Source organism: Dromiciops gliroides, chromosome 4 (genome assembly GCF_019393635.1).
Source record: "Dromiciops gliroides isolate mDroGli1 chromosome 4, mDroGli1.pri, whole genome shotgun sequence".
Classification (NCBI taxonomy): Eukaryota; Metazoa; Chordata; class Mammalia; order Microbiotheria; family Microbiotheriidae; genus Dromiciops; species Dromiciops gliroides.
This window is the reverse complement of record NC_057864.1, coordinates 152,065,191-152,193,484: the sequence shown is the minus strand read 5'-3', so window position 1 is coordinate 152,193,484 and position 128,294 is coordinate 152,065,191. Positions and strand designations below refer to the sequence as shown.

General features: G+C 40.3%; 1 protein-coding gene across 1 annotated transcript; it reads right to left on the bottom strand.

Moving 5' to 3' along the window:
• Positions 1-52,094: 52,094 nt before the first annotated feature.
• CAPN9 (calpain 9) lies at positions 52,095-122,703 on the bottom strand. The gene is made up of 20 exons (XM_044005367.1): positions 122,491-122,703; positions 105,454-105,523; positions 100,858-100,976; positions 94,526-94,659; positions 89,244-89,412; positions 85,997-86,080; positions 82,994-83,079; positions 80,685-80,762; positions 78,629-78,789; positions 76,946-77,103; positions 75,218-75,426; positions 69,008-69,044; positions 68,004-68,084; positions 65,600-65,657; positions 65,281-65,345; positions 63,978-64,046; positions 62,884-62,962; positions 59,193-59,309; positions 52,443-52,501; positions 52,095-52,121 (listed from the first exon to the last, which is right to left on the bottom strand). Exons 1-20 carry the CDS (start codon positions 122,701-122,703, stop codon positions 52,095-52,097), a joined length of 2,073 nt encoding a protein of 690 aa, XP_043861302.1.
• Positions 122,704-128,294: the final 5,591 nt, after the last annotated feature.

The window sequence follows — 128,294 nt, the reverse complement described above, 5'->3', positions numbered from 1 at the left end:
TACTCCCAGCCATGCTTCAGCCTTAATCACTCCCACCATTTGTTACCTTCACTCCCACACATGTGAGGCTGAATGAAGGTGGAGAAAAATCATTCAACCATTCTAATTGGTTCCATTACAAATTTATGTTACACAACTTCAACGGGGCCCTTACTGTCCCATGGCAATCCTACTATCCTTACTATTCCTTTATAACTCACTCTCTCACTATAATAGGAATCATATACAAATCAGGGAATCATCTGCATACAGTGGTAATTGAATCCAGGAGAGGTGATAAGATCTCCAAATGAGATGCATGGAATAAAAAGAGAAGGCCCAAGAGAAAACCTTGGGGGACTTCTAAAGAAACAAGGTGTGACCTGGGTAAAGAACTAACAAAGGAGATTGAGATGGAGAAATAAGAAGAAAATCAGGATATAAATGACATTCTCAAGGATTTTATCCAACATAATCAGCCAATCAAACTTAATTCACTTTTAGAAATGGGGCAGCTGGTGACATTGGATAGATTACTGGCTTGGAGTCAGGAAGACTCATCTTTGTGAATTCAAATCTGGCCTTAGACATTAACTGGGTGACCCTGGGTAAATCACTTTATTCTATTTGCCTCATTTTCTCATCTGTAAAATGAGCTGGAGAAGAAAATGTCAAATTATTCCAGCATTTCTGCCAAGAAATAGGGTCGTGAAGAGTCAGATATGACTGAAATGACTGAACAACAACAAAAATTTACTAAGGTGGGTATAATAAGAACCTTTGGTACAAAAAATTGTTTCCCAAACCAGAGGTATACTCTCCCACCAGTACATACAGAGTCCAGGGAAAAGCAGGCTCAAACAGACCATATGATGTAGCAAAGAGGGTAACTCATAGCTGCTGGAGGTCCTTTCTGCTGGCAGTCCTTTTCTCCTCTTTATAGGGCCCTCATGAAGTACATTTTCTTAGGTTTAAGGCAATTTCTCTTCTACGGTCCTCCAAGAGTTTTTCACTTGCCTTTCCTCAGCAGGTCTAGAATCGTCTTGGCTCCTGATGCAAACTCTGCTGCCACATGCTGCTGCTCTGGGGACACTGATAGGAGGCCTTTAAGAAGCTCATCTCCTCTAGCCTGACAGTTCAAAAGGTCTTCCTCTGGTCAACAAGTAGGGGAAAGGCAGAGGTTTTTCTCTTCCCTCTGCTCCCCCTGCCAAACTAGCCACCCAATTGACAGTTATTTCCCCTCACGGGCTTTGCTAGAATTGCGCTCTCATAGCAGATCAAACATCAGACTATGCCCTCACTATTTTATATAAGACCCACAGGGTGTGACTGGGTCTCTTCAGCTGCTCCCAATAGTCTTTGAGAATAGCATTCCTCTTCTTTTTCCAATGGTTTTCCCTGTTACCAAATTAACCAAGACTTCTATAACCCAGTCTTAATGAATTAGCTTACTGATTGATTGATTGATTCAATAGAGCTGTCTAGGCCTTGTTCACATCTAGTTCATATCTCTGATTGTTTCAATTGAAAAGTCAGGGGCCATCTGTTATTAAGGTAGGGGTACACAGAATAGCTATTACATGACCCCTGCCCTCATGGAGTTTACGATCTAGTAGGCTTTAGTTATATGCTTCCAATAGATCAGTGAGTTAGTTATTAGATACAGATGTCTTCACATTGTAAGGGGCTAAAATTCTAGCTAGTCTGTCTAAAATATCTAATGAGTCGTGGACAATAAATTATAAGCTTTAGCAAGAGTTAGACTTTTAAGCATTTATTAAGGAGAATAAGAATTTGGTGAAGAGAAAGAGAAAGGCCTAGATTCATTTATCTATTAAAGGGAGAGTGCATTTCTAACTCCCTTCTCCACCTGAGTCCTGAAGAAGAAAGTGAGAGCGCCAGCCTTGCCCCCTCTTCCTCCCACAAGCAAACGTCACTTCCTGACACCGAAGAGTCAGATGTCTTGCCCTCAGATGCCTTCTCCTCATGGCGGAGCTTTGCTATAGTAAGTCTCCAGCAGGTGGCACCATTCCAATCATTACAACATCAAGAGCTATTAGTCAACTCTACAACAGAAATTTTTATAAAAACTTCTTTTCCATGCAGTAGAAAGAGGGAGCTCTTTCTGCCTCCTGTACCCACCTGCACAGGGGATAGAGGATTACCCATGATTAATACTTTGCATCCATAATATTCTACAATGACTATGGGACAGAAGAATGAATACAATATAAGAAGCCACATATCCTACATACATAAATAGTAGCTGGTATTAGAAGCAGATTATGTGTCGATTTGAACCCTAAATCAAGTCACTGTTAAATGGAGGGAAAGATTTTGTTAAGACACTTACAAAAAAGAGACTAACACCTTTTCCTGTTAGCTACCAGGTCACCTTGCCTGGAAACTATGCCTTATGCATTGAACACACAATCATGCCACTCCTCCACTCAAAACTAATGGTTTCTATCTGTCGTCAATCAAATAAATTCCAGACTCTTGCCATTCTGAGCTCTCCACAATCTGGCCCCAACTGAGTTTTCCAGCTTCATTTGGATCTCATGCTCCAGCCAAACTGTATTATTCACCATTCTCTAAACATATCAAGTGCTTTCCTACCTCTTTGTTCATATTTTTCTTTGTGCCTGGAATCAATCCTGCCCCTCCCACCCTTTTCTGTCTCTGCTGGTTGGAGTCCCATCTATCTTTCAAGACCTAGCACAAATGCCAGTTCTTCCATGAAGCCCTCCCCATTTCCCCACAGGGAAATGATCATTTCTTCCTCCGTCCTTGCATAGCCCCTTATTTAATCCTCCTTTCCACAAGGGAAATGTTTTTTTTTGTTACTATTTGCATTTGTATCTTATGTCTCTTGATATAAGCTCCTTGAGCTCAGAGATTTTCAATTTATTCCTAATTTCTAACATAGAACTCAACAAGTTGATTTCTTGAACCAAACTGATCCGTACCAACTTTGCTGATTATTTTGGGGATGGCTTATTCAAGGAATAATAAGTGAATAATACATTAGTGACTATAAGACTGCTGACTCTCCTGAACCATTCTGGAGGAAGACAGTTTATAAGGTAGGGTGAAACCAAGTCTCAAAGGCTTTATAACGAGTAGACATTCAATGAGTATCTGCTGAATAATTGGTTTATTAATTTAAATCTTCCATTATTAAGGATGAGATTAAAAACAGATTAAAAATTTTAGAAATTTAGGATGTAAATAGGAAGGAAGGAAACAAGCATTTATTAAAAACTGACAAATATTTCATTTAACCCTAACAATAATGCTGGGAGGTAGATGCTATTGATACCCCCATTTTACAGGTAAGGAAACTGAGGCAGTCAGAGGTCAAGTTCACATATCTGGTAATTGTCTAAGGCTAAATTTGAACTCAAATTTCCTGACTCCAAGCCCAGTACTCCACCCACTGTACCACCCAGCTGCCTTGAGAAGGCATAGCTATAATAATAATTCAGTCCAATATTAAAAGGGACTTGAGAAGCTTCAGAAAAAAAAAAAAAGAAGAAATGCATTTCTCTTTTTCTTTTAGCTCACTTCCTCACTCTGCTTTGATTAATTAAATCTATCAAATATATGCTAAGGGCTTACTATATGCCCATCATTCTGCTAAGCACTATGGGGAATATATACATGCAAAAAACATAGTCCTTTATCTCAAGGAACCTTCAGTAAAGTGCATTCATTCATTTGACAAATATGTATTAAGTGCTTCCTGTGGGCAGAGTGCTAGTTTAGATAAGGCAAGATCCCTGTCTTTATAGCTAGAAATCTTATAGAGGATTAAGACACAAAGGTAAATATAAACACAACATTTTGAGATAAATACATTAGATTTACTCTTTATAAAACAGAGCTGGATGGAGTCTGACAAGCAAATTAAACCTAACTAACGTATGTAAAAGAGGTGAAGAGGTAAAGAGAATTTAATTGCTCTAACTCAGCTAGAAGTGAGGGTCTTTTGGGGATGGGTGAGTTAGGAGGTTTTCACAATCACTTTAAAGGACCCTTTCATGGGCAGTGGGGAGTTGGGAAATGAACAAAAGAGCTACAAATGTAGTGGCTAGGTCAGAGCCAGTAAGTAGGCCTGCCACTTTTTCTTTCTTTTGTAAATAATAAACATTTTTATTTAAAGTTTTGAGTTTCAAATTTTATTCTTTCTTGCCTCCCTCCCCTCCCTGCTCCCTGAGGGGGTAAGTAATCAGATATGGGTTATACATGTGCAATTATGTAAAACATTACCCTATTAGTCATTCTGTATAAGAAAACTTGAATAAAAGGGGGAAAAAGTGAAAAATAGCATGCTTCAGTCTGTGTTCAATTAATATCAGTTCTTTCTTAGATTGCCTCATCATTAGTCCTTTGGGATTGTCTTGAATCATATTGCTGAGAATAGTTAAGTCATTCACAGCTCTTCATTTAACAATATTGCTGGGGGCAGCTAGGTGGTGCAGTGGATAAAGCACTGACCCTGGATTCTGGAAGACCTGAGTTCCAATCTGGCCTCAGACGCTTGACACTTACTAGCTGTGTGATCCTGGGCAAGTCACTCAACTCTCATTGCCCCACCAAAAGAAAAAAACAAAACACAAAAAATCCAATATTGCTGTAACTGGGCACAATGTTCTTTCTCCTGGTTCTGCTCACTTGACTATACTTCAGTTCATACAAGTTTTTCCATGCCTTTCTGAAATCATCCTGTTCGTCATTTCTTATAGCACAATAATATTCCATCACAATCATATACCACAGCTTGTTTAGCCAGTCCCCAGTTGATGGGTATTCCTTTGATTTCTAATTTTTATAGGTTGTCTCTTTCTAACAGAGTTGTAAGAACTTCCCAAGAAAGAAGTAACGGCAGCAGTATCAGGAAGTAGAAGATAGTCAACAAACATTTAAGCATCTACTATGTGTCAGGTACACTAAGGGCTAGAGATACAGAGGTTAAAAAAAAATCCTTGTCTTCAAGAAGGCAAAGATTTGCCTTTGTTATGGAAAATTTTTATTATTCTGAGCTCAGGGTCATTTTTGTTGTTGTTGTTTTTTGCGGGGCAATGGGGGTTAAGTGACTTACTTGCCCAGGGTCACACAGCTAGTAAGTGTCAAGTGTCTGAGGCTGGATTTGAATTCAGGTCCTCTTGAATCCAGGGCCGGTGCTTTATCTACTGCGCCACCTAGCTGCCCCTTCCTGCAACTTTTGATTAACTAAAAGCCTGTATTCTATGAATATTAAATTTGTCTAAACAAAACCTGTCTCCTGGAATAATAATGTTAAGGGACGACTTTTTGACATTCCTCTGATAAAAGCCAAAGGGAAATTTGAGCTCCCCAAAATGATTTAGTTATTTGTTAGCTAACAGTATAAGGAAGTATTTACCTGATGCCAGTCTTCTTAATTATCTTGGTGACATGTAGATTTCCCCCCTCATCCAGTCTATTGTAAACCGGCTAAATGAGTTTAATCTGTTACTGGATTTAGTTTAACTATGGAGTCTGTTTAACTAGGTTTGTTTCCTCAGGGAATATATGAAATTAGGACTTTGCTCAACTAAATTTGTACAATTTTTTTGATATTGAAGGAAACATGGGACTATGAATCTCTTTTCTTTAACTTTTATGGCTTAAGAGGAATGTACAAGATTCAATAAATAAAAGAATTATTTCTCTATCACTCTGATATATTTTTATCTATAAGAACACTTCTTAGAATCCTGATCTTGTTCATATTTGCTCTTTTGTTTGAGATCTGAACCTATGCTTAAGCATAAAAAAACCCTAGTTTTTTAACTCTATAATTTTTGTGTTGTGCTAGATAAATTTCATCAGCAGTTACCTACCTCATAAACTCAGAAAGGAGATATTTCTCCCACCACACATTCTTGCCCTCATATTTAAATGTGAGAGACAACATGCAAATAACTACACACATATTTACATATATGTGTATTTGTGTGTAATATGCAAATGGAAGACACTAAGCAGTTGTGGTGGGGGGATGGATAGAGGAGAGAAAGACTTCTTACAGAAGATAGAGTTTTAATTCAGTCTGAAAGGAACCCATGGAAATAAGAAGAGATAAGGAGGGATAGCAATCCAGACATGGGGGATATCCAATGAAAAGACACGGAGTTAGTAGATAGAGTGTCATGTTTAAGGAATGGCAGGAAAGCCGATGTCACTTAATCATGGAGTATGAGGAAGGGAATAAAGTTGAAGACTTGGGAAGATAGGAAGGGGTCTAGTTGTAAAGAGCTTTAAAAGCCAAATCAAATCAAATCAAGAAGCATTTGTTAATCACCTGCTGTATGTCAGGCACTATGGTAAGTGCTGGAGAAACAGAGAAAGGTAAAAAGTCCCTGCTCTCAAGGCACGCAAAAGACTAACGAGGGAGACGACATGCAAAAAAAGCTGTGTAGAAAAGAGACGTATAAAGAATAAATGAAAAAAAATAAATGGGGGATAATCACAGAGGGAACTCATTACCATTAAGGATGATTGGGAAGGTCTTCTTGTAGAAAGTGGGATTTTAGCTGGGACTTGAAGGAAGCTAGAGAAGCCAGGTTAGAGACATGATGTGGGGGAGAATTCCAGGCATGGGAGAGGGTCGGTGAAAATGCACAAGGTTGGAATATGGAGCGTCTTGTGTCAGGGACTGCAAGAAGGCAGCTAGGTGGTGCAGTAGATAGAGCACCGGCCCTAGATTCAGGAAGACCTGAGTTCAAATCCAGCCTCAGACACTTGACACTTACTAGCTGTGTGACCCTGGGCAAGTCACTTAACTCTCATTGCCCTCCAAAAAAAGGCCACTGTCATTTAAATTTAGAGTATGAAGAAGTAAGGGGCAGCTGGGTGGTACAATGGAGAGAGCGCTGGGCCTGGACTCAGGAAGACTCATCTTTCAGAGTTCAAATCTGGCCTCAGATACTTACTAGCTATGCTATCCTGTGCAAGTCACTTACCCCTGTTTGCCTCAGTTTCCTCATCTTTCAAATGAGCTGAAGAAGGAAATGGCAAACCATTCCAGTATCTTTGCTAAGAAAATCCCAAATGGGGTCAAGAAGAGTTGGATGAGACTGAAACAACTGAACAAACAATAAAGAAGTTAATCAAAAGAAGACTGGAAAGGTATGAAGAGACCAGGTTATGAGGGGCTTTAAATGTCAAACAGAAGATTTTATAATTGATTCTGGAGGTGATTGGAGCCACTGGAGTTTATTGAATAAATAAACTTGGTCAGACATGCCCTTTAGGAAGATCACTTTGAGTGGAAGATGGACTGGGGAGGGAAAGTATGGAGTATGGAGATCAACCACAAGGCTATTGTAATGATTGTGGCATGAAGTGATGAGGGCCTGCATCAGGATGGTGCCTTTGTGAGTAGAGAGAGGGGGACATAGAGGATGGATGTTATAAAGGTAGAAAAGATAATACTTGGCAACAGACTGAAGATATGGGGTGTCTGAAAAGGGTTGAGGATGACAGAGGAGTTCTTGATTAAGCTGGGAGAGGTGGGAGCTTGAATTGACAAGCAGACATAACGCTCTGATGTGGAAGAAGAAAGCTGGACCTTGCTTTTCATAGGGCCTGAGTCACGTGTTCAGGTCCAAGAGTGGAAGGCCAACTCTATAGTGACCCTAATTTCTTTCTTTGATTAGCCATTAGGAATATTCAGCTCCAGGCTGTTGCTATGAATCCAGAGATGTAAGGAAGACAGATTTCATCAAAAGGACAGGTTACTAAATTTTTCACATCCCCAACTTCTAACCATGCATGAGTAGACCTCATCATTAGGATAACCCCATAAGTCCAGAACAATTGTAAAGGCCCCTGGGGCCGACCAGAGGAAAAAAGTTTTCTTGACTATTTCAAGCACAAATCTTTTCTGTATTATTTGTTGCTTGTAGTAAACACATTCTGTGTTCCTTACCTTGTTAGCTTGTTGCTTGCAAAGGAACTAAGGATAGGTACATGAGATCCAGAAAGGAACTGAACTCAGATGTTCCCAGGAGAAACTCCTGTGGGAGGGAGCAAACTAAGTTAATGAGAACATTAATGATCAAAATGCATCCAAGTTGAACCTAGTTCATATGAGCACAGAACTTTAGTAATGAGTCATAAATTACAAGCATAATAGGAATTCAGAGAAGGGAGAGGTCAATCTGGGCTTGAGTAGTTGGGAAGTTTTCATGGAGGAGAGAGGCTGCAAATTGGAGGAAGCATCAGTTTTCTTCAAGCAGAGAAAACAGAGGTCATTCCTGGCTGAGTATACATGTGAATAAAGGCAACAAAACAATGTGCGGTGGAGTATGGCATGTGTGCCATGTGTAGATAGTGTAAAGACCAGGCCAACTGGAACTAAGGGTGTGTGTTGGAAAGTGGGGGCAGATAAACACTGGGTAGATAGGGTGGGGATAGATAATGGGGACATATTTTCTTTTTTTTTTTTTTCATCTCACACTATTGCTGTTACTTTGTATATAGTGCATTTCACTCTGCTTCAGTTCATGTAGGTCTTTCCAGGTTTTTCTAATAGTATCCTGTTCATCATAACCTAAATAAAGTACCTTAAACTTGACAAAGAATTTTCTTCATATTAGCCCAGCAAAGTCATCATAACTATTTCCCTCCATCCTATTCCCTTCCCATGATATTTACTCTATTTTCTATCTTCTTTTAAACTATTCCTCCTCAAAAATGTTTTACTTCTGACTGTCCCATCCCCTACTCTGCACTCCCTTTTTTTTTCACCCTTCCTTCCTTATCCTCTTCCCCTCATACTCTCCTGTAGGGTTAAATAGATTACTCCTCCCAACTGGGTGTGAATGCTATTTCCTCCATGAGCCAACTCTGATGAGTTTAAGGTCTTTGAGCTAATTCTATGTTCCAAATTTTCTTCCTCCCTCTCTCCTCAACCCTCCCTATGAAATCAAGCAATTCAATATTTCATACTTGTGCTGGTATGCAGAACATCTTTACCTTCCTCGAAAGTATTTTGCTTTTTACTACTCTCTCCCTGAATCTGCCCTTCCCTCCTCCCCCCCCCTTATCTCCCTCCCCTCCATCAGGGCAAAAATATATTACTATACCCACTTGGGTATGTATGTTAGTCCTTCTTTGAGTCAATTCTGATGATATTAAGGTTCACTCACTCCCCAATTCCTTCCCCCTCTTCCCCTCCCCTCCATAAGCTTTTTTCTTGTTTCCTTCATGTGAACAACCTCTCCCCAGACCATCTCTCTCCTTCCCCCTCCCCCAGTCTATTTCTCCTACACCTCAACCCTATTTTAAGGATGTCATTATGGGTTAGTTAGGTGGCACAGTGGACAATGCACCAGCCCTGGACCCAGGAGGCCCCAAGCCCAAATCCGGCCCCAGACATAAGACACCCCACACAGAACAAAACATAACATCCCTTTGTATTCAGTTCAGACCTGTGTCCTCTATTACATCCGTACTGATATGGTTCTTATGAGTTTGAAGTATTATCTTCCCATGTAGGAATATAAATAGTTTGATCTTTTAATATCCCTCATGAAGTCTTTTTCCTGTTTATCTTTTTATGCTTCTCCAGGGTCTTGTATTTGAAAGTCAAATTTTCTATTCAGTTCAGGTCTTTTCATAACAAATGCCTGAAAGTCTTCTTTCTCCTTGAAGTTCCATGTTTGCCTCTGAAAGATGATGCTTAGTTTTGCTGGGTACATGATTTTTGGCTGTAGTCCCAGTTCCTTTGCCCTCTGGAATATCATATTCCATGCCCTCCAGTCCTTTAATGTAGAAGCTGCTAGATCTTACTTTATCCTTATTGGAGCTCCACAGTATTTAAATTCCTTTTTTCTAGCTGCTTGCAATATTTTCTCCTTGACCTGGGAGTTCTGGAATTTGGCTATAATATTCCTGGAGGTTTTCCTTTTGGGATCTCTTTCAGGTGATTGGTGGATTCTTTCAATTTTTATTTTAGCTTCTGCTTCTAGAATATCAGGGCAATTTTCCCTCACAATCCCTTGGAGGATGGTGTCTAAGCTCTTGTTTTGGTCATGGTTTTCAGGTAGTCCAATGATTTTCAAATTATCTCTCCTAGATTTATTTTCTAGGTCAGCTGTTTTTCCAAGGAGATATTTCACATTGCCCTCTATTTTTTCATTCAATTGGATTTGCTTTACTGTGTCTTGGTTCCTCATAAGGTCACTAGCTTCCATTTGTTCAATCCTAATTCTTAGGCAATTATTTTCAGCAGACAGTTTTTTAATCTCCTTTTCCATTTGGCTTTTCAAACTGTTGACTTTTTTCTCATGACTCTCCTGCATTGCTCTCATTTCTCTTTCCATTCCTTCCTCTCTTTCTCTACATCTTCATTCTCTCTCTCCTACTTTCTCTTCAAAGTCCCTTTTGAGAGCTTCCATGGCCTGAGACCAGTTCACATTTTTCTTGGAAGCTTTGCATGTTGGAGCTTTGACCCTATTATTATCTTCTTCTTCTGAGGATGTATTGTGGTCTACCTTTCCCCCAAAGAAGTTTTTGATGGTCTTCTGCTTTCTCTGCCTACTCATCCTGGCTTACTGTTTCTTGGCTTTTTACTCCTTAAAGTGTAGCGCTGCTTCCAGGACAAACTGTTCGTGCTACAGCGTGGCCCAGGGGGTGATTGGGCTTCTTCTCAGCCTGCCTGGCTTGTGAGTAATCACAGCCGCTTTCTCTTTGACTCGGAAACAGAAGTCTGATTGAACTCTGATTCTCTATGGTCAGAAGCTTGGTGTGCTTTTACCCCTCCCCCATTGGACCACCACCACTCACTCGATTCAGCCCACTGGTTCAGACCCAGGGCGCTTTGCCCCAACTCCAGTAGATACTGCCTCCACTTCACCCTGGCCTACCGCCGAACCCCCTCACCAGTCCATGATCAGAGCCTCAGAAGCTGCTGGTGCTGAAGACTCTGACATGCGCTGGAAGCAGTGTCCCTGGCTGGGTCCGGACCCCACGCTGAGCTGTTCAGCCTGATCAGTAGGTGATCAGAATTGCCCTCTTTTGTGGAGAAACAGTCTCACTCTGTTCTTATGTGCATTAGGCTGTTCTGGGTTTTGATTTTTACTGCATTATTTGGGCGTGAATGGACGGGTTTATCTGGAGCTTGTGGGAGTCACAGCCTCTCCTCCGCCATCTTGGCTCCACCCCCCTCGGGGACATATTTTCTAAGGCAGCTACCACAATGTTGCTCTTCATCCTGATGATCTCTGTCTCAGTTTTTCTGTCTTTATCTAAGTCTCTTTGTCTCTATCTTTCTGCTCTCTCTTACATGTATCTGTATGTATGTATGTATATATTTATATATGTTTGTATATATATATATAAGTATATTGCACGAAACAATGAAGAACATATTTATGTTTATATTAATACACACACACACATATATATATATATGCATATACTTACATATACATATACAAACATGTGTGTGTCCCTAAATTGGCCTCTTTGCCACTTTCCCACCATTTCTCTTGGTGCCCTTTGAGGCCCTTTGAGGTCAAATAGGACAAGGTTAATCCCACCTTCATATGACAAATACCTGAACCTCAGTACCATGACTCTCCAAGTCTACTTTTCTACTAGCTAAAAGTGCCCAGTTCCTCCAATCAATCCTTTTATGAAATGGACTCAACTCTTTACCATTCTGATTGTATTTTTTGGACACCCTATAACTTATTATCAACGTTCTTCTTGATCCAAGGCATCCAGAACTGAGCATGGTACTTCAGATAGCAGTCTGATGAAGGCAGAGTACAGTGGAACTATTATCTCCTTATTTCTGGAATTTATGCCTGTCTAAATGCAGCCCAAGAGTCCATCAGCTTTTTGGGTTGTCACATCACTCTGCTGACGCATTTTGAGCTTGCCATGCACTAAAACCCCCAAACTGTTTTTAGAACAATTGCCTTCTAACCATGTTCCACCCCCAATCTTATACTTGTTGAGTTGACTTTTTTGGACTCCAACGTAAGTAAGACTTTTTATTTAACCTAATTGAATTTCTTCTTATTAGACTCAGCTTAATTCTTTAGTCTGTTAAGATCCCTTTGGATCTTTTCTCTGTGTCCAGTGTTATGGGCAAATTTGATTAGCCTACAATCTATGCCTTTCTCCAACCCAGTGATAAAAATGTTAAATAGTGCAGGGCCAAACACAAATTTGTGGAGTACTCCACTGGAGAACTCTTGACACACTAATGTTGAATCATTAAATAGTTATTTTTTGATTTTTGCTATCCAACCAGATAGATGAATCCCACTATATTATCATTTAATCCAGGGCTTCTTCTTCTTCTTTTTTTTTTTTTTTGGTGAGGCAATTGGGGTTAAGTGACTTGCCCAGGGTCACACAGCTAGTACCTGTTAAGTGTCTGAGGTCGGATTTGAACTCAGGTACTCCTGAATCCAGGGCTGGTGCTTTATCCACTGTGCCATCTAGCTGCCCCCTAAGCCAGGGCTTCTTAAACTTTTTCCACTCATAATCCTTTTTGCCTGAGAAATTTTTATATGACCCCCAGTAAATTTTATATAGGTATGTAAAGTAGTTACACATAAACTTTACTGTTGTCAATTTTTTTCGTGACTCCACATTCACCCATATGGGGTTACAATCCATAGTTTAAGAAGATTTGATCTATTCCATAAGCCCTACATCTTCTCCACAAGAATAGCATGAGATACATTATCAAAATCTTTGCCAAAATCTAGACAAATCATATCCATAGTGAGCTATCCTCCAATTACTCTTTTAATAACACTGTCAAAAAAGGAAATGAGGTTAGTCTGACATGACCTGTTCTTGATGAGGTCATACTTTCCCTTTGTGATCACCATTTCTCTTACTAAATGCTCACCAACTATTTCTTTAATGATCTCCTCTAGAATTTCCCCAGGAACAGAAGTCAAGCTCACTGGCTTATAGTTAGCACACTGTTTTCTTCCTTTTCTCTAACTTTGAGGTATCTCTCTTGTTTTCCAAAATCTTTCAAGTATTACTGGCAGAAGTATAGTAGGCCTCAAGGATGCTTGATTCTGGGGAAGAACCCAAGGAGAATGAAATGTACTTTGGAACAGCTAGGAGTGAATGAAGAGAGGATGGCTGGAACTCTAGATTGGTTGGAGACCAATCTAGGCATTGTCCCCATGACATTTAGCACTGCTTCAGGCACTGGGAGAAATAGATGGCTTGCAATCCTGCTTCTCTTTTATTGTTCATTTGATATGGGTACAGTTCCCTCTCCTGGATCTCATTCTTCCTTTTTAATTTTTTGTCCAGTTTTGTATACAACTTTTTTTCTTCTGCCTACATTTACTGTAGGCAAAGGCTGCCTGGCCTTTTTGTCTTTGAAATATTTTCACCTTGGTTCTTGCTTGAAGCTTTATTTTTCCTTGTTTTTTGGCTGTTTTTCTCTCTTTCATATGCAAATATACTCATAGATGGTACCACCCAGAAGATAATTGGCCATTTGGCCTCTTTTTGTGTGTGTTTGTTGTTGTTATTGTTTTTAAAATATTTTGGGGGGCAGCTAGGTGGCACAGTGGATATAGCACTGGCCCTGGATTCAGGACGACCTGAGTTCAAATCTGACCTCAGACACTTGACACTTACTAGCTGTGTGACCCTGGGCAAGTCACTTAACCCCCATTGCCCCGCCAAAAAACAAAAATTGTTTTGTTGTTTAGGGCAGCTAGGTGGTACAATGGAGAAAGTGCCAGGACTGAAGTAAGAAAGACTTACCTTCCTGAGTTCAAATCTGGCCTCAGACAATCACTAGCTATGTGACTGACCATGGGTAAGTCACTTAACCCTGTTTGCCTCAGTTTCCTCATCTGTCAAATGAGCTGGAGAAGGAAATAGCAAACCACTCCCGTATCTTTGCCAAGAAAACTGCAAATGGGGTCATGAAAAGTTGGACGTGACTAAAATAATTGAATAACAATCTCTGGCCTATGATACAATTTGCTGTTTGTCAGTGAAGGAGAAATAGCTTCTGAGTGCCCCCCCCCCCTCCCCGAAACTTTGCCTGCATCACAGGATCCTATGGTCATCTAAATCAATGGCCTCACTTTTAAGCTGAGGAAACTGTGTCCCAGAGAAGCCAAGAAACTCTTCTAAGCTCACAGATCTAGTAATTAGCAGAGCCTAGATTTGATCCCAGATCTTCCAACTTCAGATCCAGGGATGGCATCATGGGAATTTGCCTGGCCTGCAGGGCCAGGGGAAGGAGGAATAGAATTGGGAATGCAAAACTTTAAATAAAAATGTTTATTACAATTTTAAAGAATAAGCTCACTAGGCTATGATACATATAAGCCTTAAATTCTTTCATTTCTCCCTCTTTCAGTGCACAAGAGAAACGAAGAACTAATTTTTCTTGCCCTGCACACCAAGTACTTTTTCATGTACTATTTTATTGCTGAGCTGTAAAATTAATTTTGGTCCATTTCATATATCTGATGTTCTTTATTTTTTTCCAAAAAGAGAAAAAGCTTTTGTTCCCATTGAGCCTTTTAATCTAGTCTATCCATATTCTTGTTTTAGTTGGTAGCCTCCTGCTGTGCCATGCTTAAATAATTTCAATACTTTATCTGAAGGAAACAGTCTGCTTCTGTCTCATTAGTTCCTCCTAATTGGTAGATCTTGACTATAAGAACATCAGCTTCTTGAGATTAGAGGGGTCTTTTCTTCATATTTTTATCCTCAGGGTCTAGGATAGGATCTGGAACATATTTAGTGCTTAATAAATGCTTGTTAATTGATTGAGCCACCACTTTTGGGAAGGCTTACTTTATGGCTAACTTTATCTTTTCCGTATATTATGTCATTTGATCTTTCCAACACCTCTGTGAAGTACAATTTTTGTTATCCCCATTTTGTTATTGTTGTTGTTAATCATTTCCAACTCTTCAGGACCTCACTGGGGTGTTTCTTGGCAAAAGATACTGGAGTGGTTTGCCATTTCCTTCTCTAGCTCATTTTACAGATAAAGAAGCTGAGGCCAATAGGATTAAGTGACTTGCCCAGGGTCACACAGCTAGTAAGTGTCTGAGGCTGGATTTGAACTCAGATCTTCCTGACTCCAGACTAGACCAGGTGTTCTATCTACTGTACCACCTTGCTGCCCATCTCTTTGAGCATCAATTTCCTTATCTGTAAAATGGGGATTTTTACAGATAAAGAAGTTGATGCTCAGGGAGACAGAGTTGCTCAAGGTCACTCACTTATTTTTCTTTTTTTTTTTTTTTGGTGAGGCAATTGAGGTTAAGTGACTTGCCTAGGGTCACAGAGCTAGTAAGTGTCAAGTGTCTGAGTCTGGATTTGAACTCAGGTCCTCCTGAATCCAGGGCCAGTACTCTATCTACTGCGCCACCTAGCTGCCCAAAGTCACTCACTTTATAAAGAACAGAAGTGGAAATCAAAGTAGAATCATCTGATTCCAAATCTAACTGCTGCTTAATAAGGCTCTTCTGTATTTACAAGAATGACTCATTCTTCTCCAGAGTTCCTTTATTGCTCCTTAGGTCTTGGGCCAGGGTTTTTTTTTTTCATTACTAATCTGAGCAACCAAGTGGGGACTCAGGAGGTGAATCTATTAGTTTCCCCTTGGAAAAGTGATTTGAACTGATTTGAGTTGAAGGTGACTTGGATTGAATAACTTAAAACAATAGGTTGCTTTATATTGATTCTGCTTCAAAGCACTTTCACCTACATTATCTTGTTTTATCTTCTCAATAGCCTTATGCAACGGGTAGGACACATTTTAGGAGTTAGGAAGTATTCTGAAGAAGATATTGGGAGTAGGACTTCTACTACCTACTCTGAATCACATAATTAAAAAAAATAAGAATAACATACATTTAAATCATACTTTAAGGTTAACAAAGTATTTTCCTTACAACAATTCCATAAGGCAGGCTTTACAAATGTAGTATGGAGGAAGAAAGCATAAAACTTTGAGTCCAGAGAGCTAGATATTAAATTGGCTTTAACACATAGTGACCATTGGCAAGCAAGGGAGACTTTGATTCCTGCCAATAGGGCTATGTGGAAATTTATTTTGATTTGGGGACCCTACCTTTGGGCTGAGATTGGAAAGCCTTAGGCCCTTAGGGTCTCTTCTGTGTGGGAGGGGCTAGTGCCCCTCTTCCTCAGCTTCAGCTGAGCCAAAAAGCCCCATGGGCTGTACAAGATGCCAGGTCAGACAGCTGGGGGGAAAATCCCCCAGCTCCCTCCAACCTGAGTGGAGGTATCTGAGAGATGTTGGGCTCTGGCATAGCCTGTGCTGAGGCACGTGAGGCTGAAACACACCCCTCCCTACCACCAGCGGCAGCCTTGGCTGGAGGATTAGCTTGGTCTGTGGGGGTGCAAAAAGCCCTGAGATTTGAGTAGAGATAAGAAAGGTATATATAGACCTGGGAGTTAGACAGCAAGGGGGGCCGACAAGGACGGAGTGGTTCGGGCGGTCGAGACAAGGCGGAGAAGAGGTCAAACAGCGGCTGATGAGATTAGAAAGGTTGGAGCACGGCAGACTAGAGACAGGGCTACAAGGACGAAGGAGAAGACGAGAAGAACTAGGAGCAGGGTAAAGAGAGGCCGAAGGGCAGACTGACAGAGCAGACAGACAGAAAGTCGGTGAGAGAGAAACACAAGGGTTCAGCAGTGGCAGTAAGGAGAGGAAAGTTAGAAGCAGGGGGATTTACAAAGTGAAAGGGGCTCAGAGTTAGAATAAAGGACTGAGTGTCCTAAGGCAAGAGGTAGCTAAGGCCCCTATTGTATTCAAGAAGGTCCAAAGAGACACAGTGGAAAGAGAAGTGCCTCAAGGCAGTCAGGTTGTACATTTTACTTCCTTGTATTCTCTTTGTTTGTTTGTTTTTTCGGGGCAATGGGGGTTAAGCGACTTGCCCAGGGTCACACAGCTAGTAAATGTCAAGTGTCTGAGGCCAGATTTGAACTCAGGTACTCCTGAATCCAGGGCTGGTGCTTTATCCACTGTGCCACCTAGCTGCCCCCCCTTCTTAATTTAAATAGTATCTCATAAATAAACTCTGCTTTGATTATTTAGTTAAGAGGCTTCTTAATATTTTGCTTACCAATTTGGGCGTGGAGCAGTGTGGTGGAACTTTATAAACGGCCCACATAAAATTAACAGCAGTCAGATAGTCAGCTAGTCAACAGTCAGATTAGCCCCCCAAATTTAGGCTAGTCATTTAAAAATATTTCCATAGCTACAAGGAAAGACACTCTATTCTCTTCAGAGACAGGGTACCAGGCTAGAATTATAGCTCTGTCTCTCCCTAAAAATTGTTAGTCCAAGCAAAATAAATTTAAATTCTAGCTGAGCTCCTGATTGTTGTTTCTTAATGGGGAGGAGTACCCCAAGATATACATATACCCATGAAAACCTGACACCTTCCCACCAATTGTCAGTTATAAAAAAAGACCACATGGCAAATGGGAAATAAACGAATATATCCAAACTAAAAACAAACAGAAAATCAGACAAGTAATACAGATGAGAATATACAAAACAATATACAGAGCAAATGAACTTTCCCACTGGAAGCTGAATCTCTGCTCATCTAAGAGTGAAAGTTCCAGATCTCACTCAAGGCGAAATTTTCTGAAGTCTCTAGTATGGTAAGCTGGACATAATTGAGGTAACAACTCCTTCACATATGGGCTTCTTCCTAGAGTCTTTCTCTGTCTTCAGGGACATCTCTCTGAAGAGAATCTGGAACCATGTGTCTTCTCTCTAGAACATGGAAGTAAGGAAATAAGTAGCTCTCTTCTCCCAAGCCCTTACCCACTCTCCTCCTTATGCAGGAACACAACATGGAGTAGTCAATTTCTACTAATGAGGAGAATCTTATGAGAATGGAATTAGAGCCCCTGGTTTCACCAGCAATATTACTATCATCTCCATTTTATAGACTAAGAAATTAAGGCCCAAGAGGTGAAATCTCTTCTTGCCCATGGTTAGACCCATTAATTAACAATAGACTGTTCTAGAATCCATCTCTCCTGGTTCGATGCTATTTCTTACTTCCCATGCCACCTCGCTTCACCCATCTCATGAGAGTCTTCTGCATTCCACAAGGCTGTTGACTTAATTTGAAAGGTCCTCAGCAGGATGAAAGCTTTGCATTTTGGCCCAAACCATTCAGGATTGTCAGCAGAGAACATGAATAAAAATGACCATAAAGAATTTTTCAAGCATGAGCTGTGTTTATATATAGCATTTTCCTTTCAAATGCTCAATGTGTTTTAAATTTTTACCACATCATTTTTCATAACAACCCTGTCCACCCCATTAAGAAGGTTGTAACTATTATTCCCTCTGTTTTCCATCCGAAGGCACTGAGGAACACAGAGGTTGAATGTCTTGTCCCAACTGAGCCAGCCAGCCAGTGGTCAAGCCAGGGACAACTTCCAGTTCTACTTACTAGGTACTTCATGGGCTGGGATAGAGGCTAGAGATGAGAGAAGGGAAGATAAAAGAAAAATGAGAAGCTCCACCTCATATAACCTATTGGGTAGAGGATCATGGACCAGTTTGAATACAGAGACCTCCAGAACATCTCATCAGAAACACTTTTCCATAGATGTGTCATTGACATCCTTCCGAGAGGGATCTGTCTTTTAAAAATAGATTAATTGTAAACTTGCCCTTCTCCTGAGAACAATCAGATGGGCTTTGTATCTAGTCATAGGTAAGATTGCTGTTTAGTATCTTGGTGCATTGGTTTCTCAACTTCATTTTATACTCATCTTTCAACCGTGTTTAATGAGTGTGTCACCCATGAGTGCATTTTAAATGTCCTTCCCAGGTTGTAAATCATTTCTCGTGGCATGTTGGATTCATGAGCCATGACAGACACAGGCTTAGAACACCCATCAATGTACTCTGAGGCACCCTGGGCTTTGTCTGAATACCAGAGAAAGCTGTCTACTGTCTTGTCATTGGCTGACAGACCAAAAAGAGCAGTAAATGTCATTAAAAAATACAATGAAAGAGAGCCAATGTAAGATCAGTGTTGATGGATAGGGGAAGATAAATGAAGTTAAAGGACAAGTTGCCCAGCATGATGGACTAAATGATGCCAGAATTTCTGCACCTTTAACTTTAGAATTATGTCCTTGAGACCTTGGACAAGTCACATCACGTCTAGGTCCTTGACTTTCTTTTTATGCTAGAATAATAATAGCTGACACTTCTCACAGATGTATCCACATTTATAGTACTGCCCCTTTTTGTTGCTATTAAATCATTTCAATTGTTTCCAACTCACCATGACCCCGTTTGTTTTTTTTTTTTTTTGGCAAAGATACTGGAGTAGTTTGCTATTTCCTTTGCCACCTCATTTTACAGATGAGGAAACTGAGGCAAACGGAGTTAAGTGACTTGCCCAGGGTCACATAGCTAGTGAGTATATGAGGCCAGATTCAAACTCAGGAAGATGATCCTTCCTGACTCTCTGCCAGACACTCTACCCACTAAACCACATATCTGCCCCTATAAGATCACAAATTAAAATGGGTAGGTATGTCCTCTTCTTGCCTTTCCACTTAGTTCCTCTCCTTCCTCTCCTCTCCCCCCACTTTCATCTTGAAAAAAGATGCTCTGTACTGACTCAGAAAGACTACAAAAAGGGGTGAGCAAGAGATGGGAGCTCTTTTCAACTGGCCCTAAAAATACCTGAGGTTCACATACAAAATCAACTCATTGTTTCCTTGTGTTACCAAAGTAAAGTGGCTTGGACAGTCCTTCCCTTCTTTTGCATATATTACCACAGCTACCCATTGCCTTTTTGTTGCTTGTTTTCTCTTCAAGGTTGCCCTTAGTTTTGACAGACTTAGAACTGGAAGGGATATCATAAGCCATTCTAGTCCATCCCTGACCTAAATCATCATACCCAACAACTTTCTCTCTCCTTCAACATCTAGAACCCTACTCCCATGATCCTGATCCTAGGAATATACTCTAGCATGTTAATATCACTACTAAAACCTGGCACTCAGAACTGAACATGGGGCTTCAGATATTACCTGAGTAAGGCTGACAACTGAGGATTGTCAACTTCCTTGTTCAGGGTAGTATGTTGTTTGTTTTTTTAACTCAATTTCACTTGTATAAAATGTTGAGGGTAGCAGAAGAAATACAGTTTGATTTTCCTTGACTCCTAGGTTGTGTAACCCCAGGGATTGCTCTGAGCTATTATAAAGTAGTAGGCTTACAAGCTTGGCCTCTGAAAAAGAAAAATACACTTCTCTCCATTCATTGGAGAGATAGGGGACTATGGGTGTGAAATGTTAAAGATGCTATCAGACATGGTGGCTTGATTTATCGGAACTGTTTCTTTAAAACATATGTTTGTTAATGGGAAAGTGTATGGGGGAGGGGAGGAGGAATATTTTTTGAAGTGAATGGGATAAGCAAAAGACAAATAATACTATGAATTAAAATACTTAATTGATTAGCATTATTAATATGGAAATATCAGAAACTTTAGAATAGCTATTGTCCATCAGTTCTCCAGATATCCCAGAACATGTTCCATTGCCATACTCCCTTGCCCTGCTTGGCTTAACTGTGATCTGGTTCAATAATAATGTTGTGGGGTAGCTAGGTGGCGCAGTGGATAGAGCACTGGCCCTGGAGTCAGGAATACCTGAGTTCAAATCCGGCCTCAGACACTTAACACTAGCTGTGTGACCCTGGGCAAGTCACTTAACCCCAATTGCCTCACTAAAAAAAAAAAAAAATAATGTTGTTATTCAGTCATGTCCTGCTGTTCATGAATACCCCCATCAGTGAGATAACAGAACTATCAAAGTATATAAGGAATAATGCCTCAGCAAGGTTCTAGGTCAGTAGTAGAGCAGAGAGAATGAAGAATGTTGGTTGTGCATTCTTCCCAATTTGGGGAGAGGGTCCTTAGAGGATGAGAGGTCCCATGATTTGTTTCCAAGAGGCACAACTGGTATGTTCCTTGTTTTTTGGCTCTTCACGGGATCATAACCATCTGCCAGATTCTACTATTTTATCTGCCATACTGTTTCTTACTCTTTCTCCTCACTTAGAATAGTTATCCTTTGGGCCTGACCTCCAGAGGCCATGATCTACCTTCCCCACTCCCTGGGGTAAAGAACTCAACTTTGTAACTCTTCCCTAAGACTGAATTGTTCTGGTTGGTAAGTTAGTGAGTGCAAACTCACAACCCCTTATACCTAGCTATACCAAGGTTTGCATCCTATTTATCCATATATCAAGAAACCAGCACATCTTACCTTACCATCTTCCTAGTCCTATGCTTCTACCCCCAACTCCTTTCCACTGCATCAATCTGGCTCTTTCAATTAGTCCTCCAACTCTGGAACCCTGACCCACAATTGTTCCTGGAGATGCCATACTTTGCCACATTACTATTAAGATCCTGGCTTTGGTTAGGAAACAGCAAACTGGTCCTTCCCCCAACAACTAGCTGAAGGGAGTTGTTATTTCTACATTTTTTTTGATCTAGCATTGACATACCATCCCACTGCACCAGTCTCCTTCCTGTAGTAAGGGAGGAAGGAACCCTTTAATTGAGTTACATCTTTTTTTTTTTTATTTCCAGCCTTCTCCTAATAATTAAGAAGCTCCCCTTTGGTCATACTCTCCCCATCCCAATGATTCTGAATCCCCATTGGTCATTATTCAAACTGCATTCTTTATCCCCTACTGACCATCCCATATTCCAAATTCTCCTCAATTCCCCTCCCCTTTTTTCTGGAATATCTGCTCCACAGGCAACAAAGTTGATTTCATCTTAAATTTTTTCCTTTTCCTTTCTTTCCATCTTCTAACTCTCACTGAGATTTGGCTTCCTTCTGATAAGCTCTTTCATTCATTCCCTGCCACTTCTCCCCTCCAACTTATCACCTGAGGTGCTTCCCATTGCCACCTCCAGATTCTTTCTCTACCACCATTGTAAAGTAGCCTTTCCACCTTTGAGATTTCCTCAATCTGTATCTATCACTGAATCAAAATTCTAGTGGCTGATGTCCACTGACCTCCAGGACACTTCCCTTCTTTCCTCAATGAGTTCAGTGCCTAGCTCACAGTCCTTCTCTCCTCTCCAACTACCACTCTTACACTAGGATATTCCAACACATTGATACTTCCTAAAACACTCTATCTTAATTACTTCTCAAATTACTCATTTCACATGACTTATTCCTCTACTCCACCACATCCATACACCAAGCTGGTCATGCCCTTGATCTTACCATCATTCAGAAACGCATAACTTCCATGTTTGTGAACTCTTAAATTCCCTTATTTCATCCCAATCGGTGTGATTGATTCTACCTCTCCCTTTACTTTGCAACACCAAACCCTATTCTTCATCTATACAGTGACCTCTAATCCCTTGACCCCTCAAATTTTCTGGCAGGCCATCACCTCTGCACTAGCCATTCTCTCCTCCTTCCCCCATCTTGATTCCTCAGTGAACCCGTTCAACACTGCACTATTTTCTTCTCTTGAGCCCCTTGCCCCTTATACTGTCAATTCCATCCTAACCAAACCTAAACCTTGGATCACAATCATCCACTGCCTCTGCTCCCACACATTTAGTACTAAACAAAGTTGGGAAAAATCATGATTCTATGCATTTGTAGTCCATTACAAATTTGTTACATAACCTCAGCTGGGCCTTTCTACACCTCTCTAATTAACTCACTATCCCACTCACCACAATGGTTATTCCAAACCTTTTTCTCCTTTTATTTATTTATTTTTTTAGTGAGGCAATTGGGGTTAAGTGACTTGCCCAGGGTCACACAGCTAGTAAGTGTTAAGTGTCTGAGGCCGGATTTGAACCCAGGTTCTCCTGACTCCAGGGCCGGTGCTCTATCCACTGTGCCACCTAGCTGCCCCTTTTTTCTCCTTTCTTAAACCTCACATGACTCTTCCTACTTCAGCCAAGAACCTCGCCTCACGTTTTACTGAAAAAAAAAATATTGAAGCCATTTGCTGAGAACTCCCTTTTCTCTCCTCCTCATCTCATATTACCCAAATGCCTTTTGCCTTTATCTTTTCCTCACTCTTGTCTCATATGAAAAGGTGGACTTTCTTCTTATCAAGGCTAGCACTTCTACTTAAGTGATCTGATTCCTTCTTGTTTCTTCCAACAGACTGCTCCCTCTATCTTAGTCTACTTAGTCTACTATTTATCCTCAATCAATCAATCAATCAATCAATCTCTCTCTCTCTCTCTCTCTCTCTCTCTCTCTCTCTCTCTCTCTCCTTCCCTCTCTCTCTGTTTCTCTCTCTGCCCCTCTCTCACTACTGGCTACTTCCCTACAGACTAACCATGGGTATTACATAGGATTCTGCCTTGAGACCTCTGCTCTTCTTCTTCTATTCTGTTGTAATGGGAGCTTTGTAAATGCCTAGATCACCTAACACAGAAATACCTTGCTTCATAGAGAAGATATCCTGTGTCCTCTACGACCTGGGTGGAATAGCTTCTTTCTGTTGGCTGAATAGCTGGAAGAGGGTTGCATCTTTAAAACTATGAGACTAGAATAGGTTCTCTTTTTCCCACAGTGAGCCCATAGGGTGAAGGTCCACGTTTATCCACAGCAGGGTCATCATACAATGAACAAGGTACAGAGGGGAAATCCTTCCTCTTGCCCTTTTAGGTTCTATGGCTTATAGAAATGATCTTGGGGTTTTGACTTATTCTGTTTTGTTTGTCCTTTTTGGTTCTAGAAGCAGGCAGTGGAATCTCTGCTAGACTTGGGAGTTTCATCCATGGTAACCTTGGAAGCAGAATTCAAGGCATGGTATTATAGCTATCCCAATCAGGAAAATCCAGGGAAAGCAGGATTCCTAGGACTCAAGTCTTAGGGGAACTTGGGCCTTAGAACTTGGTTGCACTGTACTATGTAGGGATGACAGACACTAAACTGTGAACCTAATTGCCTTTCCTCACCTCCCCAGAGAAGGAGGTGATACAGGGGGGAATTATACCCCCAGGGGTTGGGGGGTTGTGTTTTTATTTTTTGTTATTCTTTTGAAATAAATATTCCTTTGTAAAAGCTAATGACTGTTTAAGTGGTTAAATGGAACTGGGTTTCAGGGAACCTCCTACAAATGGGAGAACCTCTTTGGTAGAGTATGGAATCAATGGCAGAGAACTTGAACAGCCTCCTCCCATACACACACCTTTAATGGTTACCTGGAAATCCTGGGGGAGGGGTGAAATGTAATATCCCTGGCCTTCAGGCAGTGGGGCCCAGGGTAATTATTGTTTTACTTGGTGATCTCAACAGTTCTCATAGATTCAATTATCATCCCCATGCTGATGATTCTCAGATCTACTTATCCAGCCCTAACCTCTCTGCTGAACTCCAGTCTTGCATGTTTAGACATGTTGAACTGGATTTTCTGTAGATATCTTACATATCTAAAGCTGAACTTATTATCTTTCTTCTAGAAACCTCCCCACTTCCCCACTTCCCTATTACTATCAAGGGGACCGCCATACTCCCAGTCTGCCAGGCTCATAACTTAGGTGTTATTCTTGATTCCTCATTCTCTCTACTCCCCCATCCCGCAATGTGTTGCCAAGACCTTTGTAACCTTTGTAACATATCTTGCATATGTCCCCACCTCTGACACTACCATCACCCTGATGGAGGTCCTCATTACCTCAAGCCTGGACTGTTGCAATAGGTTGCTGGTTGATCTCCCTACCACAAGTGTCTCCCCACTTCAGTACATCTCCCACTAACCTGTCAAAGAGATCTTCCCAGCGTGCAGCTCTGACCATATCACCCCTCTATCACCTTCAGGATCAAATATAAAATCTTCTGTTAGGTAATCAAAGTCCTTCATAATCTAATCCCTGACCCCCTTATCCCTCCACATATTTTTCAATCCAGTGCCACAGGCCTCCTTGATGTTCCTTGAACAAGACACTCCATCTCCTGACTGTTTTTTGGGGTTTTTTTTTGCGGGGCAATGAAGGTTAAGTGACTTGCCCAGGGTCACACAGCTAGTAAGTGTCAAGTGTCTGAGAGTGGATTTGAACTCAGGTCCTCCTGAATCCAGGGCTGGTGCTTTATCCACTGTGCCATCTAGCTGCCCCCCTGACTGGGTATTTTCACAGGCTGTCCTCATTGCTAGAATGATCTCCTTCCTCTTCTCTACCTCCTGGCTTTCTTAAAATCCCAGCTAAAATTCCACCTTCTATAGGAAGATCATTTCTCAATCCATTATAATTCTAGTGCCTTCCTTCTGTTTATTATTTCCAATTTATCCTGTATAGCTTGTTTGTACATAATTAGTAATATGGGTGTTGTCTTCACCTTTAGATTATGAATTCCTAGAGGTCAGGGATTGTTTTTTCCTTTCTTTGCATTCCTGACACTTGGCACACTACCTGGCACATAGTAGGTGCTTGATAAATGTTTATTGAGATTCTAACATTATAGTTCTTGGTGTATTATGATATACGGTATGAGGAAGTAGAAATGACACTAAAGAAATTAAAACTAGGTACAGCAAGGAGGTGGAACAATGGATAGAGTGGAGTCAGAAAGATTCCACTTCCTGGGGTCACATCTGGCCTCAGATGTTTACTAGCTATGTGGCCCTGGGCAAGTCACTTAACCCTGCTGCCTCAGTTTCCTCTTCTGTAAAATTAGTTGGAGAAGAAAATGGCAAACCACTCCTGTGTCTTTGCCAAGAAAACCCTAAACAAGGTCACAAAGACTTGAACATGACTGAAGAATATGACTATTTTTCCATTGCCACAAAATATTTATGAGATTAATTTATACACAGATTGGAGGTTTCTTTGATGAAAATATAAGAAGGGAACAAGAAGGCTTTTGCTAACAATATTCTACAGCAGACTATAACATAATTGGCTGAAAGGTGAGTAGGATACAACTTCCTACTCTGCTTAATGTTTGTTAATTAAAAAAAAAACCCACAACGTTTTAATTGGTTGAGCGAAGGCTTCTTAAAATGTTTTTTCCCCCACAATAAATGCATATGTGAAAATCTTACAAGATTCTTTCAAAGAATGTAGTGGAAAGAGCATTATCCTTGGAGTCAAGAAGACCCAAGTTCAAATTCCATTTCAAACTTACTAGCTTACTAGTAAGTGACTTAATCTTCCTGTGCCTCAGTTTCCTCATCTGTAAAAGAAGGGAATAGTATTTGATGGCAAAGTCTAAGGTCCCTTCTAACTCTAAATCCATGAACCTATAATGACCTCCTGATTAAAAAACAAAGCAAATTAATTAAGGCATTGAAAACGGGGAAATGTAGGCTTTCCAAAGGTGGTTTTCATTGTCATGAAGGATGTCCAGCACAGAGTCCAAATGGAAGAGAGAGGCCCTATAGATGCTGAGGTTTTCCAGATGCTCCTGTTTGTGGATAACATTGTGCAAATTCCATTAAGCCCCAAAACATTGCAGAACTCCTAAATGAGATGCATAATCAATCAAAGAAGTTTGGCCCCAACCAGACACACAAGAACCAAATGGATGAAGAATGTCTATTGTCTAATCTTTGAAATTCAGTTAGATGAACAGCTCCTAGAACTGGTCCATCAGTCCATATATCTGTCCATATATGGACAGACATTGCTTATGGAAAATGAACTGAAGAGGGGGAAGAGATTAGACTGGATTACATTTGGAAAATTAAGCAGCATTTTAAATGACTTCGAGCTTCTTCCTGGGACAAATGCCCATTTTTAAACACTAATATTCTTCTGCAGCTATGTAACTGATGGAATATCACAGTCTGTAAAGTTTATGGGTCACCCAAGGGGCAAATGAAGAGACTCATGGTAAGTATGAATGGGTTATAGCCCATTACCAAGGAAGACTTAGCGAAAGCAGCATGAAATATATCATTAAGGAGATAAATGACCAGAAGGATAGGTGGCTTAATCACATAGCCGGATTGAAGGATAACAGATGGACAGACCATATGTTCCATTAGTGCCCACAAAATGTCAAGAGAATGAGAGGGAAACCTCCAGTATATTGGGTGGAGCCACTGTGTAGGATTCATGGGTACGTAAGGACTTAGAATACAAAATAGACTGTATTAAGTACAAAGGAGAATTCTAAAATTATCATTTGGGCAAATCATGTCACTTCTCTGGTTCTTAATTTCCTCATCTATAAAATTGAACTGGATGATTTCTATGTTCCAGCTCAAAACTTTATGATTCTAAGATTTTCTATGCTTTGTAACTTCTGGCTGGGCAATGGGGGGAAGGTCAGGAAAGGCCTTCCAGAAGCGATTTGGGGGCTGAGCCTTGAGGAATGAATAGGATTTCAATACATTAGGACAGGGAGGATTTTCCAGGTGTGGGAAACAAGACAAAGGAAAAGGATTCATTCAATAGAGAAGACTTGGGCCTTAGATGTAAGAGACATGTTTAGGAGACAGTGAGCAAACCAGTTTGACTTGAGCAGCCAGTAGAGGAAGAAGATTAATTGGAACTTTCTTCAAATGTTTTTGACACCTTCATTATTGTAATGGACCCGTATAATTTTACAATGACAAACCCACTCACTACTTTATCAAGCCAGAATGAAACTTCCTAGTATGTCCTGCAGTACATTGTCCTCTATCAATTTTTAACAACCTGGACAACTATGACCCTTGTGGTCCCCATTAGACAATTTAGAACTTATATTTATTGAACATCAAAATACTTATGATTTTTATTTCATTCTCTCTCCCTCACCCTCTTCTGAATCCCAGCTCACATTGATTTATTTGTTTAATATAAGGCCTTGTCCTATTGCCTACTTCATTCATTCTGGTACTAAATTATTCATAGATGGGTATAAATATTTACTGAATTGAGACCATCACTGAACATTTTTTTAAAAATAGTGATAACTCACAAAACACTTTTCTTATTATGATCATTACTTTATGGATGAGGAAACTGAGGTTTTGGAGAACTTGAGTAACTTATTTCAAGTGATATAGCAGGCAAATGTTAGAGCTGGGACTCATTCATTCACTCAACATACATTTATTAAACATGATTATATGCCAGGTCCTATTCTAGGTACTGGGGATACAAAGATAGGAGTGAAACAGTTCCTTCCCTCGAGGAAGTTATTATTCTATTGAACTCAACCTGGGTCTTTTGCCTTCAATGTCCACTATCCTTTTCCGATATATCAAACTACCTCTATCAACATGATATCCTGAATCCTGTATTTTCCATTAAATATCGCCATATCTTTCTCCTTTGCTTGAAAAGAACATTTTCAAATGATGGGGACCTGACAGTGGGAAGAGCCCTTCAGTGAAAAGTCCTGGTTTCAAGTCCCACTTTTGGACACTATCTAGCTGTGTGACCTTGAGGGAATCACTCGATATCATTGAAGCTTAGTTTCATTATCTATATAATAAGAAGAATATACTAGACAATTTCTAAGGTCTCTAACATCTTTAACAATTGGTGTTGTGTAGATAAAATCCAAATGAAGAGTAATAATGACCCATACTTATGTAATGTTTACAGTTTGCAGAACATTTATCTTACAAATCTGAGAGGTAGGTAATTTAAGGATTGTTATTCTCATTAGGAAACTGAAGGTCAGAAGGCAACACGTGGTAGAATAAAAAATTTGCAGGGAGAAGACTTGGATTTGAATACTGGTTCTACTGGTTACTACTTGTTTAACATTGGGTAAACAATTTAACCATTCAGAACTCAGTTTTCTCATTCATAAAATAGTTGGAATAGATGATCTTTAATTCAAAACTTGATAAATATTTATTAAGCACATACTATGTGCCAAGATTGGGCTAAGCAATGGAGATACTAAGATAAAAAAAAAAGTCCTTGCTCTCAAGGATCATACAATCTATAGATGAGGAAACTGAGGCAAACAGAGTTTAATGACTTGCCCAGGATCACACAACTAGTGAATGTCTGAAGCTGGATTTTAACTCATGAAGATAAGTCTTCCTGAATTCAGGTCAGATACTCCATCCATTGTGCCACCTACCTGCCAAGGGGTGAGGTCTCCTCCTTCCAAATCTAGTATTTTCTTTTCACTGCATCATGCATAGCTCCTTCCTCTTCTAGGATGGGCTTCTTTACTCCTCCTGTTTAATCTGACATAGCATCTATACACAGTACATTATTATTCATAGCACATGTATATGTTTACAATCTACATACTGTAGCATTTGACATAATTAATGTGAAACACAATAGAAGGTAGTGAAAAGAGTGCTTTGGTGGTTATCAGAATGTCTTCCATAAAGCCCCAACTCTTTTACTAACTGGCTGAGTGACCTAAGACAGATCATTTGACCTCTTTGGTACTCAGAGTTCTCATTTATGTAGTGAGAGGTTTGATTAGATGATGCCTAGGATCCCTTCTTAAGGGCAGTTAGGTGATGGAGTGGATGCAGCACTGGCCTTAGAATCAGGAAGACTCATTTTCTTGAGTACATATCTGGCCTCAGATACTTATTAGATGTGTGACCTCGGGCAAGTCACTTAACCTTACTGGCCTCAGTTTCCTCATTTGTAAAATGAGCTGGAGAAGGAAATGGCAAACCACTCCAGTATCTTAGCTAAGAAAACCCCAAATGGGGTCACAAAGAATCAGACATGACTGAATAACAACAAGAACAACAAAGATCCCTTCCAGTTCTGTTTTTTTTCTCCCTTGGAGATTCAAGAACTCCCAAATCAGCTCAGGAAGGCTGTGAGCTACACCCAAAGGGTGGATTCATTCACTGGATCTCGTGATTCTTTTGTGTCACATGGACATTTTAACTCCTTTGCCACTACCTGACATTCTAATTTAGCCACCTTTTTGGCCTCTGAGAAGGTAGACAGGGATATGCAGACTTTAAAGGGGAAAAATGAGGGGATTGAGAAGGATGCAATTATAGCTGATGTCTCTGCCCCTCCTGTTGCCAGTGTGAACTTGCACCAGTCAAAAAGCATCGAGTAGGGGCAGCTAGGTGGCACAGTGGATAGAGCACTGGCCCTGGATTCAGGAGGACCTGAGTTCAAATTCGGCCTCAGACACTTAACACTTACTAGCTGTGTGACCCTGGGCAAGTCACTTAACCCCAATTGCCCAGCAAAAAAAAAAAAAAAAGCATCGAGTAGTGTTTGCCTTTAAAGTAACACTCAATTCATCTTGAGGCAGACTTTGAAGGGAGATAGACATTTCAAGAGATAGAGGTGAAGGGATTATTTGAACAATCCAAGACGTTGGAGGGACTGAAAGGGGGTCTGAGAAGAACTTGGAGTGGAGTTCTAGTTCCTGCAATTGGGGACTCCTGAACTCCTGTTTGTTTAACCACATGGCTTTGAACAGGACAATCACAGAAGTTCCTCTAATCCAATCATGAGTTAACTCTGTGTCCAGTTCCTGCTTCATGGGGAATGAGGCCTATGCCTATAATGAGACAGTGAACTTCCAGTTAGCTCTCCTTTCCTTGTGTTGTAGCTGCTTGTGATGACATGAGCAACAGCTGGAAAACAGGTCTTGCTTTGGGAGGGACTGAATCAAGAGAGTTCATAGAATATGTAGTTTATATTTCATTTGACTAATTCTGCTTTTTGCTATTTATTTATGAAAGTAATCAAACTGTGTTTAAATTATAGCTTTGAATAAAGGCGGAAAAATAAAAGAATAAGAAGGGACAGTAAATGAAGGGGCTGAGCCAGAGGCTGCATGAGTCACTCTGCTAGATGACAATCCAGGATATTACAGGGACATGGCAGTGGGGACGGAGCACTGGTTATTTGAAAGTCATGTGCCCTGGGGTCCTAACTGTGGACTAGAACCAGATTGCTACCTTTATTACATTTGGATCCCTGGGGCCAGGAAGAGGTGATACTCGACCAATGGGGAATATTTCCTCAGTGGCCCTAATAACATTATCTTCCTGAGAGGCCTCCTAGCAAGGTTACTGTTCTGACGGCTACAGCTTCTTTTCTATCAGCCTGTCCTAGGAGGGTTTACAGATCCAAGCAATTCTATCTCTACAAAAGCTTTTGCATGCATCTGCCCTCATGTCTCAATTCACGTACTAGTCACTTTAATCTGGATCCTTGCCTGATGTATAACAAAAGATTCCTAACTGGTCTCCTTGCATCCAGACTTTCCTATTTTCGATCCATCTTCACACCGCTGCCAAAGTGATATTCCTAAAGCACAGGTGTGATCGGGTCACTCCCCTTCTCATGAAGTTCCAGTGGCTCCCTATTTTCTCTTGATAAAATACAGATTTCTCTTATGATCCTTATTAATCTGGTTCTAGTAGATCTTTCTAGGATCATTGTACAGTATCCCTTTTCACATACTCTGAGTTCTAACCTTATGACTAACTGATGAATCAGTCTACTTTCTATTCCTTATACATGATATACTCCTTTACTGATGTCTGAGTCTTTGAATAGCCTGTCCCCCCATTTCTGGGATGTTTTCATTTCCTCAACTTCTTGAGTCTCCTACTACCCTTTACAATGTAGCTCAAATGCTATTAGGCCTTTTCAGCTATTAGTCCTTCTTTGCAATTATTTTCCATATCAAAATACATTTTTGCATTTACTCACATAGATGTGACACTCCCTGCATTAGACTGCAAACTCCTTGAGTTTGGGCTTATTTTTTGCTTTTCTTTGTTTTCCTACTGCTTAGCACATTGTTGTTGTTCAATTATGTCTGACTCTACAGGGGTTTTCTTGGCAAAGATACTGGAGTAGTTTGGATTTCCTTCTCCATGTGTCCCTATTTTGTAGATGAGGAACTGAGGCAAATAGGGGTTAAGTGACTTGTCCAGGGTCACACAGCTAGTAAGTGTCTGAGGCCAGAGTCCCTGACTCCAAGCCAGGTACTCTATCCACTACACAATCTAGCTGCCCCTGCCTAGCACATAGTAAGTGGCTAATATGTGCTTATTGACTGACTGACTGAATATCTTGCCTGCTCCTGTCTAGAAAGACCCAATAACCCAGACTTGAGATGTGACTCACAGCCTTCCTCAGAAAAGCTTCTGTGAAGATTTGTCAGTTTCCTCCAGTTGGATTATTCATTGCCATTACTCATGAAACAAGCTGTAGATTCATAAAAAGACAAGACTTTGGGCTTGCAAGGCACCTCATCAGAGATTCCTGGACCAAACAGCTTAGGAAAGTAAGCCTCGAGACTGGGGTACCTGCTTGTGAAGATATGCCTTTACTAACTTTCCTCCTTGCTCCCTGAAGTTTGTGAGGAAGTTCCTACACTTTAGGGGACCTTGGTTTTCTATCTTTTCAAGAAAGCCTAATGGAGAGATTTAATATTTATAGCAGTTCTTTTTGTGATAGCAGGGTTCTGGCGAATAACTGAACAAATTGTGATATATGAATATAATGGAATACTACTGTGCTGTAAGAAATTTTTTTAATGGTTTCAAAGAGATATGGAATGGCTATGAACTTATACAAAGAACAATTTCCAATTTAATATTAATATTGTAAAAATGAACAATTCCAAAAGACTTAAAAACTCTGATCATCTACATGATAAATCACATACCTGAGGACTAATTTTTTAAAAAGCATTAGATGGTACCTACCAAATGACTGAGAGGTGATAGACTAATATGCAGGATAAGAAATGAATTTTTTAGATGTGACCAATGTGGGAATTTATTGTGCTTGACTGTGCTTATATGATATCAGAGATTCTGTAATTATTTTTTTCTTTCAATGTATGAGAGAGATGAGGGGGAGAAAAATGAATGCTTGATAATTAGTCTTCCTGTACTGCCTTTTTATACATTTTCCCCATATTTGTTACAAAGGAATGATTGCTGGATAGTGGAAAAAGGAGAGATATATTGAAAAATGAATGTGATATAAGATAAAATGATATGTTGAAGAAGCTAGGTGGTGTGGTGAATGGAGTGCTGAAGTTGGAGTCATGAAACTCTGGGTTAAAATGCAACCTCAGGGGGGTGGCTAGGTGGCGCAGTGGATAAAGCACCGGCCCTGGATTCAGGAGTACCTGAGTTCAAATTCGGCCTCAGACACTTGACACTTACCAGCTGTGTGACCCTGGGCAAGTCACTTAACCTCTTTCTCAGTTTCCTCATCTGCAAAATGAGGATAATAATAGCACCTACCTCCCAGGGTTGTTATGAGGATAAGGTGAAATAATATTTGTGAAGTGATTTGCAAACCTTAAATCTCTATTTAAATGCTAACTAGTATATAAAAGCAAAAGGTATCAATAAAAAAGAAAATATTTTATTTTTTCCAATTATATATAAAGACAATTTTTAGCATTCTACAAGATTTTGAGTTCCAAATCTTTCTTCTTCCTTCCTTTCCCTACCTGCTTCCTAAAATGGTAAGCAATTTGAGATAAGTTATATATGTGCAATCATGTAAAACACATTTCCATATTAGTCGCAGTTGTGAAAGAAGAAACAGACTGAAAGAAAAAAAACACACACAAAAAAAGTAAGTGAAAATAGTAGGCTTTGATCTTCATTCTGAGGCCATTAGTTCTTTATCTGGATGTGGAGAGCATTTTCTATCATGAGTCTTTTGGCATTGTCTTGGATCATGGTATTGCTGAGAAGAACTAAGTCATTCATAGTTGATCATCATACAATGTTGCTGTTACTGTGTACAATGTTTTCCTGGTCTGTTCATTTCACTTTGCATCAGTTCATACAAATCTTTCCAAGTTTAAGGGGAAAAAAAGTTTTAGAGAGACTTAAATGAGTTGATGATATTTTAGTGACAGAGGTATCTTAAAAAGAAACATTCCATATGAAAAGGATAAATCTCATTACTAAACTGATATAAGCGTTTTTTCCATTGGCTTGCTCCCTCTAATCCTACCTCTGGCTGCATGGCCCACTGTAATGATCTCTGCCATAAGTCCAACCTTTTGGGTACCTTTGTATTGATGTGTCTGAGTCTGGTCAGCCTATCAAGGGGAGAAAACATATAAATATGTTTATGGATTTGTGCCTGCACAAGTCAGTTAAGTCAGTTGTTGGTGGGGAAAGTCTTTAGTGAAAAAATTTTTTTCTTTAATTAGAAAATTCTCTCTAGCCCCAGTCCAGGCACCTCCTTCCCACCCTATATCTATCACTGTTTGGCTGAATCTAGGCCTAATTATTATAATTCTAGAAGGAAAGGCAAACACCTGGGTTCAAATCTTGCCTTTTAAAACCTTTGTTGTTGTTCAATCGTTTCAGACTCTTCATGACCCCATTTGGGGTTTTCTTGGCAAAGTTACTAGAGTAGCTTGCCATTTCCTTCTCCAACTCATTTTACAGATGAGGAACTGAGACAAACAACATTAAGTGACTTGCTCAGGGTCACATATTCAGTAAGTGTCTGAGGCCAGAATTGAACTCATGAAGATGAGTCTGATTCCAAGTTCAGTGCTCTATTTACTGTGCCACCTAGCTGCTCCTACTAACTCTGTAACTAGGGGTAGATCACTTAATATCTCCATGGCCCAGGCAAATCTCCAGGAGAATGTAACAGAGAAGGTGCCAATTCATGGTCTATGTGTGCTGTATGGCATGGAAAAAAGATGGTGAAGTCAAGTAGTTCCAGTTAGACTTAGTAAGCTCTCACCAATCCCTGTGACCCCACGTCAAAGCAGGAATCCATCCGGGAGGGAGGGACAGTGTCTTCAGTCTTTCCTTCATCAGGCATTTCCTCATCAAAGGAAGAAGCCTTATCACTGAGATGTGTTTCTTAGAATCTATCTTTTATTACTTGGTTAGGAAAGGGTGGCCAATTTGTACTGTAGAACAAATAACTTTCTTAGGGTCTGTGTTTCTAACAATCACTCACCATATATCTTTTGCCCCTGTTCTTTCTCCTTTTTCCAAACAGGCCTGTGTCAAGTTAAGAATCCTTTTGGCAGGAGAAATGGGAAATTTTATCTTCCCCCATGAGTGTCTCATCAGGCACCATGCTGGAACAGTTAATACCCAACCCGGGTGGTCTTATTGGCCAATAGTGAGCACAGCTTTCACTGTGGACAGAGTCAATATTTTCACTGGACAAAACAACCAAAAGTACTTTTCCAGTGAAATCAGAGTCTCAGAGCACTGTGCCATAAGACCATTCCCTCCCCTTCCTTTTCCCCCCCAGTGCCATCTCTTATACTGGCATTCTTATTGACTGTTTGGCTAAGGACCAGAAAACTGATGAAGGATAATCCCTTAGAGGAAACAAGTAGAGTTAATCCTTCTTCATGGAATATAATTGGATCAATCCTTATGCATAATACTCTTTCTTCACAAGTTTTTGTACTTTCTAAAAATACTGAATGAATTTGTTATTTTTGAAATTATCTAGCTCAGTGAGAAATCTATAGGATATCTCTCAAGATTGATATACCTTGACAATTCCACTGACTAGTCTAATAAGCACATAATGGGGAAGAATTGGTAGAAAGCAGTTTATGTGAAAAAATATTTGGGTGTTTTAGTGGACTCTGAGCGTTTTAGGAGTCAGCAACGTAACGTAGCAATCCCCAAAGCTGATGTTATCCTAAGATTGCATGGAGAAGCAAAACCTCCAGAATGAGGAAAGTAATAGTTACTCTATATTCTGCCCCGCTTTGACTATATCTAGCATACTGTATTCCATTTTGGTCACTACATTGTAGGAAGGAGTGTGTTCAGGAAAGGACAACTACAGATCTAAGATAATGAGAGGTTTGGTTGAAGGAATGGGGATCTTCAGTCTGAAGATGAAAAGACTTGGATGGAGGTGGGGATATGACAACTGTGTTCAAGTATTTGAAGGGCTGGTATCTAGGGGAGGGGTTAAATGTGTTCTGGTTGGCCCCAGAAGGCAGTATGAGGAGCAGTGGGTAGAAGTTGCAGAATCATATTTAGGTTTGAATATTTGGAAACATTTAATAAAAATTAGGGCTATCTAAAAATGGAAAAGGAGCTAGGTGACACAGTAGCTAGAGTGTTGGGCCTAGAATGAAGAAGACTCCTCTTTGTGAGTTCAAATCTGGTCTTGGACACTTACCAGCTGTGTAATCCTGGGGAAGTCACCTTAACCCTGTTTGCTGAAGTTTCCTCATCTGTTAAATGAGTTGAAGAAGGAAATTGGGAACCACTCCTGTATCTTTGTTGAGAAAACCCCAAATGGGATCATGAAGAGTTGGACATGGGGGCAGCTAGGTGGCACAGTGGACAAAGCAACAGCCCTGGATTCAGGAGGACCTGAGTTTAAATCTGGCCTCAGACACTTGATACTTACTAGCTGTGTGACGCTGGGCAAGTCACTTAACCCTCACTGCCCTGAAAAAAAAAAAAGAGTTGGACATGTCTGAAACAACTCAATAACGACAAACCACAAAAATAGAATGGACCATACTGCTGATAGTGGGCTCACTTTCAGAAGTGGAGGACTTCAAGCAGATACTAGAAACTGCTTGTTGAAGATGTTTCAGAGCGAATTCATGGTCTGGGAGTATTGGAGGGGGGCTCCATTCTAGTTCTGAGATTCTCTGTGATTGCTAGGAATCACAAGGTAGTGAAAGTACTTTTGGAGTGGGAGTCAGTAAACTTGGGTTCTAGTTCCAGCTCTGCTAATGAGTGTGACCTTTGGCAAAATAGTTTAATGAGGAATATTAGGGAGTTGGACTGGATGACCTAAATCATCCATTCTATTTTCTAACTCTCCATCTAACTTAAACTCCTTAGGGTTTTTTTATCTTCTGTTGAATTTACTGTGTAAACCATGATCTCTGGATTTACATCTTCCCCATCTTCCTCCTCCTTCTCTTTGCTTTCTTTGCTTCTGTTCCCTGGCTGCTGAGCCTTGCTGGAAGAAAATGCCTAACCACATAGACTTGGCCAATTATAAATTAATGCTGTCTATCTTCAACTTGGCCCCTTCCATGTTCAGCAATCCCTATATTTGTTTCTTTTGCACTCACAGGCTCACTCCTCATAGAAACTGTTCCAGATTTTCTCCATCCCCAATTTTTCCAACTTTTCAATTCCATTGCACTCCACAATTCCAACAGATGGTCCACTCCCAGGCCCATGTTCTGCTTGGTAAATTAGACCAAGGAAGTTTCATCCGACATTGCTTGTCAGTCATCTTCATCTCAACATATTTCTTCTCTTCCCAACATCCTTCTTCTATTTCTTCCCTATGGTCTCAGACAAAGAGGTGTTCCATCAAATTAACTCCTCACTTGTGTCTCAGATTCACCTCTTCCCATTTCCTAAGGCACCTTCCTCCCCACTCTAGCACATTCAATCACTCCTTAACTGAATTCTTCCAATATACATACATTCATACATATATACTTAAATCTTACCTGTTTCTTGGTTTTTTGTTTTTGTTTTTGTTTTTCTGTTTTTGTGGGGCAATGGGCGTTAAGTGACTTGCCCAGGGTCACACAGCTAGCAAGTGTTAAGTGTCTAAGGCCAAATTTGGACTCAGGTCCTCCTGAATCCAGGGCTGGTGCTTTATCCACTGCACCACCTAGCTGCCCCCAATCTTACCTATTTCTTTTTTTTTTTTGGTTGGGCAATGAGGATTAAGTGACTTGCCCAAGGTCACACAGCTAGTAAGTGTTAAGTGTCTGAGGCTGGATTTGAACTCAGGTCCTCCTGAATTCAGGGCCGGTACTGCGCCACCTAGCTGCCCCCACCTATTTCTTAAAAAAGAAAAGCAAATTTTTCACCTGAACCTGATGCCCCTTCTAGCTCCTATTGTAAATAAATTAATTTCATCTTATTACCTTTGCTGTCAAACCACCCCTATTGCTTCCAATCCCCTTGCCATCTGTTTCTTCCTTAACTCTTTAGAATCTGACTTTTGCTATTTCCTTTCACTACAATTATAATTTCAAAGTTCCCTGGTGTTCTCTTTTCTAAATATATTTTTTAAACTGTCCTCATTTTTTTTGACCTTTCAACACCAAAGGACATTTTCATTCCTTACTAAACTTCTGTGAGAATGTATTTCTTGTGTTCTCCCTGTCTCCCTTTCTTCAATACTTCTTCCCTGTTTCCCCTTCTCTCTAAATGTTCCTTGACCTTTCTGTGTGTCCTTCTACTTACTCTCTCAGGGAAAATATTATTTTTCAGAGTTAATAATAACTGCTGAATCTGTCCTTCCAGTCACTAATTCTCACCCAAGTTCAAGGTCCATATGTTTAACAGCACACAGTGGTAAAGTGGAAAGGATGTTAATTTTGGAAGCAGTAATTAAAATTTTGGCTTAAATCTTGGCTCTGCCACTTACTCTTTGCATGGTCTTAGACAAGTCTCTTCTTAACTCTCTCTGGGTCTCAGTTTCCTTATCTGCAAAATGAGGTGGTTGGACAAGATTATGTTTGAAGTCTCAGCCCCATGTCTTCTTATATTAAAATGGATGTCCACTTTCACCTCAAATTCAATATGTTTCAAATCCAAGATCATAGAGAAGAAAAGAAGGTCTGGGATAGCTACACATAGGGGACAGGACATGAACAATGATCCAGTAAAGGAGATTGAGAATGAGCAATCAGAGAAGTAGGAATAGAATCAAGAGAGAGCATAATTATTAACCTTTAAGGAAGCAGTTTCAGTTAAGTAGTGGGGACAGAAGCTAGATTGAAAGAGACAGAAAAGTGAGTGGGAGGTAGGATAATGGAGGGAGACATACAATGTCTGTAGCATATCTGACATAATGCACCACTTTCACTCTTTTTCTCTCTCTCCACCCTTCTCATCCTCCTTTTTATTCTTCCCCTCATCTTCCTCTTTCTCCTCCTCATCTTCCTTTCTCCTTCTTTCTCTTTCCCTTTCTCTCTCTCTCCCCTCCTTCTTCTCCTCTTTTTGTTTCTACTCATCTTCCTTTCTCTTTTCTTTTCTCTTCTCTTTCTCTCCCCTCCTCCTCTTCCTGGCTTTTGATGTCTCAAATCAGAGCCAACTTCATAAGAAGTGACCTATCTCTGAAACTCAGTTCCACCTTTCTGTCAGGCATGACCCCAGCAGTTCTTAAATAATTTCCCCATAATCCTTGACTTTGTTATAAAATTTATTGGTTCTAACCTTCAACATTCTGACAACAATCAGACAGATGAACTAATGGAACAAATGTCTTGTAGCCATGGGTACCTCAGTCATTGCTCTGCCTTCAAATTGGTTCTCTCAGTACATTTCTCTGAGGAGCAGTTGTCTGTCTGTGCTTCAGAACAGTCTGTCTTCTCATCATTTTATCTGAGTTTTTTCTCAAGTTGATCTTATCAGTTTTCCTAACATTAATCTTTTTCTGTCCCTTTCAAAAGTCAAAATATCTACATATGAGTCACAAGCTTACATGTAGACAACTCTTTTTTAGGAATCTGACTATGAATTGGAGAAGATAAATACAGTTATTATTTTTGGTCGTGGTAGGGTCAAGAGAAGGATGTTTAAAGGTTGAGACAATATGGGCATGTTTTAGGCAATATGGGCAGTGGATAAGGAGGAAATGAAGATGACCTAGATAGTGGGCTCACCTTCATTGGACCTAGATAGGAAGATGATTATCAAGGAAGGAGATGGGTTTAAGGGCAGAAGTATAGGGATTAACCTTGGAACAGAGAAGATATCCACAAAGGAGGGAATGGTGTGTGTGTGTGTGTGTGTGTGAGGGACTCTTATAATAACTTATTAAAAAATAAGAACACATTTAGATAACTTTTTTCTTAGGCATTTTTTTCTAAGGATGTAACTCATATTAAGCATGAGAAATGTTTATGTATGTAAAATAAGGTGCACATGTGTCTTTTTGATGGTGACTATCACCCACTAACACTGTACATTTTCCCTATGACTCTAGTGACTGTCAAAATAGCTGAAGAAGATTTTAGGGCTAATTATAATTTCAATGAGTTGAAAAGAGAGTTGGAATTTACTTGATATGGTAATATAGCATAAATATGTTCCACCATACCAATACTCTCATGCATCTGTGGGCTCATCAATATGTGCATTCTCTTCAGTGATACAGATCTCAACCCAGCTGTGCCTGCTCACCACATGCAACTCTCGTTCAGGTCCTCCCATGAGTTTTCCATGAGGTTCTACCCACCATGCTGAGGACTTTTCTTGAAATCTCTTGATATCATGAGGATACCGATGGAGAATGTTGGCTTTTCCCTTTCTCTTCCAACATAACTAATTCATCTTTTTTTTAATCATGCATTTCCTTGCTAACATCCTTTACAATGTTTCTCCTGGAAAATTCTTTGTTTATAAAGTATTACATACTGCTCACTCTCGATATATACTCTTGTTGTGTTGCCATTTGAATGATCATCAATTTCAATTCTTTAGCGACTATGCTGTTCTTTTGATCACCACCTCCTCCTCCATATGTGGGTGTGCTCCTGGGCTCTGCCTGTTGCCTTCTCTTTTTTCCCTTATACTCTCTTAGTGATCTCATCAATGCTCTTTGTTTCAACTAGGGTTTTTTTTTGAGGGGGGGTTGTTTTGTTTTTGTTTAGTTATTTCAATCATGTCTGACTCTTTGTGATGTTATTTGGGGTTTTCTTGGCAAAGAGATTGGAGTGGTTTACCATTTTCTTCTCCAGCTCATTTTATACTTGAAGAAACTGAGGCAAATAGAATTAAGTGACTTGCCCAGGGTCATATAGCTAGTATGTGTCTGAGACCAGATTTGAACTCAAGGAGATGAGTCTTCTTGATACCAGGCCCAGAACTCTATCTACTGTGTTACCTGTCATCTAGCCTCTTTTATCTCATGAGCTCTAGTCCTGAATTTCCACATGAATTTCTCCTAGGCATTTCAAAATCCATATGTCCAAAACTTAAGCTTTTCCCCCTTAACTGATCCCTCCTCCCAACTCCTTTATTTCTATAGAGAGCAACATCATTCTTCAAGGAGGCCAGATTGTCATTTCACTCACACATTCCTGACATTCAATCAACAGCTGTCTTCTATATTTTACCTTCTCAACATCTGTGACGTCCTTTCGCTTCTCTCCATCCACACTACAGTTTCCCAGTTTAGGCCCTCATTTCCTCATAATTAGCAAAAACCTTCTTCCTGCATCCATCCTCTCCCTTCTCCAAATTGTCTTCCACCCAACTACCAACTTAAACACCTAAAGCAGTTTTGATCATAGTCAAAGATCTTTTTGTGATCTGCTCAAGAAGTGTCAGCAACTCCCTATGGATTCTAAAGGAAAATACAAATTATTTTTTTTAATATTTAAAACCTTTCACAGGAGTAGTTAGGTGATACAATGGGTAGAACATTGGCCCTGGAGTCAGGAGGGCCTGAGTTCAAATTTGGCTTCAGACACTTACTAGTTTGGTGTCCCTGGGCGAATCACTTAACCCCAATTGCATAAAAAAGAAAGAAAAAAAATTTACAATCTTCCTCCAGTCTATTTCTCCATCTTGATCATACACTATTCTTCCACACAGACTCTATATTCTATCCAAATTGATCTATTTGCTCCTCCCAATATGGGATATACCATCTCCTGCCTCCTTTGCCCAGTCTGTCCCCATGTCTGATATTCTCTCTCTCTCTTCATGTCTGCCTCTTGGAACCCCTCCCTCCGCCAAGGTTCAGTTCAAGTGTCCCCTGCAATTGACCTTTCTTGATCTTCCCAGGTGTTAGTGATCCCCTCCCCAATTACTTTGTAGTTCTTTTATGTATTTTGTATTTACTCATCTGTGTACATGTAGTATCGTCTCACACATACACACACACACACACACACACACACACAGGTAGAATGAAAACTTCTTGGAGGATCAAATATAGGATCATATGTTTGGCTTTTAAAGCCCTCCATAACCCAACTCCTAGGGCAACTAGATGGTGCAGTGGATAGAGCACTGGGCTTGGAGTTAGGAAGACTCATCTTCCTGAGTTCAAATTGACCTTGGACACCTACTAGCTGTGTGACCCTGGGAAAGTCACTTAAACCTGTTTGCCTCAGTTTCCTCATCTGCAAAATGAGCCAGAGAAGGAAATGGTAAACCACTCCAGTATCTGTGAAGAAAACCCCAAATCTGTCACATGAAGAGTCAGAAAGACTGAACAACAACAAACCCAACTCCTTCCTACCTTTAGAGTCTTCTTTGTTGTTGTTATTTAATAGTACTTTATTTTTTCTAACTATATGTAAAGACAATTTAAAAAGCTCATCTTTTGAAAGGTTTTGAGTTCCAAAGTTTTCTCCCTCCTTTTCCTCCACTCTCCCCAAGACAGCAAGCAATCTAATATAGATTATATACATGCAATCATGTAAAACATATTTCCACATCAGTCATGTTTTTTTTCAGTCTTTTTATCCCTTATTCTACTCCATGTACTTCATGATCCAGTGACCCTATGCTTTTTCTTGCACCTAACATTCAAATGTTTTCACTAGCTGTCTTCTATGCCTGGAACTTACTCATTCTCTCTATTTCTGTCTCTGTCTCTCCCTCTTCATCTCTGCTTCCAAATACCACCTTCTATAAGAAGCCTTTCCTAATACTCCTTAATCTTAGTGTCTTCTTTCTAAAACTACCTCCAATTTATCCCCTATAGATCTTGTTTGTACATAGTTGTTTGCATGTGGTCTCCCCTATTAAACTGTGATCTTCCTTAGGGAAGAAACTATTTGTTTTTTGTTTATTTTATTTTTTACCATTCTTTGTATCTTCAGCGCTTAGTGTGGTACCTGGAACATTGTAGGTGCTTGATAAATGTTAGCTGACTAACTAAAGACAGTGTACTTTTCATCTTCATCTTGGTATTATTCCCAGCACCTACCACAGACTGGACATAGTAAGTATTTAATAAATGTTTGTTTAATTGGAAAGAACATGAAGTTGTGAACTAGCATTAACCTAATAAGTGAAAATTCAGTATCTTAAAAAACCAAGAGGCTGGAATGATGGATGAAATTTCTATAAATCAACAATGAAACATGGTAGTCAGCAAGACTGACATATCTTTGGATTAATGTATCCAGGACATCAGAGGGGAGGATATCACTATACCCTGTCTTTATCAAGCCACATCTGGAGTACTTTGTTCTGTTCTGGGCTCCCCATTTTGGAAGGATATTGAGAAGATGGAACAAGAAGAGAGAAAGATGGTTAAAATGATAAAGGAAATGGAGACTATGCCATATCCAGCATGATTGAAAGAAGCTCTGATATTGGGTCTGGGAGGAGACTTAGTTGTGTTGGGGGGTGAGGCGAGGTGGCTAGGGTAAGAGGAAAAGGGGAAATGATAGTTGTTTTCAAGGTTTTGAAAGACTTTCATTTGGAAGAAGAGCTAGAATTGTCCTGTTTGGTCCCAGAGTACAAAACAAGGAGAACTGGGTAGAATTTACAAAGAGGCAAATTTTACTTTGGTATAAGAGAAAACAAATAAATGAGCAAACTTCCTAACAACTTGAGCTGTGAAAAGTACAAAAAAGTACAAATTGCTGTAAGAGGCATTGGGTAACCCTCATCAGAGGTGATGAAGTAGAAGCTAGATTATTGCAGAACAGGGATGATTAACCATTTTTTTTTGTATCATAGTGAGGGAATTGAGAGGGTTAGGATAGCAAGTAGTTAATTGTGAGAATCAAAGGTACTGCACTGACTCCATTTTGTGACTCAATTCTGGAACTAGTTCAGTTCCCTTTCTATTCAATTACAGGTCTAGTCCAACTTCTGTCTTGTAAGAAAACTTTATTTAATTGTGGGAATTGAAAGAAAAGTTTATTGCATTATTTGAACCAACCCCTGCATGGCTGGGAAGCTGGGCTGCCTCTACCCATTGCTTAGACACCCTTAACTAAAGACCTAGGTTATGCTGACCAGAAACCTGGTCAGATCTAAAGATTAATGCAAAGAGTTTTCTCACATTGTACATCTCAAGAAACCTATATGTCTTTTCTGAAAATGATCCCATACTGATCCATCAGTTATTGTTCCCATGTTCCTTTGATGGTACAAACACTTGGGGGAGGGGGGAGCAGGACGCCTCTTTTTGGGATTTCAGGGAATTTCACCTGTTCACTTCCCTCCTCTCAACTTGGAAAGTCCCTAATCTTTCCTCCAATTAGCAATCAGAATACCTAAAGTTGTACTGTTTCCTTTTAATTAATTGGCCTTATTTGATTAATTATTTTTAATCTATAAAAGTCTGTCTCTCCCTGTATTTGGTGTCCAATGCCAAAGCTGAGGAAGCTGATTGGTTCTGATTATTGGGCATTTGTTGTGCTTTGTTTAATAAATCAAAATGCTCCAAAATTTGAACCTTTGTTTCCTCAGTTATTTCATCTTTCACCTGTCACAATGGATTTCTTAGGCAGATAAAATGATGTTTAAAAATGCATAAAATAAAATACATAGGATTAGAAAGGAAGTCAATTATACTGAAACACAATCATTAAATTAAAAAAAAATCATGGATCCCATTTAAAAAACTCTTATTGTAAGAAGTTCACATAGGGTTGGACTAGCATTTATAGAACACAAGGTAATCTGAGAAGTCATCTGGTCTGACCCCTTCATTTTAGGAAAGAGAAATTGAGCCAGAAAGAGTTTGTGACTTGCTCAAGGTCATACCCATGAGATCAATAAGTGACAAAGCCTAGATATGAACACAAGGCCTGTGACTCCAACTCTAGGGCTCTTTCCACTCTGCATCAGGAGCTCTGATCTTGCTTCCAACTCTTAGTCTTTCAAATGAAAAACCTGGACTAGAATACATCTAAAATATTGTTGACCTTAAAATTCTTTGATCATGGCCATGCTGTGGAATATCATAGTTAAAATGTATCTCTCAGACTCCTGCTAAGAAAAGTCCCTTTCTCTATATCGAGTGACCTAATACTTCCAAAAGAACTATCAGCTATGCACAATATGAAATGTTGTCTGATTAAAAAAAAAAGAGATTCTGGGGGCGGCTAGGTGGCGCAGTGGATAAAGCACTGGCCCTGGACTCAGGAGTACCTGAGTTCAAATCTGGCCTCAGACACTTGACACTTAACTAGCTCTGTGACCCTGGGCAAGTCACTTAACCCCCATTGCCCCGCAAAAAAAAAAAAAATCAAGTAGAAAAAAAAAGAGATTCTGGAATTTTAAATAATAAAATAAGAAATAAATAGCACCCCTTGACAAATATGATGACAGTGCTCCTGAGGTAATCTCACCAAGTTTTCTGGTTTTTTTTCCCCAGATTTCTATGTTGCTTTGAAATTGTTATTATAATCTTAAAAAAACCCAACTTCTTACTTTGTTTAGGAAAGAAATAATAATAAAAAGCACTCAAAAAACCCAACTAAATTCCACATATGGTGTCTGTGAACTGTATTGTATCTCTTTTGTTCAGAAGACCAGCCATGCACCTGTTTTCCATCAAGGGCTTTTACCACAGTACATGTTGGCTCAGCAAGGCCTTTTCTATATGCCTAAAATTTATAGTATCTGGAAGGCATGTCCTCCTTAGAAGAATGCTGAGCACTAATTGACAAAGTGCCAAGCACTATCAAGCCTATGTCCAGTAAGTGACCCATTGCCCCTTCCCTCCCCAAGTCCACCCACAAACCAGAAGACTGATCTGGTTCTGGGCTATCCTGGGTTTTCTGCTATATTCCCAGATTTTCCCTTTAGACAAAACATTCCCCAGAAACTAGATCAGGTCCAGAAATCACCCAGATGGGACTCTAATCCTTCTGGTCCAATCTTAGAGAAATCTTTGCCAAGGAATTAGCTGGTTTCTCAGGGACCATCTGGATCAGCTAGGGCTCCCACAAACTAATCCCCCAGGTTTAGGCTTTGAACAGGCTGAGTGAGAACCTTTGGCCGTAGGCTGAGCCAGGACTGGCTTTCTGTGGTGAGGGGTTAAACAAAAATGCACAGAATGTTGGAGCTGGAAGGGCCCTAAGACATATTATGTCTAGATGCCTCATTTTACAAAAGGGGTGACTGAGACCCTGAGAAACAAGGTGATTTGACCCTGGTTACACAATTCTGGTAGTGGCAGAACTAAAACTTACTTCTGGGCAGTTCTTCTTTCCACCACGACCTCCCCATTTTTTCTGCATGTGTGTGCTGGTTGTGGAGGGCCTTTCTCTGGGCAGGTAAGTTATTCTTTCCGACTGTGAGTAAGCTTTTTGGATCACATGGACCATTACTGGGACCATTTTAGCGTATCCCATCATGCTATCAAGGAGTTTTGTTTTGGGTTTTGATCACTGTTTTGTTTTAGAGAGGAATTCTGGAGTTGAGGAAAGGGTCCAGACAGATATCAGTAGCAAGTTTACTTTGTCTGCTGTTTATTCACAACTCAGCCACAGCCGTCTAGAGAGTGAAGCTGCCAACAGCCTTCACACGGTCCTTTGCCAGTGGCTCTCAGCTCCAGCTCACAGAGATCAACTCTCAGGCAGAAGGCAGCTTTGTTTTCTCTAGTGATCAAGCCCTCAGTCCCACTATTGAGCTGATGTAGAGCTTGGAACCACATAAATCCTCTGCATCACATGTTCAAGCTAAGCCCGTCTCTGGCATCCTCCATTTTGCCAACCATAGCTCCCTATGAGACAAAGCCCTATCGAGACAGGGAGATCAAATCAGAACTGGCAAATAAACATAGGCCTGGAGTCCATTTGTATCCAACAGGATCTTGGGATGCTTCAGCAACCCGAGAAAGATGAATGGCTCAAGGAATTATGAAGGGCAGAATCTGGCTCCCCATGACTAAACCACATACCCTTCTGGCATTATTTCCATTTGATAGGCAAAGATTTGTCTTATACTGGCACCTTGGTCAGGGTTTCTTGAGATTTGATTAGGTTCATAATCCGTTCTTTCTTCCATAGTCATCTTATTTCCCCATTTCATTGCTAAACTTTTAGACAGTGCAGGCTATATATGCTCTTATCTCATTTCCTTGCCACCCACTTAATTTTCAGCCTTTGCAATGTGGTGTCTATCAATTCTCTTTAAGGTCAGTAATGAGCTTCATATCACTAAATCACCAGACTTTTTTTTCCTGACCTCCGCCTCCTATAGCTTCTATTGAACACCTATTTTTTGAGACTCTCTGCTCCCTTGGTTTCTGTGATTTTCATGATATTTCTTTCCTCCCCACTCTGAGCCCTCCCACTCCCCCCCCATTGGCTGCTGATTTACATATTCTACTAGTTTTAGATCCGGAGGGGACCTCAAAGGCCCCTTATTTTAGAGATTAGGAAACAGACCCAGGGAAGTTAAATATCTAAAATCACAAAGGTAGTGTCAGAGGCAAGATTTGAACTCAGATCTTCTGACTCCAGAGCCAGTGATTTTTCTACTATCTCATACTATATGCCTAATCCTCTTCTCCTCCTCTCCTCTCCTCTCCCCTCCTCTCCTCTCCTCTCCTCTCCCCTCCTCTCCTCTTCTCCCCTCCCCTCCCCTCCTCTCCTCTTCTCCCCTCCCCTCCCCTCCTCTCCCCTCCTCTCCTCTCCCCTCCTCCTCTCCTCTCCCCTCCCCTCCTCTCCTCTCCTCTCCCCTCCTCTCCTCTCCCCTCCCCTCCTCTCCTCTCCTCTCCCCTCCTCTCCTCTTCTCCCCTCCCCTCCCCTCCTCTCCTCTTCTCCCCTCCCCTCCTCTCTCCTCTCTATTCCTTTCCTCTTCTGCCCTCTCCCCTTACTGCTCCCCTTAACTTCTGTCTGCTTCAGTCTCCTTCTTTATAAGAATGAGAATAATAGCACCTAACTCCCAAGGTTATTGCGAAGATAAAATGAGATGACCTTAAAATACTATTAGACAGGGTTTTTGTTCAGGTATATATTGGGCTAGACAACCTTCCAATTCTGAGGTTTTATGATCCTGTGATATTCACCAGCATGGCTAATTTGTTTCAGGCAAACTAGACTTCTTTCTTTCATCAAGCACAATTTGCTTATTCCCATCTCTGTGCTTTTAAGCATACCATTCTTCCCACCTCAAATGATCTCCCCTCCCCTCTTCATCAATCCCTTTTCATTTCCTCCATTAAGACTAGGATTTGGTCCTAAAGCTCATCTCATTGAGAGGCAATGTGCCATACAAATTGTATTGGACTTGCATTTAGGAAGCCGTAGTTTGAAATTTCTGCGTCAGATACTTTCTGGTCATTTGATCCTGGGCAAGTCACTTCTCCGAACATCCGTTTCCACCTCTATCAAAAGGGGGATGATGACAAGATCATCTACACTACAGGGTTGAGAGGATCACATTAGATAACACATATAAAGCAATTTGCCAACCTTAAAGTGTTTTCCAAACATAAGCATTCATGTAAAAGTTATGTCTTCAATATCCGGAGTACTCGTCATTCTTTCAGAGTTGCATTGATGGAAGGGAAAAAAGACACATGCATAACACATTCCCCTCTGAATATTCCTTTGCTACACAATCCTTCTGCACTTTGGTGTGTGGTTTGAATTATTTTACGCTGAAACTCATCTATTGTTTTGTAATGGATCTTTAGTCATTTCACCCGTGCATTTCTCATACACGCCTCTACCAGACTGTCATTACTTTCTTTTGGATGTCCTCTAATGTCACATTATCTAGGACTTTATACAAAGTGGGTACTTAATAAATTTTTACTGAGTAAATAGATGAATAAATGAATAGTTCTTTTGCCCTCCCAAAGAAGACAATAGTGGGTTTAGACTGTACAATAACAATTCCAGGGGATAAATTGTAGCCTTATAGGAAATCTCCCTTCATTCAAAACCATCTATAGGAATTTTGTATTACTAAAGGCTCAGACATAGTTGTGGAACAAATGAATGGAATGGTTAAGAAATCAAATAATCCCTGCCCTCAAGGAACCTGTATGCTATTGTTGTTCTTGCATAATTGTTTGGTTGTGCCTGACTCTTTGTTTTTTGTTTTGTTTTTTTTTTTGGTGAGGAAATAGGGGTTAAGTGACTTGCCCAGGGTCACACAGCTAGTAAGTATCAAGTGTCTGAAGTCAAATTTGAACTCAGGTCCTTCTAACTCCAGGGCCAGTGCTCTATCCACTGCACCACCTAGCTGCCCCATGCCTGACTCTTTGTGACTCCATGGACATATGACACAAATGGAGTTTTCTTAGCAAAGATACTGGAGTGGTTTTCCATTTCCTTCTCCAGTGTTATATGCTATAGGGGAAGATATATGCATAATTCTAATGCTTTATACATACATAAATACCCAGATATACACACATGTGCATACATGTGTATACACACATGTGATGTGATATCCCATGTTCTTATGATATAGTGAAAAACACTGGGGTAGCATGCCATCTCAGTTATTACTAAAAATAAGAGAGCACATGTATCTTCAGGTTTCACATACTAACACATAGGATGTTATACTGTGGCAGGTAAATATATTCCACTGTATTGACATAAATGAAAAACCCTCCTTGGCCTCTGGATGTCAGCATTGGGACAGAAAATGCAGGTTGAAAGTAAACTTTAAGGAATTCAGTACCAGGATATTGCTTGGTCCTGGCTTCATATCTAAATTCAACCAGTGCTCTGACAAGGGTCATAGATGTAGAGCTGAAAAGAACCCAGGTAGGAGATCATCTAATCCAACTCCCTCATTTTGCAGATAAAGAAACTGGGGCACAGAGAGGTTAAGTGACTTATCCAAGGTCTAGTGTCAAGTGCCTGAGTCCAGATTTGAACTCAGGTCCTCCTGAATCCAGGGCCGGTGCTTTATCCAATGCATTACCTAGCTGCCCTCTTACTGCTAATATGTAGCTAAGATAGACTTCAAACCCAGGTCCTTCTGACTCCAAGCTTAGTGCCCTTTCCACTAAATAACACTGGTCCCTCTGGAAGACAGGATAAAGTTAGTTCTTTTAAATTTACATCCTATCACTTAAAGAGCAAAGAAAGAAATAGAAAGCACTCGTTCTCAATTCTTTGAGAGGGACTTCAGAAATCCCCTTTCTTCTAAGAAGGAAACAACTGATGTGGTCATAATCATAGCATTATTCCTCTCAAGTGCTCTGGAGCTGGCTGTTGGTGAAGGAGGAGGGTTTTGAGAGCACTCAACAGAAGCTTCTTCAGGAGAACGTGGCTCCTTGTCCCTACCTCTGCCTGGGAGCCTCAGCCTTGAGTTGTCCTCACTAGACCTACTTACTCCCCTACTGGATCCATGGTGGTTTGAGGATGCTAGCCTCAGTGGGTCACATAATATATGGCTTAGTGGTTAAGGAAAGAGAGAGCTGGGTTAGAGAAATCACTGAGAAAGAATCTATGTTCTAGTGCCTTTAATTAGCAGCCCAAACCTTTGGGTTGAGGTTTCATCCAAAATGATACCTGGCCTTTCATGGGATCTAGGGCTCATGTGCATGAACTCAGAGCAGGAATTTCTGGGTGAAAAGGTTATATATAAGATATACAGGGAGTCTGGATCAAGGTATTGTTGTTTGTCTTTAATTTTAGATAAGGATCAATGACATCATGGGTGATGTCATGATTTGCACATAAATTGGTTTAAGTGAGGTGAAGTGTCAGCCTCACTCTTCCAGAATCATTGAAGTCCAGTGGCAAGGCAAAAGTTAAGATGTCTGGTGATGGCCCAGGATTCGCTGGCTGGTCTTGGTGTCTTTGATGTCTGGCTAAGCTCTAAACACTCCATAGTGCCTGCTTCAGGTACCTTTATGACCATTGGAACAAATTGGTCTCATCCACTCATTCCACTGAGGGAAGTCTTCACTTGGTTGGGGTAGACATTCCCCTTACTCACTGATGGGTTTGAGGCTTGTTGGTTATTCTCAGTCTGGTTTAGTCTGTCTGCTGAGATGGTTTTGCTAAGGTGTGGCTGCTGTGCATGCTACAGCTTCTTGGAGCCACATGTAAGAGTTGGGTGAGAGATGGACACCAAAGGTGGATGAGCAGCCCTGAAAAGGGCTCACTGAGCTCTCACACCAGAGGTGCTAGTTTTCTCTGAACACCCCATACACACCTGTACAAGCAAAGGCAATAACTACTTAAATTGTGCTGAATGAGTTCCTGGAGCAGTCTGGGAACTGTAGGAGTTGGGATGGTTATGGGACTGTGTAGGAGACAGCCTCTAAGCCTGGACAACAGAAAATGGAGGCATGATTTGGAATTAGGATAAAGTCAACAGAAATCATAATAAAGAAGCACATACACCAGGGAGAAGGAGTAAAGCTGATTGGAGGAAGGCAACTAGCACAGGGGGCTTCAATAACAATGCATGAGGCAGGGACTTGAGTAGTTGGTACTGTGAGTTTGTAGGGACTGAGGAGAAAGGAAAAAGCATGAACTGGGTATAAGTACCTTCTATCTTTTGTACACCTTTGAGTATACCTGTTCTATCACTAAGTGCTTATTATCCTGATGCAAAGCTCCCTAGTAGAAAACCAAATTTGAATGTTCCCAGGAATTAAAGATAAAATGAGCCATAGAAATCACTGAATTATTACTGAGAAACTCTGAAGATTGAACCCAATCTTTGTGTTCCCAGAGCTGTGGTTCTAAGCTATTGGGTACACATCTATTGCCATTTAATTGTGTGATGCAAAAAATGGACAGTTATATATTTTATTTCACGAAGGAAACACATTTAAAAGGGCATACTTAATTATGAGCACACATACATCTATAGAAACATTGTCAGATGATTTTCAATCACTTGTGGGGAATAACAAAGTAGCAGAGTGGGTGGGGGAAATAATTCAGGATCTGGTGAGGTTAAGGGTTATCTGAGTTAGAGCTCTGAGGCACCCTTAACAAAGTGCATACGATTACTAGAAATTACTTACACATATTCCCATTTGGTAAGACTTCATCTCCAGACAAGAAACATATTGGAGCATAAGGCATTCATTTTTGATCAAGCTAAGAAGAGTTATCAGGTAGGGAAGTGATATTATTAAATAGGGAACTTTCATTCACAGTTCTTGGATACATGGGCACCACCTAGGAAAAGTTCTTTGGTTAATGCACCAAAGGGCATGCCATGGTGAGAGTTCATATCCAGAGCAAGGACCGCTTCAAATATTCATTGCCAAGCTGATGAACTGAGAATAAAAGGAAAGAAAACAGAATTAGAAGGGCTTGTGTTTTGCTCCAACTCTTCTGTCAGTCATGGGAATGTCCCTGATTTATCTTCATCACTAGGTCACTGAGATAAGAAGCCAAATTTCCTTGGTTCACTCTATGTTTCACAGGGTGGCTTTGGACAGCTTGTTTTAGGGGTCTCAGGCATGAGAAAATAAGCAAGAGTAAGAGTGAGAAATTATAATGGGGATAGACAAGGAGGATCAGAGATGACAGGAAGAACAATAAAATATAAATGAAAACAGGACTACACAACATGGGCATTTTGGCTATAGTCATACCTCATTTATATTGAGCTGAATACATTCTTTGTCCTTTGCGCTTAGAACCTGGAACACCCCTAAAGTAAGAGACATCAGGAAAGTTTGATTATGGAGACAATTTCTCAAGGTTCCTAATCATTTCCAAATGCAGGAATCAGCTTTAATATGAGCCAAGTAGACTTTGGGAATTGCACCATCTAGCGACAGATTGTCAAATGCTCCAAATACACCAACAAATTTCAGAAGGCTAGTGCAATTAGAATGCTGCTGGGGTATGCTTTGGAACCAGTGACATCCCACTGAATCTCAAAACTAGCACCACATGGGGCGGCCTTATAAGTAGATGAACTAGGTGGTCACCTCTGTGGTATGAGTTGAGGCATGCCAACTAGATTTGTTCTGCTCCAAAAGATCTCCTCCATTGCCTAGAGCAAGGCCTGAAATCCTACCATGTGAGACTCATTCCTTTATTTCTTGAAGGTTTTCAGCCTTCAAGTTGTCTCAGTGAAAAGACAAATACCATGGAGAGGGTCTTCAGTTATCATCAACTGACATTATTGCCAGAGTTGTGAGAGCTTCCTGAAAGCAATACTAATAATCTGTTGACTATCTACAGTTTATCACACACACACACACACACACACACACACACACACACACACACACACACACACACACACACACACACACCACACCCTGTTTGGGTTGTGTAGTGCATAGAAAGCAGGAAGTCAGGAAATCTTATCTTCCTGAGTTCAAATGGATGTGTGACCCTGGGAAAGTCACTTAACTCTGTTTGCCTCAGGTTCCTCATTTGTAAAGTAAGCTGGAGAAGGAAATGGGAAACCACTCCAGTTTCTTTGCCAAGAAAGCCCCAAATGGTGTCACGAAGTGTCTGATATGCCTGGAACAATGAACAATATCTTGCTTGTACAAAGTTGTTTGCATGTTGTCTTCCTCATTTGACTGTGAGCTCCTTGTGAGAAGGCTCTCTGTCTCTCTGTCTTTCTGTCTCTGTCTCTCTGTCTCTGTGTCTGTCTGTTTCTGTCTCTCTTGCTGTCTCTCTTACTGTGTCTCTGTCTCTGAATTTCTCTCTGTGTCTCTGTCTCTCACTCTCTCTCTCTCTCTGTATTCCCAGTGCTTAGCACAGTTTCTGGCACATAAGAAGTGCTTAATAAATGCTTCTTGATTAACTGACTGAAATGGGAGACAAGATAAGCACTTGAGGAGAGGGAAAAGAAAGGGGGTACTGAAAAGAAAGATGGCAGGCTGCCCAAGTCAAACTTTGCCTGTTTCTCAATTTTTCTGTGGGTGAGATCTGGTCACATAATAAACAAAACGGGTCATATTTATCTCTGCACTGTGTAAATGCATAACTTTTCCTTTATTTCTTTTGGAAAGAAATTGTGAGAACATGAGGGGATTGAGAGAGTGGGGGTGGGAAAACAGGGAGCAGGGAACAGTTTATCATCATAACATTGACACCTAACATGAATTTGGCAACTTTTCAGGATAAACTTGCTGCTTGGTAGACAACTGAATCTGTGTTCAACTATTTCCATTCCCTGGAGGTAAGATCATTTCATTCATTAGTAGAGATGTCACAGGTGACCTTCAAGGCTCTGCAAACCTTAGTGTGGACATCAGGGATTAGGTGAAAGGTAAACTGCATAAAGGGTAGAAAGAGGTCCCCATCTGTGTGGCCAATCAGAACATGCACACTGTGGATAAACTTGGACGCACTGCAGGCAGGGATCAGCTGACTGCTGGGAATGCTTCCTAAGGCAAATAGGAACCAGGTCATTGGCAAGGTACACAGAGGAATTGCTTTGAAATGTAGAGTTATTGTAAAGGTCTTCCAAAGAGATAAAAATGTGGAAATCATAAGATCTGGGCCCATAGGAAACCTAGCAACGGGAAAGTAGGTTCAATTCAGAATTTGCCACAGTCTCTCCATGGCAGACCTATAATGATAATGCTCTGAATTTAGATGACCAATTTCAATTATTTAGGATGATATACAACTGTTCTCCCTCACTTAAATCCGATTCATTTGCAAGTCAAGACAGCACCTTCCTTATGTCATTGGTCTTCTTTGAGAACTCAGAACAAACAGCACCTTCCTAGAGAAGAGAAGGGAGACACTGCAGGTAGATGGAGACATATTCTAAGAACATCCAATTTCCTTTCTTTGATGTCATGTTCACCAAGCAAGCTTTTGTTCAATAATTTGGTTGCTCGAATGAGTTTACTCACTGGGTCAGAGATGTCTCCCATCAGCAGATTACCTAGCATTTTGGTTTACAGATCCAATCTGTCTCCTCTAAGGTTAGTGATCATGAATCCATTCACCAGAATTCGATCAACTCCAGATTAATGGATAAAGTTGAGAGCTTAGATAACCACACCTTAGTACCTTTGAAGCCCTCTTTTAAAAAACCTTCTTAAACATTACTATACAACACCGTACTTGGAATGTTATTTTGTTCCATTTATTTTAGTAAGTGGTTAAAGACTGCTTTCAGATTTCATAAGATCCATATTTTTGTCCAGTTCTTAGAAAATTGCAGCAGGCTAAATGATTGAACTCTAGATCTTGGCTTTCGGAGAAACTTTTCATTTGTAGTAACTGGGGCTAAGAAGAGGACATGAAAAACAATGACCTGGTTTCTTCCTACTTTGTTCCAACAAGAATGTTTATGTTGTAAATTGGAGAGAAATTTATTTTGGTTTTGGAAGTTACCCAGACAGCAGCTAACAATTCAGAGCAAGAGAACAGGAAGATCAGGAAAGTTTCATTAATAGGAAATGTTAGCTGTGATCTGGTGTTTCCTTGAGGAATCATGAAGAAAGTGACAGATATGTCCTTGGACCTCCAAATAACCCTCGTAAGATTGCTAAGGGGAGTTTTATTAGTCTGCACCAGAGATCACCAGATAACTCAAAAATGAAGCTACTTTCCCCCATGAGAGTAGAATAAGAATGTGAGAACACAGCATAGTGGGAAATGTCTGCTGGATTTGGAGCCAGAGGACCTACCTGGGTTCAAATCCTCACCTTATCACTTACTGTCTGTTTGACCCTGGACAAGTCATTCAACCTATCTCAGCCTCATTTCCTCCTCTGTAAACTGAGGTATTTGAATTAGAGGGCCTCTGTGTTTCTTTCTAGCTTTAAATCTATGATCCTGTGAAACCACAAAGTAGAGCTATAAAATAGTCAGAAATTTTAAGAGCCAGAAAAGAAACTATTTAACATAAAGTTTGGGTAAAGTTAAAATATTTGTGATATTGCTTATTTGGATTGATTTAGTATCATTTACAAATCTAAAGTCACCTTAGGAACGTGAAAATGCATAGACTTGGTTTGTTCAGAGAAATACATATTTTATAAACTTTAGAAAATCATTAATTTTTTTCTGATCTGGGAAAGTAGCTTCAGAAAGTCATTAGGGTAATTTTTTTTTTGTTTTTTTTTTCTTGAAATTTTATGCTTCACTCCCTTCCCCCAGATTATCATATCTCTAAATCAGAGTCAAATTCCTTTTAAGTAAGAAATCTATATGACCTCAAAGGAACATTTTGTTGGAGGGCAGGATTGCCCTCCTTCATGTCAATCTTACAGATCAGGAGACATTTATCCAGACATCCTTGTTTTCCTAAATAAGCCATTATGGATTTATCAGCTATGTATATTCATTCATTCATTCATTCATTCATTTGTTCATTTGTTCATTCATTTAGCCATTCATCCATTCACTCATCTATCTATTTATGTATTCATTCACTCATTCATTTATTTGTCTACCTATTTATTTATTTGTTCATTCATTTATTCACATATTTATTTAGTAATAAACATCAGCCATATATTCATTTTTTAAAAATTTTAAACTTTTTTCATTTATTAAAAACTTTCTTGAATCTATTTATTTTTATATTCTGCCTCAGTTCTTTATGCTGAAATAGACCTAGAGTGGAAAAGGGCAATATTATAGGTAGATGGAAATATACTTGAATAACAATCAGCTTCCCTTCTCTGCTTATATGATCAACAGCATGCTTCTCAGTAGTTTACTTTCTTGAATAGGTTTGGAAAATGAGTTCTGTAAGTTTGATACCTGTAAGGGAAAGCTGTATTTCTACCTATTTGTCTTAAAACTCTGAAACTTTAAGTGGTACTCCCCTATTCTCTTATTTAAGGACTTGGTAAAAATTAGGTTGTGTTCACTTTAACTATATCCTTCATTATTTTATGACTTGGTCTTTTATCATGACAGAATGGAGAGTCCTTTGCTAGCAGAAGAGATACTCTGTTATTTGAATCATTTTTGTTATCTTTCTCTGGACCATATTGTGCTCCATTGTGTCTTTCTTGGTATATGATAACCAGAACTTTTTGCAGTATTCTACATGCAGATGTCAATGTTTTGTTTTGTTTTTTTTCCCCAAGGGCAGGAGGACCTTTTCTGCTTTGTTTCCAACACCCTTCCTAATTATGTCCAGCATTTTGTTGTCACTTCTTGGCTATAGTAGGTCATTGGGTCAAGGTCTCCAGGGCACCATTTATGACTCCTCAAGCCTACTTATAGGTCATGGACAATTATATAGCATGAATTAGCCTCCAAAATGCAGCCAGTGCTTTTTATTAAGATGGCAGAGAAAGTAAAACAGAGAACACATGATGGTGTGGAAAAGGAAGTGGTCTTTTAGTTTGAAGACACTGGTTTGGATTTCAGCTCTGCCATTAACTACCCATGTAAGCTTGGCCAAGTGACGTTAGCACTCCTGGCCTTTGTTTCCTTTTCTGCAAAATGAGGAGGTTGGACTAGATTACTGTAAGTTTCCTTCCAACTCTATGACTCTAAGTCATGATCAGGAATGAATACTTGTCAAGAACATACTGTATATGTGGCACTACAAGATAAGCAGCTCATCAACCGGGGTTTAGAAATCACTTTATTAAAATAAAATTTTTGCCCTAACAATATTAGTTGTAAGGGACTTTGACCTAAAACATGGCAATCTCCTAAGATTTCCACAGTTAGTACAAATGTAACATCTTCCCTCCCTCCCTCCCTCTTTCCTTCCTTCCTTCCTTTCCTCCTTCCATCCTTCCTTGGCAATCGGGGTTAAGTGACTTGCCCAGTATCACACAGCTAATAAGTTTCTGAATCCAGATTTGAACTCAGGTCCTCCTGACTCCAGGGTCAGTACTCTATTGTGTCACCTAGCTGTCCCTTTAGGGCGAGAAAGGTGTAACATCTACATATTTAAAAGTTCACAAACTCCAGGTTTAGAACTCCTGAAGTCCAATACCCTTGTCTTCCAGATGAGAAAAGTGACACCCAGAGAAGGGACATGACTTGTCTAAAGTCATGAGTATTAAGTAGGCAAATAAGGCTTGAAACCAAGGGCCTTCAATTTCAACCCTTGCACTCTTCCCTAAGCTACTTGTATCAGTCAAGTAAACAAGCATTTGGGAGCAGCTAGGTGGTGCTGCAGTGGATAAAGCACCATCCCTGGATTCAGGAGGACCTGAGTTCAAATCTGACCTTAGACACTTGAGACTTACTAGCTGTGTGACCCTGGGCAAGTCATTTAACCCTCATTGCCCCCCCCCCACAAAAAAAAGAAAAAGAAAATGGATAATGCTCTTTCTGTCCCACCAGTGAAAATGAAAACTGGCTCATATCAGATGCCAAACAAAACCTCCAAAGTGTTGAAATCATGGCTGAGGAGGTCTTGGTGCTGAATTGGGGCCAGGGCAGGAGAGGAAGGCCTTAAATAAGGCTAAATAAGGCTAAATAGCCCAGTGTTACTATTTATCATGAGATCTCCATTCTAATTTGGATTTTACCTCTGAGCCATTCATAGACCATAGGCAAATGAGTTTCCTTATCTGCCAACTAGTCGTATAGCTTCCTTCCTTTTTTCCCCCCTTCACAGAAAACTTCGAAAAAAAGTATGAGCTTTTGGAAGAAGAATCACCAAGAGAAACCCCACCAGCCCGCACAACACCTGTCACAAAGGAGCAGGAATCCACTGTAGAATCATTATAGATGAATAAGCATTTACATTCATTGCATTAAGAGTCACTAATTGGGGTTATAGATTTAGGACTAGAAGGGACATCAAAGGTCATCTAGCTAAACTCCTCTATCTATCTATCTATCTATCTATCTGTCTGTCTGTCTGTCTCTGTTTACTTACCTATTTCTTCATTCATCCATTTATTTATTCATTCATTTATCTATTTATTCATCTATCTATCTATTTATTTATTTTGTATGGCAATGAGGGTTAAGTGACTTGCCCAGGGTCACACAGCTAGTAAGTGTCAAGTGTCTAAGGCCGGATTTGAACTCAGGTCTTCCTGAATCCAGGGCTGATGCTTTATCCACTGTGCTACCTAGCTGCCCCCTAAGCTTCTTTATTTTTTACAGATGAAGAATCAGATACCCCAAAAGAACAACATCTCCAAAGTCATATGAGATATAAGAAATAGAGGTGAGATTTGAATCCAGATCCCCAATTCCAAATCTACTGTACACTGAAGTAGTATAGCTTCCCACTAAACTACATCTATCAAAAAAAAAAATCAACTGTCAGCTCTTGTGGTGGTGCAATTGTCACCACTTATTTTAACAGTTCTGTCTCTTAATTTTCAGTGCAATGTGTCCCAGCAGGTGGGAGTGGGGTTGGATGCAGCCTAGATTGGACCATGCCCTATGTGTTGCTAAGGACACTTCCCAAGAAGGATACTTACGGCTTGAATTTTCTAACCGGATCATACAGTTGAGGAAATCATCAAAGTCAAGTTGGTACTGCTCGTCAGCATACCTTAGGACAATTAGCTGCAAGAGGTAATTGTTCAGCTGGAAGCCTGCAAGAAACAGAAGAACTTGTAAGTGACATAGGGGTTCAAGGTTCGAGGTCCTGTGACCTCTGATACAGGAATTTAGGAGAAAATAGGGGTGCCATGAAGGATGGTGCTATTTCTTAGCTGACCTTGTGATGGGGACCCATGATCCTTTATCTTCCTCACAGCCTGGCCCAGCACACAAGATTTCCAAGGATGTGATCATTATTGGGGTAAGGAATAGTTCTCTCATTTCATTAACAAAGGGAACTCCCTCTAGCAATACAGGCCAGCACCTCCTCTACAATGTAGAGCAATGATGTTAAAGTCATAGAAAAATTTGGGGCGCCAAACCTATATAAGGATCATGGCTACCTTATATTGGGTTAGAAACCACATATTAACATTATCTATGTTCTATTATATTTTTATGTGTTTTGCTAAATATTTCCTAATTTCATTTTAATCTGGTTCAGCAGCATTTGGGAGTGTCTAACACCTTTTACGAAGAGCTACCTAGAAGACTACTGAAAGGTTGCATGACTTGTCCAAGGTCCCACAACCAGTATTTTTCAGGGGTAAGAATTTGAATGCAGGTTCTCCTGGTTTTAAGGCCATCTGTCTGCTTCTTATCATAATATGACTGCCATTTGTATAGTTATTTAAGGCTTGCAAAACATTTTACAAACATTTTTTCACTTGATCCTCACAACACAGTGTTGGCACAACTATTATCCCCATTTCCCAGATAAGGAAACTGAGGCTCAGAGATAGTAAATGACTTTGCCATGGTTGTACCACTAGTTAAGTGCTGGAGGTGCCATTCAAACTCAAGCTTCTCCTGACTTCCAGCTCAAAGATCTTTTCAGGGCTCTTATGAATTTGGTGTTGTCATATTGAGGTTATGACACCAGCATCCACCTTTAGGACCTCTTGACTTTCCAGGAAGTATCATTCAAGTGGGTGGCTATTCCAAACTCAACTCCACTCTTTTTTTTTTCTTTTGGTGGGCAATGAGGGTTAAGTGACTTGCTCAGGGTTACACAGCTAGTAAGTCAAGTGTCTGAGGTCAGATTTGAACTCAGGTCCTCCTGAATCCAGGGCCAGTGTTTTATCTACTACACCATCTAGATGCCCCCTCAACTCCACTCTTTTTTTGGTGAGGCAATTGGGGTTAAGTGATTTGTCTAGGGTCACACAGCTAGTAAGTGTCAAATGTCTGAGACTGGATTTGAACTCAGGTGCTCCTGAATCCAGGGCCGGTGCTCTATCCAGTGCACCACCTAGCTGTCCCTCAACTCCACTCTTAACAAAGGTGCTGACTGTTGACATTCAGGGCTGTGATCCAGGTTAGCTATCCCTAGTCACGTCCCTGCTCCTATTTCAGTGTTGCTAGGCAACATACAGAATTCACCAACATCCCTGGTACTCCTGCTGTGGACACCGGCAGAGTAAGCAGATGTTTCCCATGGACATTGGAGTCAGATGCTGTCAGAGTCTCCTGAAAACTAGACATTTCCTAGGGAGAATCTCTGCTGGTGCACATTTTACAAATTTTCAGAAATGAGTAATGCCCATTAAACATGCCCTGCAAGATTTGTATATGCTAAAGCGGGTTGTCTCCTTTCATTTCTGCCTGCTTTCTCAGCTTTCAGTAAATTTCTGGAAATGTCACAAATAGGTAAACAATAATATTATATACAATTAATCACTGGGATCTTTTTGCCTCCTCAGTTACCATTAAGGAGGGATGAAGGAAGGAAGAGATTTATATAAAGTTCGTGTCTGGGAGGCCTGACCACAGGCAACATGGTTTATACCTTCCTCTCTGCCAGGTTCAAGACCCAGGTTTCTTTAACTTTGTTTCCTGCAAAGCCCTTCCATTTACAGCCTGCTGCTCTTGGAAGGGAATCCCCAGGGAAGAAAAGGGTAGTAGGACTTTGGGGTGTATAACCATCTCCTCTCTATATAGGCAAAAACTGCTGACCAAGTTCCTGAGAGTTTTACCTTCCTTTATTTCACCTTATCAGCTTTTCAATGCTTGAAGAGCTCAGGGATCATGTCTGTCGAACTTTCTTTGTGCAGTATCCAGCTAAGCACTCTACCCAGATGATGCTTAAGAAATACCTTAGGGGGGCAGCTAGGTGGCGCAGTGGATAGAACACCGGCCCTGGAGTCAGGAATACCTGAGTTCAAATCCGGACCTCAGACACTTAACACTACCTGTGTGACCCTGGGCAAGTCACTTAACCCCAATTGCCTCACAAAAAAAAAAAAAAGAAAGAAATACCTTAGGACAGAGGATGCTTAATTACCAACTTCAATAATAATAATGATAATTTGTATTACAACAATATTATTATATTTGTATAATAATAACATGTACAACAGAATTTTATGCATTTAAAAACCTTATTTTGAGAAGGGAATCATAGGCTTCTCTAGACTGCTGAGGTGGTCAAAGGCACAGAAATGCTTAAGAACCCCTTATTTAATGAAAATTAATTTGAGAAAAATTAAGGACTACCCTATTTCCATCCCAGCCAAATCTCCCCCAAAAACATCCTCACATGCCTGCCATGGTAGCTGAAATTTATGATATGATATGATATCATGTCATGCCATGTCATGTCATATCGTGATGTGATGTGATGTGATGTGATATATAATATAATGTAGCATAATATAATGTAATATGATAATGATTTGTTGTTGTTTGGTTGTTTCAGTCAGATCTGACTTTTCATGACCCCATTTGGGGTTTTCTTGGCAAAGATACTAGAGTGGTTTGTCATTTCCTTCTCCAGCTTATATTACACATGAGGAAACTGAAGCAAACAGGGTGAAGTGACTTGCCCAGGGTCACACAGCTAGTATGTGTCTGAGACCAGATTTGAACTCAAGTTTTCTTAACTCCACATGAGGTGCTCTATATACTGTACCCCCTAGATGCCCATAAGATAACATAGTTCCTACTATATATAGTTCTTACTATATGCCAGGCACTGTGCTGAGAGCTTTACAAATATTATTTGACCAATAAGAACATAGATCTAGAGCTAGATGGGACACCAGAAATCATCTTGTTCAATCCCTTCATGTTACTGATAAGGAAACTGAAGCCCATGAGGTGACTAACCCAGCCACTGTGCCACATGGGGAAAGTAAAATATGAAGGGATAAAATGACTTTGAATTATACTACCTGCTGAGTGGCAGTCACTGAATTCACACTTTTCCAATGTCAAAGATAGTGGGATGGCCTCGGTGATAAACATCTGGAGCTACCTTTGTGATCACAGTTGGCCAAACCCAAAGGGTCACATGACTGTGGAATGCTCAAGAGTCTAGAAAAATGAGTGTTAACATCCTAATATGAATATTAGAGCAATGACAGGCTTCACTGCAGCCTCTTGAGCTCCATGCAGTGCAACAGCTACAGTGAGAAGTAGGGGTGTAACACCCCTTTGGTTCAGAATTGAGCTTATTCTTGCTGCATCATTGTTTGTTCTGCATTTTTTCAACACAGCCCCAATTCCTGCCTATTCATCATCTTCCCTTGGTGCCCCTCATTAAAAGCCAAAATGCTTCTATTTTACCTGCAGCTTTCAAGGCTAGTCGCAGCTCATAGGAGGACATGGTGCCAGATTGGTCAGCATCGAATTGAAGGAAGATATTCTATATAGGAAGGAATTGTAGAATGTCAGACTCAGAAGAGACCATAGGATCATGATTCTATAGCTGGAAGGGATCTGAGAGCCCATCTGTTCCAACACTTTCATTTTACAGATGAGGAGATGAGACACCAGAGATGTTGGTGGCTTACCTAAGGTCCCCCAGGGATAAGTCGCAGAATGGGAATTTGAACTGAGTCTTTGACTCCAAATTCAGGGTGCTTTCTACTGTACCACATTGCCTCCCTTCACTTGAAGGCCACTAGCAAAGGAAAACCCACTACTTTCTGAGGCCACCTATTCCATTTTGAGATTGTTCTAATTGTGTTTGCTTTTGTTCAATCGTTTCAGTCAAACCTGAATTTGGCAAAAATACTGGAGTGGCTTGCCATTTCCTCCTCCAGCTCATTTTACAGATGAGACTGAGGCAAATAGGGTGAAATGACTTGCCCAGGGTCACACAGCTGGTAAGGGTCTGAGGCCAGATTTGAACTCAGGAAGATGAGTCTTCCAGATTCCTGGCCTGGTGCTCTATTCCCTGTGCCACCCAGTTTCCCCGAGTGTTTGCTTACATTGAACCAACATTCTCCTTCCTACAACAGAAGCTAACCTTTGGCTTTTTCAAAGATGACACGAATAGGTACCATTCATCATTTTATTTAAGTGATTGCCAACTCTTCCTGTCACTTGATGTAAGCATAACTTTAGAGAGGAGTCAGGAAGAGAAAATTTGCTGTAAGAGTATGCTGGTGCCCTCAAATAATTAATAATTGAATAATTTCTTTAAGAGGAGATTCCCTTTACTCCCACGCTGGTACACTATAATAACTAGAATTTCTTCATAGTAATTGGATTTTGTTATAATTTCTGCTCTCTAACTATCCAATTCTAAACAAGCAACAGACTGTTTAGCCCCTTTAAATTTACCATTTGCTTCAGCTACAGTGGGGAAGTAAAATACCAGATCATGAGAAGATAGTGAGGTACCACACAACCACACAACAAAGAGGGTTACATACTATCCATGTCTTCAGCTTGTCCCAGAACACTTTGAATTCATTGAACTCCAGTTTTCCATTGCCATTGGTCTGGATGTGACGTGTGTCAAGAAAGAATATGAGCAGAAGTCAAAAAGTTAGAGAGTTCTTGTGGGATTTCAGATCTGAAGTCTGTTTAGAAAGAATCGCGTGATAGGGAGGAAGAACACTCCTCTGTGGAAACTCAGGGTAAAGAAAATTAAGAGTCCTTGATTTTATCATTCAAACCCTTGGTATCAGAAGAGAGGAAATAGGAGAACAGTTTTATAAAAAACACATTTTGTAAAAAAACCCTTCTGACCCTATTATCAGTATTCTCAAGTAGGAAAAAGAACCCTTTGTCCTTTTAAAGTCACCCTTACCAGAGATATACAGCAGGAAAAGTGGATAATGTATTATGTTAAAACATCCCCCTTTCTCCCTGTACATGTCCATGCTTTTCTTGTCTTCTTCCAGATGTTTGTTTTTTAATTCTTTAAGAAGAGAGAAATTACTATCCTGGATTATATGTTTGACAAAACCTCATACAGGGACCCAGGCCCCACCTGGGATCCCCCATCAAGCTACTTATATTTATATATATATACCCCATAAATATTTCTGATGACTCATTGGTACAGAATTTTTACCTTCCATTTTTAGAGTGCTTTACAGTTTTTTTTCTTTTTGCTTTACAGTTTTCAAAGTGATTTTACATACTTACCTCATTTGATTTTCATGATAACCCTGTGAGGTAGACAATGCTGGTATTATTTTCTCCATTTTATAGACAGAGAAACAGGTTAAGGGGCTTATCCAAACCTGGGACTAGAATCTAGATCTTTTGACTAATTTCATTGTTCCTTCTGTTATACCACAGCTACTTTCTCTATTTTAAAATACCCATCTTTCTTGGGAGGTACCATATTAAGTAGGTATTAGTCATTAATGGCTAGTATAAATTGTTTAGCACATCACTAGCACCATGTTGGACTATGACCTCTTGTGGAGGTTACAAGGGTTTTGCTTGTATTACCTTTTGGACAAAATTCAGAATAGGGAAAAGAAGGTCCTCATGGGATCTGGAGTTGGAATAGACTCTATAGATCATTTAGTCACATTACAGAAGAGGAAACTGCGCCCTAGAAAGGCCAAGTAGGATTCCCATGCTCATATGGATGGTAAATATAAAGCCTAGGGCTCTAATCAAGATCTTCTGGCCTAGCATTATCTCTCATACCTGTAGATCCAGGAAGAGGCTTAGGGACAAGAACACTGATTTCTACCCATGCATTTGAAAGGATACATCCATTAGAGAAATGATGTTTTTGCAAGAAATGAGGCTTAGCTTCTTGAATTTAATATTCTTTTCTGCAAACACACACAAAACAAACATGACAACAAAATCTCCTGCTCAGTTCTGAGATTACAAAAGAACAAATATGGATCAGGGCATCTCAAAAATCAGTGGAAAATCTCAGGCCTGGATACAAAGGGAAAACAGAGCTAAGGTGTGAGAGCAAAGGTGAAACTAAAAATAAGATACAATAGAAAACAAGGCACAGTGATACATATTCCTCTGCTAATTGCAACCTGGAGTCAAAGAGATTGGCTTGGACACTTACTTTTTTGAAGCACAGCATTCAAAACATATTCCAGTTCTTCTGCTGTTACCTCCATGTCCTGTTGAAAATAGGGACAAGTGCTTTTCCCAGCCCTTAATATCTTCTTTGTTTAAAGGAAAGAGATTCCAGATGTCTTTGGCCCAAAGATGTCAAATTACTGAGCCAAGTTCTATTTACTCCCTGTGGAAGGATTAGGCCCTTCAGAACTTTGTACTTCCCTGGCCTCATCATTCTGTGGAATATTAAATCTCTTTGAAAGAGGAGCATCCCAAGGTAAAATTAAGTAGAAAATGTTAGAATTCATAGGGACTTCAGATTCAACCCACTCATTTTTTTCAATGAGAAAACCTAGGCCTAGAGAAATTAAGTGACTCACCAAGAGTCACATGATTTGATAAATTTTGGCCATGAATCAAAAAAAAAATCGACGACAGTATTTTCCTTTGTAATTCCATGTATTTTATTTTATGCATTTAAAAACATGATTCTGAGAAGGGAGCCCTTGGCTCCCTTGGCTTCACTAGACTGCCAATGGGGTCAAAGGTACAGAAAAGTTAACAACTCTTGATTTAATGGAAAATTATTTTAGTGAAGTTAAGGGGGCCTGGCCTATTTCTTCCCCTCTCCCCCAATTAAAACAAAACAAAACACACACACACACACACACACACACAGACACACACACACAATTCTCTTCTGCCTACCATGGTATCTGCAATTCTACTATTTGCAATTCATTCCTTTAGGTTAAAGCATCATTGCACCTCTCCCGGGCATTTTTTCCATTTTTAGAGTGCTTGCTTTCAAAGTGATTTTACATACTTGCCTCATTTGATTTTTATAATAACCTTGTGAGGCAGACAATGCTAGTATTATTTTCTCCATTTTATAGACAGAGAAACAGGTTAATGGGCTTATCCAAACCTGGGACTGGAATCTAGGTCTTTTGAATAATTCCATTGTTCCTTCTGTTATACCACAGCTACTTTCTCTATTTTAAAATACCAATCTGTCTTGGGAGGTACCATGTTAAGTAGTTACTAGTCATTAACAGCTAGTATAAATTGTTTAGCACATCAGTAGCACCTCTATCACAGCTGGTGGAGAAGATGATATTCTAATCTCACATGAGAGATTGGGAGAGAAGACAGTTAAGATTGGGGAGGGGGCATGGAGGGAGGTCAGAGCATGGGGCATTGCACTTTGAGGACTGGGTTTTTCACAAAAGGTGTCTGTATGTGTGTATGTGTGTGTGTGTGTGTGTGTGCATGCACACGTGCGCATTTGTATGTAGGGTATGAGTAGCTAATGCCCATTATAAGGGCACAAGGCAACTGGGGGGAGGTGGCACAGAATGGGGGAAAGCAGAATACAGAGAGGGAGATAAAAGGGCAAAAAAACTACCCTTCCCTTTGATGACTTTGCTGCCTTATGAGATTCTGAAGTACTTCCTGCACTTAAAAAAAAGACTAAATCATACTGAATACATTTGAATATGAAATATTTTCTTTGTTTAATTCTTAGAAACTTTTTGAAGTCGACTAAGTGATTAATTCACACTAATATATTACTGTATAGAAATAGAATAATGAGTTATACCTTATTCGGGTGCTTCCTGAAGAAACAACGCCATAGCCCAAAGGAATGATGGTTAGTATGGCAATTTCATCGCAAATTTTGGTAATTGCAAGAAATAATTTTAACTAGGTCAGTCTTTTAGAGCAGAGGTGTCAAATATTCAGCCTACGGCCTACCAACACTCCAGAGTGTAGCCCAAACCAGATGAAAATGTAATTGGGAAATATTTAACAAAATAAATGGTTGGTTGGTTGTTGTCTTTCGTTCTCTAAGAGGAACAAAATGACAACACTACATTGGAGTCAAGGTACGATGTGCCCAGCTGTGGCTGATCAGACCAATATGATCTTGGAATGCTATACCCCAGATCAGGCCCAAATAGGCCACAACAAAATAACTAAAAAATACAATAAGATGTAGATCACATTACATTTTAAAACTAAGTTAATTAGTGGTCCATAGTGATCCTTATGTAAAAATTACTGGCCCCCATTTCTATTTGAGTTTGACACCATTGTTTTAGAGCTTCTTGGATTATAGCACCTCATATGTGGTCACATGGTCATCTCTCTCAGTGCTTGCTTTTACAAGATTCATTGAACTCCACAATCTTCTTGTCAATGTTCGGGCTAACACATTGTGTTATTACCATTGAACTTTCTGAGAAGACTGGGAAAGAAAGACAAAATGTCCTTCTCTTCTAGATGCTGCTATGTTAAAGGCAGAGCAAGAAATAAAAGTGATCCAGTCCCATGACTCTCTTTTCCCATGTTAGAGGTCTAAAGATTATTTTTGCTTGAATTCAAATATATTTGTTCTCTTTTACCTCTCCTGCAATCTGTTCAAACAGTGCCCGGAATTGTTTTTCTTCCTTGGTTTCTTGGTTAGGTGAAGTTGGTTTAGATGGCTAGAGAAAAAAAACCACAAAGGCATGCCCTAAGATTTAGGGAAAAATATATTTAAAATACTTTACATGAAAAGGTTTCGTTCTGGGTTGCCCAGTGTAAACTGCTGGCATATAGTGTGGCTATTGAATGATCTGGTTGATGTTATAATACATTCCAGCTGCTTCCAGATGTATCCATTTTGGGGGAGGGGGTGGTTGTGTTAGGGTAGAGGCAGAAAAGTCAACTCAGAATAAAGTTTAAGGTATACTTTTAGGACAAATGGAAAATATTGGAGGAGTGGTTTCATCGTGGTGTGATAGGACTTCTCTGAAACCACAGTGATCTTTCTCATGGGTCTGATTAATTTTGTTTTTTTGGTTTTTTGAGGGGCAATGAGGGTTAAGTGACTTGCCCAAGGTCACACTGCTAGAAAATGTCAAGTGTCTGAGGTCAGATTTGAACTTAAGTCCTCCTGAATCCAAGGCCGGTGCTTTATCCACCACGCCACCTAACTGCCCTCATGGGTTTCATTATTAAATTTATTGGGGTTAAAAGAAAGAAGCACAAAATATGAGAGCAAAGGAGGCCTGAAATATTCTTCCTTCAACCCCACTAAGTGGCCTGAAAACATTTAAAAAACTGTAGATAAAGGTAGAAAGGAGGAAGCAGCCTGATGAAATGAAAAAAAGGAGGGGAATACAGAAATGAGGCTCAGAGTGCTTATGTGAATTGCTAGTGGCCACACAGCTAATAAATGTCAGTGGGGAGACTAAGATCCAAGACTTCCTGATTGCAAATCTACTGCTCTGTCCATGAAACTATATCAAACATTAAATATTACCCAGCCACATGATTAAAGGTCACATGATCATTCCCCCATCCCCCCCATCATCAACTGGGTTCTAGAACTTCCTAAAAATCACACACTACTTTAAAGACTTACCTCTGGTAGGTCAATATCCACACTTCCATCCATCTCCCTGTAGGGTTAGAAAACAGTTGATTCAATTATAACCAATAGATAGCAAATCATTACCAATAGATAGCAATAGCTATCTTTGCTTCATCATACTCCCTTCAGCTTTGTCACCAATTGAGAAGGTCCCTCTTCTTTTCAAACATTTGCCACATTATTTAATATCTTTGGATACTCTGGGAGGAGAGAGGTATGAGTACTATGGATTGGCTTTGGGCTAACAAACTCCAGTTTATGTCAATACCTTTCATTGGTATAATCCTTAAAACTTTACAAAGCGCTTTTATATCCATGATTATATTTGATTTTTATAACAGCTGTGAAGTTATCAGAACAGGTCTGATGATCCCCATTTTTCTAATGGAGAAATAGGTCTGAAGAGATGAAATAATTTGGCCATAGTCACACAGCTAGTTGAAGTGGGACTAATCTCAAGGTCACTGAAATACTTCTGTAATTATTTTTTCTACTGTACCACAATCTTGGGCATGGCTATGGCCCAAACAATCTTTGGAAGCTTTTGGATTCCAGATAACAGTGGACTAACCAAAACATCATGTCCTTCTATTTGAGGGTTCTGCTACTTCAAGAAAGGATACATGAGGGGGCAGCTAGGTGGCACAGTGGATAAAGCACTGGTCCTGGATTCAGGAGATCCTGAGTTCAAATCCAGCATCAGATACTCAACACTTACTAGCTGTGTGACCCTGGGAAAGTCACTTAACCCTCACTGCCCCGCAAAAAAACCAACAAAAAACCCCCAAACAAAAAACAAACAAAAAAAGGATACATGAGAAATGTTGTTTATTACATTAAATTGCTAAGGTTTCATAAGGACTTCTGTATGAGATAATGGAATGGGCATCAAGCTTGGGTTGGAAGACCTAAAGTCCTGCTTGTGAGTTTTAATGGCCATGTGACTATCAATATTTCTCTGAGTCTCAATTTCCTCATCTGTCAAAATGGGCATAATATGTGTACTTTTACCATCAAAGAGTCATTTTGAAGAAAATTTCTTTGTAAAATCATATATAAATATGTCATGATTACTCCTATACCAGAAGCAGCATAGTTTAATAAAAAGAACCCTGATCCTAGAGTATAAAGACTTGGGTTGAATTCTATCCCTGTCATTTAGCACCTGTATGGCCCTTGGTAAGTCACTTCATTGCTTTAGTTTCCTTATTTGTAAATGAAAATGTTGGATTACATAACCTCTAAATTCTCTTCTGGCTTTAAATCTATGCCTATAATTTATTCTAGTTTATTTGTTATTCATTTATTTATTCAAAGTTTTGAGTTCCAAATTCTATCCCTCTCTCATTTCCTCCCTCCTTTCCCTCCCCCTCTCTGAGATATAGCTTATACATGTGCACTTATGTAAAACATTACCATATTAGTCACTTTATATGAAAAGACTCAAGTAAAAAAAGGAAATGCAAAGTAGTATGCGTCAGTCTGTGTTCATTCAACATAAGTTCTTTCTCTGGAGGTGAATAGTATGCTTTATCATTAGTCCTTTGGGATTGTCTTGGATTATTGTATTGCTGAGAGTAGTTAAGTCATTCACAATTGCTCATAGAACACTAATGCTGTCACTGTGCACAAGCTTGTCCTGGTTCTGCTCACTTCACTATATATCAGTTCATATAGGTCTTTCCAAGTTTTTCCTGAAATCATCCTGCTTATCATTTCTCACAGCACAATAATATTCTACCACAATCACACACCATATTTAGCTTATTTGTTGAGGGCAAGCTACTTATTTGCTTCCAGTCTGCTTGGAAAAAGTGTAAAAAGCAATGGAGAAAGCAGGAGGAGTTCAGAGAAACCTGGAGGGTCTTATGTGAGCTGATGATGAGTGAGATGAGCAGAACCAGAAGAACATTCCAGTATCATCAACATTGAGTGTTGACCTACTGTGATGGACTATATTCTTCTCACCAATGCAATGGTACAGAAGAGTTCCAGGGAACTCATGATAGAAGAGGATCTCCAAATCCAAGGAAAAAAAAAAAAGAACTGTGGAGTATAGATGCTGATTGAGCCATACTATTTCTTTTGTTTTGGGTGCTGTTTTTTTTTTTTTTCCTATTTTGAGGTTTTGCATCACTGCTCTGATTTTTTCTCTTGTAACAGGATTAATGCAGAAATAGGATTAATGTTATTATGTGTATATATATGTGTGTGTGTGTATACATATATATCTATATGTATATGTATAGAGATATATAGATATAACCTATATCAGATTACCTGCTGTCTAGGGGAGGGGGAGAGAGCAGAGGGAGGGAGAAAAATCTGAAATTGTAAAGCTTGTATAAACAAAAGTTGAGAACTATCTTTACATGTAACGGAAAAAATAAAATACCTTATACATAAAAAAAAAAAGCAATGGAGAAGAAGCTAGAGTCTGGGGGCATCCAGGTGACACAATGGATAGAGCACTGGCCCTGGAGTCAGGCGGAACTGAGTTGAAATCTGGGCTCAGACACTTGATACTTACAAGACCCTGGGCAAGTCACTTAACTTTCATTGTCTTGCAAAAAAAGAAAAGAAAAGAAAAGAAAGGAAAGGAAAGGAAAGGAAAGGAAAGGAAAGGAAAGGAAAGGAAAGGAAAGGAAAGGAAAGGAAAGGAAAGGAAAGGAAAGGAAAGGAAAGGAAAGGAAAGGAAAGGAAAGGAAAGGAAAGGAAAGGAAAGGAAAGGAAAGGAAAGGAAAGGAAAGGAAAGGAAAGGAAAGGAAAGGAAAGGAAAGGAAAGGAAAGGAAAGGAAAGGAAAGGAAAGGAAAGGAAAGGAAGAAAGAAAGAAAGAAAAGGAAAAAAGAAACCAGAGTCTGCACAGAGAACACACATTCACACATATACGCAAGCTGCTCTTCCTCTCTGTTAGTCTATCTGTCTCTCATCATTCCATAGAGATAAAATATCAGTCTCTATACTGTTGGGGAATATATGAGGAGATAAGTTTATTTTTCAATTAATAACACTAAGAAGATATGTTCTGAATTTTTTGCTTAGCACTTTAAAATTTCTAGCTAAGCCAGTACAAGCAGATAGCCATATGGATGTCCTGTCCCTAGGCTATGGAACTGATTCTGAGGTCAGACCTTATAACAGTCTAAGCTGTTAGTTGGTGATAACAATGAAGATGGAGTTGGATTTGTCAAATATAAACATCTCAAGAATTGAAGAGTAGTGAGCAATGGGACTCTTCTCTTTATGCTCCCAAGGACTTGCTGACCTCACTCAGGACACAAGGATCAAAGTAAGCTGTGAAATCCTTGCATAAATCTGGTGCTTCTTTGTGAATATGACCTAAGACTTTAACATTCAGCTGGGATAATCGAGGGGAGAGGAATAGACTGTAATTCACTAGATATTTTTTTTTTTTAAGTGAGGCAATTGGAGTTAAGTGATTTGCCCAGGGTCACACAGCTTGTAAGTGTATAAAGTGTCTGAGGCTGGATTTGAACTCAGGTACTCCTGACTCCAGGGCTGGTGCTCTATCTACTGCGCCACTTAGCTGCCTCAAAATTCACTAGATATTTTTTAACCATTAATGGGTTTTTAAAGTGATCTCTATTAAATTCATAAAGTAAACCATCCTAACCTTAATAGGCAGTATAGGAAACTCTCTTTTCAGTTTCAGTGTCAGTTTCAAATATTTATAAGGGACTCCAATAACCTGATGTTTGTGGGCATTTTGTTGTCCTCATGGATCTCTGGAATGTAGGACAGCTGTGAATTTGGACAGATTTCTCTATACTGGGTTGTTTATTTGCTTATAGTGTTGCAATCATAGCTCTGGTTTTAGAATCATAGTGTTTGGGATCATAGGATTCACCTGTAAACTGAGGGAGTTGGACTTAAATGGTCCAGGGTCACATGGCTAACATAATAATAGCTAGCATTTATAGTAGCTAGCGATTATATGGCACTTTAAGGTTTATAAATAGCTGTCATTTATATAGAAATGATCTTGCAGATAATGAAAGTGAAATTCATATAGCAATTGGCTATATTGTATTACCCATTTTGGTCCTTCAAAGTACTTTGCAATGTAGCTACTCAGGTATGATTATACACACTTTACAAGTGAAGAAACTGAGGTTCAGAAAAGTGAAATGATTTGACCATGGGCACTCAGTCACTGAGAGGCAGCATGGTGTAGGGGATAATGGAGAGTTGACCTTGGCCCTAATGGCCATTGAAACAAATTGTTTTGTCTCACTTCGATCCAAATCAGTGCAAGTCAACACATCACCTGTAATGTCATTGGTCCTCAACAAAAACAACAACATAACAGTAACAGGGGACCATGGGAAATGAAACATGTTAATCATGGTAAAGGAACAATCATTGCTACAATAATATCCTTTTTTTTTTTAGTGAGGCAATTGGGGTTAAGTGACTTGCCCAGAGTCACACAGCTAGTAACTGTTAAGTGTCTGAGGCCAGATTTGAACCCAGGTATTCCTGATCCCAGGGCCGGTGCTCTATCCACTGTGCCACCTAGCTTCCCCTGATAATATCCTTTCTACCTGTGAGACTAAGATGATTCCCATGGGAATGAATCATAAAACAAGGATTTAGAATATGAGGACTTCTGGGGCTCACTCTGTCACTAGCTAGTCACAGAGTTGCTGTCAGGGATAACTGAACTAATAAAGGGGTTAGTAAACCTTAACGAGCTTTATATATGCTATCATTTTTGTTTAGGCAGGATAAGGTCTTTGCCCAGCACCCTGAAGTTTAGGGAGCTGACAGTACTCTTTCCCTTCAGTTGTTAGGGACAACCAAGTTTTGTATCTAATTAAATGATGATGATGATGATGACGACGACTTCTGAATCCCCATTTTGGGATTTTCTTGGCAAAGATCCTGAATGGTTTGCCATTTTCTTCTCCAGCTCATTTACAGATGAGTAAACTGAGGCAAACAGGGTTAAGTGACTTACTCAGTGTCACACAGCTAACAAGTGTCTGAGAGGGGCAGCTAGGTGGCGCAGTGGATAAAGCACCAGCCCTGGATTCAGGAGAACCTGAGTTCAAATCCAGCCTCAAACACTTGACATTCACTAGCTGTGTGACCCTGGAAAGTCACTTAACTCTCATTGCCCTACAAAAAAAGAGATTTGAATTCATGAAGATGTCATCCTGATTTCAAACCCAGTTCTCATTGTTATAATTTCCAGTACAGCAGAAGAGTGCTGGTTCTGAAGTTAGTGAACCTGGCTTCAAATTCTACTTCTTGCATTTACTCTGGAGAAGTCACTTGGGTCTCAATTTTCTCATCTGTAAAATGAGGGAGTTGGGGGGCAGCTAGATGGAGCAGTGGATAAAGCACTGGCCTTGGATTCAGGAGGACCTGAGTTCAAATCCAGCCTCAGACACTTGACACATACTAGCTGTGTGACCCTGGGTAAGTCACTTAACCCTTATTGCTCTGCAAAAAATAAAAAAATAAAAAAAGAGAGAGAGAAAAAATGAGAGAGTTGGACTAAATGGCTCAGGGTCACATGGCCAGTAAAATAATAACTAGCATTTATAATAGCTAGCAATTACGTGGCACTTTATGGTTTATAAATAGCTATTATTTATATAGTACTTTAATTATGTTATCTCATGTGATCCAGTATGTAACAGAGAAAGGCTTGAACCCTGGTACTTCCTGATTTCAAGGCTAGCTCTTTATAGAGGCTGATTCTCAATCATTCATTCAAATAGGAAGCTCCAAGAAAGCTATTAATCCGCCCTTCATATGGATTATCTTTAAAAGTTGATTTAAGGGCTTATTTCCTGGCTGCCTGCCACAAGCATGTTTTGTACTTCTTGTTCCCAGTGCATAAGCTGCTAATTATGATTTTGATTACAATTATCAACATCATCATCATTGTTGTTCAGTTGTTTCAGACTCTCTGTGACCCCATTTTGGGGTTTTCTTGGCAAATATATTGGAGTCATTTGCCATTTCCTTCTCCAGCACATTTTACACATCTGGGGCTAAGGCGAGCAGAGTTAAGTGACTTGTGCAGGGTCACACAGCTAGTAAGTGTCTGAGGCCAGATTTGAACTCAGGAAGATGAATCTTCATGATTCCAAATCCAGAGCTCTATCCCCTGTACCACCTAGCTGCCTAAATGATCGTTATTAATGTAACAGTAATTTGTTACTTACTGGGTAATGGCCTTCTTCTCTGAAAAGATCCGAAGACAGAAATTGGCTTCCTGGTGTGGCTCGAAAGTCGTAGGAAGCAGGATATATTCCCCAGGGGGCAGCTTGAATCTCTCAGAGACTTCTCTTAGGTTGATGTATGTTTTGCTTCTGGCCTGAGAAGCATGATATCTGAAAAAATCTTTGCTGAGGTGTTCCTCTTTGGAAGGGCTCTAAAATGGAGTTCAGAAAGGGGAGTTTACTCACATGATTTGGGGACATGTACTTCTTAATCCTTCCCCACCCCCTAAGCTCCATTTACAGTGCTTTGGAACCTTCTGAAGAGGTTTCTCCACTCATATGTCTCCACACATCAGCTCCATCCTATTCGAGGCTACTTCCACATCACAGATTCTGATCTCTTGGCCCTTTTCATTGTTTCTACTTTATTGGAGCAAAAGACCAGCTTGTCTGTCATCTAGTCAATCAATCGACAATCAACAATATTTATTAAACTCTTACTTTCTGCCAGGCATTGTACAAAGCGCTCAGGGTTCAAAGAAAGGTAAAAACATGATCCCTAGGGGGCAGCTAGGTGGTGCATCGGATAAAGCACTGGCCTTGGATTCAGGAGGACCTGAGTTCAAATCCAACCTCAGACACTTGACACTTACTAGCTGTGTGACCCTGGGCAAGTCACTTAACACTCATTGCCCCACAAAACAAAACAAAACAAAAAAACCATGATCCCTGCTCAAGGAACTCACGTTCTAATGAACTTGACAGACTTAATGAGAATAGGTGAGTTCTGCCTCTATTGAAACAGCAGTGAGATGATGTCTGGCTTTTGTGAAATATCCCAGGTAAATTATTAATCTTCACCAGAATCAAAAGTAAAGTCACTGACAAATAAGAATCATGGATGCTCCAATTAGCCTTCAAGGAAGCCCTTGTTGAGTAAGTAGGGACCTGAAGCTTATCCTTTGAGAACCACAGCTCCGACTCATTTATTTACATCTAGAGACACACTGCTATCACCTTACTTAATTGCCTTGGTTAATTACTATAGTGGTCCAAATATAGTCCACCCCAAAATGTAGTATGCAACCCTAAAATGACTTGTTTAAAGGCAAAAACATGTAGTATACTCTAGGACAATGTGTAAAACACAAATTAAATTTAAGTAAGTAAAAGCTTCATTTATCTTTCATGAAATGCTTTCTCTGATAATGAAATGCCAATTGATGATACTTTGCAGTTAACAGTTTTGGTTATAAGACTCAGATTATTGCACCCTTAACCTTACCCTCCCAATACAGACGCGCGCGCATGTGCGCGACACACATACCCCATTTGCACAAATAAGATGTGGGAAAGTAGAGAGAAGTCTCTTTTAAGACCCACAAGAATAAGTAATGAAATAAATCTGTGTCAAATTTTCCCTCTAAGGAATTTAAGGCAATTTTGTCAAGTCCTTCTCTGTCTATGCATTGTCCCAGTGCCACATTTAATTCATAGACCTGTTTGTTGGACAAGGTGTACTTAAAAAATGGATAGTCATTTGTGAAGAACAGTTTGGATGAAACCTCAGTTTTTCAAAAGAATCACAATTTCTTCCGTATGGACATATTCACCATCGCTACAGACTGCTTGTACCTCCAAGCACAAGAAGACAGCGTCATGAGTTGCCATAACAACAACAATAATAAATCACTCCCATTGGTCAATCTTTAGAACTTGGACAGAACATGCCTGGTAAATAGCATATCCAATAGTTAGCAAATTGGCTCCAAATTTCTTGAGTTTCCTTCTGTCCTTTTGCATAAGGGCTACAATAAAAGTACATTCCTCTTGCCCATCGTCTTTCTCAGTCAGAGACAATTTGATCTGGGGGTTGGTCCAGAAGGTGTCTGCCATTTAAAAGAAATAAAAATTATTTTCTCTTTGAGCAAAACAAAAGAACAAAAAAAATCCTGGTAATATCATTTGTCCCAGATATGACCCCCATCTCCATGCCACTTCATCTTGATCTCACTGTTTTTAGTTCCATCTGGTCCTATGTCCTGTGCTCTCCTCCAACATACCATTTTCTTGGTCCTTTCATTTCCTCCTTGTCCTGGGGGACCACCTTCCAAGCACTGTCCTAAGTTCCAAATACCTTATGGCTCCAATGTGCTAAATACCCTCTTCCCCTCTCTTCCTTCAGGTCCCTCTCCAAGGCTTTATTAAGCACCTGCTATGTGTCAACCCTGGGGCCAGGTGATAGGAATGAAGACAAATGTGAAACAGCCCCTTTGCTTAAGGAGCTTACATTCTATTAGGGGAAACAACAGTTTTCATATAAGCAAACACAACATCAATACAAAGTATTTGGGAAGGAGGAGGGAGGGTACTAGCATATGAGAGGAATCAGAAAAAGTGGTATAAGTGGTAAACAGTTAAACTGGGCTTTATGGGCAACTAGGGCTTCTAAGGGGCAGCTGGGTGGCACAGTAGATGGAGGACTGGGAAGTACAGTAGATGGAGTGCTGGGCCTGGAGTTAGGGAGACTCATCTTCCCAAGTTCAAATCCAGCCTTGGACACTTACTAGCTGTGTGACCCTGACTAAGTCACTTAACCCTGTTTGCCTCAATTTCCTCATCTGTAAAATGAGCTGGAGAAGGAAATGGCAAACTACTGCAGTATCTTTGCCAAGAAAATCCCAAATGGGGTCCTGAAGAGTTGGATACAACTGAACAACAAGAGCTTCTAGGAGGGTGAAGTGAAGAGGGGATGCATTTCAACATTGGGTAGTAGCCGGCACAACATGGAGACAGGAAACAGAATATTGTATATGAGGAAGAATATGTAATCCAGTTTGGTTGATGCCTAGTGTGTGAAAGAGAGCAATAGCTAGTAAGCCTACTAAGGCACAATAGAATCCGATTATGAAGAACTTTAAATATTGTACTTTATCCTTTGACCTAGAGGTAACAGGGAGTCATTACAATTTGTCTGGGCAGGAAAGTAACATGGTCAGATTTGTGCTTTGGGAACATCAATTTGGCAGCTGTGTATTGGAAAGGAGAGATATTAGAGGCAGGAGATCAATTAGGTCTCCATTACAATAGTTCCAGTGAAAGGTGATTAAGTCAACTAAAGTGGTTGAGGTGTTAATGGAAAAAAAAAGGTTGGATGAGAGAGAATTTAGTCTTGTCAAGAAGTTTTCATGTACAAGGAAACTTCCACATTCAAGTTTTCCCTAATTACCCACTCAGTTTCAGATTCTTCCCACTTAATCATAGATCCAACTTCATGCTACTGGCTTCCCCCATGCTACTGGCCTCAGTCCTGCCTTGTGGATTGATTTCTTAGATAGTTTTGACTCTGACCCTGTGTTGAAGAGCTGAACTTCCAAAGGACAAGAAAGAAGAATGGGCAGGCAGTCTACTGACCCAGAAAATTACGGCATCCTCCAGCAGTGGACCCCCGGACCCAGCTCCCTTGATGGACTGTCACTTCCCATTTGTGAAGGGCATCTTCCTCCAGGGCATCTGGTGTGAGGTTGCAGATCTCTACTTTGTCAAAGTGGATTTTGAAATCCTTAAAAGTCATCCTGAAAAGAAGAGAAGCAGTGCCCAGATCTCTCATCTCATCAGTGGTAGAGCTCTTAGACACTGATAACCCATCTATTGGATGCACTACCCTCTTTTTTTCTTTTTCCATATCATCCAGGACCCCTAGCACTCGCTATACACAACAAGGGAAATGTGATAGTCAGGCATCATGCAGAGGGAACCCCAAACTGACCTTTCACCAGCAGTGAAACCCAGGTACCATATTGGGGGTTTTGTAACCACTTAAGTGGAAAGGAAACAATAGAAACAGGAGGTGTGGCAGCAACATAAAACCAGTGGAGCTTGTTTGAAATACCTTAGACTCACAAGTCACCACAAAGAAGGAAGACCTTTGGTAAAAAGGTCCTATTGTTCTTGATTCATGTGTCTCATTCTATTTATTTTCTCATTGTTTTGAACTTTCTGAAACATGCATCTAGCATCCCAGGAGACTCTAGTCACACTTCTAAACTCTTAGTTGAATTCTTCGATCTTTTTGGAGAAAAGATGTTACAAGAATAGTGCTGCCCTTAAAATATGAAAATTATACTGACCTGACCCCTAGTGGTAAGACATAGCTATTTGTGCAATAGTGGTGATGGATTTACCTTGATCAATCCACACTCTCAAGAAATCTCCTTGTTTTGCATAACCTCCCTTTGCCAGAAGGTTGGACAGAATGGGGGAAGGCACATCTATGGAATTAAGCATTTCTTTGTGAAACACTAATTGGACTGTTTAGGTAAAAACTTCACATCTTTGACTCTAATTGCTATTGAGTCTTACTCCAGATGGTATACGCAGGTGACAATATCTTACTGTAATGAAGTAATAAAAACCCTTCCACAAGGAAAGAAACAGCCAGTTCCACTTTTGTCCTGGTTTTGGGACAGTCAGTTTTCAGACTCTTGATATTTGCCCCAAACTCCCCAAAATGCAGAGGAGAATGACCTTTGGGTTTTTGCTCAGATTGAATCGGCAGAACCCCACTCAGAACCAGAGAGAAATAAAGTCCATTTTAAAAGAAGAAAACCACAGAATCAACTAAAATAACATAGGCTTAGTCTACATAAGAGATGGAAGAAATCTTAGAGATGATCCATAACAACAGTTAAGTGCAAGGAACAATGTGTGGAATAGGTAGCATAATGAAGCAGGAAGAGTCCTGGATTTGGGAGCAGAGGACCTGGGTGTGAATCCCAGTAGTACCATTTATTCATGTGACCTTGAAGAAGTCACTGAAGTTCTCTACTAGTCAGTTTCTTTATTTGTAAAATGAAGACACTGGGCCATAAGACTACTAAGAGACCTCTCTTCAAGAGGATTATAGTCTAGTAATTTTCAAGGCAACTAGGTGTCTTAGTGGATAGAGTGCTAGGCTTAGAGTCAGGAAGACCTGAGTTCATATCTAGCCTCAGGAATGTACAAACTGTGAGATCTTGGGAAAGTCACTTAACATCTATCTGCCTCAGTTTCCTCAACTGTAAACTGGGGACAGTAATAGTGCCTATCTCCCAGGGTTCTTGTGAGGATAAAATGAGATAATATTTGTTAAGTATTTATCAATGTCTAGCAAGCACTTAATAAATGCTTATTTCCTTTTCTCTTTCAACATCATGAATGAATGAATGAATTGTACAAATGAGATTATGATGTATGCAGGGGAGATGTGTAAACAATACATCTTTCCTTAAAGATAGTATGGATTACTTTTTTTTTTAGGGCAATGAGGGTTAAGTGACTTGCCCAGGGTCACACGACTAGTAAGTGTCAAGTGTCTGAATCCGGATTTGAACTCAGGTCCTCCTGAATCCGGGGCCAGTGCTTTATCCACTGCACCACCTAGCTTCCCCTATTAGGGATTATTTAATAGCATTAGACACAGGTACTTTACCAGAATTCTCCATCATCAAGAGCAGAATGGCACAGGCGTTTTTGCTCAGATGAGTCCACAGAACTCCACTCGCGAGAACTATGAGAAAATAAAGTTAGTTCCTAAAAGGTCACCATCACCAAAAACTAAAATAACATAAAATCATATAATATTTATAATTGGAAAGGATCATCTGGCCTACCTTCCCCATTTGATGGATAAGAAAACTGAGACCCACTGAATCGATCATTTGTTCAAGGCAACACAGCTTATAAAACTTAGCTTAGCAGCCTGAATCTACAATGAGGAAAATCCTTTCTGGAAGTAAATAGTTGTGATGATTGTGCAGTGAATGGATTTAGAATCAGTGTTACTGTAGGTTGACTTTACTGAACACAAATAATGTACCATAGTCTTCAGAGAGTACTCATGCACTCAACAACAGATTGGTTAAAGGAAACACCTTTAGAGAACCACAAGAAGTTGATGAAAGGAAGTACTTTGGAACCATTTGAACTGCCTTAATCAAATGCCAATAGATAAAAACTAGACATTATGGCTATCCAGACAAGTAGCCTTAGGTATTGGTCAGAGAGCCAGGTTTAGATGCAGGAAAAGTTCAAGTTCTCACTCAGAAACCTACCAGTTCAATGATCTTCAAGTAGAAGAGGTGGGGTGAATCCAGGAAAAAAGTCTTTCTTATCCTTTATTTAACATCCAAGAGTAACTGAGCAAGTCATTAATCAAAGTGCTTCACTGTACTACTTGCTATATGAGACTGATTTTGAAAAATACCTATTAAGGGGTAGCTAGGTGGTGCAGGGTACCTGCCCTGGAGTCAAAAGGACTTGAGTTCAAATTTAATCTCAGACACTAGCTGTGTGACCCTGGGTAAGTCACTTAATTCCATTGCCTCCAAAATCAGAGCCAAAAAAAGAAAAAGGAAAAAAAAAAAAGGAAAAGGAAAAAAGAAAGAAAGAAAAATACCTATTAGTCATTTGTCCCGATAATCTGAATGTGAGCCAGCCCGCAGCTTGGCTAAAATGGTAGAGAGTGATGCACTCTGGTGGCATAGTAGACAGAATGCTGGGTCTGGAGTCCCAGGAAGATTCATCTTCCTGAGTTCAAATTCAGCCTCAGCTATTTACTAGCTATGTGACTCTGGGAAAGTCATTTAATCCTATTTGCCTCAGTTTCCTCTCATTTAAAATGAGATGGAAAAGGAAATGGCAAATCACTTCAGTATCTTTGCCAAGAAAACCCCAAATGGGGTTTTGACTGAATAACAGCAATAAAATAAAAATCTTTTTAGTGAATATAAATGAAATTCATTTTTAAAAAATTTGTAATGATCTGAGTTTATTTTACTTTTAAAGTTTTTTAATCTCAGCCAACAAAGCTGACCTCTCTCCTATTCTGAACTAAACCAGATCCCTGCTTTAGCACTTATGTACTGAGGAGGCAATAGTCACGGAAAAGGATAGATAAGTGGGAAAGTTGTTAAAAAAAAAGATATAGATATGGCAAAGTGCTTGGAAAAAAAGGATTACAGGTCATCACTGGCAATTTCTTATTTTGCCTTAACAATAGTGAAGAAAGCCAAGGACATTTGCAAAAAGACCTTGGTTCCAAGGATGAGTTATAAAGAGAGAAGGTTTTAAATGCAAATGCCTTTGGGAGGGCTGATAATGTTGATTTAAGCTAATTCATTGCAAAGTATAAAAAGATTGTTATTAAATTCTTTCCTGGGATCAGCTTTAATAGTGTTAGAGAAATGGGCCCCTCAGTGGCAGAGGAGAAGAAACCACAAAAAGGAGAAAAGACATGCAAATGGGAAGCATTGTCTACATCACAATTTCATATAGGGAGGACCTGCTGCTATTCACTCCAGGTGTTTAATTGCTCCCTTGTCTGGCAACTTAAATGTTGTTAGAAATTGAAAATGGAGGGGGCAGCTTAGGTGGTGCAGTGGATAGAGCACAGGCCCTGGATTCAGAAGTACTTGAATTCAAATCTGGTCTCAGATACATGACACTTACTAGCTGTGTGTCCCTGGGTAAGTCACTTAACCCTCATTGCCCCACCAAAAGAAGAAGAAGAAGAAGAAGAAGAAGAAGAAGAAGAAGAAGAAGAAGAAGAAGAAGAAGAAGAAGAAGAAGAAGAAGAAGAAGAAGAAGAAGAAGAAGAAAGAAAGAAAGAAAGAAAGAAAGAAAGAAAGAAAGAAAGAAAGAAAGAAAGAAAGAAAGAAAGAAAGAAAGAAAGAAAGAAAGAAAGAAAGAAAGAAAGAAAGAAAGAAATTGAAAATGGAACAGAGAACAGAGGATACTGACTTGTCACTCCAGGGACCGTTCCATTCTACCTGACCCCAAGGATTCCGGACTCTGATGAGTTCAATCTTTTGGCTTCGGTAATTAACCTGAAAGGGGAGGTAGTAGAGAGATATGAAATTATAAAATAGTTTGAAAGCTTGGACATGATCACATGTAGTGCCCAAAGCTCACCTCCTTCTCATTGGGATAACTATAGGGGCTGAGGAAGAAGAAATAAGTGGACTCTCTCCAACACCATCCTCTGAGGGTAAACCAGCATAGATTATATGAAATGACTCAAAAAGAGGCTGCAGGTGGAAATGAAAGTTAACATAGAAATCAAAGGGGGGAGATGTCAAAGGGTTTTCAAGGATAGGGAGAAGAATAGTTATGACAGCAGCCAGAGAGGAAATATCTGCTCTGGCCCTGCCAAATTATGTGGCCATAGGTCCCTTGGGTGAGAGCTGATTCATTAGGTATGTGGAGAAGGACCAGAAACTGGAGGCCTGGCCCAAGGTAGGAAAAAAAAAAAGATTGGAGAAACTTCATTCAAAACTGGGGCCTCCTAAGTCCACATCTTACACACGGGGAAGACTTCACTTACCCCAGATCATGAGACCCCTCAATGGACAATAGTCCCTCCTTAAAGTAGTGAATGGAACAGCATTTGGTAACTGCTCTAGTGGATGAAGCTCTTTGTTTTTTCTCAGGGTGTGTGTACATATGGGGAAGAGGGGTCATACAGTGGAAATATGCCTTTGCTAAAACTCCTGGGTGGCCAGAATCTGGGAGAAGTTGTGGGTGTAGCTGAGCATTCGTGTATGGATAGATTTTCATAGAATTCCTTTTGTTGATTTTATGCTTATGAATATAGAAACTGGATTGAGTTAGCATACTTATCTGGTCACTTGGGCGGTGGCCTCTGTTCATTTTTTGGTTAAGTTAGTAGACTTAGGGAGGAGTAGGGGAGGGTTTCCTTGTAGAAAAGGGTTTTGAGAGTTGTTTTGATTGTGTTTAAATGTGGTCTGAACATGCTCCACTAGACTGGCAAAATGAACAGCTGTCATTCAAACAGGAAGGAGCTGAGTTAAGGGCTGGAGGTCAACTGCTCCCTGGTAGACATTGAGTCCCCACTGTTGGAACTCACTTCAGGGAAAACGTGGGACTGCTCAACACCTGGCTCTTTTTTGTAAACAGAATTAAGATAGTAGCGAATGTTATTCCCTAGCAGTTCAGTGTTCATAGGTATCAAGGCCATTCACCTCCATGAACAACGCCTAGATTAAAACAAAACAAAACCAAACCCTTTTGCTTTACAGCTTGTGCAGTCCCCCATTTAACTACCAACAAGAACATTTATAGTCACTCTTAAACCCTTTGGGCACCAAAGCTAAGTCACTGAAAAACTCATCAAATGCTAAATAGCCCTTGAAATCTTCCAAAACCTAGTTGAGGGATTGATTCACATTTTGAATAATATTGTTTAAATCATCTCAGAGTGGCAATTGGGAACTATAATACAACCTCTATTAACTAAGACCCAACTAAGTGGAACCTTCAATCTTTGCCCTGTTTTTCCCCCCCTCTCTCCCTTAGCAAGAGTAGAATTGCTCTTAGGAGAATAATGGCAAATGGCAAATGAACAAGTTGTTATGCAGTATTCATTTTACAGATGGCTTCCAGGAGATGCCTTGGTTCAATAGAAATTCAGGCCGACATCTCACACTTTCTAGAGCTACATCTCTATTATCGATACCATGACTACTGATATTTAAAATTATAACCCTGAGGCATTCCGAGGTCTTGAATTATTAAAGAAATATCCAATTATATTCTCCATCCTATAATGCAGAAATATAGACATCTTGAAAGATTTTCAACAATGTGTGGAAAGAAAAGGGGTTTTATGATATATTTATCTGTAGGTGGGTGATTCAATTGACCAGAATGTGTCATTCCCCAGATGGTCCAATTAATTGAGATTCACTGTAATAAGAGGTAGCATTTAGATTGGGCTTTAAAGTTTGCAGAGTGCTTTATGTTCTAGCTTGATCCTCACAACAATTCTGGGAGGCAGGTGCTATTATTATCCCCATTCTACAGATGAAGAAATCGAGGCTATCAGAGTTTAAGGCTTCGTGATCGTGGCAAGGTGTGATTGTGGGCAAGATGCTTTACCTTGATTTCCTCAACTATAAAATGGGAATATTAATATCCACTTCACAGGGTTGTTGTGAAGAGCAAATGAGATAATATTCATAAAGTGCTTAGCACAGTGCCTGGCACATAGTTTCTTCCCTCCCTTCTTCTCTTCCTTTCTTTTTTCACTCTTCCTTTCTCTACCCAGAAGTAGAAGTGCCAGTTCAGAATATGCGGCCAACAACATGGGTAGCAGGAGAATAAAAGGTCTGCATTATGCAAACTGGATAATTAGCCCCTGAATAATTGAGTTGGCCAGGTAAAAGAGGTTTCAAATGAGGAAAGGCATGCATCTGATCTTCAAATACCAGAAATGAAAAAGAGGCTGAAACTGTTGTGGGACTCCTTTCTCTCCTTTCTTATCTCCCCTTCTTTTGATCTTCCTTTTCCTCCAGTATTTTCTAGGTGCCTATTCTCTGTTTCCTTATGCACACAGAGTGTTCAATGTCACTTTGGAGCTTCTGGTTATGCAGGGAGTGACTTTTCTTTGTTCTTTGGCCCTTTGGGGATTAATACTTTCTCTAGTGACAAAGGCTATAGATATAGAGTTGAAAAGAATGGAGTAAATAAGGAAAAATGTTGAAGGAAGCCTTGGCTGAAACTCCCCTCTCCCCAGCCCCGCCCCCAACATTTAAAACATCTGAAATCCATTCTTAGAGCTTGGAATAGAATACCAAGTGTTTGGAATATGATACGAGACTAGTCCCTGGGCATTCAAGAAGTCCCTGCTGTTTGGGGTTTGGTTTTAATACCCAATCTTGCCTGGACCAATTCACCTTTCTTTCCTCCCCTGTGTCTTGACAACAGATAATTCCTTTTACCTACCTGGTCGATTCCAGTCAAAGTGTATGCATGACCCTTAATGAGGCCAAAAGGTGTTCGTGATTCTGACTCTGAAGAGTTGCTGATCTAAAGCAAAAACAGAGACCTGATACAATAGAGCTTTGCAAACAATTGAAACAGTGAACATATTTCTTTTTATCCTCATCAGCGTTAGACACGTTGAGCACAACTCATTCTTTCCAAAAAGACCAATCCACACGCTGCTACCCTAGGCCACCCTTCATGTCTGCCAACCTGGAGAGTGCAGGTTCATGTATGTTCTAGAAAATCCTTCTCTTTTTGTTTCTCTGGCCTCCCCTATGCTGTGAAGGAATTTAGACCCTTGCATATAATCCAAGTGCAGCCTTAGCTTTCTCATTTAAATAGCAGTGCTTGGCACATCTGGGAATCTTATAGATGAGAACTTCAACTTTTATTTCCAAGTAGTAAACTCCATTGTCATTTCTCCAGGGAATTTGATAATTTCTTAAATGCTTCCCTAATTTTCATTGTAGTGGGTTTTTTGTCTGTTTCTTTGTTTTTACAACACATGGTGCTCAATCAATCGACAAATATTTATTGAGCACAGTGGACTGGCGGAATCAGGTTTCCCCACCCCTAACCTTTTCTTTTAATTTTAAATTTCTGTTTTAAAGGGAATTGATCTTTTCAAAATTAAATTTTGGGTGTGCACAAAACATCAAACAAAGCCACTATGACTTCTGTCTTACCACCCCTTGGCCCCCTGCAATAGCTTGCATCATCATTAAATGGATCTATCCCATTTTGGAAACATAATAATATGCATCTATTTCCTTAGTGAAGATTCCACCCATTTGCCTCTTTACCTACAGTGCTCTCCCTCCTGTCTTCTGGGTCTTAAAATCCCTAATTTCCTTCAAGCCTCAGCTCAGTTGCCACCTTATTTAAGAGTCCTTTTTGATCCCCTCAAGTTGCTAGTGCCTCTTCCTTTATACACACACACACATATGTATGTGTGTGTATATGTGTATATATACACATACGTACGTATACATATACATGTACACACACACATATATATGTATGTGTATATATATATTTGGCAGTACCTGGCATCCAATACTAAGTACAGTGGTAATTCTCTGTTTTCCATTAGCAGTTCTGCTTGGTTTTGACTCCACAAAACATCATATCCTCAGTTCCTCCCACTTCATTAAATTGTAAGTTCCTTGAGGGAAGGGAAGGTCTTTCTTTTTCTTGTTTGTGCTTAGCACAATGAGTGGTACATAATAGGCATTTAATAAATGTTTATTGAATCGAATTAAAATCATTATCATATTTCACATCCAGAAAAAAAAAATTGTGGAATCAGTATACAGATTGAACCATACTGTTTCTACTTTTTATGTTTTTGTTTTTTCTTTTTGGAGATTTTCCCCTCTTGTTCTGATTCTTCTTTCACAATATGATTAATTCAGGAATGTGTTTAATGTGATTGTACATATATAATCTATATCAGATTGCTTTCCATCTTGAGGAGGGGGGAGGGAAGAGAGGGAGGGAGGAAAATATGGAACTAGAAATCTTATACAAACAAATGTTGAAAAGATCTCTACATGTAATTAGAAAATAATAAAATACTTTTATGATAAAAAAATAAAATCGCTAACACAGTGCCTGATATATAGAAGATGTTTAATAAATGCTGTTCCCTTTGTCTTTGTTGTTTTGAATTGGCATATTTAACAAAGTGCAGCATGTTATTCTTGTGGGGAACATGGTGCTTTGAGGGTTAGACAGTGGTATAGTAAGTTGTATTTGTAACTGTGTGAATAGCTGGACAATTTATTCTTTAAATAATTGCCTTATACTTGCTTTCTATGTGTTTTGTATGTGCTTATATATGTAGATATAGTGCCTGACACATAGTAGGTACTTAATAAATGCTTGTTTAATCGATTGATAGCATAAAACCACAATGATATGATTCTGGAAAACCAAACCCTTTGGGCATCAAAGAAAACTACATAGGATGTCCAGAAGAAGGCAATCAGAATGGTAAATGATCTTGAATCTATATCATATGAGGATCCAATGAAGAAAAAGGAGAAGGTTTATAGGGGAATATAAAGGGTGAGAGGGGAAATAAAATAGCTGTTTTCAAGTTTTTGAAGGGCTGCCATGTGGAAGAAGGATTAGCCTTGTTCTGTTTGGCACAAAAGGACAGAACAAGGACTGAAATTAAGGCTTGTTATATGAAAAACTTCCTCATCATTAAAGCTGTCCAAAACTGTAATTAACCATCTTCTGAAGTAGATGATTGACCCTCATTAGAGGTCTTCAAGCAGAGGCTTCATGACCACTTTTCACTTCTTGGGGTGTGTGTGTGTGTGTGTGTGTGTGTGTGTGTGTTTTGGGGGGTTTTTTAGGAAGCAGTTGGGGTTTGCTACCCAGGCCTGTCATTCTCTCCACTCCAACTGCCCAGTAAAACGGTATGGGAATGTTTACTGGACTGAATTGAATTGAAGGTTTCCTCTAGCACACATCCTTCTCTGGTTATTTTCTATTTGTAGAGGCTCAAAAAGAAGTTGGCAGTTCCTTGAACCAAGCATGTTGCATAAAGATGCTTGATTATCTAACAAATGACAGTGCTCAAGGGCCTGTATTAGTTCTAACTTCACTGAGAGTTATAAGTGACTTTTTATTATGTGTGCCCAGGGTCACACAGCTAGTATGTGTCAAGTGTCTAAGGCTGGATTTGAACTCAGGTCCTCCTGATTCCAGGGCTGGTGCTCTATCCACTGCGCCACCTAGCTGCCCATGACTGTTTTTCAATTATGCTATAATAAAGGTTCATTTTTCAGTCATGAGTTGGACTAGATGGCCATGTTCAGTATCTTCCAACTCTAAAATCCTCTGATTCTTTGCTACTTCTGAAGCTTAATACTTTTACCAATCAGTTATCCCCTAGTGTGAAAGAACTGACAAAACCTTTGCCAAGTTTCAGAGAGGGAGGAATAGGAGATCCTTGGGCCACTGAGTTGGGGAAGGTCCATGGTAGAAGAAAAGGGCATGGGAACGGATCACAGAGGGGCAAGCATGCTGCCTTCTATAATTTTGCCTGCTCTACCTCTGGACAGAGAAATTAAAGTCCAGTGACATTAAATGAATTGCCTCAGGTCACCATGACAAACATGTGCCCCAAACTCAGTTCCCTGTTCATTTCTATTCTATAGGTCCCTCCATGCCCCATAGGAATGTGACTTACATCTATGGAGCAGCCCACCATGGAGCCTCTCTTCAAGGCCTTTTCAAGGATCTCATAGAAGTTTTCTGGGGCCTTTTTAACTTCAAAAGTCTCTGCTACCCCTCCAGTGAAGTCTTCCATAGCTTCAATTGTGCTTCCGCCTTTCAGAGCTTCATAGCTTCCATTCAGTCTGAAAAGGAGAGGAGAAATACATTAAGGCTGCTATTAGAGAGCAGGAAAACAGTCCTCTGTCAAGAAAAGGAACAGCCCTCAGGGAAGGGGATGAATCAAGAATCACAGGAACCTAGAGATGCAAGGGGGCCTAGAAATGATCTACTATTAGCCTCACTTGATTTTCAACAATTTGTCTTCAGTATATTGTCTTTTCATTTTACCTGATTTTCTGTTCGTTTTTAGAATGCCTTTATTTCTGAGTATATTTTTCTTCCCTTCTGTATTCAGTGGGTTATCCCTTGTAACAACAACAGAGAGAGGGGAGAGACAGAGATAGAGAGGGGGAGAGAGAGACAGAGAGACAGAGAGAGAGGAAGAGAGACAGAGACAGAGACAGAACAACAGAGAGAGAGAAAGAGAAAGGGAGGGAGGAAAAAGGGAATAAAAAGGAGAGAAGGAAGAAAGAAGGAAGCAAGGGAAGGAGGGAAGAAGAGAATGAAGAGTGGAAAAGGAGAAGAAAAGGAGAGAGGGAGGAAGAGAGGAAGGAGGAGAAGGAAAAAGCAAGAGTTCAGCAAAACTCACCCACACCCTCATTAATGCCAACAGAATATGCCATGTCACACACCCATAATACCCCACCTCTGCAAAAGAGTTACGTTTTTTCACTTGTTATTTGGGGACAAGAAGGGTCATTATAATTTAACAGTGTTGAAGTTTTTCCCCATTACCTTCATTTTACAGATAAGGAAACTGAGGTACAGAAAGAGGAAGTAACTTGCCACAATCACGCAGCAAGTTGGTGGGAGACTAGAACTCAGGACTCCTGGCTCTCAGTCTAATGCCTCTCCCCCCCCCCCAACACACTCTTTTTAGGGAGAACTATGAAAGCTTAAAGGACAACAAGGATTTTTGTTTTCCCACTGGCCCAGTCAGACTACCTAGTATACTCTGTTCCCAGTAGCGGCAGGCATTCCCATCCTTCAGCCAGAATGGGTGGTATCATTAACCCTTGAGGTGACCTTGGATAGTGAGAAAACAGTTCTGGATCAGCTGAGGAAGCCATAAAGTGGTAGAATTGGAAAGAACCTTGTAGACTCTAGTCCAACCTATATCTGAACCTGAATCTACAGCATGCCTGGCAGGTAAGGTAATTCAGCCACTACTCAAGGCATCCCATCCCACTTTGGGGCTAGCTCTGTTAGGAAGGTTTTCTTTACAATGATCCCCTCTGCCCTTATCTCTCAATGGCTCAGCAGTTCTACTTTCTTGGGCCAAGTAGGACAAGTCAAACCTTACTTCCATAATCCATCTCTTAGATTCTGGCTGGCAGGAAATGGCTTCTAAAGCAAATGGCTAAATGAGTCCATAATTAAATAATAAAAAGTCGCATAACTCTCAGTGAAGTTAGAGCTAATACAGGCCCTTGAGCACTGTCATTTGTTAGATAATCAAGCATCTTTATGCAACATGCTTGGTTCAAGGAACTGCCAACTTCTTTTTGAGCCTCTACAAATAGAAAATAACTAGGGAAGGATGTGTGCCAGAGGAAACCTTCAATTCAATTCAGTCCAGTAAACATTCCCATACCATTTTACTGGGCAGTTGGGGTGGAGAGAATGCCAGGCCTGGAGTCAGGAAGACCTGAATTAAAATCCAACCTCAGACACCATCTGTGATCCCAGGCTAGTCATTTAACCCTGTTTGCCTCAGTTTCCTCATCTGTAAAATGAGCTGGAGAAGGAAATGACAAAACACTCTGGTATCTTTGCCAAGAAAATGCCAAAAGTGGTTACAAAGAATCAGACATGACAAAACAACAACAAAAGCACTTACTATGTATCAAACACTCTTCTTTCTGGGTACTAGATGAAATAAAAATGTTAAGACATAATCCTTGACTTCCTGGAGATTAATTACAGCCTACTAAGGGATATAGGACATATACAGAGATAAGCACAATACACAATAATGTATGTGAATTAGAGATAGGAAAAGTATTAGCTGAGTTTTGAGGGGGTCAGCATTGCAGAAGAAAGGATCATAGGGGCAGCTAGGTGGTGCAGTGGATAAAGCACTGGCCCTGGACTCAGGAAGACCTGAGTTCAAACCTAGCCCCAGACACTTGACACTTACCAGCTGTGTGACCCTGGGCAAGTCACTTAACCCCCTGTTGTCCGGAAAAAAAAAACAAAAAGAAAAGCAAACAAACGAAAAAAACCCAAACAGAAGAAAGGATCATGAAAGACTCAGGAAGGAAGTAGCACCTGAACTGGATTTTAAAGGATGAGTAGGAATTCCATAAGCAAAGAGAGGAGGGAAGGACATCACAGGTATAGGAACTAAGCACTTGGGAGTATAAATAGAAGAAAAAAAGAAAGATAGCTCCTGACTTCAAGGAGTCTGTATTTTAATGGGGGAAGGCAACACATAAAAGGAAGGTGAAAGGAGAGGGGGAGGTGAAGAAGGAGATGAAGGTATGCATGTAGGGGCATGGTGGCAAAGGACAGAGTTCTGGCTCCTATCTTTGGGAAGACATGACCCCTATAACCTTAAGGTCCAAAGAAACTCATAGGGTCTCCAATGCAGTCAATTATCTCCCAAAGTGTTTGGTTTTTGTTTGTTTTGTTTTGTTTGTTTTGTTTCTCCCCAAAGTGTTTGTAATCTGACTATAGATTCAAAAGCTGTTTAAGATTTTGAGAACCTAGGCCACATGATGCCACAGAAACCCAGAAGGCTTGACTGATGAACTTTATTTAAAAGTTCATTCTATTATTCATAGGGCACCTTCTTCTATGGATTCAATACTGTATTTTAGCTGATTGTAATACAGATATCGTAGTACAGATGCTTATAGGTAGCATGGTAAAATGGATAGAAATCTGAACCCAGAGTCAGGAAGATCTGGGTTCAAATCCAGAATCAGATTAGCAATGCGTCCTTGGGCAAATCACTTAAACTTCCTATGTCTCAGGAAGAGAAGGATGGATTCAATAACCTCTTTGGTCCTTTCCAGTTCCAAATACATGATCCTATATGCATATTTAGACACTTAAGTGTACCTGTGGCCTCACTTGTGTGGGTACTCCCTGCTCTGGTGCTCTACACTTTCTCTTCTGGTGTGATTCTTGTTCAGATTCTCCCTTATGTCCTAACTAGAGAAGACGTGCATTGTGTGTGGTGTGCTCCTGGGTCTTTTGATGTTTCAAGGGGACAAGCTTAACACTTGGGCTTTTCATTGCCTTTCTCTCACTTGTGATACATGACTAGACAACTTCCTTTCTGATCTTTTCCAGCAAGAATGTCAAATGCACATTGTTCATTTCCTCCAGGAACATGTCACCTTATTGATTATTAAACAAAGGCCATGCGTTGAATACTAAAATTTAAATTGATGTTTATAGTGATTCTCAGCACCCTCTGCTCCTATTTCCTCAGCATACTGTCACTGGAGAAATGGAAGGGGAACCAAAAGACATTTTATATTTCTATTTGTTTTGTGCATCACTGGGACCTAAAAGAATCCATCACAGAACAGTCAACTTCTCCATGCTTGGCTGTGCTGATTCTTGGTGGGGGCAATGTGGTATAGCAGAACAAATGTTGGGTCGGAGGAAATGGGTTCAAATCCTGGCTGGGCTATGTCAATTGATCAATCAATAAGATTTTATTGAGCAAATACTATATATTCCTGGTACTATGCTAAGTTTAAGATCTGTGGGACCTTGGCCAATTGACCTATCCTCTTTCAACCTCCATTTCCTCATTTGTAAAATGAGGAGTTTGGACTGGATGACTTCTCAGATTTCTTTTATGCTTAAATAGCAAATATTTTGTCACCAGGTGCATACTCAAAGCTCTTCCAGCCAGGCGGACCTTGTTCCCTGCTGACAAAGCCTGCAAAAGCCCCAGGCCACCTCCATGCCACAGTTAAACCTTAGAGTAATAATAGCTAACATTTATGTAGTGTTATGTGCCAGGTACCTTGCTAAATGCTTTATAATTTTTATCTCATTTGAATGGCATTGTAACCATGGGAGGTAAGGAATATTATTATTCCTAGTTTACAGATAAGAAAAATGAGACAAACAGAGGTTAAGAGACTTGCCCAGGGTCACATGGATAGTTAGTATCTGAAGTCAGATTTGAAGTCAGATCTTCCTGACTCCAGGACCAGAGCTCTATCCACTGCACCTCCAGTTGCTGGCTAGCTATAAAAAGAAAGGCAATCCCTGCCTTCAAGGAGCCTACATTTTATTGGGGGAAGGCAATACCTAAAAGGAATCTGAAAGGGTTGGGGGGAGAGGGTGAGGGGAGGTAAAGAGGAAATAGGAGAAGATACTCATGCAGGGGCAAGGTGGCATCGTCTGGAGTGCTATCTTTGGGAGCACATGACCTATGTAACCTGAATATACAGAGATTCATAGCTGTTCAATAATGGGCACTGCTTAATAATATCCACATACATCCATTTATATGATGGTTAGAAATATACAACAGGGGCAGCTAGGTGACGCAGTGGATAGAGCACCAGCCCTGGATTCAGGAGCACCTGAGTTCAAAACCAACCCCAGACACTTGACACTTACTAGCTGTGTGACCCTGGGCAAGTCACTTAACCCCAATTGCCTCACAAAAAAAAAGAAAGAAAGAAAGAAAGGAAAGAAATATACAACACTGCTACATTATTAATGACATATAATAACACAAATTTGCACTGCAGTTTTCTTGTGGGTTTGTGGTCTCTCTTTATGTCATTTCAACAGTTCTGGAATGCCCTTCCTGCCTTCCCATGCTCTTGCCTTCCTCTCTCCCTCTCCAAACCCAAAGTGGTGAAAGGTACAGGAGAAGTGGTGTCATTAGGTCTAGGGCCAGGGAAGAGTCTAGAGAGTAGCAGCGGAACCATCTGGTTCCATTTTGGCCACATCAAAATTGGATTAGGTCATGTAGGGACATGCTGCATGCTATTCAGCCTTGTGAATACCCCACTCTTTCTCATTTCCTCCCCCCCCCAAATTTCCAAGCTTCCCCTACCACCTGGTTGATACAAAGATAATCAAAGACCATGACACAAGTTCACTTTTATGTGAGATAGTGAAATTCTTGTCAATTCAGTGCAGGTGGACACTCACTTGGCATATGCCTTTTCCAACAAGGCACTCCAGAATTCATTGTGATCAGCAGAGTGCAGGAAAACCAAACGATCTCTGAAGGTCGGGAGACGGTCATCAATGACCACATCCACCCACTCACTGTGCTGCCAGATCTGTTGCCAGAGACATGATGAAAGAGGGATGGGTAAATCATGGAGAAGAGCTGTATATATTTATTCAAATCTGATTTCAATCCCGCTAACGTCCTCTATCTTGAAAGGCCATATCACTTAGAGAGGAGACTCTGCCAGGTCCCATCAAGCTGGGAAGGATGTGAGTCTCCATCAGTCAATGTACTTCATGTCTGACTTTCAAGGACCAGTCTGGCTAAATTCAGTGGGACTTGTCACCAGAAGTTTGGACACTAAGTGAAGTTTTTAAGCCACGGTAACTGGTGAATAACAGCCAAGAGGCAATGCATTAACAGTAGAAAGATGAAAAAGAACTGGAGCCAGAGGACCTGGTTTCAAATCTAACCTCTGCCTTACTTACCTTACTCCTTGTGGGACATTTGGCAAATCATTAACCTTTTTGGGTCTCACTTTCCAACGAGAGAAAGAGGGGGGGCACTAGAGTCTAAGGTCCCATCTGGCTCCAACTCTATGATCATATGATCTAAAGTAGTGGTTGTCCAAGTGTGGTCTGGGGACTCCTAAGGGTTGTCAAGATCTTTTGAAGGGGGCCTGTAAGGTAAAAAAACTATTTTCATATTAAAGCGAAGATGTTTTAATTTCTAATACAGTAAACATTCATAGATCCACAATCCACATAAACAAAAGCTCTTTGTGTGATCTTTGATAATTTTTAAGAATGTAAAAGGGTCCTGAGACCAAAAAGTTTGAGACTTACTGATCTAAGGCATAGTCCAGGAAGAAGAGAGTGGAATTTCAATGAGAGGGACTGGGTTTAATTCTTTCCCTGCCAATTTCTCTGCTGATCTCTTTGATCTTGTATAACAATAATGATGATAATAAAATCTAACATTAATATAGTGCTTACCCTATTCCAGACACTATGCTAAGCTCCTGATAATGATTATTGAACTTGATCCTCACAATAATCCTGGAAAGGAAGTATGATTATTACCTCCATTTTATGCGCCACCTAGCTGCCCCCAAAATATCCCAGTTTCAATCAGTTAACTATCAATTGGGGCTGGGGAGCAGGGGAAATAGGCACCACAGTCTCTGATACACTAAGTGGTTTCCTGCAGCACCTCCTCTAGTCTGTTATGGTATCCCCTTTGCTGCCCAGATTTCTACCCTATCCCAGCTGATCAATAGCCTTCTAATCCTGTCTTTAATGCTCATCAGTACCCCCAGCATAGATGCTGCCCCCAGAACCCCAGTTACTCTGTCTGTCTGGTTCTGTTGGCCTGCCTGCCTGCCTGTTTGAGTTTTCCATTCACACGAGAAATGCTGTACTAAGATGGTGCTCCATTGCCAACTTATATCCCAGGGGAAAAGGGGTTGGGAGGGTTAGTGTGCTCCCCACTGAGAATGGTAGCACAGAGCCAGATGAGGATGGGGGTGGGGGTGGGGTGGGCATCATGCCATGATGTCAGAATTTCTCCCTTTAAAATTCGATCTTGCTCCTTCTTCCTTCCTCCTTTCCCCATCTGACACTATTATGTTCGCAGAAGGAAAGTCCTGAGGCTTAAGCAAGGGGCCAAGAGTGGGGGTGGGGTGGGGAGGGAGGGTGGAGATAATGGAAGGAGATGGTAAATACAGTGACAGCAACAGCTGTCTCTTTATGGCCATGCTGTTGGACACTGACTATTTCTCTGCATCAGTTAGTCACTCTGGTCCAAGCTAGTGAGCTCTTTGGGTTTTGTCATTTGTTTGTTTGTTTTCATTTCTCCATAGTTCTCAGTTACAGAATCCTAAATGGTAACCATGTCAGAGCGCGGTTGGACAAGGCAGCAAGCTGCCTGCCAGAGGGTAAATTCAGATTTCTGCTCTTGTGCAGGGAATCTCACACCTCTTGACAGATGTGCCTGGAACTGCCTGTGATTGCTAAATTCATGGACATTCTTTCCTGCTGTTAGGCGCTTCACGCTTGGGGTAGATACCATTTGGACAGATGTCTAATGAGCAATCAGGGGCCCATGCTCCCTAAAGCAGCAAGCAGTTGGGGATAATGTCCTCCCATCAATTTATTCTAATGACTAGAATTCAGATGAGAGGGGTCAAAGTGACTCAGGATGACCCAAATGATCTAGCTGGCCACACACCTGCATCTTTCTATTTTGTACCGGCATTTATTTAAAAGAAAAAAAAGTCATACTTAGGACTGTAGGTCTGGAGGTGGAAGGGGCTTTAAAGGCTTTAAAGTCCAACTCCTTCATTTTATTAATAAGGAAACAAAGGTTCAGATAAGTAAAATGACTTGCCTAGGGTCACGCAGCTAATTAAGGGTCAGAAGTAGGATTTAAACCCAGATCTTCTTGACTTAAAATGCCAGCATTCTATCCACAATGCTATACTGCCTCTTTTGTAAAGAGATATAGGGGAGAACCCAGGGCAAGTGTTCTTAACTTGGGGTCCATGGATTTGTTTTTTTTTTATGGGGGAGAGCAATGAGGGTTAAGTGACTTGCCCAGGGTCACACAGCTAGTAAGTGTCAAGAGTCTGGATTTGAATTCAGGTCCTCTTGAATCCAGGGCCGGTTCTTTACCCTCTGCACCACCTAGCTGCCCCCTAACACAGATTTGTTTTTTTTTTTCTTACTTTTTTTTTGTTAGTGAGGCAATTGGGGTTAAGTGACTTGCCCAGGGTCACACAGCTAGTAAGTGTTAAGTGTCTGAGGCCAGATTTGAACTCAGGTACTCCTGACTCCAGGGCTGGTGCTCTATCCACTGCGCCACCTAGCCGCCTCACAGATTTGTTTTTAAAAAATCTTTTGGGGGACAGCTAGGTGGCCCAGTGGATAAAGCACCGGCCCTGGATTCAGGAGGACCTGAGTTCAAATCCAGCCTCAGACACTTGACACTTACTAGCTGTGTGACCCTGGGCAAGTCACTTAACCCTCATTGCCCTCCAAAAAAAAATCTTTTGATAACTGTACTTCAATATAGGGCCAGCTAGGTGTCACAGTGGATAAAGTGCCTGGCTTGGAGTCAGAAAGACATCTTTCTGAGTTCAAATCCAGCCTCAGACATTTACTAGCTGTGTGACCCTGGACACTTGTCCATTTAAATCTGTTTGCCTCAGTTTCCTCATGTATAAAAAGAGCCGGAGAAGGAAATGGCAAATTGCTCCAGTGTCTTTGCCAAGAAAACCCCAAATGGGGTCACAAAGAGTCAGGCATGAATGGGAAAAAAAGACATCAACAAAAATTGGTGGGGAATAGAAGAAGCTTTAAAAAGCAGAGAAATCTTCTAGCATACTGGCTCCAGCCTATCCCGTCAGCTTCCAAAGTTCTTGCTGAGTTAAGAAAACATGAGCGTGTTTGAGAGAAGATGCTGCTGGCATCTGTCATGACTGCTAGCCTCTTGTGTGATGCAGGTGAAGAATTTGGCAGTGGCAGAGGAAACTTGAGGATGGAAGGGGAAAGCTCGGCCAGGAAAAACTCAGGGAAGGTGATAGGCAGGTGTAAAAACTCTAGCTCTGTGGGCAAGTAAAGGAGGCGGTCACCTTGGCACAGGTACAGTCTCTTTGTATAGACGAAATTATGTTGGACTTGTAATCAGGGAACATGGGTTCAAATTTTGCCTGAGACATTTAAAAACTGTGTAAGTCACTTAACCTATCATAGTCTTAGGTTCCCTATGTAAAATGAGGGTGATGATTTGTATACTATGTACAATTATAGATTTGTTGTGAAAAGAGTGCTTTGCAAAATCTTGAAATCTGAGATAAAGGTAAGTTCTTCTTATTTGGCAAGGAAGATTTCTAGTTTTATGATTTGATATGGGTATACCAAGAAGGTACCCCTCAATCTTCAAATATCTCCTTTACCTTAAGGTGTCGCAGTACTGGAAATGCTACCATTAGAGATGTATTCCTTTAGATGAAACGTTGCCTTTCGATCAAATTAGCTAATTGATCAAATTTTCTATTTGTTATGTTGTCTCATTATTATTTTCTTTCACAGAAATTTATTGTTTTTATATTTGCTCTTTGATCCATTCATTCCTTAGGATTATATTATTTAGTCTCTATTTAGGTATGAATCTTTCCTTCAAATTCCCCCTTAATTATAATTTTTTCTTGTGCTATAAGCAGTAAAAGATGTGTTTATGTTTCTGTTTTCTGCATATATGAGTTTGTTATGTTGTAGCACATGGTCAAGTTTTATAAATGTGCCATGCAGAGCCAAGAAATATGTTTAATTCTCATAATTCCCATTTAGGAGTTGCCAGAGGCCAATTGATTTTTTATAAAATACTATTCAGGTTATTAACTCATATTAATAACCTTTAGTAGCTCAGTAACTAATTTTCTTGTTTTTCTTTTTGATAGATCTGTCCAAGCTTAAAGGGGGTTGTTAAAGTCCCCCAAAATTATAGTTTCACTCTGTTTATCCTTGCAGTTTGGTTAGCTTTTTAAGTTCTCAGATGTTGTGCCATTTGATACACAAATAGTATTGATGGGACAACTAGGTGGTGCAATGGATAGAGCACTGACCCTGAAGTTGGGAAGGCCTGAGTTCAAATCAGACCTGACACCTAATAGCTGTGTGACCCCAATTTCCTTAAATATTCAGGGCCAGGGCAGCTAGGTGGTGCAGTGGGTAAAGCATTAGCCCTGGATTCAGGAGGACCTGAGTTCAAATATCCAGGGCCATCTCCTGTCCTCCTGATGTATATCTTGCCACTGGACTAAGATAGCTCCAGAGGAGAGAGTGAGGCTGGCAACTTTGCATAACCCTTAGTCACTTAAATCGAATTCAGTGCAAATCATGACATCTCTCATGGTCCTCTTTGAGAATGAAGGATGACTACCACCACCAAGTTAGTATTGATACTGTTTCATTAACCATGGTACCTTTAAGCACAATATAGATTTCCTGTTTGTTTCTCTTAAATGTATCTATTTTTACAATTGCTTTGTCTGAGATCACTACTGCCAGTCTTGGTTTTTTGAATTCACCTAAGGCATAAAATGTTACTATAACCCTTCATTTTAACTATGTGTGAATAATTTATGTTTTTGAAGTGTTTTCTGTAAACAACATACTGTTGAATCTATTTGTTCTATCCTCCATTTTATGAGTGAGTTCACACTATTCACACTTATGGTGATGATTGTTAGGTATGTTTTTTCTTCTATCATATCTCATTATAATTTTTCTTCCCTTTGCCCTTCTCACCTAACTCTTTATAAAGAAAAATGAGATGAAAGAAGGGAACAAGATCAACATAGTAATATGTAATTGTGACCTAATCCTACTCTTTTGCTTTGTCTCCCTTTACCCTACCCACACCCAGATGAAACAGTGCCTTTTCCAAGGGTGCTCATTAAAATATCTCTAGCATGGTAAAACAAATACACTGGTATCAGGTTAAGACTGAACTAACAGATTAAACTTTTTGTTTTTGTTTTTGTTTTTACTAGACCGGTGATTTCCCAGGTGTAAGGTGGGACGGTGAAAGGTTTGCCCAGGTTCACATGGCCAATATGTAGCAAAGATGACTCTTGAGTCTTTCTGACTCTGAGATCAGCTCTCTATCCACCACAGTATGCTGCCTCTGTTATTGATCACTAATTCCTTAAGGTAAATTAATTTATCAAATCAATAATTCCATTTCCAGAAAAGTCTGGGGCTGTATGAGACTTCTGGTGGGTGAAAAGGTAAGGAAAGTACACAAAGAAAGGAGGTAGGTGGAAGCAAGAAACATAAACTTTTGGTCTTTGTATATGCTTGAGAGATATCATTATTTTCACATGGACCCATCAACTAAGGTCTTTGAGTCTCCCTCCATATTTCTTTTTTTCTGTCTCCCTTTGTAATTTTCTCTCTTAATATATTGGTGCGGAGGATCTTTTTATTTACCAGAAATTATATGGTTGCCCAGACACGTAGGTGTTACAGGTATATCCACTGAAAATTCAGATTTACTGCTAAGATAATGTAAAAACTGATTATTGTTCACTTTACAAAATGAGTTGCCATAGTTCATCTTCAAATGACCCTTAAATATGGTTTGATTTGCAGAAGACTGATTCGTATTCGCTTTAATATTTTAATTATTCCATAAAGCAAGGTCCAACTGTATTCCATCTGAAATTACCAGGCATATTAAGAATGCTTTTTGGCTACCCAGATCCCATAAGAAATAAATAGATTAGGTTCCTCTTCCCACTTACCTGAAAGTGAAATATCCCAGCATAACCAGGGCCAAAATTTTGGTCTTGGGGAACAACTCTAGCCAAGGTCTTTTCATTAAGCGTAAGAGAGGCAATGGCTGCTAAGAGCCAACAGTCTCCTGCAAATTGTAAACCACACATCATTGTTTTCATCACAAACATGCAGTAAATGCAACAAGATTACATGCAAGAAGAGGCTAATGGGAAGTTCCAGATGTAACCATATTTTTGATGGCATTTTTTTAAATGGGGAAAATGCTGACAAAAATTTCTGTGGGTCTTCCATCTGCCTCCTCTTCTCACTAGACCAGTTTATCATAAAGAGCTGTCATTTTTCTTGGCAACTCTGCAGAATGAACATCCACATTTTCTGAACACATGGTTCTAATACATGTTGACTGTAATTCCGTCTTTATTCCAACCAAAGTACACAAGGCTTTGTTAATGAAAGCAAGACCATCTTGAATAGAAGAGTAGCTGCCCCAAGCAGCTTCTACCAGATTCACGTAGGAATGTGGATGGATGAATAAAATAATGGGGGCAACTAGGTGGTTCAGTGGATAGAGCCCCGGCCCTGGAGTCAGGCGGACCTGAGTTCAAATCTGGACTCCGACACTTGATACTTGCTAACTGTGTGACCCTGGGCAAGTCACTTGACCCTAATTGCCTCACCAAAAAAAAAATCCTTTATTAAGTACTTACAGTATGTACAGAATAGGTTTGATTATTGTTTAGAGTTTCAGAAAGAGGTAGGGGTTGAGTGGAAAGTGTACTGGAGAATGTGGAGTGAAGTAAGGCATTAGTGACTAGGGCTTTTCTGAAATAGTGCTTTGGGAGAGAAAAATCACCAAGGCAGGTGGAAAATAGAGCAGAGAAGCAGATTTTCCAGAGCTTCCAGGAGCTAGGTGAGGGGAAGATTGAAAGAGAATTCAGAGTAAAGTTACAGAGAATTCCTTCCAAGGCGAATGTGGAGAGAGTTTCTGGGATGGAGAGAGTGGTGGACTGGGGGCAGGAAGAACCTTATACAAGTGGGAAGACAAATATCGTTGTATTTTCTCAGCACCATATCGGATACCCAGATTCAAACATGTTCATTAAATAAATATCCATTACATAAGTATTGGGAAGTGGGAGAGGATGGAGAATATTTGAATGTGGGTATTTGGAAACATCCAGATAATCAATGGAATGGACTGCTGGCTCAATGTTATATCCTGATGTTTGTTGCCTTATAATCACAGTGGACTCACTGGCATGCCAACAATCATCACTGGGGGCAGGGGGGAGAATTACACTCATTTGAACCAGCATGGATTTCTGAGAAAGTACCATTTACCAGATGTCCATATACCCTCTAGGCTTCAGAGAAAACCACCTCATCCTAGTAGAGAAAGGTTTACAAGCAAAAGCTAAACAATGAGAACGAAAACCAGGAAACCCTATTCTGGGTTATTCCCATTCCTGGTTTCCTGTGACCTTAGAAGTCATAGAATGTTAGTGATTTTGGCCATCAGTCAGGCTTCCAGCTGCTCTTTACAGTTTCTACTCAGTCACTGGGAACTCTGGTATTTCGTTCATTCTTTGGTGGAGCTTATGCCCGCTCTATTTGGTTTGAATGACAGTCACAGGGAGGTGTCTAACACAGAGATTAATATTTCTGCCCACCCTATTTGAGTTAGTAATTACAGGTAGGTGACAGGAAAGAGGCTGGTGTTTATGCCCACTCCATTTGGATTAGGTGGCAGTCACAAGGAGGTGAAAGGGACAGAGTCTACTGTGCATGCCCATCCTATTTGAATTGGGTGGCAGTTACAGGTAGATGACAGCTTTGAGGCTGGTGTTTATGCCCACCCTCTTTGGATTAGATAGCAACCACAAGGAGATGACAATGCAGAAACCACTGTTCATGCTCATTCTTTTTGAGTTGGGTGACTGTTACAGGGCAGAAACTCCAGTTCTTTCAGCTCCAATTTGAGAGAGGTGTGGCAAAAGGTTAGCTAGAGATTATGGTAAGAGGGTAACAGCCTATTGTCTGTCTCTAACCTATAAAGCCTTGCTCATTTTTAGCCAAATTTTTTAAAATGTTATTTCCTTGGGTTAGGGTGAAGCAGCTCATGCCTAGCTAAGCAGAAACACCTTGAACTGAGGAAGTGAGTCAGATGCCCATGTCACATCCTACAAGATTCTAGAAAAAGTTGCTTTGTCATTGGATTGGTCTAATCAAATGAATCAGATGGGCAACACCTCACATTTTGTTTCCAGATAGTGGCACCAACTGCATCAAAGGTTAAATTTAAGGTTGGTCATTTCAGAAATATGTACCAACCAGTGTCATAAACCAGGAAACAGTTTTTTTTTGTATCTTAAATCCCTGGGAACACTTTTCTACAAATACACTGGATTGGAAATTGTAAATCCCAGATTCTAATCCTGGCTTTACCACTGAACAGCTGTGGAACTCTGAGCAGGTGACTTTATTTTTCTGGGTCTCAATTTCTTTGTCTATAATAGTAGAGGTTGGATTAGATGATCTCCATGGTCCTTTCCAATTCAGGAAGTTGGATGCCTTAGGGACTTCTAAGACATGGAGGAAAGAAACAGAAAGGGCCAAGATCTGGCCTCCCACTTATTGTCTAACATCTCATTAATTCAGGAGATCAGTCCAAGTTAGTAGGAAGTCTGAATTGTAGGAATTTTAAAAAATGCAATTTTATACAATTCTGGCATGTAGAAGTCAAACTAAGTTAACAAAATATACCTTAGTAAAACTCCCTCCAGAATACAGTTGTATGAATAAGTAGACCTGCTATAACAATAAACTGAAAGAATCTGTCTGTCTGTTTATCATCTACCTATCTCTAAAATGCTTGTTCTCTAGTTTACAGTATTACTTTTCTCAGGAAACCTCATTTTCCATGAAATGTAAAATGCTAAATTTCAGATAAGCTCCTATCTAAATTATGAAATAATGTCACATGAGATCATAAAGTCATAGATTTATATTGGGAAGGATTTTAGTAGTCACAAAGAGAGTGAAGTTCAGAGAGGTTAGGTAACTTGTCCAAGGACACTCAGCTAGTAAGTGGAAGAATTTGAACTTGGGTCCTCTGTTTCTGTATCCCATATTCTTTCCAGTATACAAATATTCTTTCCAGCCTTAGGCCACTCTTTGTATAAGTCTCAGTGTTGTCCTTAATTTTGATGAAAGGAAGGAAGGGACAGAGAAAATAGAGATCATTTATTCTCCTACTTTCAGGTATTTTCCTTTTGCTCTACCAGTGAATTTTCTTTTCTTTTCTTTTCTTTTTTTTTTTGGTGAGGCAATTGGGGTTAAGTGACTTGCACAGGATCACATGGCTAGTAAGCGTTAAGTGTCTGAGGCCGGATTTGAACTCAGGTCCTCCTGAATCCAGGGCTGGTGCTCTATCCACTGCGCTGCCAAGCTGCCCCCCAGTGAATTTTCAAAGTCACCTTTGACATCCCAGCTAGTTCAGGGACTAGTCCAGCCACAAATTAGAAGAGTAAGGAACATAACTGGCTTTGAGTGTGCCAAAGAAGAAATACCAGACATTGGTAGTAAATGCAAATTGGATGCATGGGGGCTTGATTTGTAATGGTGATGTCAAACTCAACTAGAAAAAAGGTTCACATTAGTACAATATGTGAGCTATGTTTTGATTTAGAAACCACACATTAAAATTATCTATGTTCTATTGTTCTATTTTGTTGAGTATTTTCTTTTCTTTTCTTTCTTTCTTTCTTTTTTTGGTGGGGCAATGAGGGTTAAGTGACTTGCCCGCGGTCACATAGCTAGTAAGTGTCAAGTGTCTGAGGCCAGATTTGAACTCAGTTTCTCATGAATTCAGGGCCTGTGCTTTATCCATTGCACCACCTAGCTGCCCCTTATTGAATATTTTCAATTATATTCTAATCTGATTCACTGGGGAATATTGTGGGCTCCATGTTAGGTTCTGCATTTAACATCTATGATTTAAAATATATAGAAACTGATGCAGGATCAAGATCATTTATGAATTTGTGGAATAGCCATTTTTTTAAATGTAAGAAATTGGGTTTTTATAATTTAGCATAGCTTTGCATTTTCAAAAATTCAGTTTTGTCTCATCCCATTGTCCAATGGAATTTGTGACTTTATATGACTAAGGGAAAATAAGTATTAATTAAGATAATTATATCAGGTGCATATATTCCATATTAAGCAGGATCAAAACCAATAGGTGCTAAGGAAATGAATGAGTGTTCAATTTTAGACTGAATTGGACCTCAGAGATCATCTGATCCAACCTTCTCTTTTTATGGATGAAGAAACTGAGGCCTAGAGAGATGAAATGATTTACTTGGTCAACCCAGGTGATAAGGAACAGAGCTAGAATTCAAACACAGCTCCTTTGTCTTTGTGTCCTTTGCTGTCCCTGCTATATCACACTGTCTTATCTTGCTACATACACTCCTATTATTCAGTGTGTACCCATTTCCATCACTATTTGCTTCCCCCCATCACTTTTGAGGATTCCACAGCTGTCACATTGTTTGAGCTCAGCTCTTTGGGTTACTTGCAGAAGAAAAGACACTCACCAAGTTCCCCTTGACAAATATCAGTTCTTGTAGCTCCTCCAAGAATGAATTCTGGGTTTTTAACTATTTCCTAGAAAAACAAGAGAGTTATTAGAATGGTTCCCACTAAAATTGGTCACCTCCAGGGCCATTCTTTCCCATTGAATCCAATGTGGTCAGCATTTAGTGCCTTAGAGAAAGAAAGAAAGAAAGAAAGAAAGAAAGAAAGAAAGAAAGAAAGAAAGAAAGAAAGAAAGAAAGGGAGAAAGGAAGAAAGAAAGAAATTAAAGAACTCAATTCAAATCCTTTCCTGATTTTCCTATTTCCTTCAAGGGCACCACCATCACTCTAGTCCCCCAGGTTTTCAACCTCAGTCATCCTTGATTCCTCCTTCTCCCTTCATCCCCCACATACAGTCATTTGCCAAGTCTTTTTTTTTTTTTTTTTTAGTGAGGCAATTGGGCTTAAGTGACTTGCCGAGGGCCACACAGCTAGTAAGTTTTAAGTGTCTGAGGCCGGATTTGAACTCAGGTACTCCTGACTCCAGGGCTGGTGCTCTATCCACTGTGCCACCTAGCTGCCCCTTGCCAAGTCTTTTTGATTCCCCCTAGGCAATATAACTCTCATCCACCTCCTTTCCACTCATCCAGCTACTGCTTTAGTTGAGGGTTCTGTCACCTTCCACTGAGATGACAGAAACAACCTCCTAACTGGTTCCTCTGACTTGTTTTCTCTTCTCTCCTATCCATCTTCCACACTCTTACTAAAATGACGTATGCATGAGGGCCATGCCATTCCCCGGCTCAAAAAGTTCCAGGGGCTCTCTCTTTGCTCTAAGATAAAACATACATTCCATTTGGCATTTAAGCCACTTATAACTTGGCTTCACTCTACCTATTAGTCCCTCCTCCCACAAAGGACAGTCTTCTTAGGCCTTAAACTCCTTTCCACCATGTACTCTGAGATCAGTGATACTGGCCTCCTTGATGTTCCTCAAATAAGATATTCCACCCCCCTACTCTGGGCATTTTTACTGGCTGAATCCCCTGCCTGGAATGCTCCCCCTCATCATCTCTGCCTCTAGATTTCCTTGGCTTCCTCCAAATCCCAGCTAAAATTTCACCTTCTACAGGAAGCCTTTCTTCCCTTTAATTCCAGTGTTTTCCTTCAGTAGAATATTTCCAATTTATCCTGTATATATCTTGTTTATACAAAGTATTTCATGAAGAGTAGAGACTATTTTTTGCTTTTCTTTGTAACTCCAGTGTTTAGCACAGTGCCTGGCACATAGTAGGTGCTTAATAATTGCTTTTTGACTACCTTTCCAAGATTATTTCATATTCCTCCCTTTCATATAGATCATAATCCAGTCAAATTGGCTCACTTGTTTTTCCTTTTATACAATGATCGTTACTCTCTGGAAAAAGAATTTGCTTCGCACTTTTAGCTTTGATAGCCTAAAACTGAACTAACATATGAAAGTATGCTCTAAATCAGTACTGATTAAAGAAATGCAAATTAAAACAACTTTGAGGTACCACCTCACACCTATCATATTGGCTAATATGATTTAAAAAAGGAAAATTATAAATGTTGGAGAAGATGTGGGAAAACTGGGACACAACTGTACTGTTTGTGGAGTTGTGAACTGACCCAACCATTCTGGAAAGCAATCTGGAACTATGGCCAAAGGGCTATAAAATTGTGCATACCCTTTGATCCATCAATACCACTGCTAAGTCTATATATCAAAGACATATAGCACCTATTTTTGCGGTGGCTAAGAATTGGAAATTGAAAGGATGCCCATCAATTGGGGAATGGCTGAACAACTTGTGGTATATGAATGTAATGGAATATTATTGTGCTGTAAGAAATGACAAATAGTATGATTTGAGAAAAACCTGGAAAAGACCTACAAGAACTAATGCATGGTGAAGTGAACAGACCCAGAAGAATATTGTATATAGTAACAGCAAAATTGTTTGATGAAGAACTGTGAATGAGAGCTATTCTCAGAAATACCATGATCTACCACAATCCAAAGGACTAATGATGAAACATACTATCCACCTTCAAAGAAAGAACTGATATTGATGGAACAGACTGAAGCATGCCATTTTTCACTTTTTCTTTCATTTTTTCTTTTATTTTAGTCTTCTTGTACAAAATGTTCCTGCCCCATTCAGGGCATCCTCTCATCCTGGTGTTACAGATCTCTCCTGTGAACTTCCTTAGTTGTATTAGACTAGAAAAATGTCTTCTTCTGACCTTTTGTTGGCCTTGTGGCTCCAAAATTTTATTTGAATTACTATTTTAAAGTTATTTAGAGGGAAACATTGGGAGAGTTCAGCTGGGTCCCAGCCTGTATTCCACCATCTTGGCTCCATCTGGTACTGCCTTTTCTGTTAATATGAGTCATGTGAACTATATATTTCCCAAGGGAAGATGGTAGCCACTAGAAAGGAGAGTTGCATGGTACCTTCCATAAAAAGGAGAGTTTTCCTGATGGTCCTGGGGCTTGGACATGAGCCCATTCTTCACATTTCGTTGGATTAAATAAAGTCTATTCTATATTGAATATCTTATTTAAGTGCTTTCAAAGACAGGGAGAGAAAAACAATTGAGAAACTGGCATTCCTACGGTTTCCTTGAGTAAGAACATGAGTCAGAGAGACTTTAAGAGAGATTTCCTCATCCCTGCCCCCAAAAGAAAAACTATACTTGCAACCATTGTGTTTAGGACCAGATTAGGGTATAGATTACACATAGGTTACTGATGTATAAATATGAAATAATCCCCATTTAGAAAGGAAAAAAGTGAGACTCAGATTATGAAAATGAATGAGTCATTTGGCTAGGAAGTTCTGAAACTAGAATTTCAGGCCAGTTTTCTGACTCAAATCCTAGTGTTTTTTTCGCTGATTCTTTTGAATGAGTCCAAGCTACAATTGATTATGACTTGCAAAAGACAAGAGATGAAACCTTTATGGACCATTAGGTGATTTTCATGAATCATCCAAGGGCTGAGAGACATGATATATTTGCTTCTAGGGACCATTAAGTTTACTTTATGAGTCTTAATATAATTTGTTTAAAGACCCAGTCTTTTACTCTTTTAAGTGATCATTTTTAAATGTGGTATGTTACATCATTTAGTGGTATTTTGAAATGTTAGATGCCATTAATCAATAGATAATTATTAAAAACCAACTAAGTAGTCTCCAAGGCCCTGTAGAGATTATAAGGAAACTCAGAGACCTCATTCCTGCCCAAGAGATTACAGTCTGGCTGGTGAGAAGGAGATGACAGCTTACTGGAGGAAGTGGGTTATAAACTGGACTCTGAAGGGTGGATGGTGGGATGAATTTAGATAGAGGGAAAGAGGAGGGAATTCCAATCAGGGAGAAGACTGTGAACAAAGATGTGGAGGCAGGAATAAACAGGCATATTTGGAATATGTTAAAGAGCATGATCAGACAACAATGAAAGGTAGACTTTGAGGAAGAAGGGAAAGTCAGTTTGAATGGGAATAGCCAGTATAGTATAGGATAGAGTCAGAGCTTGTCATGACCCCTGTACATACTAGCTTGGGCTTAACTCTTAACTTCTCAGTGTCATAAGCAACTCTTTTAAAAAAAATAATGTTTTTTCTTGGGGGCAGCTAGGTGGTGCAGTGGATGAAGCACCAGCCCTGGATTCAGGAGGACTTGAATTCAAATCCAACCTCGGACCCTGGGCAAGTCACTTAACCCTCATTGCCCCCCCCCATTTCTCAATTATATGTAAAAACAATTTCTTGGGTTTTTTTTTTTTTAAGTGAGGCAATTGGGGTTAAGTGACTTGCCCAGGGTCACACAGCTGGTAAGTGTTAAGTGTCTGAGGCCGGATTTGAACTCAGGTAGTCCTGAATCCAGGGCCGGTGCTCTATCCACTGCGCCACCTAGCTGCCCCTTCTTGGGTTTTTTTAAAGTTTTGAGTTCCAAATTCTATCCCTCCCTCTACTCCCCCATCCCTCAGACAGTAAGCAATGTAGTATAGGTTAATACACATGCAATCATAAATTTCCATATTGAACTCAGGTCCTCCTGAATCCAGGGCTGGTACTTTATCCATTGTGCCACCTAGCTGTCCCCACAATTATGTAATTCAACCATTCCTTAATTGATTAGCATTTCCACAGTCAACTCTTGAAGACTAGAATTTGTGGACCAGCCCCTGATCTGAATTGGTAGAAAGAGCTTCCGCATGGGAAGCTCCTTATACCAGTGGTATCACAGGTCTGGTTAAAAGCTAAACAACAACAACCAAAACCTCAGGGGGAAGAACCCTAATATTTGTACTCTATTACATGAAAACCAAACACAGAAAAAAAACCCATCCAGGACAGCTCTTTTGTCTGATAAGGAACCTTGGTTAGAAAAAATAGCAATTCTGATGTATGGGACTAGCATAAAGATAATCTCTTTGGGCCTCGGTTTTCTCATCTACAAAATGGGGACATTAATTCCTAGCTCCAAATCCTGGTATTATATAAAATTGCATACTACATTTTTTTTCAGATCAATTTAAATGAAAAGGTTTGCTCTCCTCTCTTCTCTTTTCTCTGTTTCTATATATACACACAAACTGACCTTTGATAACACACTGAAAACTGTGGGGATTTTCTCTTTCTTTTCTTCTGAACTTGTTCCTCCATTGGGTGCTTTCTTGTTTTACTGATTTCTTGTTTACATTGTGAGGGATGTTCCTTGGGGTTGGATCTGGGGGGTGGGGGAACCAGTCTGTAAAATAGACTTGTTTCTTTCCCCCTTCTAGCATATCAGCCTTTCCATAGGGCTGTGCTGTGTTTAACAAAGAGGTGGTACTAGAAAGTGCAGCTGGTCCCAGCTCAATTGCTGTGTTTGCTGTTGGGGCAGCTACCCAGGTCTTGGTGGGAGCAGCATGCCACTGAAGTGGAGGGGGAGGAGCAGGAAGAAGAGGAGGAGGAGATACTTTTCTCAGTGATTATGGGAATAGCAATCTTGCTTGAAAATGCATAGATCATTTATTTTGGAGAAATTCCAACTGCTTTCCAGCTAATGGGTCCAAACCCTTTGGCCAACTATGAGGCAATTGCACTTTTTGGAAGCACACACATTTTCCAGGCTATAAGGTTTCACATAGTAATTGCATTTGGAGGCATTTTCTTATAATAACGCATTGCTTTAGTGATTTTCAGATTGTGAAGCACTTTCCTCCATTCAATAACTTTATGAGGGAGGTAAAGAAAGCATTATTATTTCCATTTTACAGGTAAAGAAACTGAGGACCTTAAAGCATTAGTCATTTGTTCAGGGTCATGCAGGTAGTAGACAATCTAGAGTGGGATTCACATTCAGATCTGCTCATTCTAAGGCCTTTACTTTACTGTGCCAAGATACCTTTACAGCAAATATGAGTGGCCTAAAGATCTGAAGACTAAGAAGCAGATAATCTATTATTTGTACTCTATTACAGCTGTCATCTCCACAACATTGCTGTGAGGTGGGTAGGTGGTATTTTACAGATAAACTGAGGCACAAAGCAGCCCAACAACTTTCCTGTGGCTTCCCTATATTATCGCAAAACAGAGGTGACTAGAACTTATCCTGAGTGACACAGTGGATAGAACTCTGGGCCTGAAGTCAGGAAGACCTGAGTTCAAATCCAGATTCAGACACTTATAAGATGTGTGTCATTTAGATGAGTCACTTAACGTCCATCTGCTTCTGTTTCCTCAACTGTGAAATGTGGATGATAATAATAGCACTTATTTCCCAGGGTTGTTGTGAGGATCAAATAAAATACTTGTGAACTGCTTAGCAGTATCTGGCACTGAATTGGTGCTTAATAAATGCTTGCTCCCTCCCCTTCTCCCCCATTCTGAACTCTTGAAACAATTTTGACGTCTGCTGTAGAATCTCACTTTCCTCCTAGCCTTAGTTTTGTACCTGATTAGACACATTTTTAGGAAAGATTTATTTAGATCATAAGAAACGAGAGTTGGAAAAGACCCTAGAAACCCTCTAGTTCAGCCAGAAAGAAAAGAAAAAAATTATTTGGATGAGCAGTGAAATCATGGCTAGTTTAGGAAAACATCCAGGAGACATTTTCCCTAAGAACGATGGTGAGGATTAGCCAGTGGGAAGAGCACTGACGTGGAAGGCAGGAAACCTGTGCTCCAGCCTCTGGTCCTGCTGCAGCCATATCACAAAGCAGACAGACAGACTGATCTGTGGGAAGTCAGTGGACCCGGGCCTAGGGCCTGGCTCTTCCAATTCCAACTTGTATGATGTAGGTCAAATTATTTCCCCTCTCTCACCTTCACTTTTCTTTGGTATAAAAAGACAGATTGGACTAATTCATTTCTTTCTTTTTTCTTTTTTTTTGGGTAGGGGGTTTGGGTTAGAGGTTGGAGTTCTTAGGAATTCCTTTTTAAAGAATTACACCCTCTTGCACGCAAAAGCAGTTAGAATAAGATGGTAGTTTATTTAGAGGCAAAGGAAGAGAAGGGAAACCAAGAGAAATCCTTGGACTTCTCTTGGGGAGCAAGGCACAAAGCACGTGGCTCTGAGGTACCAATCTCCTCGAGCAGGAGACCGGCAGGTACTTTTATAGAGGACTGATGGGGGGGGGGGGCGGGGTGACCATTTGACTGTGGAAAGTTCCTTTTGTAATGGGGGGAAGTGGGGTACGGTTTTGGGTTAGGGGTTGGGGTTTGGGGTTCTTAGGAATTCCTTTTTAAAGAATTATACCCTCTCGCACACAAAAGTAGTCAGAATAAGGTGGTAGTTTATTTAGGGGCAAGGGAAGGGAAGGGTGGGGGGAGGGAAACCATGAAAGATATCCTTGGACTTCTCATGGGGAGATAGGCACAAAGCACGTGGTTCAGAGGTACCAATCTCCAGACTAATTCATTTCTAAGATCCCTTTAAGCCCTAGGTTAGTTTGTTGAATTGTTATGGCTTGGAAGTTCCTTGCACTTAATTTCATTCAGATAGTGTTTTTGATGTACAAAGTGCTTTCCTTACTATGACCCTGTGACAAAGATGGCTCGAATATTATTCTCCCCATAAGTGACTTGCAATGCAGGTAGCATTCTCTCAATAAATAAGCTGTTGTGCAAAAATATTATTCTTGTGACTTGTCCATAGTCATGCAACTAGCAAATAATGGATCTAGGATTCATCCAGGTGCGGCAGTGAATAGAGAATCGGAATTGGTGTCAGGAAGACCCAAATTCACTTCCCTTAGTCTTAGTTTACTCATTTGTAAAATGGGGATAATAAATAGCACATACCTTACAGTGTTATTGCAAGGTTCCAATGAGATATACAAAGCACTTTGCAAATCCCCAAAATGCTATTATATATAATAGTGCCTTATTATTTTTATTATTATTAAAATATAGGTCTTCTAGTAGGGTCTCAATAAATATCTATTGAATGAGTAAATGAATGTCCTTGAACCAGTGATTCAATGTTTCTGAGATCGTTTTCTCTCATCTGTTGTTGTTTGTCCTTAATTTTCAGTGGAGCAATGACATCATAGGGTAATGTCGTGCTTCGTGGTTGAATTGGCTTTAAGTGAGGCAGAGTTGCACAAAGTCATCAACCTCATTGTCTCTTCCAGAGTCACTGAAGTCCAATGGAAAGACAAAAGTCAAGACAACTAGTGATGGCTGGGGATGCAGGGGATGACATTGGCATCTTTGATGTCTGACCAAGCTCTAGGCATTCCACAGTGCCTGATTCATGGGCCTTCATGGCCATTGGAACAAATTGTCCTCATCCATCCATTCTACTGGGGGAAGTCTTCATATGCTTGGGGTAGATATCCCCTAACTCACTGATAGGGTTTGAGGCCTGCTGGTTACCCTCAACTTGGTTTAGCCCATTCGCTAAGATGGTTTTACCAGGGTGTGGCCACTATCTATACTACAGTTTCTTGGAGCCACAGGTGAGAGTTAGGTGAAAGGTGGACAGACACCAAAGCCCTGAAAAGAGCTTGCCAAACCTTCACACCAGAGGAGCTACTCCTCCCTTAATACCCAAGAAAATATATGTCCTACCTGGTTTGAGATATATGAAGAGGTTGAGAAGTAATTTTTTAAAATTGAAAAATAAGTATTCAACAAATAGAACTTGATATTATAGCTATTACCTCCCTGTTTCCCTAACAAAGTACTCATACTCAGTATCAATTTTATAATTATTTTTTAAACTCCGCCCCTTTTTTGGGGGGGTGTCTGGGTGGGGGGGAGATTATAGAATAGGTTGAAGGTAACAGAAAAATGACTCAGACTTCCCCTGGATAGAAACTTTCATTGCCTATCAGCAAGCCACTTGTCACATTTGCCCTTTCCAACCTCAGGAGGATCCAGTGACAGCTGGGGTGTCAGGTCTCAGCTGAAACATGGGCTTTTTGCCTCAGAGGTAAGAAATCTTTGCAGCCTTTTGAAAGGTCTCTGGAGAGGTGGGGCAGGGCAAATGTTAGTCATATGCCTTCTGCTAGAGACTAATTGGGAATATGGAAACTCTAAGTAAAGAGACAAACTGATCAAAGCCATCATTGGTAATACCTTAGTAGGTTTCCTTTGTGTATTTGGGCATTTTTCATCTGCTGTAACTTATTGTGCCCATTACATCACAAGCTTTTCAAGGACAGGGACTAACGTCTAAAGTCCCTTTCAGGCCCACAATCCTATATTTGACTTTATCAGCATCTTATATGATCATTTAATACAGATTCTTTTTAAAGATTGAATGTATTTATGTGCAAATGAAGGAATCTTATACGCTTGTCCAAGGTTAGTATTGGAAAGAACCTTATATATCATGTAATTCAATTATCTCACTTTATAATCACAATAATTATTATTATAGCTAGAATTTATATAGTGCTTTCAGGTTTATGAAATGCCTTAGACATATCTCATTGGAACCTCATAAGAGTCCTGGGAGGTAGTTACTATTATTATCCTCATTTTATAGTTGAGAAAACAGAGACAGAGGTTAAGTGACTTGGCTAGGGTCACACAACTAATAAGTGTCTGAGGCAGGATTTGAACTCAGGTGCTCCTGATTCCAGGTGCAATAACTCTATCCACTATGTCACTTAGCTATATGATTATAGATTCATGGAATCACAGAATTTAAGAGTTTGAAAGGATTTCAATGGCCAATTAGTTCAACCCATACCTGAAAGGAATCTTTGCTATAACAAACCTGACAAATAGTCATTTAGCCTTGCTTGAACAAGGAGAGCCTACTACCTCTCAGGGCCATCTATCCCACTTTTGGATAGCACTAATTGTTTGTAGGTAGCTAGGTAATGCAGTGACTAGAGTGCTGGGCCTGGAGTCAGGAAGACCCGAGTTCAAATCTGACCACAGACACTTACTAGCTGTGTGACCCTGGGTAAATCACTTAACCCTGTTTGCTTCAGTTTCCTTATCTATAAAATAATCTAGAGAAGGAAATGGCAAATCACTCCAGTATCTTTGCCAAGAAAACCCCAAATGGGATCACAAAAAGGTGGACATGACTGAACAACAACAATTATTTGGAAGTTTTTCCTGACACCATGACTAAATTAACCTCCTTATAACTTCCTCAGTGTGCTCCTGCTTCTGTCCCTTGAGGACAAACAGAACAAGTCAAATCCCTCCTCAACAAAATGGCAGCTCTTCAAATACTTTAACAAAGCTTTTTTTTTTTTTAAACAAACCTCCATATGACAAGGCTTCATATTAAACCAACCATATCCCCACCGAGTCTTCTTTCTGTTGTTGCTGTTGTTCAGTTGTTTCAGCCACATCCCACTAACATAACCCAATTTGGGGTTTTCTTTTTTTTAGTGAGGCAACTGGGGTTAAGTGACTTGCCCAGGGTCACACAGCTAGTAAGTGTGTGTTAAGTGTTTGAGGCTGGATTTGAACTCAGGTACTCCTGACTCCAGGGCCAGTGCTCTATCCACTGCACCACCTAGCTGCCCCTGGAGTTTTCTTGGCAAAGATCCTGGGTTGGTTTTCCATTTCCTTCTCCAGCTCATTTTACAGATGAGAAAACTTAGGCAAACGGTATTAAGTGCCTTGCCCAGGGTCTCTCGGCTAGTAAATGTCTGAGGCTGGATTTGAACTCAGGAAGATGAATCTCCACTACTCTAGGTTGACTCCTTCTCAAATCTTATTTTCTATCTGCTAAACATGTTTGGTTCTCTTAACTAATCCTTATATGTAATGAACTCAAGGCCTTTCGCCATTCTAGTTGCCTTCATCTGGATCGCTTATTTATGACCTTAAAGTGTGGTGCCCAGAACTGAACACAATATTCTAGATAAGGTCAGCAAAGGACAGAGTACATTGGGACTATCACCTTTCTATTTCTGGAACTACATCTCTCAGTTTAATCGCAGTTTTTAAGACCACATTAGCTTTCTTGGATGTTTTATCGCATTACTGACTTATATTGATCTTGCTGTCTACTAAAACCCTGAAATCTTTTTCAAAACAACAGCTCTCTCACCATACCTCCCTTACCCTATACCTTGTGAAGGTTTTTGTAATCCAGACCTTATTGCTTCTTAATTTCATATCATTTGATTAAGTTCACTGCTCTAGCCTGCCCAGATCCTTTTGGATACAGACTCAATCATACACTGTGCTAGCTATCCTTCCCAGATCACAAAGCTGGGATAAAGATAATACAATTATCTGAACATTTGTTGAGTAACTATGTAAGCCTTTCTCCAAGTCTAATAAAAGTGTTAAACAGCATAGGGCCAACCACAGATCCCTAGGTTATTCTACTGGAGATCTGCCATATTGTCACTTAACCCTTAACAGCAACTACTCTTTGAATTTGGCCATCCAACTAGCCCTGAATCCATTTAATTAGATTCTTTAGTCCACATCTCTCTTCTCCACAAAAATAGTAGGAGACACTTTACAAAAGATTTGCTAAAATTTAGGTAAGTTATATCCACAACATTTCACTCATCTACTAGTTTAGTAAGCCTATCATAAAAGGAAAGGAGGTTAGTCTGCCATGACCTGGTTTTGCTGAGACCATGCTGGATTTTTAATAATCACTGCTTCCCTAAGTACTCAACAACCATCTTTTTTAATGAATTTTACCAAGAATTTAAGTCAAGCTTGCTGGCCTATAGCTTCCACACTCTGTTCTCTTTTCTTTTTTGAAAATCAGGGAAACATTAGCCCTTTACTCTTCTTAAATATTGAAGTAACACTCCTGTTTTTCACAATGATAATTGCTAACATTTATCTAACACTTGAAGGTTTTCAAAGTGCTTGACACATACTATCTCATTTCTTTACAACTTTATGAGATGGGTGCTATTGTTGTCTTCACCAAGTGACACAGATGGGGAGAACAAGGCCCAAAGAGTTGAGATGACTTGCTTAGGGTCATACAACTTGGCAGAACCAGAACATGAACATAGGTCTTCATAACTCTAAGGATAAATAGTCTTTTTGCTATACCATACTGCCTCTAATTCCCAAACCACAAACATGAAATGGGTTTTCCAAATCTATAGGATTCAGTTCTACTCCTCCTCCTCTTTCGATGTGTCAATACATAAATCTAGGTAACAACTGTCCTCACAGATCTGGTGTTGGACACTGCGGAAGGGAAAAGACATCTGGCAAAGTGCTGGTGGGTGATGATGTGCATGACCTCATCTTATGGTGCTTCCATTTTGGATGAAGACCTGTTCTGTACATGGAGGAATGCTGGAGTGCTCTCAAGTGGTAGAGAAGTCTGGGAGAAAGCACAGCAGGTTATGAAAGGACTACAGAATTCTTCAGTAGAAGCTGAGTAGGAAATGAAAAGAAGTAGTCTTCACAATCTGGAAGACAGAGGAAAGAGAAGAATTGCCATGCCTAGTGGGGAGAGAGGTTGAGCCTTTTATGTAATATTTGCTCGGGAGTGAGGGTGGTTCCAAATTTCTAGCTATGCCACTGCCTGTGAATTAAGTCTGCATACCTTAAAAGCTAGATTGTTTAACTTGGGCGGTTTAGGAACCAAGCCATTTTTCAGCATGGCTCTTATAATATGGATGCTGAGGTCAATGACCTGATTCTCAGATGATACCAGGTGAGAAATGACCTTGAGATATTCTGCATAGCCACGTTACCTAGGCTAACATTGTGAGGACAGCTAAAGTTGTTGTTTGTCCTTTGTTCTCAAAGAGGACCATGTCATTGGGGTGATGTCATGACTTGCACCGAATTAGATTTAAGCGAGGAAGGGCTGTGCAAGGTCAACCAACCTCACTCTCTCCTCCAGAGCCATCTGGGTCCAGTGGCAACATAGATATCAGGATGACTGCAGATGGCCCAGGATGTTTAGGGCAATTGGGGTTGTGACTTGCCCTGGGTCATACAGCTAGTAAGTGACTGAGGTGAGATTTAAACTCATGTCCTCTTGACTCTAGGGCCAGCACTCTATCTACTGTGCCACTAAACTGCCACCTAACTGCCCCCACAGCTAAAGTAGTCTTTTTTTGCAGGGATACCAAAATCTGTTCTGGTCTGTAGACCCTGGGCTAAAAACACTCCTAGAGAGGTCATCTGGCTTAACCTTTATCTGAAGCATGATTTCCCTCTACAACATTCCTGTAAAATGTTTGTTGAATTGATTTAAAGTAGGTATCATCCAGTCTCTGCTTAAAGAATCTAGAAAAGCTTTCCAAAACTGGAGAACTTGGTACCTCTTAAGATAATTCATTGTACTATTGGACAAATCTAATTGTTAGAACATTTTCCTTAAGAAATCAGCTGGACCTAAAATGTCCTGATGATGGTATTCAGTTACCTTTGGAGAATCCCATTTTGTGCTTTTTTATGCTAATTGTAAATCTGGCAACAGTTTTTTCCTTTATGGTAAGAGTGGCTTCATCTCCGCTTGGCTAATCAAGCTGATGCATGCTTGTATATGATCTGTGGTACTCATCAACTCACACCTTGATTAATGGAATAGCTTGCTGGTAGGTCTACCTGCGTCAAGTCTCTCCCCACTCCAAACCATTCTCTGTTCAGCCACTAAAGTGATTTTCCTGAAATGCTAGTCTGACCATGTTGTCCCCAACCTCCTCCCCCATTTGATATACTCCAGTGGCTCTCACTCGCCTCCAGGATCAAACACAAAGTGTTCCATTGGTATTCAAAGGCCTTCATAACCTAGCCCAGTACTGCCTTTCCAGTTTCCTTACACCTTACTCCCCATCATGCACTCTTTGATCCAGTGGCACTGGCCTCCTGGCTGTTTCAGGAAGGAACAAGACAGTCCATCTCTTGGCTCTGGCCTGGAACTGTCTTCCTCCTCTGCTGTGACTACAGACCTCCCTGGTTTATCTCAGCTGCTACAGGAAGCCTTCCCCAACCCCTCTTAATTCCAGTGCCTTCCTTCTGTTAATTAATTCCATTTATCCTGTGTATACCTTGAATTGTATTTATTTGTTTGCCTGTTGTCTCCCCCATTAGACTGTGAGCTCCTTGAGGGCAGGGACTGTCTTTTGCCTCTTTTTCTGTCCCCAGTGCTAAGCACAGTTCTTGGCACACAGTAGGCACTTAATAAATGTTTACTGAAGTGACTCCACATTAATACTGTATACGCTCAGAATCAAAATACAGTTTTAAAGAGTGGCTTTATATATTGCTAGAGGGAGGGGGCCTCAGAAACAAAGGTACTTGGTTTTAATTCCCAGCTCTATTAGAGTGTATTGAAAATCTTTATTGCTGTTTTCCCAGTTAAATAGCCTTTTGTGTTTGTACAGTGTTTTATGATCGTATTTAAGTGAGTCCTCTGAATAAATGAAGCCAGAAGGCACACGTGTTTCCTGCACTCATGCACACATGCAAATACCCACACAGATGCACACTCAGATGGGCACAGAGTAAGGCTACAGAAATAATCACGCGTGTTTACTTTGGGCCTCTTACTGAGCAGAGCAGGGCTCTTTTATCGACATCCGAATAGCCCTTCTAAAAGTCCTTGTGAGGGAAAGATGAAGTGTAATGGAATGAGTGCTGGATTTTGGAGTCAAAGCCTTGGTCAAGTCACTTTGAAGCCCATGGTCTTAGTTTCCCCATCTACAAAATGAGGACATTGGACTAAGTGAGCTCTAATGTCCCTTCTTGGCCCTAAATCTATGATCCTATGAGGTAGGTTTTCTTATCTCCCTGTTACCCATGAGAGTATTGAGGCCCAGAGGAAAATCAGCTACTAGCCCAACATCACATTACTTGGCTTGGCACGTTGGGAGGCCTTTGGATCACTGGATGTTAGTTGTTGTTGTTTTATTTATTCCAGTCCTGTCTGTCTTCATGACTCCATTTGGGGTTTTCTTGACAGATACTTGGCAAAGCTACATTAGATCATACACAAGCATGCATAACCTTGATTAGCTCTTACCAGAAAGGAAAAACTGTTGCCAGATTTACAATTAGCATTGCCATTTCCTTCTCTGGCTCATTTTACAGATGAGGAAACTGAGGCAGACAGGGTCAAATGACTTGCCCAGCATCACTCAACTAGTAAGTGTTTGAGGCTGGATTGGAATTCAGATCTTCCTGACTCCAGGCCAGGTGCTCTATCCACTGTGTCACCTAGTTTCTCTTCACTGAACGTGGAGAGTATGAATGGAGTCATGGCCACCACCACCAGCTCAAGTTATAAAGTCTTGTTTTTATTTGTTTTTATTGAAGCTGTGATCTCACTGATGTAGGGAACTGCTGGTAAGGATTTCCCTGAACTAGTCAGATCAGCACTGGCTCAGCAATTTATTTTTGCCCAGGGCACTGAGAGTCTGTGTGATATGCCAGGTTATCACAGGTAATAAGTAGTGTCAGAGGTGGGATATGAACCCAAGTGTTCCTGACTCAGAGATCAGCTCTCTCCATTATGCCATTCTTTCTTGGTCTCAGTCTTTCTCTGTTTCTCTCTGTTTCTCTATGTCTCTGTGCTTCTGTCTGTCTCTCAGTCTCTGTTTCTCTCTCCCCCTTCACTGGCTGGAAACCCAGAATAGGGAATAACATTGTCATCAGACCCTTAGGATCATAAGGATTTAGAACTGATGGGGACTGTATACATCATCTGGCCTGATCCCCTTTTTTTGAGATGAGGAAACTGAGGTCCATAGAGGTCATCTTTAAATTCAGAGGATGAAAACCATGTCACAAATTCTCATAGACCTTATGCAGAATAGCAAAGTAAATGGCATTTCCTGTTCTACTATCATGTTAACTCCTTTTTTTCTTTTTTTGTGGGGCAATGAGGGTTAAGTGACTTGCCCAGGGTCACACAGCTAGTAAGTGTCAAGTGTCTGAAGCTGGATTTGAACTCGGGTACTCCTGAATCCAGGGCCACTGCGTCACCTAGCTGTCCCTCTATCAATGTTAACTCTTTTTTTTTTTTTAGTGAGGCAATTGGGGTTAAGTGACTTGCCCAGGGTCACACAGCTAGTAAGTGTTAAGTGTCTGAGGCCAGATTTGAACTCAGGTACTCCTGACTCCAGAGCCGGTGCTCTATCCACTGTGCCACCTAGCTGCCCCTATCATGTTAACTCTTAAGGCAGCTGGGTCACAAAATGGATAGAGTGTTGACCTGGAGTAAGAAAGAAGTGAGTTCAAATCCTGCCTCAGATTCTTACTGGCTGGGTGACTTTTAACAAAACATTTAACTTCTCAGCCTCAGTTTCCTCACCAATAAAATGGGTATAATAATAGCACCTCCTCCCAGGATTGTGGTGAGGATCAAATGAAACACCATGTCAAATGCTATGCAAGGGGCAGCTAGATGGTGCAGTGGATAAAGCACCAGTCCTGGATTCAGGAGTACCTGAGTTCAAATCCGGCCTCAGACACTTACTAGCTGTGTGACCCTGGGCAAGTCACTTAACTCCAATTGCCTCACCCAAAAAAAAAAAAAAAGAAGGAAAATGCTTTGCAAAAGTTTCTTATTATTTGGGGAAACCAACACCTGGGTGTAATCACCCTGGTAAAGCCAATGACAGGGATGGGTTGTACACCTGATGCATCTCAAAGTGAGTGACCTAGGGCAGGTATAGATAGGTTGTCAACAGGAACCACTCCCAAGCCAGTACACACCCAAGAGGAGTAAAAAAAAATCAGATCATAGACAGGAAAACCCAATCCACTGTTATCTAGAGTGTCAAATAACATTTCACATCAAGTATTTTCTGTTACAAGATGTCCCTAGAACTTGGGGCTCATTTTCTTCCTAAGACCCAGAATCCAAGACTTCATCCTCTGGTTCAGGGACTGCTCTGGACCCTTCCCTGCTACAAATTGAAAACAACACAGCCTCTGAATGCCCCCAAAAGAATAAGGAGACAGTAGTTCTGGGGGGAAAACTCTCCTATATTCCCAAGAACAAATATAAGCAGCAGCTTCATTATAATTCTATAAAGTATTTCTCAGGACTGACTTTTGTCAGTTTCTCTGCATCCTCTCTACAGCTAAAATACATGCATCTTTTCTACATTTTATTCTATGAAATGGGTAAATCCTCTTTCTATTTTCACCAAGGGAGGTTAAAGCTTTTCTTTTTACATTTTAAAAAACAATCACCTCTTTTTGCTATACATTTGCCCTACCCCTCTCTAGACCACCACAGCTCCTTGCCACAAGGTCCTCGGCCACAGAGATGGGACAGGCATCTGATGCCCATTTATTTTCATTTCAGCGCAGTTTTCATTTCAAAGGAACATGGGCTCTTCATCAGCCCGCCCAACCCTCCAGCTTCTAGCTGGTCCCTGTCTTGCTGTCTTCTGGATGCAAAGTTTCAGCACCAGGGATGGGGAAGATTTGCCCAAATCACAGTTATCTGTGGATCACCTCATTGCTTGCCCCTCCTCCCTGCCACAGGCTCTCCAACTTCCTCACTCTGCTTTGGTAACTCAGAGAGAGACTCCCATGCCTTGGGTTACCCAGTCACAGAGTTGAACAGGAACCAGGTATCCTTCGTTCCTTCCCCTTCCCCCTGCACTTACCCCAGGACGTTTCCATACAAAAGGTATGGGGGGCCTCTCACTGAAGAAGAGGGATGAGTTGTTGGCTGGAAAGTCCTTGTCTTCAAACAGGATGCCCCTCTGTAGGCACTCCTGCCTCAGCTGTTCATAGGTCTGGCCTGAGGAGTGAATGGCACGGGAATCCTTGGGGACTGGATGTTCCTGGGGTCCTGGGGCCTGGTAGAGGTGAGGCATGGCCCTTTCAGATACTGCCCTGATGCTCTGTGCTCCCACAGATAAGGTCTAGAGGCTGGAAATGAATGACAAAGGATATGAGGGAGGCAAAAGTATTTGCTGCAAGTCAATTATGAATTAGTGAGCCCGGTAGAAATATACCTCAAGGCAATGAATGAGCTTAGTCTCTCTTGGCACCCTTCTTTCCTGAGCAATGGGACACACCCTCAGAACAAACTGGAGAGAATGTTTGACCACTCAGGGGACTTCTGTAGTTCTCTGAATTCCTTCTGTAGTTAGACTAACATAGCAGGCAGAGAGGCAGCACCCTTCTGCTTAATGGACTTATGTGGCAGAGAAAATAATATTTGCTTGATGGGAGGAGAGCAAAAAGCCAAGTACATAGAGGAGCTGGTAAAGTGGCAGCTATTTTCCCATAATGTTGGTGGAATGAGAGTGGACTGGGATGTTCCCCTTACTTGAGTAATAATGTCTTTTAGGTCATACAATCTTATGTTGGGAAAATGATTTGGGGTTATTACATCCCCATAACCCTATGTGATGCTCAGCAGGTATGTATCCCAGTGTGAACTCTCATTGGATAGGGACATTTTAAAAATTCACTTTTTAAATTTTGGGTTCCAAATTCCTCCCTCCCATCAGCCTATCCCCTACTCATTGAAAAGGTAAGCAAAATGATACCCATCATATATGTAAAATCATACAAAAACATATTTCCTGATTATTCCATGTTGCTAAAAAGGCAAGAAAAAATGAAGTGGAAAAAGTATGTTTCAATCTGCACTCAGAGTTCATCAGTTCTCCCTTCAGAGATGGATAGTATTCTTCATCAAGAGTCCTTTGGACTTGTCTTGGGTCATTATAGATCAGAATAAAGTCTTTCACAGTCAATCATCATTACAATATTTCTGCTACTGTGTACAATATTCTCCTGGTTCTGCTCACTTCACTTTGCTTTGCTTCATATAAGTCTTGTCAGGTTTTTCTGAAACCAGCCCTTTTATCATTTGTGATAGCACCTCACAAGCATAAAAACATAACTTGCCATCCCCCATTTGAGGACACTCTGATAGCAACATTTATAACATGCTTGGTGAGGAAAAAAAAGCTATGAATACTTGTGAGTATGATGAAAAACAGAATGTTCCAAGTGACAGAAAATGAAGAGACTTGAAATAGAAGGAAGAAGAGGGAAAATTAATGTAGAGGCTGCAGGCTGCCCATTGCTGAATCTAACTTCTATTGCCACTAAAGAGCTATAACGTAACATACCTTAGAGCCATAAGTAAGGTGTTGTGACTGGATATTTGTCCTGGGATGCCTGAAATTTAGAGGGGGCTGACAGTACTTATGCTCCTTTAGAAATTAAAACAATTTAAAAAAAAGAAATTAAAACAATGAGTTAGGTTGGTATCTCACATATAAGGTGCATGCTTTCTCTCAGAGCACCATTGGCTCATTGTAACTATACCTCCTGGTGATTTGTCAGCCATGTGCCACAGTTTTTGTCTATAGTACCATCTTTCTTTCTCCCTGGCCTGGATCCTGGGCTGCCTCCTTTAACAGTCCCATTGTCTCTGCTGAAGCCCACCAATGACACCTTTGTATCATACCCTAGGGTCAAATGAAATAACTGCTGCCTTACCTTCCCCCATAGCTTTAACTCCTACCTGATTCCTCCCTCAACTTCCTGCTGAGGGCTGTGAGATGAAGGGATCATGATAGTATGAGGGCCTGGGTTAGACTGTGGGGGACAGATACCTCTCTACTGTCATGATTGAACCCAAGCGAGGGTGTAATGAAGTGGAAGCCAAGATCAGTGGTGATGTGGGCTCCCCACCTAACCCATTCTGAAATATGAATGAGAACAAAGGCTTGCAAAAAGTCACCAATGATCCAGATAAGGTGAAGGCTATTGGGCATCAATCAATGTGACATCTCACAACATTCTGTGTATCCAGGTGAGTTTTTTCTAGCTGTTTTCCTCACTTCTCCCTCCCTCAGTAATAGCTTTGTGTTATTCCAAGGTCTTTGTCTCTTCTTCCAACTCACCCAGCAAATAGGGTGGTCTCTCAAGATCTTTCCCTTGGCATGTTGTCACCTGAATTTCAAGGTCTTATCTTGAACTCGAAGAGTGACTTTTATGCTTTCTTGGTTTTTTTGGGGTTTTTTTTGTTTTGTTTTGTTTTGTTTTGTTTTGTGGGGCAATGGGGGTTAAGTGATTTGCCCAAGGTCACATAGCTAGTAAGTGTCAAGTGTCTGAGGACAGATTTGAACTCAGGTACTCCTGAACTCAAGGCCGGTGCTTTAACCACTGGACCACCTAGCTGCCCCACTTTTATGCTTTCTTGCATCATATCTTGTGTAACTTGCCCCAAGTGTCAGAATTGCTGGTTACAGCTCTGTGTTGCTAGTCTTTCAGAGTTGAGGTGGCAGCGCCATTTGTTTTCAGGAACAAATGATCACAGTACAATTCTAGTCTGGAGAGAGAGCCTTGTAGACCCTGAGATCGCAGTGGTTGTCAAACCCGGAGGCACCTCTGTTTATTCAGTAGACAAGTCAATATACTTTACCTGTTCCCAGTACTGTGAGTTAAGATCATAAACTTGCCCCTTCATGGGACCTGAAGCACAGGAGGAGGTAGCTTTGAAAAATGGCTGGTGAAAGTGGTGGTTTGATTTGATTTCCTTGTAATATAACTAATGAGAAGAAGCTAGATGGCTCAGTAGATCCAGCAATAACCCTAGAATCAGGAAGATTTGAGTTCAAATCTAGCCTCAGATAATAGCTATGTGACCCAGGGCAAATCACTTAACCTCTGTTAGCCTCAGTTTCCTCAGCTGCAAAATAGGGATAATAATAATACCTTCTTCCCAGGGAATTGAGAGAAATGATTATTTCTCTCTTGTATTTAATAATTAATTATTGAATTAGGACCAAGTTTTCCCCACTTTTCTACTTCCTCATCCAGAAATTAACCATTGTTGGAAATCTTGGGCAAGACTTACCCAGCCAGGAAAGCTAAGATCTAATCAGAGGGGGTAAAGAAATTCTTAGTTTAGGTGAATTGATGGATTCCTGCTCATTGTGTTTACTCAAATAGGTCTGGGAAAATGTGGAATCTCCCTTTTGTCAGATGGGTGATATAGACATTGATAAGTCTCTTTGACCAAGATTTGGGTGCTCAGTGTCATGTACCTCAAAGCCCTCATTGGAATATTCCCACCTCTTATTATAATATTCACTCTCTCATTAATTGTTAACCAATCAGAATTGACTGCCACCCTCAGGACCACCCACTCTTCCAAGGACATATAAACTGTGAGCCCTTCACCACAAGTGGCCTTTGGTCCAAGAGAGACAGCCAAATGTCCATTCCTTTTATTAATAAAGTGTTAGCTTTATTAATAAAATGAATAATTACCCAGAAACTATGTCTTTTGAACTTTTTACATGTCACAGAATGTTGAGAGGAACAAATGAGATAATACTTGTAAAACACAGTGCTTATCCCATAACGAATGCTTATAACTTCTCCTCCCCCACCCCCCGCCCCAACCCCATATCAATTTTGCATTACTGTGACTTCATGTGCTATAAATTGGCTATATCAGAAAAGGATTTGGTAAAAAGCAGGGACTCATGCACAGTGGTTTTGAACAAATGGTAGAATCAGACAGGTCCCAATGGATGACAGTGGTTGATACACATAGAAGCTTGGAGGCCAGAATATTAGAATTGGAAAGGAATTAAAAGATCATCTAGTGCAACTTCCCATCCAATGCCAAAATCCCATCTATAGTATCTCTGATAAATCCTATTAAGAAATTTCAGGAATAAGCCCCACTTTCAGATACTGACATTTTTTTTTTGCACTAGAAAAACTCTCTAAATATGATCCATTTGAATATCAACTTCCCTCAACAACTTTTCCAATCTGTCAATGATTATTCCAATTTTGCAGCTGGGAAAAATGAATCCCAAGGAAGGAGAGTGATTTTTCTAAGGTCACACAGTAAATTAAATTTGGGATTTGGAAGGAGTTGGGTTAACTTGCAGCAGAACAAAACAAAATAAAAAGCTTAGGGTCACCACTATATTCAAGTGCCTGAATAGGAATTTAGCATTTATGCAACTTCAAAAACCACAAGAGCTTCCCATCTGGCTTGGGGACTTTCTGTGCAAAGGACCTTGTTACACCCATACCACCAGACCATAGCTGCCTCAATCAGTCACCTTCCTCAGCCTTCATATATCACCTGTCCTCATCTCATATTTCAAGCTTTCCTTGGGGAGACTTTCTTCTTGCTCTATTTCTCTCATGTCCTTTCATAGCTGGATGTTGGAACTGCAGGCCCTGGGGCCACATTACATTTGTGACAGCAGTCAAATGAGCCTCTGCTCCAAAGGATTCAGCTGCCAGCATCTTGGCTCCCCATGAGCCCAGTGAGGCAATGCTGCTTGGAGCTGATTAAGGGCACCATGCAGGAGAGCAGGTGCAGTGGCATAAAGACCATTTATTTCTAGTGACATTTGTATCTGGGAGAAAAGAACATCAGCATTTATTGCACACACCCCCTCTCCAAAGACCCAGCTGCGTGCAGAAGGGACCCCAAAGCTAAATCCAATGCTGTCAGAAAGTTATATGGGTGTTGCTATTATTTAATGCTTTACAGCCCCAGAGTGCTTTATATTTCCATTAATCACCCCTCACAATAACTCCAGGGTCCACAGGACTACCATTCTTATGAGCTTAGTCTGTCCTTGAGGACCAGAGGAATTGAGCTGTTGTCTTCCTAAGGCCTTGTTATTGTTCTAGAGTTGTGTCACCTAGGTGATCCTTGAATTACATTTTCATTCTTGGAGAAGGTTAAAAGACTCCAAAGGAGAGAACACAGCAAGAGGACTAACTCAGGAGATTCAAATGGAATTTGAATCAGAAGACTTGAATTCAAATCCTGATTCTGCTACTTCTTAGCTCCCCAGGCTTAGGCAAGTGATAAGGACTTCAGTATTCTCATTTATAAAATGAGGAAGTTGGACTAGACAATCTCCAAGATCTCTTCTAGGTTTAATAGCCTGTGAATAATACATGCCCCACCCTCCCAAGTTACTAGTGCCTCTCTCTCCCTGAAATAACTTTATGTTTACATTGTATTCTATTTTACATATTATTTATACATGTTTTCTCTCCAATAGAATGTAAGCCCCCTTGAGGGGAGGACTCTTTCATTTTTTTTTTCACCTTTGTATACCCAGCACTTAACACTGTGGTAAGTGCTCAATAAATGCTTGTTGATTTTTTAATTTAATTGTATGAATTGTTTATTTATCATTCATTTACTCCTACAAAACCCTCAGCATCCCTCTCTCATTTTCTGTGCCTCTGACTGGACAGAGAGTGGGAAAAACAATTTCAACAGCTCTATTTTAAAGGTTGCCAGACCTAATTTGAGTCCAGTCCCCATAATGTGCTGAAGGGATGTTCACCAGGAGGTATTTCTACTCTTTAGAGAAAAATGCTGCCAGAATCAATGTGGATAGTGTTATCATTGGAGGGGGTCTTCGTTTTTTAATCAGTTTGACTCTGT

Bases quoted from the DNA above. Each gene is read 5' to 3' on its own strand.
- CAPN9 (XM_044005367.1), bottom strand. From the start codon at position 122,703: ATGCCTCACCTCTACCAGGCCCCAGGACCCCAGGAACATCCAGTCCCC. The intron at 89,413-94,525 runs GTGAGTGTCCAC...TCTCCTTTTCAG, and splicing joins TTGGAAAAGGCATATGCCAA to ACTGAATGGAAGCTATGAAG. The intron at 59,310-62,883 runs GTAAAATAGAAG...TGTTTCTTGCAG, and splicing joins ACTAGCCTTGAAAGCTGCAG to GCTTCCAGCTGAACAATTAC.